Source organism: Mesoplodon densirostris, chromosome 11 (assembly GCF_025265405.1).
Source record: "Mesoplodon densirostris isolate mMesDen1 chromosome 11, mMesDen1 primary haplotype, whole genome shotgun sequence".
Taxonomy (NCBI): Eukaryota; Metazoa; Chordata; class Mammalia; order Artiodactyla; family Ziphiidae; genus Mesoplodon; species Mesoplodon densirostris.
The window spans coordinates 51,357,104-51,487,756 of NC_082671.1; the positions used below are offsets into that span (position 1 = coordinate 51,357,104).

At 54.5% G+C, this 130,653-nt stretch overlaps 4 protein-coding genes and 1 pseudogene across 10 annotated transcripts; 4 read left to right on the plus strand and 1 right to left on the minus strand.

Annotated features, from left to right (window-relative positions):
- The first annotated feature begins 9,447 nt into the window (after positions 1–9,447).
- Positions 9,448–45,730, plus strand: HDAC7 (histone deacetylase 7). Of its 7 annotated transcripts, none has more exons than XM_060113232.1 (26): positions 9,842–10,057; positions 26,083–26,133; positions 29,317–29,504; positions 29,640–29,730; positions 30,025–30,136; positions 30,713–30,828; positions 31,066–31,191; positions 31,574–31,665; positions 31,848–31,943; positions 32,080–32,260; positions 32,457–32,653; positions 32,818–32,991; positions 34,162–34,381; positions 35,651–35,784; positions 35,950–36,070; positions 36,325–36,374; positions 37,574–37,681; positions 38,607–38,662; positions 38,841–38,928; positions 40,039–40,158; positions 40,365–40,462; positions 41,668–41,786; positions 42,430–42,563; positions 42,882–42,966; positions 44,200–44,338; positions 44,511–45,730. In XM_060113232.1, the coding sequence occupies exons 1-26, from the start codon at positions 10,039–10,041 to the stop codon at positions 44,554–44,556; spliced, it is 2,961 nt and encodes a 986-aa protein (XP_059969215.1). In that variant the 5' UTR covers positions 9,842–10,038; the 3' UTR covers positions 44,557–45,730. The 7 variants fall into 7 exon arrangements, with proteins under 7 accessions (XP_059969214.1, XP_059969211.1, XP_059969215.1 ...); XM_060113233.1 differs by having other exon boundaries at positions 29,673–29,730; XM_060113231.1 differs by lacking the exon at positions 9,842–10,057 and adding an exon at positions 9,448–9,465 and having other exon boundaries at positions 29,317–29,730.
- A 912-nt stretch (positions 45,731–46,642) lies between these two features.
- On the minus strand, positions 46,643–54,516 carry SLC48A1 (solute carrier family 48 member 1). Its single transcript, XM_060113236.1, has 3 exons — positions 54,237–54,516; positions 48,523–48,690; positions 46,643–47,891 (listed from the first exon to the last, which is right to left on the minus strand). The coding sequence occupies exons 1-3, from the start codon at positions 54,370–54,372 to the stop codon at positions 47,755–47,757; spliced, it is 441 nt and encodes a 146-aa protein (XP_059969219.1). The 5' UTR covers positions 54,373–54,516; the 3' UTR covers positions 46,643–47,754.
- Positions 54,517–55,907: 1,391 nt separating this feature from the next.
- On the plus strand, positions 55,908–56,373 carry LOC132499290 (RNA guanine-N7 methyltransferase-activating subunit-like protein; annotated as a pseudogene).
- Positions 56,374–68,586: 12,213 nt separating this feature from the next.
- On the plus strand, positions 68,587–89,718 carry RAPGEF3 (Rap guanine nucleotide exchange factor 3). Its single transcript, XM_060111888.1, has 27 exons — positions 68,587–68,694; positions 74,731–74,784; positions 74,872–74,978; positions 75,189–75,310; positions 75,450–75,618; positions 76,208–76,292; positions 76,618–76,678; positions 76,789–76,865; positions 77,063–77,209; positions 77,760–77,872; positions 78,164–78,252; positions 78,557–78,635; positions 78,841–78,991; positions 79,070–79,152; positions 79,965–80,004; positions 82,583–82,664; positions 82,947–83,093; positions 85,039–85,136; positions 85,586–85,711; positions 85,798–85,979; positions 86,253–86,343; positions 86,483–86,533; positions 87,432–87,519; positions 87,884–87,948; positions 88,380–88,434; positions 88,534–88,605; positions 89,493–89,718. Exons 1-27 carry the CDS (start codon positions 68,602–68,604, stop codon positions 89,609–89,611), a joined length of 2,646 nt encoding a protein of 881 aa, XP_059967871.1. The 5' UTR covers positions 68,587–68,601; the 3' UTR covers positions 89,612–89,718.
- Positions 89,719–100,348: 10,630 nt separating this feature from the next.
- ENDOU (endonuclease, poly(U) specific) lies at positions 100,349–115,424 on the plus strand. The gene is made up of 10 exons (XM_060114196.1): positions 100,349–100,403; positions 105,190–105,312; positions 108,069–108,140; positions 108,655–108,780; positions 109,257–109,428; positions 109,812–110,014; positions 112,919–113,032; positions 113,695–113,801; positions 114,537–114,679; positions 115,310–115,424. Exons 1-10 carry the CDS (start codon positions 100,349–100,351, stop codon positions 115,422–115,424), a joined length of 1,230 nt encoding a protein of 409 aa, XP_059970179.1.
- The last annotated feature ends 15,229 nt before the right edge of the window (positions 115,425–130,653 follow it).

Sequence of the window (130,653 nt, forward strand, 5' to 3'; positions counted from 1 at the left end):
TTTGCTTCTCCCCCCATATTCTAACTCTGCTGCCCAAGGACCTTTGGGTGATGTGTCCAGAAGGAGACAGAGGAACACAAAGGCTAGCATCCCTGAAGAGTTAATGAGATTCTGTCAACCTTCGACTTAAGAGGACCAGGGCTGGGAAGAGAAGGAGGCGGCCATTTGTCTAGGGAGATGTCACTTTGTGACTCAGTCTCCTTGCTTTCCTGTATACTGGGACTGGTTCCAGGTCTAGAGACAGATGCTTGAAAGCCAAAGTGGGCGGCCTTCCTCCTAGAGCAAATGAACCCTTGGCATTGACCTCACTGGCCTCGTCCTCCACTTCTCGAGCCTCTTCCCCAGCAAGGGACTAGAAGGGCTGAAGAGGAGGTTAAGCTACTCTTGTCTAAACCTCTGCTGTTCGATACAGTAAGCCACTAGGCACAGGTGCTATCAAGCACCTGAAACATGCCTACAATGTACTACAAGTGTGAAATACACACTGGATTTCCAAGAGGTAGTATGAAAAAAGAATGTAAAATGTCTCATTAACAATTTTTTGTCTCGATTGCAGGCTGGAATGATGTTTTTACATATATTAGGTTAAATAAATATACTATGAAAATGAACTTCACTGATGTATTTTTACTTTTATTTTTTAGGAAAATTTAAAGTTACACACATGATTCCCATTCTGTTTCTATTGGGCGGTGCATGTCTAGCCCCTCCTAGCAGGAAAAATGCGGGGCTCCAGGCTGAGTGGCTCCAGTGAGGGCTCATGACAGATACAGATACAGACCCACTGGAGATGTGGGCCAGCCGAAGGTCGAATCAGATGTAACCAACCAGGCGGTGGCCAGTCTCCTCCAGGCAAGGCAAAGCAAAGCAAAGCACCATTTCCTGGACAATAACTTTCATCCTGGACTTCATGAGGCCCCCTTAGCTGGCTCTCGGCTCTACAGAGCTTGTTCCCGTGGACAAGTTAGTCCAGGAAAAACAGCCCCCCAGAGCTTTGGATCTCCCCACCTCAATAGTTCATGGGGAAGTTCTCCATCATTCCATCTCCATCATTCCCTGGGCCCCTCTCCAGAAGCCTGGAAGCATCCTTCCTTTTGTCTAGAGCCCTCCCTCCCACCCACTCGGGCTTAGGCTCAGCCCCACTGTGGGCTGGGAGGGGATGAGAGAGGATGGTGGGCCTCTAGATACACCGGCTGGGCCACAGACATATTTTATGCTCCATTTCTAATGTCTGTCCTTCCTGTTGTCCCGCTGATAGAAAAACAGAAAGGGAACAGGAGGTGGCTGGGTTGGCAGGCACAACTCACTGGGCTGCCCTGCTCTGTCCCATCCTCCCTTGCCCGGGCCCCAGCGGAGCCATAGGAGGGCACCAGGGGCTGGGGCCACAGTCTGCGTGGGTCTGCCCCTCCTCTCCCCCAAGCCTAGAAGACTCCACCTCTCCCAGGTCCTGGCTGGGATCCGAAGGCCCCGGGCAAGTGGGGGAAGGGGAGCGACTCCTACTTTCCCAGCAGCTGCTGCTGCCTCTTCCTGTTTTGCTAAAACTTTGGCTCTGGACCCGAGGGGTTGGGGGAAGTCGCCAGCCGCTCCCGCCCCCCAAAGGTCAACCTCATCCCCCTGGTCCTCTTAGCTAGTTATTTATAGCCCCCCAGGCCCTGACTGAGGAGCTAGATCTCTCCTCCGTCAAATGTCAGCAGCTGTGGCCATTGCCCCAGGGATGCAGCCAGATGTGCAGATCACTCCAGATGTGCAGTGCCAGGATTTGGGAGAGCAGGCGAGGCCCCTTCGTCAGTTGGCGTGGGCATTCCCTGCAGCCTGGTTCAGGGTCCCCTCCTCAACTCTGAGTCGACAACACCTGAGTATGGGGACAGGGTTGGGGCGGGGGTTGGTCGGGGAAGGTCCCACATATTTTCTCCACTCCCATAGCCCGGCTCCCAGAGGGGACAGCTAGGGCTATAGACCTGTTTGGATTTCTTGGCGTAAATTAGGTCAGTACTCATTTTGAGACTGAATTTGTAGGGGAAAACTGCAGTTTAGAGGGACAGAAGGGACAGGACGCTATCTTCTATTACTAACGTCAGCATCGGGCTCCATCCCTGACAGCCCAGTGGACAGCAGGCTCCACACTGAGCACTTCACGTCCTGATCCGTCCTCACAACAACCCTAATATGGCAGGCACTTCATATCCCAGTTTGCAGATGAGGAAACCGAGAAATTCCAGCCCAAACAGCCTGACTCCAGAGTCTCAATTTTAACCACAGTACAACACAACCTCCCTCAGCCAGTCCTCTATGGGTTTTAAATGGTTCCTTGAAAGCTCTGTGCAGAGAAGACTAGAGCCCAGCTTCAGGGTCTGCCCAAGGGGAGAGCGGCTGTCTCTCTGCCTCCTGTCTCTTCCTACCTCTGCCGCTCAGGCTAAGCTAGAACGAGGGATGCGAGGATGGGGCAGAGACTACTACAATCCCTGCCGTTTCAGGCACAGAGGGGGACAGGTCAGAGCAGGACCACTGCCCTCGCCCACAAGGACCCGATGGCCCGTCAGGTCCCTTCCAATGTGGTGCGTCCATGACTCGGTGAACCCAACAACTCTTGCAGCATCAGTGGTGGAGTCCCTCCTCTGACAGTTTTCTCCATTCCAGGCTCTTTTCTTTGGCTGTATCCTGCTCTCCAGGAGACGATGAATTCCCCAGGGATAGGGACTGCAGTTCCCTTTGCCTCTGTGCCCAAGAACCTGGCTTGAGCGGAGGAGATGCTCAACAAATAAGACATTATACTCAATGAAAATGAGTAATGTGGGTGGGTACTTCAAGGTTGCAGCAAGGATGCTCCCACTCATGTGCCTGCATAGCTACCCTCACCCCATTTTACCCTCCCCTCAGCTCATAGCTCCTTTCCTACACACAGGGGCTACTAGTCCAAATCCACCCTAAAAGACACTCCTGGGGAGGAGAGGTGAGTGTTCTTAGGCCAGGACCTCCTCAAGGTCTTTCCTGGAGATTCCAGGGCCAGAGGTAAGTGTCTCCAAAGAGGAACCATTAAGGTTGGTAACAAGGTAAGATCCTACCCTCCAGCCAATACAGCCACAGGGCCTACAGAGGGCCCTGCTGGGGGCACGTAGCAAGGCTGAACTCCCGAGCCCACCGGTGGGGGGACTGCTGCATCCCTACCGGGGCCACTGGAGCGAGTAATTGTGAGCTGGCTACAGAAAGGCATTTTGCAACTCAGACGAATTTCTTCTCGTTCACGATTAGGGTATGGCCCAGTGGCTGCCTCCCTGACCATAATCTCTGCTGGCACAGGCATCTCGGGGCTGGGCAGTGCAGGCTGGGGAAGGAGCGCTGACCTAGAAGCTGGGATGCCTGAGTTCTCTGCCTTCTCCCCGCCATGGATTAACTATCACATCTCCGGCAGGGAGACTGGGTCCTTAGTTTCCTCATCTATAAAGGGGTGGTTTGATTAGATCGGAACATCCCAAAGCTAACCACATCTTAGAATTACCTGGGGACCTGCAGATTACTAGGTACCCTCCGCCACCCCGAAGAGTCTGATGCAGACTGTGAGAGAGCCCCAGCATCTGTTTTTCACAGGTTCTTCCACGTGACTTTGATATAATGTCAGGTTTGGGGGATCCTACAGACTAGATAATCTTATAAATCACTTGCAGCTCTTAGAAGCAAAGATTCTAGTAAATGGAATGGCCATAACAAGAGGTTTTGGTGCTGCGGGGTTTTATCAGAGGGCAAGTGATGAGTGGTTTATTTCATCATCACAGTCAATTACTATTTTTTCCAGTTTTATTGAGATATAATTGACATACAGCATTGTATAAGGTGTACACCATGATGATTTGATTCACATACATCATAAAATGATTATCACAAGTTTAGTGAACATGCATCATCTCATAGAGACACAAAATTAAAGACATGGAAAAAAAAGTTTTTTTCCTGTGATGAGAACTCAGGATTTACTCTCTTAATAATTTTCATAGATATAAAGCATATATAAAGCAGTATTAATTATATTTATCATGTTGCACATATTCATTATATCCCTGGTACTTATTTATCTTATTACTGGAAGTTTGTAACTTTCGACTACCTTCCTCCAATTCCCCCTCCCTCCAACCCTCCACCCCTCACACCCACCCCCTGCCTCTGGTGACCACAAATCTGATCTCTTTTCCTAGGAGCTTGTTTGTGTGTTTGTTTTGAAGTATAATTTCCCTACAACACTACGTTAGTTCCTGTTACCCAACGTGGTGTTTCGATATTTTAATTTTCAATATTCCGACTATCATCATCACTATTACTGTTATTATTTTGCCGCTGGCATTATTGCTATGGAGGGACATGGCAGTGCCCCCATCTGCCTGTTTCTGTCACTAACAGGGCTCTGGCTTGGAGGGGCCCTTGCTTACCTCCAGGCTGGAGTGGAGCTGGGAGAGAGGGGAAGGGAGGAATGGGCCGTCCCTGTAGGTGGGGCCTCTTGGCCAGGGGATCTTTCTGTCTCTCTCTCCTGGGTGGAGTTTGGCGGGACGGGGCTTTGGCACCCGCCTCTGGAGCTGGGAGAGGATCTTCCCATCCATGTTCCTCCCACACTTTCAGTCTCAGTGGCCTCAGCCCTGGGCACTGCCCCTTTCTCCTCCTCCTGTCCCCATTTCCTCCCCAGCCTCCCTCAGTCCTCACCAACCCCATTCCTAAGCCTCACTAATCTGCTTGCCACCCTCTGCTTCCTTGCCTCGCCCTTGCACATGCCATTCTCTCTACCTGGAATGTCACCCCCTCTCCCCACACCGATTCACATTTCTGGGCTCTTTGAAAACCCAGCCAAAACTCACCAACTTCATTTAGGCTGTGATCTGCTCAGGTCTTTCCTCTTTGTCATGTACTCATTTGCACTCGAAATAACACGATCCGAAAACTGCTTTAGACTCAGAAAAATAAGTAGAGAATGATCTAAACCAGCTCTCTCATTTGATAGATGAGAAACCAGCCTGAGGCCCAGAGAGGTCTTAACTTGGCCAAGATCACACAGTAGTGAGATTTTTTGAAATAGTTGGCTTCACAGAGGCTTTCAAATATTTTATGTGTTTTATTTCCTCAATACAATGTGATCAATATGAGGGCAGAGTCTGTGTTTTTGTTTTCATTTTTGCTTTTGTTTTTTATCTCCACTATGGTGTGTGTGGGGGGGGACAACTGTAATAGTTCTAAAACTCAAAGTAGTACAAATTTTTGCCTATATTATTCATATGATCTCAGACCAGCCCTGTGAGGTAGGTAACCAAGGCCTTGCTATTTTACAGAGCAGGAAACTGAGACTTAGAAACATTTGACCCAGGAAGTTAATGGCAGAACTCAAGTTCCCTGCCTCCTAGTCCCGGCCCAGGGCCCTGACACCCACGATGCTCTCCTGAGGTTCCTGGCTGGGACCTGGAGTAGCCAAGGGGGTGGCCTCTGCCATCTTCCTCATTCATTGTGCATTCTTCACCTTGGGGTTGAGGAGACCTTGCCTTTGGCTTCCTGCCGCTCCCCATCCTGTCCTACTGCTTTCTCCTTGTGTCCCCCCATGGCATGGTTGGCACATAGACACATACACATATATACTCAGAACTGCAGGTGTCTAGGGCAACAGACCACAGGGGAAACCACATCACCTTTGTTGACACTGGAGGGAGGTAGGGGGACAGGGAAGGAACTTGCTTAGCTCTCTCCACCTGCCTCTGTCCCCACAGTCATCTCACCTCCCAGCTCAGGCTATCTGAACTTGTAGCCATGCCCCAGCCTCTTCTTGATTTATCTGTCCAGTTCTGGTCCAGGAGGATGTACGGCCTCTTCTGTCAGATCCTAACATCCTGGATGGGATCTGCCTAGCTGCACCCCAAAGCCATACCCCTCAATCCTAGTCAGAATACTTACATAGCTCCTCTGATCCTTCCTGGGCAATGTAGCAGACAAAGGTGGGAACCAGGGATGAGAGGAAAAGCCTGAGGTCAGTGAGGAAGGAAACTTGGCATCTAGAATGTCACTCCTAGATGAGCAGGACCTCTAGTAACCAGGCTGCACTGGAGCGGGAGACCTGATTGCAGCTTCTGCACTGTTTTGACCTGCTAGAAGAAACTGCACAGGCTCTGAATCAGGCGTATTTGGGATTAAGTCACTTACTGGTTCTAAGGCCTTGGGCAAATCATTTTGTCTTTCTGAGCTTTAGTTTGCTAACTAAAACAAAGGGGATAATAATGAGATATAAGTGAAAGGGCCTTGAACAGCACATGATACAAAAAAGATGCTCAGTAAATCCTAATTACCCTCCCTTCCTTCCTTCCTTCCTTCCTTCCTTCCACTTGTTTTATCTGACCCCATGAAACCTTTTATGGAGTTGGGGATCTACCGCCCCTATTTATATGGAAGTCCAAATCCTGCACATTGGCATCTGATTCTAGGTTCAGAAACTGGAATGCAATGCCCAACCCACCCAAGGAAGTGCTGTCCCTCTGAGATCTCACCCAGGCCAGGGATGAACACCTTCTGATTGGCCTTGTGGAGAGTGTGGGGGAAGTGTGGGTTAGGGGAGGGATTGTGGCTTCAGCTACCACATCTAGAAAGCTGGGTCAGGAGTGGTCTCAGAGGCCTGAGGTTTAGACCAGAAGACTTTGGATGGAGCTTTGAACCCTGGCACAAGGTGGGCACCCAATAACACTCGTTGAATAAATGAATGGCCTCATTACTTACTAGCTGTGTATCTTTGGTCAGGTTTCTCAACTGTTATGAGCCGTACTTTAATCACAAGCATTACAAGGATAACTGTGAAGAATAAATGATCTAATGTTTGCCAGGGGGAGGGCATAGGGCTGCTACATGGAAAATAGTCAGTAAAAAGTAGCTAAGTAAGGGGAGGAGAGAAGAAGGAGAAAGAGAATGTCAAGTAGACCCAGAGCCCTAAAGAAAGCAGAAGGCAGGTGCCCTTAGGCTTTGTACTGGCCAGAGACTCAAGGAAGATGCCAGGGAGCTAAGGCAGGTCCTATGGGACTAATCTCTTCTGCCAGGTGCTTAGCTGAGCAGTCTGTGAGAGGTCTGGACTCAAGAATCTTTAAAAAAAAAAAAAATCCCCATGGTAACCAGGGTAGAGGAGAGAGAGAGGTAGCCTGTACTTTTCTGCCTCATGTCTCTTTCCTGGAGGCTCTCTAACACATCCCAGAAAGGGACGTGTGATTTAGAAACTGGCTTAAGACTTGTCCTCTGGGTGGGGATGGGGGATGGTAAGTAAAGGGGCAAGAGAAGGAGGGGCACAGTCCAGCTTCCTGGTTGTAGGACTCACCTGCTGTCTTTCTCTCTGCCTAGACTTCGGGGGCAGGGAGTTCTGGTGTGTGTAGAAAGCCATGTGCTGGGTAATGTGGGGACAGGCAGAGGCAGGAGGGGATACCCTTTGTGCTCAAATCTCTTGGAACTCAGTGATTAGGTCAAAAAGAAAAAGAAAACTCACAAACAAATACATGAATGATGCACATGATAGAAATGAGCAAACAAGGGCCTGATTTCAGTCCAGGAATAACTACGGGAGTCCTGTGGCGGGGGGGGGGGGGTGTGTCAGGAGGGGGCATTGTGAGGCTAAAGGAGAAAAAAAGCAGGGGAGAGGCTGGGAGTCTGAAGCAACCAAGCCATTTTTCTAGAGGCTGTGGGCAAGGAGAGAGATTCAATTAGGAGGTGGGGGGGTGGCTGGGAAAAACACACCTGAGGTGGAAGAACATCTGTCTTTCAGAGTCAGTATGGGGAGTCATAGGGAAAAAAGGTACATTGGGGGTGTCTAGCTGGGGGATGGTCCTTGAAGGCCATGAACATCTGTTCCAATTCAACAAATAACTCAGAGCGAGCCTGAATTCTGTGCAAGGTACTCAGCAAGACACTGCAAGGAATGCACCCATGACTAAGGCCATAGCTGGGCTCAGGGGATGTCCACTCTTGAACATTCTTGGGAAGGAGGAGAGAGTTGAGACAAGTATACAGTGGATGACGGTCAAAGTACAGGGAAAGATTGACAAGGTGCTGGAGTGGGGTCCTTCGAGGGAAGGAAAGAATCTCTCTGGCTATGGGAATCAGGGAAAGCCTCCTGGAGAAGGTGATATAGACGTTGAGGATTGGACAGATTTCAACAGGAGGAGGAAGGGGCTGGGAGGGAATGCGCTGAGCCAAAGTAGGGGAATGGGAAAGCATGAGGACACAATGGACAGCAGCCAGTAGCCCAGTATGGCTGAAATAATAATAGTAATAATAGCAACTAACATCAGTGAGCACCAAGTACCAGGAGGTACTGAGCAGAACAGCAGAAGGGGCGGGAAGAGAGAGAGAGATGCGTGTAGTGTGGTGCCATGTTGTAGGAGACCTTGGATGCCAGGAAAGGGGTCTGTGAGGATTAGTGAACAAGCGCAGAGGGGTTGGATCTCCCTGCTGAGTGAGCGCTGGGACCAGAAAAAGGCCTGAAGTAGGAAGCAGGAGCAACAGGTGGTGAGGCCGGAGCCGGTCTGGCAGGAGCAAGGAGTCTATGGTCATATTGGACCTTGGCACGGCCAAGCCCTCCTAGGCCACTGGGACTCTTGCTTCTAATCTGACATGGCTCCGCCGCTGGCTCAGCCTCAATTTCTTCTTCTTCTTCTGTAGAATCCTGGGACTCTGGCTTCCCAGGACGGAGGGAGGCAGGATGGGGTCTGAGGGAAGCTGCGCTCTGCCTTCTAGCATTGAGGCCCTCAGCGCTGGAGAGCCCAGCGTTTCCGTTGCAGACCTCTCCCCTTCCCGGGAGCCGCTGTGTCTCTGACCCAGCAGATTGCCAAAGGCGACAGGGCTGATAGACCAGGCCGGGAAGCACAATGGCGAGGTCCTCAGCCCCTGACCCCTGACTCTGACCTTCTGGTCCCGCTAAAAGGGAGGGGGGGCAGGGAGGGCTGCTGCGTAAAGCCAGCCCGGAGCTGAGTTTATTAGCTGAGGGAGGGCTGGAGGCGGCTGCATTCCGACTCACAGACTGGAACATTTCTGTGATCCGCTGTAATGCACTGGGAGACACTGGGCACATTGCTGAAGTTTGACTCATAGGGACCGGGAGGGGGAAAGTAGGGGGGAGGGTGGTGGGGGGAGAGGAATGGGAGGAAGAGAGGAAGAGGAGAGGAGGGAAGGAAATCCCTTGAGAAATTTCTTTAAAAAAAGAAAACTTTCAAAATCCGCACCACCCCCACCCCCTTTTTCTTTTAATAGGAACAGGCTGGACCCTTCGATTCCCCTCAGCTGGCGAGGTCCGGCGGGTGGGGGGAGGTGGCAGAGGGGGAGGGCTGGGCAGTGATTCAAATCAGATCCTGGAACTTTCCTCAGGCAAGTTGTGCTTGGGGCGGGGGGCGGGGGTGTCTGTCTGGGACTCCTCGCCTGGACCGGGGGCTCCACGCGTGTCCCGCTGTCCCCCTGTGTAACTGTTGGCTGTTGGTAGGTGTGCTTGTGAGCGCGGGGGTCCTCCCCTGCACAGTGTCTGTGTGAACGAGTCTGCCCCGGGTAAACATGGATGTGTGCTCGCGTACGTGGTGTCTGCGAGGGTGCGTGCGCTCAGGTATCTGAGTTTCCGGGAATTGTGCGCGGGTCGCTGCGCCGCGCGGCGGCCGGGACTGGGCGGCAGCGCGGCGTCCGCGGGCGGGTCGGGGCCGCGTCCCACGTTCCGGGTTCGGCGCTGCCTCCCCGCGAGCCGGCCGCGCGGGGTGTCCGCCGCCCGCCAGCCCGGGCGCCGCGCCGTGTCTGCGAGGTGGTGTGTCCCCGGGCCGCGAGCGCCGGCCCCCTCCCTCCCCTCCCCCTTGGCCCGCTCTCAGACTCAGATAAAGCATTTCCTTCCATTGTCATCCTACCCGGCCGGCCGGGCTGCCAGGGCCCTCCCCCTCCCGGCCCCCTCCCTTCCTCTCGCCGTCTCACAGTCGCTCCGCAGCCTCCGGCGACCGGGGGGATGTGAGGCCGGCGCCCCAGCCCCCCGCCCCGCCATGAGCCCCCCGCTCTGAGGGCCCCGGCCCCTGGATGCACAGCCCCGGCTCTGGTGAGTACTGGGCTGCCGCCCCCCGCCCGCCCCGCCCTGCGCGCGGCACCCAGCGCCGCCCGCCCGGGCTCGGGCTCCGGCTCGGGCTCCGGCTCGGGCTCCGGCTCGGGCTCCGGGCGGCCCCGCGGGCCCGGCCCGGCGTGCGCCCCCCCCCCCGACCGTGCCCGCCCCGCCCGTCTCCGCGGGGCTCTGGCAGGCTCCCGGCCCGGGCTGGTTCCGGGGCCGGAGGGTTCGGGCCTCCAGCGGGGCGCCCACATCCGCCAGCCGCGGGGCAGCGACAGGCCCGAGGGAGGGAGTTGGAGGCCCCGGGCCGCCGGTGCGCGGGCCCGGCGTCCCATCAACCCCGTTTGCAGGGAGAACGGACCGGGGGACCCGGGAGTGAGGGACGGCTGCCGCGGCCCCGGGAGGGGGCGGTGCTCCGGGGCGGAAGGTTGGGAAGCGCAGGGCAAAGGGCAGGACCCATTGAGTTGGGACAGGGCTCTTAGACCCGGACATCAGCGCCCCCATACCGCGAATCCCAGCCGGACCGTACTCCGACCCCTCCGCTGGGAAGAGTGTGATCCCTGGGAGGGAGGGTCTCTGACAGTGAGGTTTCTCTCAGCACCGCCCCCGCCCCCCACCTTTGCTCACCCATCAGGGTGAAGAGACACCTGTGCCCGAGTGAGCTGCGGAGGTGCTGGAGGGGCGCGGGAAGATGGTGACCGCAGGCTGTGTAGTGAGTGGTGGGGGACAGGATGTGTGCCCCCCAAGCCTGCGGTCTGTTGGTCCTGGGGGGTAAGAGCAGGCGGCAAATCTGGCAGCTGGGCTGGGCCCTGACGCCCAGAGTTTCTAGGCCTGTGGGCTGAGAGAGAGAGAGAGACCTCTGGGGCTTGCAGGCCGCCCAGCTCCCCCTACCCCCATTTCCTTCCCTCCCGCTGCCCAGGCTACCCATTCGGATCTGACCTTGCCAGCCACTGGTGCTCCTCCCACCAAGTCCAGGCCATTCCCCGTCCCTGCTGGCTGTCCTGCATACGCCAGAGGCCTCCCCCTGCATCTGGACACTGGCTGTCTTGCTGCTGCCCATCCCTCCCCACAACCTCATTCAACATCTGCTTGAGGCCCAGCTCTGCCTACCAGTTTCAGTGGCCCTGCTGGGGACTCAACATCTGGATTCATCAGCCTGTTCCCTGGACTTGCACCTGGATCCATGGGAACCTTCCTAAGACCCCTGCCCAGCCACTGGGCTGAAAGAAAAGAGAATGTGACTCAGTTTCCTACCTCCTAATGGGCCACCTTGGTGGCCCATTTCTCCCCCATAGGACCCCACAGGCCAGGTCCTCCAAGTGGTTTAGGCTGCCATACACTCCTGTCCTCATACCAGCCCTCTTGGAAGCTCCTCCAGCCTCTGCTAGATATCTCTTAGCTCCTTCTTGCTCAGCATCTCAACCTCCCTACTCTGCTCTCTGTTCCCTCTACCCACCTGAATTAATAAGTAAGTTTCCTCCTCTGTGGAGTCACTTCTGGGGAAACTAAGGCACAAAGCAGTCTTGCTGTGTTGTTCCCAGTGAACCTGGACTGGAACCAGGTCCTGGACCTGCTGGGACTCCTCCCCTGCCTTTAGTCCCCTGATGTTTCTCGTCTCTGGCTTGGCCCGGCTCAGAGGCAGGCTCAGAGCTGCTTCTTGGTATAACATCTGGAACGGCCCCGGGAAGTGTTCTCCCGAGGTCTCTGTGTTCCTTAGCTTGAGCCCAGGGGTGGGTGTCTCTCTGGCCACCAAGTCTTAAGCTGTGATCCTGAGGCTGAGAAGGTTGCATTCAGGTCTTGCACTGACTATTCCAAGAATCTAAACTGGTCACTCCGCTTGGACGCTGAAGCTCAGTTTCCCCATCAGTAAAATGACCACAGAGGAGGAGATGGATCGGTGGGGGCTATTATGCCCACCACTTCCTTCAGGAATAATGGACCCCAGCTTTCATCCTGGTCTGGGAATGAGAGTTGGAACTTCGTCCATCCTCTCCTCAATTCGGATATGAAGCCCTTGGAAGTGAGAAACGCATGTGTGATGGGCGTACGAGTGGGGACCCTCCTGTAGCTGCAGGCGTCCTTGCCCAAGGCCAAAGCCTGCGTAACCCCTGCCATCTCTTTGTCTTCCTTCTCCTGACCTTTCATTTTAAGAGCTAGTAATTTTGAAGTTGGCAGGGGTCTGAGAGAACAGGAGCTAATGCAAGGCCCAGGGTCATGCAGCCAGGGAATGGCAGGCTGAGCAGGGCTGGGACCAGACCTTCTGACTCTGCCTGTGCCCATTCTCCTGGCCTTCTCCTCCCCTGGCCTGGCTCAGGTCCTGCCCACGCCCCCATCATGCCTCGGCCCTGACCTGTCCTCAGTCGGCGTTGAGACTGGGGCCTGTAGTGGGGTGTGGGGTATTGCTGGAAACAGGGCCGGGGTAAGGCGTGGGAGCTGGCCTCTGTCCTCCCCAAGGCTCCGGGACTGTGCGTTTATGTGTTGGATTTGTTCACTAGATGGGGCACTTCCTCTGGGGCAGGAAGCTTTGATTTCCTGTGGTGGGGATGCTGGTAGGATTAGGAGCGGGGGACTCAGCTCTGGGCCATCCCTGATGTTGTTGTTTGGAACCAAAAGGGACAGAGTTTCTGCATAAGGCTGCTTTCCCTAACCCAGGGGAGGCAGGAAGGAGAGCATTGGTGAGGAGGCCTAGGCTAAGGCCAGAGAAGGAGGCCAAGAAGGCAATGAGATGGGGGGTGGGCAACACAGCAGGAAGCCTGGTCAGCAGGTGACCCTGCCGGGTATTGTGTTTCCCTGTGATATTTCCCCCTGTTTCTGTGGCAACCTTCCCTGGGGGACCCAGGCTTTCGAGCTGCAGGAAAGTGCCCCCAGACAGCCCTTTCCTTAGAGGTCTGAGTATTAGGAGGAGTCCCTCAATCTGGCCACCTCCTTTGCCGTTTTGGCTGCCTAGGCCCAGGGCCTGGGAATCTAGGCAAGTGGGTTGAGTGAGCACTGGGGGTCAGGGTGGGGGGCTGGGCTGGGTGGAGGCCCTTTTGCACCTCCCCGGGGGGGGGACGGGGAAGAGAGGGCCTGCTGGACTTTGGGGGGGGCTCCGTGCCTCCCCTCATCCCATCTCCCCACTGTCCTCCAGCAGCTCTCCCCCTTCGAGGGGGAGCTGGACAGCATGCTGCCTGGGGCAAGGGGTGGGGGGTGGCAGAGGCGGGAGGGATGTTTTCATCAGCAGAGCATAGCTCCTTTGGTCCTGGACCAGTTCCCAGAGGCAAAATAAATTCAGGATAGTGTCTGTTTAGTGTGGGTCAACATGTGATGGGTGTGTGTGTACACTGGGTATGTGGTGGTGGGCCTGCATGTGTGCCCCTGGGCTGTGTATGTAGAGGTGGTGATCCCGTGGCAATTTGTGATCCATGTGGTGGCTCTCTGTTGGGTGTCTGGGGAACACGCACACGTGTAGTACAGATGTGTGTCGTCTGTAGAGTTGTGCACCTTTGCAATTCATGGCTCTGCGTGGGGTATATGGACACATCTCGGGGGGACGTATGCCTGTGCAGGAGTGGCTTTTTTTTTTTTTTTTTTTTTTTTGCGGTACGTGGGCCTCTCACTGTTGTGGCCTCTCCCGTTGTGGAGCACAGGCTCCAGACGCGCAGGCTCAGCGGCCATGGCTCACAGGCCCAGCCACTCCGCGGCATGTGGGATCTTCCCGGACCGGGGCACGAACCCATGTCCCCTGCATCGGCAGGCGGACTCTCAACCACTGCGCCACGAGGGAAGCCCAGGAGTGGCTTTTTTAATAGAAGTCCAGGTATTTGCTGGAAAGCATTTTCATCCCTCCTCAAATGCCGGTTCCCGGAGCATTTGCTTTAGAGTCACCTGGGAATGTATTAAAAATAAAGATCTTCAGGCCCCATTCCAGATAGACTCAGAGTCTGCAGGGGTTGGGCCTGGGAATCTGGAGTTTGACATGCGCTTCAGTGAGCTGGTGCAAAGCCATGTTCGAGGACCACCAATCTCTTCATGTTTTCTTTTGAGGAAACTGAGACCCACAGAAGGTATGTGGTTTGTCCAAGGACACAGGGCTATTAAGAGGAAGAATCAGGACAAAATTCAAGCCTTTCAAGACCAGTCCAGGACCTACCCACGCGTCCTCTGCGTGTGCATTTGTGTACATGTCCATACTCAGCGTGATGCCGTGGACCAGATGGGACTGGTGCGGATGCTTACTGGGCCTTGACCTTTTCCCTGGGGTCCCGGGCTTCCTGACCTTGCTCTTCCTGTTACATCCTGCTTCCTCCTCCCTGGGGAAATCCTGGAACTGTTGCTCGTCAATCCTAAAAGTGAGGTTGGCAACCAGAAGGCCCCCTTTACTGAGCCAGGCATTCAGCTATTTAGTTACTCATTGGATGCTTACTGAGCCTTGCTGTGTGCCAGGTCCCAGGCACAGATACACAGTGAACACAGAGGCAGGGCATCTGACCTCAGGGAACTTCCACTCTAGTGGAGGAGACAGTAAGACAAGTAAGCAAGTAAAGAAATGAGTATATACATCTAGTTACCCCTTGCGATAAACCCTAAGAAGGAAATGAACCAGGTGCAGCAATAGAGAATAACAAGGTGGCACTTCCTTAGATAGGGCGGCCAGGGGAGGCCTGCTTGAGAAGTGACATCGATGCCTGCTCTCACCTCCCCAGACTAGAAGTGAGCCCTCGGAGCTTCTGAGCCATTCTTGGCAACCGCCTGGGTCCAGGTGAGAGACCTGGGCTGAGTGCTGGCAGAGGACTGGAGCCCAATCGCCAGCCTTTTGCCTGGCATGGAACAGCAGGGTCTCGGCTGCTCAGGCAGTCCCCAGAGGCTGGCAGAAGGGGAGAGGAGGAGGGAGAGCTGGACAGGGCTGGACCCAGCGTGCTTCGGCGCTTCGGGGAGCAGCCTCTTTCCCTTCGCGGGGCCGAGTCCAGGGCCCTGTCGACATGTCGGGTGTTGGGAAGCCGGCAGCCTCTCTCAAGTGCCAGCCCATTCCTGACCCTCCTGCCTCACCTTCCCCCCACCTCGTTCCCTTCCTCCCCATCTCCCCACCCTACAACTCCAGTGCCAAGTCCCTCCCCTCTTGGTCTAGCCTGGCTGCCTCGGTGGCCACTGGGATTTATTTACCTGGCTCAGGAATCACTGAGGAGAGAGGGGGGTCAAGGCTTAGAGAGGAGCTGGGCCCTGGAAGAGAGGACACACCAGAAAGAAGGGCTGGGGCAGGGGCCAGCGAGGACAGGGCAAAGGGAGGGCCGAGGCTGGCCGAGCAGGGGGCCGGGGCAGGAGAGAGGGAGCGGAGGAGATCTTTGGCTGGGCGCTCCAGAGCTTCTCCTGGGCCCTTGAAATCTGCTCCTCAAACTGGGTGAGCCTCTGAGCGGGGGGCTTGGGAGGTGTTGGGTGGGGGCAGCAGATGACAGCTAGAAGGCAGTGCCCCCCTGGTCCCCCGGCAGCCCCACCCCTTCACCCCCGTCACATCAGCAAGCAGCCTTCAGACCCTCTCACCTCCAGGTTCTTCTCGTGGTAGCTTTTCCCTGGGGCCCCAGAGCTGCCGGCTGCAGGATGGTAGGGCCCTTTCCTCAGCGAGCTGAGTATCAGAGGAGCCCTCACGTGAGAGAAGAGGCCCCGTCTGGCCTCCCACCCTCCAACCCGCTGCCTGGAGCCTTTCAACCCTGGCCTCCTTTAGGCTGCTGGGTGCAGTCACCCCCTGGACTCCTGTGTTTCCCAGGTCTTCTGCCCAGGATGGGGAGGGGACATCCCATGAGGAGGGCCCTGGGCTAAACTCACCATCCCCACCCCTTCACCAGCCACTTCCTTTTTTCCCCATGTTGCCTGCAGGGATTGGAAACCCTGGTGGGCAGAGACCCTGGGCTTTCAGGGCGAGCCTGGTGCCCTGGAGGGAATGAGGGGGACCCCATCTCTCTTCGGGAGTCCAGCTCAGCTCTCTTGCACCCCGAGGAGGCCAGCTCTGGCTCCTGCAGCTCACCCCCCCCACCAGCCCTGGAAGTCCCATTCCTCCCTCCCCCGCTGCCAGGATGACAGGGAGAAGCGGGGCAGGCGGGGAGCCACAGGTTCGGAAAGCGTTGGGGTGGGGGAATTCGGCGACGGGGCGACGGGGCCATAACCGTCTTGTTTTGCTCGCCCCACAAACCTGCACGGGCATCCGCTGCGCCCTCCTGGGCGTTCAGGTTGTGGAACTGCTCTCAGAATGACGGGCTGGTAGCACCCGGTTGGGGCAGGGGGTGGGGGTGGGGTGAAGGGGGGAGCCCCAGGCCAGGGGGAGCTGGAGAGTTAAAAATAGCAACAGCCGGGTTTCGGTTAACAAATGTGGAGGCGGGGAGCTGGAGGCGGGGCAGGCGGCAGGCCGTGTTTGCCCGCAGCTCAGGGCTGTGTTTCCCCTGGGTCCCAGGAGTGAGTCACGGTGGAGCCGCTGATGAGGTGCTGTAACAGCACCTCACCCCCACCGGGCGAGGGGCTGGGCGCAGGCTTCATCTCCGGGGTGCTACAGGCTGTGCATCTCCCTTCCAGGCCTTCAGAGCCATCTTGAGAGTTGGGCCAAGGAGATTGTGTGATAGAGGGGAAGAAAGCTTGCCATTCTCATACCAAAGACCTGGGTTTGAATCCCAGCTGAATGGCTATGGGATCTCGTGCAAGGCTGCCAAGGGCTCTGAGACTTGATTTCCCAGTCTTTCACGTGGGGATTTGCTCATATGCGCGTGTTAACACTCGGTGGATTCTAATGCACACTACAGATGTGAATGGTCACCCTCGACTCTCCTGTGCCCATTGCAAAGCTTGGCAGAAGGGCCTTCCGAGTGAGGACACAGAGGGAGGGTGTGGCAGCGTCCCTGTTTCTCCTGCAAACCACTAAGTGTAACCTTGGGCCCACGGCTCTCTGTGCCTCAGTTTCTCTATCTCAGTAATATGAAAGTAATAATAGTTTCAAGCTCCTGGAGTTCTCAAGATTAAAGTAAGTAAGGTTAGCACCATGTCTGCTATGAAGTCAGCGCACACAGACTATTATCACTATTATTGATGTTATTGTTCATATTTTTGAAGGTCAGGGATAGGGAATGTTAAAGACATGAAGAACAGAAACTGGGCTCAGCCCCAGTTCACAGGAAAAACCAGGCCAAATTCACTGTTCCAGATTCCTCCACCCATAAGGGCCTGGAACAGCAGGAGCCTATAGCCAGAAGTCACAGGGTGGACCCCTTCTCTCTTTCACTCCCCCACCCCTGGCCTCTCCCAGTGAGGCAGGATGCGGGGGAACCTGAGGGCCTCGCTGCCAGCTGGCACTGGGGAGGGTCTGGGATGGGACCGGCCCTGATGGCCCTGCTGTGGAGTAAGTACCTTGCCAGCATCTGTTGGGGTGACCTTTATTTTAGCCCCCTCCCTGGCAGCTTTTAAGAGGAGCATGAGGCAGAGGAGGGATGAGAAGGTCAGTGATGTCAGCAGTCTGTATTCCCAGCACAGTGGCCCTGGAAGCGGCAGCAGGCATTTCTTTCAGGAAATGATCATTATTCAGCCTACAGGCATCCATTGAGTCAGTCCTGACTTTGTGCCCAGGCCTGTGCTAGGCCCTCTGTATGATTCGGGAGAGGCAGAGGATGCTGAGCTGTAGATAACGCAGAACTCCAGAGGCTATGGGGTCCAAGAATATAATACGTGGAGTCAGTGAAAGCCCTATGTCCTAGTTCTCACGGGAACCAGAGGTCGCATCCTGACTTTGCAGCCCATTGGCAGTGCCATCTTGATATTGTGTGGGTGTACCTGTACATGTCAGTTCTGTTTTTTTATTACAGAGACAGCTCCTGTGCATCGTAGACAATCAGACAACACAGAGGAGCAAAAATGAAAGAATAAGAAACATCCCAATCCCAGCAGTGGGAAATCACTGCCACAGTACCTCAGTGTACACCTTCCCATCTCCTGACATGCCTTTATATATCGTGCTTCTTACCAAAACAAGACCATACCACGTATGCCATTTTTTTCAGTCAGTGATCTCCACCTTGCAGTGCAGTAAATTTTCATCTCATCAAATTCGCAGTTGGCTAGAAATTGTCCTTCACAGCTGGTTTGTCCAAATCTGTACCCAGGCCTATGCATCTGGCTTTTGAATTCCCTGAAAGCTGTGTAAGCACCCTGGCTGGATCTGTGGTCTGGAAAAACCCCAGCTGAGCGAGTCCAAGGGCAGCCCTGGCCACAAAAGGGAATCATGTCACCTGGAGAATCTACCCGACAGAGTTCTGCCATCTTCCAAAAATAACAGGCAAAATGAGTGGGATTCGGGGGCATAACTGGGATGGGGATCTGGTATTTACTGTCATGAATATTAATGTGGCATCCCTGTGAGTGCCAGCATTCATAGCTTGTTGCTATTCACCGACTCATATCCGTGATGCCCCAGGCCATGGAGCAGGCCAGGGTCTCTCTGTGGCCTATGTCTCTCCCTGCCCCAGGTCCAAGGGTGCTGATGGCTGTTTGGTTATGTTCCTGGTCCCCAGGAGCCTGCCCTGAAGATGGGTGCTCCCTTTTGCACTTGTGGGTGCCTCCATCCTCGCCCGTGGCCTGCCGGAGTGTGTGAGGCCTGGGCAAGAGAGGGAGAGAGAAAGAGAGAGAGAGAGAGAGCATGGGAGCGCACCCATCCCCTCCCTGGGGGATTCAATTCACTCCCAAGTAGCCGCTCTGTGGGGGTCTTGCTCTGGTTATGGGGGTCTTGCTCTGGTTATGCAACCTGCATTTTAGACAGGGCTTGACAGTTTCCAGCGTGCTTTCACACAGCATTGATCCTCCACGGCACCTGGGGGTTTGCTTGTTTAGTTATACCCTGCTGGGGGCAGCTTACAGGAAATGATAAAATGGTAATATGTACGTTTAAAAAGCAGGGAAAACGTAAGATTGAAAAAGGAAGTGAGGATGGGGTCGGAGAGTGCCGCCTGGACATGAAAAAGCACGTGAGGGACACGGGCAGAGATGATTCAGTTTTTATTTTTGTTGTTGTTTTCTGGATGGAGTACCGGCACTGTGGGAACATGTGAGTCACGCCCAGGCCTTCAGATGTTGGGACCGCACTATGTCCTGTGTGGCCCCTTGGTGGCCTTACCTCACCTCGGTGGGTGGGACTAGTTGTAAACACCAGTGTAGTGATTATAGCTTAGGTTCTGGAGTCCCAGAAGCCCCACTTACCACCTGTGTGACCTCGGCAAGTTTCTTAACCTCTCTGAGCCTCAGTTTCCTTCCTTTGTAACGTGAGGATGGTAGCAGTATCGACCTCATAGGGTGGTTGTGAGGACCAAAGGAGATAGTACAAGTCAGACACTTAGCACAGTAACCGGCACCCAGTAAGCATTCAGCACATGGTTGTTGATCATACTAATATTACTAGTTACTGCTAATAATAAAATAATAATGATGGACATTAATATCATAGCTTAAACTTTTCCCTGGCAGTCTCGGGAGTGGGCTGAGTGGCCTCGTGGGTGGCACAGGTGAGAGGAGCCAGGAAGGCACATTTGGGGGAGGCAGAACCGGCGGGAGGCAGAGGTGGGGTGCACAGGGAAGCAGGGTCTCCAGAGGCTGAGGGATCAGTGAGGATGAAGGCATGAACAGGAGACCTCAGAGGGGAGAAAGGAGCGGCTCCGAGAGACAGCCCCGGGGCGGTGACTGTGCTTCCTGTTGGGGCAAGCGCTGGCCCTTGAGAAAGACTGGCTGGGGCTGGCGGGCGGCTAAGAGGGAGCAGCTGGTCTAAGTGGGGCACCAGGGGGTGGGGGAGGGGGAGAGACAAAGGCAGAAGCTGATAGAAACTCGACTCTTCTCCCCGTGTTACAGATGGGGGCCCCATCTTGACTGCTCGGGCTGTTTTGCTTATGATAGGAAAGATGGTGGTTAGACATCATGCTGAACTTCCTGTTTCAGGGATTGGTGCTCCTGGAACAGGGGAGTGAGGGTAAGTGGGAACTGGGGTTTTTGAGGCCTTTCGGAACCTGGGAAACCCTAGGGCAGGCTGGACCAGGGGGCTGGGCCTGGGACTGGGGGAACCTGCCTGCTCAGGGATGCTGCACACACACCCTGAGCCCCTGAGCAAGTGGCTCTGCCCTCCCTTTCCCACCTTCGCAGAGGGCAGCCAGGGAAGACTGAGTGGTGGTCTGAGAGGCCCCGGGAGCGGGGGCGGGCCAGGCTTGGAGGGACTTCTGTTTTTCTTTGCCAGAGGGCAGTGAGGCTCTCCAGGGAGCGCCAGTCCCAGGAACTGCCAGCCGCTCACAACTCAGAGCGGCCCAGCTCCCCCTGCCATCTGTGAGGAGAGGCCACAAAATGGAATGGACTTGGGGCAGGGACAAGGAGCCAGGGAGGACGCTTTCCCACCCCCAGGGAGCTCAAGCTGCCGCTGCCATGGTTACGTCTGCTTCCTGTTTGATTCATCTCAAACAGCAGAAAGGGGGGTGCCAGCTCCCAGCTTGGGCCACCGCTGCGTGGGGCTGTTTACAACTGCCCCGTGTAGGATTCCCAGAAAGAGACTCCAAACCGGACATCCTGCGGCTGCAAAATACCCAGGTGTCAAGAGCTAAAAATAGCTGCCCCAGGGCCCCAGGCGCGGGGAAAGGGGCATGCTGGCTGCGGAGGCGAAGGGCCGCCCTTGCGGCCCTCACGTCCAGCCTCCTGCCTGGCGCACAGCTGCTGAGCCTGCAGAGCAGCGGCCCCCTGCCTCGGCCTGACTGGAGGCCTTTGTCTGGGCAGGTCCACATCCCAGGCCGCTCACCTGGGAGCCGAGCCTCTGCCCGCCCCGCCGCCCGCCCAGCGGAGCGTGCTTTGAGAAAGCCTCAGAGGGACTTGGGAGCATCTAAAGAAGGGACAGGGCAGGGCACCCGACCACCTGGAAGATGAAGCCAGTGCTCCTCCAAGGTCGCTGGCTCCTGTCCCCACATGTAGTACGAAATCATTTCTTAGAATCTGCAGAGTCAACCGTTGCTATCTATAAGTGATTTGGGGGATTGTCTTCATGGGAGCCTGAAGGTGGAACGGGCAGCTGCTGCCCTCTAACCTGCAGCAGGGCTGGAGTTGGCCGCTGGTTCGGGTCTCTGGGGGGCTATGGGATTTTTTTTTTTTTTTTTTTTTGCTGTACGCGGGCCTCTCACTGCTGTGGCCTCTCCCGTTGCGGAGCACAGGCTCCGGACACACAGGCTCCGCGGCCATGGCTCGCGGGCCCAGCCGCTCCGCGGCATGTGGGATCCTCCGGGATCGGGGCACGAACCCGTGTCCCCTGCATCGGCAGGCGGACTCTCAACCACTGCGCCACCAGGGAAGCCCCGCTATGGGATTTTTTGATCTTTTCCTGTGCCCTGCCGGGTCCTGCATTTGCTGTCCACCCGCTGGCCTGTGGCAGTGGAAGAGCTGGGGAGCAGCAGCGGAGAGTATTGCTTGAGAGCATGGATTCTGGAGCCCAGTTGCCTGGCTCGAGTCCCAGCTCAGCCACTCCCATGTTATGTGCCTTCAGACAAGTTATTTAATACTGCTGGGCCTCAGTTGACTAGTCTATATAATGGGCATCAAAACAGTCACCACCTCATAGGTTTGTCATGAGGGTTAGGCGAATCAGCAAACGTAGGGCACCTAGAACAACGGGCACATAGTAAAGTGTTAGTTTACAGAAGTTCAGATGGCGGAGAAAGAGAAGAGCCTGTGGTTGGGGGAGTCGGGATAAGAGACGGGACCAGGAATACATCTGGGAGACAGTGGACTGTGGCAGACGAGCGGAGAACACTGGTGGTACCAGACACTGAAATGCTTGTGCCAGAGGGAGGCTGCAGGCGAGTTCAGGGGCAACCAGGATGAATCACGGCCATTGCGGGAGCACCCGCCATGGGCTCCCTGCTTCACACACAGCATCGCTCATCTCACACGACCTCTTCCCAGTCCATATTCTTTATCCTCTTATTTCAGAGGCATAACCAAGGCTTGCCCAGGCTGCACCCTGTCCCTGGCTCTCCTTGCCGGTCACTGAGGGAGTCAGAGTTTGAACCCAAGTCCATCTGACCTCAAAGCCGATGTCCTCTGTGCTGTGGACCCTCGCTTCTGTCACTTCATGGGGCAGGAGTTTCCAGCCAGCGTGCAGCCCACTGGGTTCTGGATAAATCTGAGTAATAAGCAGCTTGGTGCCAAGATAATGAGCAATAGAATTAATAACCAGCAGAGAATTTCTGAAGGGGAACACAAGAAACTGTTAAAAGGGGTTGAGTCTAGGGAAGTTCTAGGGAGTTGGATGAGTGAGAAACTTGTGGTTTCATACTTTCAGGGGCTCTTTGAATTACTTTAGTGTCTGCAAGTAGTATACTTTTCAATTAAAAAAACAACAACTGTGGTCTGTACCTTAAACTCCTTAAAGTGAGAGTCAGGTTTTATTCACTTTTCCATCCCTTCAAGACCTGGACCAGGGCTTCCCTGGTGGCACAGTGGTTGAGAGTCCACCTGCCGATGCAGGGGACACGGGTTCGTGCCCCGGTCCGGGAAGATCCCACATGCCGCGGAGCGGCTGGGCCCGTGAGCCATGGCCGCTGAGTCTGCGCGTCCGGAGCCTGTGCTCCGCAACGGGAGAGGCCACAGCAGTGAGAGGCCCGCGTACCGCAAAAAAAAAAAAAAAAAAAAAAAAGAAGACCTGGACCAGTGACCTCACACAGAGGTACTTAGTACCTGCTTTTGGGATCAACTTCTTGGGTTTCCCCCTGCACTGGTCTGGTCTGGCCTGGCTGTACCACTGACCTGCTGGGTGACCATGACATAGCCCCTTGCCCTCTTTCTTTACCTCTCTGGGAAGTGAGAGTGTTGGCCTGCACAATCTCTAAAGCCCCATCAGCTCCTAATGTACACTGCACAGTCCTCACTCTGTGTCAGAGTCAGGCAACCATGATGTTCTCTCTTCTGTTTATTTATTCTTGGACGTTCCTGAAGCCATTTCACCCCCAGCTTTGTCTTCTTGGCCAGACCCCCCGCGAAGTCAGACTTTGTCTGCCCGTGTCAGGGGAAGCAGACCCGAGCTGAGGAGGGCGGGGGGGTGGAGGGAGTCCGCCCTGGACCCAGGGCTTGGCCTCTTGCTCCTGCCTGTTTTCGTCTGCCTGCAGGGCCTGGGTCTGCCTGCTTCTCCTTTTTCAGCTCCTCAGGAGACCAGGGAGGGGGACACAGCCTCGACAAAGAAATCGGAGGCGTTAGGAGGGGGCTTGTGGGTGGCGTTGCTCCTGGGGAAGCCCTCCCCTGATGCAGGGCTGGCAGCACCGGGAGAGCAGGTGGTCAGGCCAGGCTCGGGTTTCCAGTCGCATCTGCTGGGCAGGTGAGGGCCTGGGGCAACAAGGGAGGAGTGGGAGGCCAGCTTGTGCTTAGGGGACAGAAGAGTGGCGTTTGTGTCTGCCCTGGAGGTTGCTGAGGGCCGGGGTGGACCCATTAGGGTGGGATTTCTGGGTAAGATCAGGTGTCTGGTTGGGGAAGGTGACTTGATAGGAGCCTCAGCACGAGGTAAACTGCCTCTTCAGCCTGACTAGAGTTGCTTCCAAAGAAGGTAGAAATAGGGGGGTGGCCAGGATTCCAGAAATGAGAGCTCTCCACCCAGGTCCGGAGCTGTATGGAGAAGGGTCCAGCCCTATGCAGTGTTTTCTGTCCCTCGGGTCCATTCACTCCTGATCTTATTTCAGTCTGACCCCAAATGAGTGGTAACAGCGCTCTGAGAGGGGCTGATGAGAAGAGGGGTCCCCAGATTCATCCCCAAGCCTGGGATGCCGCTTTCTGGTTTCAGTTCTGCCACTGACTGGGTGCCTTTAGATACTTTCCTCTCTCTGGTACACAGGTGAGCTGTCCTCCAGATCTTATCTCTGTTCCTCTGGGCTCCTCTGAATCCAAAGGCTCTCAGTACAAACCTAGGTTAGAAGCTGCCCCTGTTGGCAACACACACACACACACACACACACACACACACACACACACACACACACACACACACACACACACACACACACACACACACACACACACACACACACACACACACACACACACACACACACACACACACACACACACACACACACACCCCCCTACCTTTTCTGAACAGAGTTTATTTCATCATAGATCATCATCACAGAACATCCCTTTTGGGCCCTGTAACAAACACTACAGAGTTCAGGACCATTAGCTTTTGTCCTATCCAGAGGGTGCATGGTGTCCAGAATCCATGGTTACCAGGGGAGCTGGGCACAGAGAAGCTGGCTGTGCTCCCACGCGTGAGTGCTGCTGGCCAGCCCTCAGGCAGGGACCAAGGGCGCTAGGGGAGAATTCCCAGGAGGTAGGGACTGGAGGCCAAGGACTCCAGGCCAGACACGGTCTCCGGGACTGCACCCGGGAATCCAGTTCAGAAACCTCTCTTGGAGGACCAGGTCCCACAGAAGAAAGGGGAGGTCCTAAGAGAGTCCAGGGTAGGGGGCTACCACATCCCGGGGAGGGGAGGCTGCCTCCCATACTCCTGTTCCTTGAGGCTCACAAACCCTGAGAAATACGCATGCCATGTGCTAGGCAGGGGGCCAGGGGAGCGTCATTGTGTTCAGTTCGCCAATTCCTAACAGAGCATACCAGGTGCCCAGCAAGGTGTTAGGGGCAGATGGGCATGGCTTAGTTGTGACACTGCAGAGACTCTGATTAATTGAGTGTCGAGGTGGTGGGCACAGAGTGGGTGCTGTGGGCGGTAAGGGGGGGTGGTCAGGGTGAGCTTCATGAGGAGGTGGCCTTGTGTTGGACTTCAAAGAACGGGCAGCATTTGAACAGGTGGAGCGGCATTTCCCTACCAAATGTCATCGTCCGAAGCGCAGGCCACTAGTGTCTGAGGGCAGTTGGTGGGAGTCTCTCTGTGCCCAGCGTTGCCGCCTCCCCCAGAGGCTCCTGCCTGCAGGGACTTCTCCTTTTGCAGCTTCTGGAAGAGGCCTGGGGCCGCCCCTTAGGCAGTAGTGCAGCGCCTGCCCGTTGTCCTTCAGAAGATACCCTTCTGCCTGAGGAGGGCTTCTACCACATCCCCCTCCAGGAGGCCTCCTGGCTCCAGGCTCCATCCCCTTGGCCCTGAGCTGGGACAGCAGGAGGGAAAGGTGGCCTCAGGACTCAGCTCTGTCTTTCCCCGCCCCAGCCAGCCCCTGGGATCCCCGGGCCTCTCGGCTGCCGACAGCACCGTCCCTACCATGGGGTTCCATGGGTTCTGAACGGGATGGGGGGGCCCTGGGCTGAGCCTAGGAGCCTGGGAGAGGTGACCATTTCCAGAAGGAAAGACTTCTTTTTCAGGTTATCCACGAAAAAGGCTGAGTGGTTCTCTTCTCGGGGGGCACAGAGGCTGCAGGACCCAGGATGGGGCAGGAGGAGGAAAGGGGCTCCTACTGTGGGGCCCTCGAGCTATGCATTCCAGACCCGCCACTTCTCAGCTCCCACCAGATCTGACTTGACCTCCAGGCCACGACCCAGTCCCTCCCGCACTGTGGAAGCCTCAGAGGGGGCCCCAGCTCCCCTTGCAGGCCTGCTCTCCCTTTCTCCCCATCTCCCTCCCGGAATCCTTAGTGCAGTCTTAGCAGCCGTGCTCTCCCACCTCACCTCCCAGCCCTCTTCTCCCGCTTCGGGCTAGGGGAGCCTGGTTTGGCTGCCCAAGGAAGATTGTATCTCAGCACATCAGGGAGGGCTGAGGGCACCGTTGCGTAAACCAGGGCCTCCTGAGTTTCTTGCTGTGGACTGAGCTCCAGCGGAGCAAGATACCTGAGCCGCTTGAAAGATCAGATGAGGAAGATGGAGCTGGGGATCGCTCTCAGGCGGCACAGGAGTCCGAGGAAAGGAATGGGGTGGGGTCTTGTCTTTTCCCTTAGCTTCTGGTGGAGGTGCCCTCGGGCTGGAGTGGGGCCTCCTGGACCAGCAGGCGGCCTGCCTGGCTCGGCCCTCTCTCCTTCTCCTCCCCTGCCCCTCCCGGCAGCCGCTTCACTCCATCTCTCTTCTCTCTACAGATGGGACCCAGGTGAGCCCGGGTGCCCACTGCCCCAGTCCCCCTGGCACAGGTAAGAGTGGGCCTGAGGGAGAGTGTGGTGGGGAGTGGAAGATGCGCTGGAAAGGATAGAAGCGGGGCGAGGAGCTCAGGGGTGGTTCAGAACGGTGGCTGATTGGCCAGAGAGTTGGGAGGTTGGGGTTCTGGGGGAGGGGGCGAAGTTGGGGTTTGGTGGGGAAGGGGTAAGGGGGGGGTGATAAGAGAGGCAACTCTGGATCCAGGCTGGCCCCAGAGCTGGGAAGCACAACAGGAAAAGGAAAGGCAGGATGCTCTTCTTGTCCATGCTGGTGCAGTGAAACAGGAAGGCAAGTAGGAAGCTAATATTTATGCTCAGACCCCTGCCTCGGGGGCCCTGGGCAAGGCGGCGCGTTCTCACTTATAGGCTCTGCAGTCCTCACACCAGCCCTGTGGGGTGGGAAGGTGCCTCGTGCTGCTCAGGTGGGAGGGAGAGGACCCCTCTCCGTGGGTCTCTCACCATTCCTTGACCCCGCTGCTGTTAGGCTGTGATGGACGAGGAGGGTTTAGGACGTGCCCATGGGGCGGGGGAAGGGGCTGGACCGGACGAGGGCCTGTTGGGTGCAAGGTGCACACCTGACACCCAGACTACGGCAGGGAGAAAGGAAGGCTGCTATCCTCTTTGATTCAGTCCTAGCCATCAAAAGCTTACAGGCAGGTGGGGAGACAAGATATACAAGTAAAAAGAGAAATAATAGTCAAATGCGATATGTGACCAGCTCCAAAGGAGGGGGCAGCTGATTAAGGAGTTTGTCCATAAGTTCACCACCTACTGTTATTTAGTTCTCCTAGTTGTGTAATTTTCTAAAAATTTAAAGACAGAAATTGGAAAAAGAAAAAGAAACGTTAATGAACCCCACCTCTGTTCCGGGGCACCGAGGATATAGAGATTTATTCATCGAATCAAACAGTATTTAGTGGGTGCCTATCGCTTGCTAGGTACTGTTCTAGGTGATGGGATGGTGAGCAATAGGCAAAACCAAGTCCCTGCCCTTGGAGCTTAATTCAGATTTGGTACCTGCCTGGGCGGTGCTTTCAGGGCACAGAACAGCCAGCGTGATGGAAATCCAGAAGAGGGCTTGACCCAGCAGGGCACTGGGCTGGGTCTAGGAAAGAGGGAAGACTCCAGCTGGGCTTGGAAGTCAGGGTAGGATCTGGAAAAGTAGAATCGAGGGAGGAGGATGGCACCAGCAGGGGGACGTTTTGAGCTAAAGCTCAGAGGACAGAAGGTACATGGGCTGTGACGGGACGGGAGCTGATGGCTGAGGCGGAGGGTCCGTGTTCAGATGTGGAAGGCAAAGCTGACAGAAGCCAGCTTAGCATCAGACTGTGGAGACCCCCAAATGCTGAGTCACCCTGAAGGGCGTTGCCAGGGTTGCAGGCAGAGCCCCTCCCATGTTCCCAGCAGCCTTCTGCTCTGGAGGCCGAGGCAGTGCTGGGAGAGGGAGGGGGCCGCTCCCAGTCTGTATGGCTGAAGTCTGGGTGGCCTGCCCTGGGTGCCCTGAGGGCCCTCTTGAATCACCAGGGGAGTCACCCCAGAAAGCCAGGACACCTGACATGGGAAGACTGAGACCTTTCCTGGGGCGGGAGTGCAATGGCATCAGAGGCCCAGACGGAACCAGAACGAGAATTTGGGGTCCCTGGGTGGACACGTGAACAAGAAGTGGGAACATCAAAGCAGTGCATTGCCTGCTCTTGGCCATATCGGGTGCCCAGACACCCGCTCCGGTCTCTTGACATCCAGAGAGTCGTGAGGGCATCTCCCTCCTTTGCTCCTCTCTTGTCTCCATCTCACGGTCACAGACTGTGAGAACAGACACCGCTTAGTGACCACCTACTGCAAGCCCCTCTGCCTTTGCCCAGTGAGAGACCCCTCTGGGGGTGGGGCGGGGGAGGTGACTTCCTGGAAGTCAATGGGAAGATGGAGACGGAGCGTTGGCCTCAGCAGGATGGAACCCGAGCTCACTGTGCCCCGAGCTGGGTGGTCTTGGCCAGGTCCCTTCACCTGCGCCTCAGTTTCCTCATGTGGGAATAGTAATAACTACCTCCCAGGGCCTACAGGGGTGATGAGGTAAAAGGGTTTGCAGCGAGTGTGCACATGTGCTATGGATGTTAAGATAATGGTTGAGTTGGGCCCAGATGCCGTGTTTCCTGACTCCCCGGCTGGTCTTTGCCACAGTCCTCCTCAGTCCTTCCAGCCCTTCCAGTCCTCCTCGGCTCAGGCCCAGAGGACAGCCTGTGGCTGCCCCCATCAGGGAGGCCCAGCGTTGGAGGAACTGAAGGAGGCCTCTCCGGAAAGGCTTCCCCGCTTGTGTGCCCTGTCTGAGGGCACCTGCTCCCAAGCCCCACCTGCTTCCCCTTCTCCAGGATAACTGTCCACCTCTGAGCACCTCAGAGTGTCTCTGGCTGCTGAGCCCAGCCTGGCCCAGCAGGCGGTGCTGGCATAGGACCTGGTCTGGCAGCTAGTTATAAATAGCCCCTGCATCCACAGCCTTGGCAGGGTGCTCCTGGCGTGGGTGCAGGGGACACTCGAGAAGAGGCAGCTGAGGCCCAGAGCTGGCGTGAGGGTACCTGGGCACAGGCTCCGCGGGCATGTGGGCTGTGCAGGCCCAGGGTGCAGGCCAGGGCTGGCTGTGGGTTTGAGGCACCTCTCCTTTATCCTATGGCCTGGGATAGAGTAGGGAGGATGGCAACTGAGAGGGCCTGGGACGCCCTTTGGGGTTGGAGGCTGAACAAAGGGGACTGCCTGTCCAATCGCTGTGTCTGAGCGCAGCTCATCAGAGGGCAGCTGGGCCCAATCCTCCTTCCAGGGTGGGAAGAAGGGAAGCAGAGGTCAGGGCCCAGAATGTATCACTAAAGGGCCCTCAGCCCATCTCTAAATCCCTACAGCCCTCCTGGCCTGGAGAGGCAACGTATTTTGTGGAAAACTCTATGCTTGGAGTCAGAAAGCTCAATCCAAACAGCACCAGCGATGGACTAACTGTGTAGTTTATATGACCTCCTTTCTCATGGGTGAAACAGGCTTGAAAATAACTACCATGCAGGACTGTGGGGAGGGTGCAGTGAGGAAGAGGTCCCTGGAGGGTGTTTTACCATCGTCAAGTGAATCTGAAGGAGGCTGATTAGGTAACCGTGCACCTGCAGAGCTTTCCGGCCGACCCTGCCCTCTCTGTGTGCTCAGGCTGCCCCAGGCCCTGCGCAGACACGCCAGGCCCTCAGCCCCAGCCCATGGACCTGCGGGTGGGCCAGCGGCCCCCGGTGGAGCCCCCGCCGGAGCCCACGCTGCTGGCCCTGCAGCACCCCCAGCGCCTGCACCACCACCTCTTCCTGGCTGGCCTGCAGACCCAGCGCTCGGCGGAGACCATGAGGGTAAAGATAGAGCTCCCCACGCACGCAGCAGCCTCGAGCTCAGACCCGGCACCCCTCCCTCCCTTCAGCCTCCCCAGACCCTCGCCTCCGTCTCCAACTCCTCGCCCCTCCCTGGGCGGCCGGCCCTCCCCACAGCTCTCAATGGACACGCCGTTGCCCGAGTTGCAGGTGGGGCAGCAGGAGCAAGAGCTGCGGCAGCTTCTCAATAAGGACAAGAGCAAGCGCAGTAAGCATGGAGGCCTCCCCAGCCGGTGTCCACGGCCTCCTTTGTGGGCATGGGAGGGGGCAGTGCCAGCCTGGGTCCCCCTCTGCTTGCTGGGCACTGCCGGTGAATGTAGGTGGGGGTGAAGGGGGACCCGTAGGCTTCACAGAAGAGATGGGGCCTCAGGCTTGGCTCTTGCCTGAGGGGTCCCTTGGATGCCTCGTCCTGGGGGCATGGTCAGGGCAACGGGCAGAGAATGTTCCAGGGAGGCCACCAGTCCACTCACCCCCAACCCACTGATGATTTCTGCCCCTGCAGGTGCCGTAGCCAGCAGTGTGGTCAAGCAGAAGCTGGCAGAGGTGATTCTGAAGAAACAGCAGGCAGCCTTAGAGAGGACGGTCCATCCCAATAGCCCCAGCGTTCCCTACAGGTAACTCCCTCTCCCACCTGCCCCCTCGTGTCCCTGCCGTGCCCCTCCTCCCTGGATGTCAACCTGTGAGCACACATACACTCGCCCCCTCTTCCTCCCAGCTGCCCATCACCTGATCCTCACCCCTCACTTCTAATCATAAGGCCTCCCCCGAACCCCTCTCCCAACTGATACCTGCCCTCTTGTCCTTTAATTATCTCTCCTCCCCCCACCCCCTGTCACACACACTCTCACACACGCACCACGCTAGCTTTCTTTTCTCTTTACATCTTCCTCTAAGCACAAAAACATCCTGATTCCTAGAACAGGATCCTCCCATTGTGTCTGGCCCTTACCCAAGCCCTGGGACCCTGGCTCCTATGCCTAGGTCCGAGGGCGGCATCACCAGTGGGCTGCTGGTAGGATGGGTGGCCCAATGCTGCCACCTGGAGATGGCCGCTATTCCTGCCGGCGAGGCACTTCCTGGCCCTGCGGGCTGCTGCCTTCCTTAGCAGGTCCCAAAGGGTGGAATGAGATGGCTGCCAGGCCTCTGGGCATGCCTGCCCCTCTGAAGCAGCCTTGGCACTCACTCCACAGAACTCTCGAGCCCTTGGAGACGGAAGGAGCTGCCCGTTCCATGCTCAGCAGCTTCCTGCCTCCTGTTCCCAGCCTGCCCAGCGACCCCCCGGAACACTTCCCTCTGCGTAAGACAGGTGCGTGGGACAGGCCAGCAGGGACCCTCCAGGGGAAAGGGGGAAGGACCTTGGATGAGGGTCAGGGAGGGGGGCCTGGCTGGGCGGGGGACAGCCTGCACCCGGTGGCTTTCTCTCTGGCACTGCCTTCTCTGGCCTCTCTCAGAGAGGACTGGGAGGGAGGGCGTAGGCCAGAGACCGGGGGTGGGGGCTGGGGGGGTGGGGATGGTGGGCCTAGTAACGCCGGTGTTCCCACAGTCTCTGAGCCCAACCTGAAGCTGCGCTACAAGCCCAAAAAGTCCCTGGAGCGGAGGAAGAACCCGCTGCTGCGGAAGGAGAGCGCCCCGCCCAGCCTCCGGCGGCGGCCGGCTGAGACCCTCGGTGGTGAGGCCCGGCGCGGCGGCCGGGTGGCAGGCCGGGTCCCTTTGGGTCAGACCCCACCCAGACAAGGGATGCCCGCCTCAGGGCTGCCATGGGTATCTGTCGGGGGGTGTCCTACACACTCACCAGGGGGCGAGTTGAGGCTGAACCCCCCGCCCCCTTGCTCTGTTGGCTAAGCTGCCGCCTGACCAGAAGAAGGGGCACGCTAAACAAATAAGTGTCCAAAGGCACTGGAGACTGGTGGTGGCCTCCCCTCTGCCCGCCCTGCTGGGAAGAAAGCAGGAAGCAGAGCCCGCCCACTGGGGAAGGGATTTGTCCCTGGCCCCGCCTCCTGGCCCCCGCCGCCTGGCCCCTGACTGCTCGTCCCCCTCTCCCCAACCCTCAGACTCCTCCCCCAGTAGTAGCAGCACGCCGGCGTCAGGGTGCAGCTCCCCCAATGACAGCGAGCACGGCCCCAACCCGGTCCTGGGCTCCGAGGTAAGGCCTTGCCAGGCTGGGCTCTCGGGGGCAGTTCTGAGGCTCCTCTCAGCAGGCGGCCCGACCAGGCTGGGGCCGCAGGGTCTGGGCAGCCCCCACCGGAGCCTCCTGGGGGTTCTGGGGAAGGCGTGCTCAGGGGTGGAGGTCTGGGACCGGTGACCCCTGCCCTGCTCCCATGGCAGGCGCTCTTGGGCCAGCGGCTGCGGCTGCAGGAGACCTCTCTGGCCCCGTTCGCCTTGCTGCCCACAATCACGCTGGGGCTGCCCGCCCCTGCCAGGGTGAGTGGCTGAGGCGCCCTCCCCCACCCCAAGCGCCCGAGATCTCTCTCTCCCTTCTCCTACACCCCACCTGATGGCCTTCACCGTCTCCCTGCTGGGATCTTCTCCCCTGTGATGCTCCCCACCTCTCCTCCAGGCTGATGGTGACCGCAGGACCCATGCGACTCTGGGCCCTCGGGGACCAGTCCTGGCGAGTCCCCATGCTCCCCTCTTCCTGCCCCATGGCCTGGAGCCCGAGGCTGGAGGCCCCCTGCCCTCTCGCCTGCAGCCCATTCTCCTTCTGGATCCTTCGGTCTCTCATGCCCCCCTGCTGACTGGTGAGTCCCCGCTTCTACAGGAGAGGGGCTGGATCCCTGCACCCTGCTGAGGGCCAAGCGTGGGCAGGGTCCCGTCCTCCTGTGCGTCTCCCTGCTGAGTCCCTGGCTCGCCCCCTCCCCCCTCCCCGCCCGCCCTTGCTTCCTTCTGCTCTTCCCTGTGGTTCCCTCCTTATGCCCCCCACCCCGTTCTTTCTAGTGCCCGGGCTTGGGCCCCTGCCCTTCCACTTTGCCCAGTCCTTACTGACCACCGAGCGGCCCTCCGGGTCAGGCCTCCACCGGCCGCTGAGCCGGACCCGCTCAGAGCCCCTGCCCCCAAGCGCCACTGCCCCCCCACTGCTGGGCCCCCTGCAGCCCCGCCTGGAGCGGCTCAAACCTCATGTCCAGCTGATCAAGGTGAGTGGAATTGGGTAGGGGAGGTGGTGAGGGGTTGCTAAACTCGGACCCTGGGGGCTGAAAGAAGGGAGACTTAGGGGGGGCAGAGATCTGGAGGGTCAGAGGGAGGACATGTGGCTCCTGGGGGCCCAGCATGTCTCTCAGCTAGCATCTCCCTTCCCCAGAGGCCAGCCAAGCCGAGTGAGAAGCCCCGACTGCAGCAGATACCCTCGGCTGAGGACCTCGAGACAGACGGCGGGGGAGTGGGGCCGCTGGGGGATGACGGCCTGGAACACAGGGAGTCCAGCCATGGGCAGCATGAGGCCCGAGGCCCTATTCCTCTCCAGCAGCACCAGCAGGTATGGTAGTGCCCAGGTGCGCCTCCGCCTCCGAAGGCATAGTCAGGAGACTCTGGGGCCTGGTTAAGATGGAAGGGAGGGAGGTGGGATATCAGCGCAGGGAACAGCTCTGGGACCCACAGTTCCTCTGCCAAATCCACAGCAGGTTACAGACAGACAGACAGACACATGCACACATACACGTGCTGCACCCTCCAGCAGCCTTCCCATCTCAGGGTGAAGCCGTGTCCCTCGTCCAGCAGCAAGACTGGCCTTTCACAGAACCCCACACATTCCTGCCCTAGGACTTCTCCCCTGTGACCCCTTGTACTGTTTCCAGGAAGGTGCTAGGGCAGGAGGTGGCGCAGAGATGGGCTCAGCCCTTCAACTGTGCAAGTCAAGCCATGGGGTATTGGTTTGCTGGAGCTGTTGTAACAAGTGCTGCAAACTGGGTGGCTTAAACAACAGAGCTTATTTTCCCACAGTTCTGGAGGCTAGAGGTCTGAAATCAAGGTGGCGGCAGGGTTGTTCCCTCTGAGGACTGTGAGGGAAGGAGCCGAGCCGTCCCAGGCCTCTCTCCTTGGCTTGTAGACGGCCACCTTCTCCCTGGGTCTGCACATCGTCTTTCTTCTTGTCCACGTCTGTGTCCCAATTTCCCCTTTTCATAAGGACCAGAGTCATGTGGAGCTGACCCTAATGATCTCATTTTTGACTTGAGTACCTCTGTAAAGACCCTATCTCCAAATCAGTCACATTTTGAGGGACTGGGGGTTAGGACTTCCATCATAAATATGAGGTGGGAGGGGACACAACTCAGCCCGTAACACATGGTAGCAGGCCACACGTGTGCAGACTCACGTGGGTCCCTGTGTCCTTGGGTGGTTGGCAGTCCTTGGAGACAAGGAGATCCTGGTCAGAGCCAGCCTGAGGCCTCTCACCCAGGTTCTCGCCTTGGAGTCTCGAGGGCCCAGGGAGCTCTGGTGGAATAGGGTGGTCAGTCTGGGGTGCAGACCTTTCGGGGGGTTGGTGGGGGCAGGGAGCTCAGCGACTCAAAGGCCAGAGCCCAGCTGGGAGGCAGGGCCAGAGGCTTCTGCAGAAAAGGGGCCTGCCTGGAGGTTTCCAAGGCCATGGGCAGAGGCGGATGGAGCAGGGTCCTGAGAACCTGGAGACTGAGACCCCTGTGTCCCTCAGGTGTACCTCTGGGAGCAGCAGCGACTGGCTGGGCGGCTCCCCCGGGGAGCCACTGGGGACTCCGTGCTGCCTCCCCTGGCCCAGGGCGGTCACCGGCCTCTGTCCAGGGCTCAGTCGTCCCCAGCCGCGCCTGCCTCACTGCCAACCCCAGAGTCCACCAGCCAGGCCCGTGTCCTGCCCAGCTCAGAGACCCCTGCCCGGACCCTGCCCTTCACCACAGGTAAGGCCTGGATTGGAGGGCAGGAGGAAGTGGCTGGGGGCACACAGGGGCTCGGGGCAGAGGACCATGTCTGTGTCATGGTTCACTCAGGACGTTTTTCGAGGCCACAGAGCACTTTCTTAGTCTTATGAGATCCCCACAGTGTCCCGTGGAGCAACTGGTTGTTCTCATTTTACAGTTGAGGAGACCCAGGCTCCGGAAATCGAAGGGGACAGTCAGCTGGCAGTCAGGCCAAGCTAACAATTCAGGTGTCCTGACAACTAGTCTGGGCCTTCAAAAATGATATTTATTACTGTTGCTCTGCTTGTGTAAATAACTCAAGAGCATTTTAGAAATTTTGAAAAATACAGAAAAGCCTAAGAATGGAACAAAAATCACCAGCCAGTATCCCGCCACCCAGAGGCAACCCCTTGTAAATGCTGCCATATTTCAAGCCAGTCTTTGTTTTAGCCACATCTATAAATCCCACATACAGTACATTTTGTGGCTACATTTTGTACCCTGCTTTATTCAGTTTGCACATTATGAACACCTTGTGATATAATTAAACTTTAAAAATGTGATCTTGTGGTATGTCATCACAGTATTTTTGTTTAAAGATTTCCTATTGGTTGAGCAGTTAGATGGTTACTCATTTTTGCTCATTTGAATTTCCTTGTAAATTTCTATAAGTCTCTCCTTATCCCTGGGATTGTTTCCCGAGGGTCACTTTCAAGGAGTGGCATCCCCGGGTCAAATGCTGTGAGCATTCTGAAGATCCTAATGTCCTGAGATGTTCTGAAAGTGACCCTCCCACTGGCAATGTGCAGGGCCTTCCTCTGGGCGTCCTGCTGGTCAGGCTGAAACAGTCACTTCCCCAAAACTGCATCTGTCCTGTCACGTGGCCCACTGTGGACTTCCCAGCTCCCAGTTTGGGGGCGCCTATTTGGGTCATGACATCCAGTGCGAGCCCCTGACATCAGGCCTCCCTTTGTTAGGCTCTGAGCTCTTGAGGTCATGGTCATTGTCCCTGGGCCACATGAGGGGGGTCATTGAGTCGGGAAGGCAGCGGCTGGGTGGCAGTTGTGCTGGCTGGGGCTGCCTGCTGTGTGGATGAGGTGCCCAAGGCTGCCTGGGTAAGCAGCTGGGGGTGTGCATACGGGCTCCGAGGGGCAGGATGGGGCATGTGGGGCTGTGCGGGGGTGTGGAGGGCATGCCCGGCCTGGCTCCATGGTGGGGCTGGGGGTGGGGACTCCCCGGGGCCCTGGCCCTGACCCCTGCTCCCCGCAGGGCTGGTCTATGACTCAGTAATGCTGAAGCACCAGTGCTCCTGCGGAGACAACAGCAGGCACCCGGAGCACGCAGGCCGCATCCAGAGCATCTGGTCCCGGCTGCTGGAGCGGGGGCTCCGGAGCCAGTGTGAGGTGAGGAGGCAGCGTAGGGGCTGTGGGATCGGAGGAGGTGAGGGTCACGGAAGGGAAGGGGCTGGGAGGCCCTGGAGCCAGAGTGAGTTGAGGGGCGGCGGGATGGTGGGAGTGGCAGGGAAGGGGCCGAGCAGGGACTCAGGAGCTCTGTGGGTACTTCCTCAGTCTCTACGGGGCCGGAAGGCCTCCCTGGAGGAGCTGCAGTCAGTGCACTCGGAGCGGCACGTGCTCCTCTATGGCACCAACCCGCTCAGCCGCCTCAAACTGGACAATGGGAAGCTGGCAGGTAGGGGACCGATGGCGCCTGGGGCCCCCAGACCTGCCCTGGCTCACCCAACCTGAGCATCCCCTGTGCTCTAGTCCTGGCTCCGCCCAGCCTGTCCCTCCAGCGTCCGGGACACCCCCATGCCGCCCTTAGTCCCTCTGCTGCCCACCTCCACCCCTCCCTGCCCACCCCGCCTGGCCCTCTGCTCAGAGCTTCTCCGCTCCCGGCCGGAGGCTGAGCGGATTCAGCTCACACGCCTGGACCTCTCCCCACAGGGCTCCTGGCACAGCGGATGTTCGTGATGCTGCCCTGCGGTGGCGTTGGGGTAAGTGTGCCGAGGTCTCGAGCGCGCGTGGCCACGGGCTCTCAGACCTCCTCCCTTCCGTTCTCCCAGGCCCATCCCCTGCCTGCTTGTTCTTGTGGTTCTGCCGGGCCCCGTGGGCCAGGGGCTCTCCCGTAGTGCCCCTGTGCCGGCTGAGGGTGGAGTCCCATCCCTCACACTTGCAAGGCATTTGGTGGATGTTGAGGAGGCCCAAAGAGCAGGGCCGAGCCCGGGGCTGGGGCTCATCTCCCATCGTGAGCACGCTGGCCTCCAGACTGCTTTGCGTCCCTGGAGTGGGCTGCCCGGCCTGGGGCTGCGGGGATGCCTCTGGTGTCCTTGGCGACCCAGGCCTGTCCCTCGCATGCCCTAGCTTTCCCTGCGCCCTCTCACCCTGCCTGGGGACTTCTGCCTGCTGGCAGTCCTCTCCTCCCCTCAAAAGGTCCCTGTGCAAACCAAACCGGGCGTGTGGAGGCAGGGGACGGAGGCCCGGTCCTGGAGGGAAATGGGAGCTGTCGCTGGGGGGCTGCGTGGGAGCCGGTCAGCGCCCTGTTCACAACTTCCCATTTCTTGCCACTTTCTGATTTTTCCAACTGTTGTTGCTTCTGTTTTCTCCTCCCTCCGCTCCCTCTCTGTCTCTGTCTTTCTCTCTTTCTCCAGCCTCTTGCGACTCTCTCTGCCTTCCTCGCCTCTCTCGGTCCGCCTCGCCCTCCCCATCTCCCCATCACGCCCCCCGGCCCCTCCCTAGCCTTGAGGCCCAGGGACTGGGTTTGGGGGGCCTCCCAGCCTGGGCTAGGGGCCCCGAGTGGAAGACAGTGGTGCAGACGGCCCCTCGAGCTCCGACGGTCCCGAGGGCCTGAGCAGAGTCAGCTGGGGCTTAAAACCCCCTCCAGGCCCAAACCCCAAGTCCCGCCCAGGTAACGCCATGCCCCCTCCTCTGACCGGGGGGCAGGCGCGATGCTGCCGGCAGAGTGCTGGCCAGTTGCGGGCTGGTGATATGGACTGAAGCTGGGAAGGAGAAGTCGTGCTGGGACTGGGGGACACGGGAGGCCTTGCCTTTCTGGGCGGCGGGGCAGTGGGGCGGCAGCGCCGTCTGCCCAGCTCCCTGCCCCTGGGGTCCTGGCCGTGGGGTGGGCACCGCCCCCCGGGCCCTGGCTGCCGTGGGAGGCCTTGGATGATGCGGGCCCTGACTCTGGCCCCCGCAGGTGGATACCGACACCATCTGGAATGAGCTGCACTCCTCCAATGCGGCCCGCTGGGCTGCCGGCAGCGTCACTGACCTCGCCTTCAAAGTGGCTTCCCGAGAGCTAAAGGTAGGCGGTTCGAGTGGAGGGTGGGCAAGCCACGGAGGAAGGAGGCAGAGGATGGGGTAGCGGGGAAGGCCAGACCCGACACCCAGCATCACATTCCTCTTGGATATCACCACAGGGTTTCAAGAGGGAAATTGAGAGCTCTGGGGACCAAGATGAGATCTGAACCGTAGGCTCCTGTTACCTGGTGGGGAAGCAAGCCACTGTGCCCCTGGCCCTGTGGTCTCTAAGAGAGACAGGGTCATGATCATCCAGGATCAGTTAACACAGACCGGCTGTGTGACCGTGGGCAAGTTGCAGGGCCTCTCGGGAGCCCCGTGCATGGGCAGAGCGCCTGTTTGTGATGCTGAGGTTTTACAGACCGGGTTGGCGCTCATTTTCTCATTTGCTCTGGGCTGGGCACCTTACGGGGGCTTGTGTCGAGCCCCACCTCCCCGCCCCTGCTGTTTAGGAGCTCATAGTCCAAGTCCTAGCTCCACCATCTGCAACCAGGCAACTTTGCACATGTTGTTAAACCCGCCTGAGCTCCAGGTTTCTACTGTCTGTAAACCAGATATAATAACAATGTTTATCTTATGAAGATTAGATAATATTTACCTCAGAGAGTTGTGAGGATGAAATCCAGCATTTACCCAGCGCTTAGCACAGTGCCAGGCACATAGATTTTTCTCAACAAATAATAGCTGTTGTGATTCCAAAGTGCTAACAGCCAGGAGCCACCGGGGTGGGAGGTTCTGTGTTCACGGCCTGGGGGTCAGCACAGGGCCCTTGATAGCCAGCCTGGTCATGGTCAGTCACGCTGGCAGCTGTTGCCCTGTGGTCCCTTCTCGGGGGAGGAGCCTGGGGATGGGGTGGGTGGGGGCAAGTTCATGGAGGTGTGGGTCAGAGGTCCGGCTGTTTGGTTGACAAGCATTCTTTCTGTTTCCAGAACGGTTTTGCTGTGGTTCGGCCCCCAGGACACCATGCAGACCATTCCACAGCCATGTAAGGCCTGGGGGAGGCCTGGGTGGGCTGAGGTAGGGGGCAGGCCCTCAAGGCCCTCCTGTTGGGATGTTCCCCCTCCTTTCTTTGAGCCTTCTGGGGCTGGGCCGGGCCAGAGGCAGGTGGAGGGGGTGCGGCACGGGGAGGGAATGGGCTGGCACGACCTCTCTTTTCCTTCCAGGGGCTTCTGCTTCTTCAACTCAGTGGCCATCGCCTGCCGGCAGCTGCAACAACAGGGCAAGGCCAGCAAGATCCTCATCGTGGACTGGGTAGGTCCTGGGTCCTGGCCCCTTCAGGTCCGAGAGCCCTGTGGAAAGAGCCCTGAGCCTGGCGTTAGGAGACATGGCTTCACGTCCTGCCTAGTTCCGCATTAGCCTCCCCGAGCCTCGGTTCCCCCACTGTGTAAAACGGGGAAAGTGCGGTGAGGATGATGCCCCCATCACGGGGCTGTTGGGAGGCCCAGAGGAGCTGGCATATGGAAAGGCCTCAGCTCCCACAGGGGAGGAGCCATTTGAATGCTGTCTTCTGGCCTCTGTTGGCTTCTTTCTGCAGATCTGATCATTTCTGCCTTTCTCCTGCAGGTAGTGACAGAACCAGTAATAACACATAACATCAACATACCACTAATCGCATCCAGACACTGATGGCTTCACGCTTCATATATTTAATCCTGACTCTGACCTGGTTTACAGATGAGGAAAGTGAGCATAGCGGGGTTAGGTAACTTGCACACAGCTCTACACCTCGTCAGTCCTGAGACTGTGATTTGCACCGAGGCCTGTTAGCTCTGGAGCATGGCCTCGTGCTCTGCTTTGCATTGACATCTAACTAACTACTTTGCACTGACATCTGCTTATGGGACATTCCTACACAGAATGGAGGAGAGTGGAGGAACTTTCCACACTTGCGCCCACGCGTGGTCCTGTGAGTTACCATGGCTGTCCCTGGAGGGGTGGCGCTGGGCCTCATGGTCCGGCCCCTCTGCAGCGGAGCATGGTCTCCATCACTTGCATCACTCCATGACCTTGGGCAAGACACAATAGCAAGAGTGCCTGACACGTGTGACCCTGGACTCTTCCCTCTCCTGGCACTAATCCTCCCCTGACACGTACTCTTTCCTCCCCTTCAGGGTTTCGTGTTACTGCTACCCCCACCTAGCATGCTATGTACACATCTATACATACAAGGGGAGACTGAGGCTCAGAGAGTGCCCATGGGTCACGCAACAGTTTAGCTCTAGGACCCCCCGTGTTCTCACCCCCCGTCTAGGCTCCTGACCCTCAGAATGGTCACCGACCTTGAAACCTTTCCAACCTGCCCCAGTCTCCGTGTCTCTGCTTTCAGACCTGCCCTAATCCACTGCCCATCTCCCTGCACAGGACGTTCACCATGGCAACGGCACACAGCAGACCTTCTACCAGGACCCCAGCGTGCTCTACATCTCCCTTCATCGCCATGACGATGGCAACTTCTTCCCAGGCAGTGGGGCTGTGGATGAGGTAACCGCACCTTCCAGCCCCACTGACCCTCCCTTGTGGCCCCACAGCTAGCTGTGTGATCTGGGCAGACTGTTTAGCCGCTCTGAGCCTCAGTTTCTCCATCTGGAAGGGGAGGCTGGATGCGCTGGTCTTGCAGCACTGACATCCTGGGATCCCTCTCTTGGGACTCTGCCCTCCTCACGTCTCTCTTGCCTCCTGTTTTCCAGGTGGGAGCTGGCAGCGGTGAGGGCTTCAATGTCAATGTGGCCTGGGCTGGAGGTCTGGACCCCCCAGTGGGGGATCCTGAGTACCTGGCCGCCTTCAGGTAAGTGCTCTGGGGACCCAGAGGAGGCCTGGCCCAGCAAGGCCACCCTCTCCTCCCCTTTTCCAACAGCACCAGGTTGGAGGTGATCAGGTGGCTGGTCAGCCTGTCCTCATCCAATTACTAGACATTATAAGCCAGCCCCGGAGTGGGCCTATGGACTGAGACAAACAAAGGGAAAGGCACTGTTACACTGGCCTCTAGGGGCCTCCAGTCCCTGTGGGAAGACAGGAAACACAGACTGAAAGGTCAGAGGGTGCTTTATATTATAAAGTTTATAATGTCACACGTTACCAAGAGCCAGTGTTGACCTGAGTGCGGGGAGATGGGCAGGGTGCAGTGAGCAGCTCTGCACAGGAACTGAGAAACTTAGATTGTGGAGAAAGAGGGAGAGCAAGCAGGTGATGTCCGTATTGGGGGAGTTGCTTCAGAAGGGCCATTCTAGAAGAGGGACTTTGCTCAGGATCCCTTGTATCTTTCACTCTGAGAGTTCCTATACTCCATTTGGAAAAAGAGAACCCTGGAAGTAGGTCTCCATATACTTTCCTAGAGTGTTCTCGATGAGAGCTAATTCTGTAGGAGCCCTGGGCTGGGGTTCCTGGCCTCGGTGTGCCCAGAGCCCGGGGCCTTGAAGGACACCAAAATAGACCCCAGAGTTGGGTGAGGGATGGAGGGAGGCAGCTGTGAGGGGCCAGCAGGGGCAGAGGGTGAGGATGGATCTGGTGGCCCAGGGCCTCAGAGGGAGACTGTCGCCCTGGTCAGCTCTTAGGTGGCGAGTGGTGAGGTGTGGCCACCTCAGCCCTAAGTGGCTGGCAGCTAAGTGCTGAGTGTTTCCAGTGTTTCCCTGAGGCTTAGTGACCTGCCCCTTCCTGAGGCCCTGCCCACCGCACCCCCCCAAACATGCACAAAGACACGCACACACCCACTCCTCTTTCATTCCCTCAGGTGCCCCATCCTTGGCTCCTTCCTGCCTCTCGCCAGTTAAGCGCCCCGGGTGGCTGAGTCCTTAGGCTGTACCAGGGACGTGGGTGGCCAGCCAAGGTCAAGGAAGTCAGAGGCATCTGCTCATCCTGCTGGGAGAGTGGGTGTCTAGGAGTCCTAAGAGCAGGGTGCCCCCAGTAAAGTTGGTGGGAGAGGGCTGGCGGGGCCCTTGGCCTCTGCCCCTGGCAGCCCTGCACAGCGTGGTGAGCCCCCTTCTGCTCACACAGGATAGTCGTGATGCCCATCGCCCGGGAGTTCTCTCCGGACCTGGTCCTGGTGTCAGCTGGGTTTGATGCTGCCGAGGGTCACCCACCCCCGCTGGGTGGCTACCATGTTTCCGCCAAATGTAAGGAGGGCCCAACCCAGGGGGCAGGTATAGGGAGTGAAGGCTAGGCCGGGAGGGGCGGCACTGCCCAAGGCTAGGGGGAGGTGGCAGCAGCTGGCCCAGGGCCGTGCGCGTGACGAGTGGGGTTTGCCCCACAGCCCAGGGCCCCAGCACAGACCAGGTCAGTTCGCTGTGGGAGGCCTAAGTCACACCCAGGGGGCTTAAGTCCCATAGGCTGGAAGCCCAGTCACAGGACTCCTCCCACCCCAACTGTGTCCTTCCCAGGCTGGGCTGGCAGCTTCTCCTGGGGGGTGGAGCGGGAAGGAGCAGTGTTCTCAGAACACAGGGAGCCCACTCAGCCCACTGGGCCATGGGGCCTGGAGGACAGAGAGGAATATGGTGTGTCTTAGTGAAAAAGACATGGGCTGGAGTCCAGGCCCTGGGTTCCGGTCCTAGCCCTGCCCTTCACCTCTCTGAGCCTTCAGTGAGGCACACTAATAGGATTTACAGGGGATTCCATGTGAAAGCACTTGGGAAAGTAGAGATCTATGCATCTGAGTCACTCTTTCTAAGGGAGGAACCAAGCAGGGAAATACCAGAGGTAGAGAGGGCCCACCTCTCCTCCACCGCTGCCCCTCCTAACCCTCCTCACGCAACCATCTAGGTTTTGGGTACATGACGCAGCAGTTGATGAGCTTGGCGGGAGGTGCAGTGGTGCTGGCCTTGGAGGGTGGCCATGATCTCACAGCCATCTGTGATGCCTCTGAGGCCTGTGTGGCTGCTCTTCTAGGCAACAAGGTGAGGTGCCTGCCCCTGATCCGTCCATCGGTGGGGCAGGGCGTCCAGCTCTCCCAGGAGTGCCCCAGGGAGCAGGTAGACAGGGCGCCTCCCTGAGGGCATGCAGATGGGCGGGGTGGGGGTGGCCCGGCCTGGAATGAGGGGAGCGGCGTGGATGCCTCTTGCCCAGGTCAGGCGTAGGGCCAGCGTCCCCTGCCCTAGGTAGAGCTGGGAGCACATGCCTATTTGCGCTTGGAAAGCGGGGGCCCGGGGGTGGGAGAGAGCTGGGCCTGGGGGTCCCTGAGAGATGGGTGACTGATGTACTCTTCTCTTCTGGAGGTGGACCCCCTCTCAGAAGAAGGCTGGAAACAGAAACCCAACCTCAATGCCATCCGCTCTCTGGAAGCTGTGATCCGGGTGCACAGTGAGTGTGGAGGGAGGACCCCACTGACCCCAGGCTTGGGAGGAACTTGGGGCTCTGCTGTCCCCAGTGACCAGGGCCCCAGGTCTTCCAACACCAGCCAGGCCAGGGGTGCTGCTGCTCTGGAGTAGGCTTCCTATAAAGTACCCCACGATAATGGGAGGCAGCGCCCCACCCCCCGACCATGAGTGGATACCCTCGGAGCCCTCCAGATGGACCCAGGCGGGACCAGCAGGCAGTGGGGACCAGGCAGGACTGGCCTCCCATCCCCAGCTGCTGCCCTAGGCCAGGGCCCTGCCCACAGCAACACTCAGGCCTTGTTTGTGGAAGTGCTGGTTCCCACCCTGATCCTCAAACCTGGCCGCAGGGTCTTAGGAGCTCTGCCTGCTTTGGGGGCTGAGTCTTAGATTAACTCCACATTTGGAAAGCACTTCAAATTTTCAGCTTCAGCTCAGCATCTGTGGAGCTCTTTATGTAAAGACCCGTGATCTATGCCAGGGATACAAAAATGAACAAAATAGATTTCCCACATCCGGGCTCAGTAGGGGTGTTGTACATGACAGTGAAGCTGCTGCTGGTACTTGGTATGGAGCCCTCCTACTGGGCCAGGCTCTGGGCCGGGCGTGTTCCGTGGACATTCTTTCTTGCCACAGCAGGCAGGACAGTCGTGTCGATGGTCTAGATGGGGCGGTGGGAGCCCAGGGCAGTAAGTGGCTTGCCAACAGCCAGACAGAGTGGCCGCGGTGTTGGTCACCTCTCCCGGCACTGTGTCCTTCTGGCCTCCCATGCCTGTGCTGGGCTGAGTGTTGCCAGGGGGCTACGTGTGAGGGGGACCAGCAGGCCGGGGCTCAGGGCTCCGTGAAGTCACCATGACACAGACCCCATCTAGGGGAAGGGAGGCCCTAATGGGGCACTTAGGAACCCCACACCCACGGGAATGGGTTAGCGGTGGCCTTTCAGTCAAAGGGGTGTGGGACTGGCTTGGACCTCTGCGAGGGCCCCTCACTGCCATGCTGAATCCGCACTGCTCACCCTGTCAGGGCTTCGGGGGCCGAGTCAGGGAGGGTGTTGCGTTGAGGGTGGAGGCAGGTGAGAGCTGACCCTACACCGAGGACGCGTCCGCTACTCCTGGGCCCTGGGCCTGAGACATGCAGCTTCAGGATCAGTCTAGGATGCGTGGTGGGCAGGTGGAAGGCCTTGTGCCCCCAGCCCTTTCTGACTCGGCTTCTTACCCAGGTGAATACTGGGGCTGCATGCAGCGCCTGGCCTCCTGTCCAGACTCCTGGGTGCCCAGGGTGCCCGGGGCCGATGCAGAAGAAGTGGAGGCAGTAACTGCTCTGGCATCCCTCTCCGTGGGCATCCTTACGGAAGAGCGGTAATGCCAGACCCCGGGCTCACAGCCCCTCCACCCCCTCGGACCCTCCCAACCTGCGGAGCCCAGGCCCCAGCCCAGCCACCGCGGCTTTCTCGGGCTTCCTGGTAAGCTGGGCTCAGGCCTTTCCTGCAGCCCCTGGCTCTTCAGCAGCAACCCCCTTTCCCTCCCCCAGGACCTCAGAGCAGCTGGTGGAGGAGGAAGAACCCATGAATCTTTAGGCTACAGGACGGATCTGCCCCCCGCCGCGCCCCACCCCGCCCTGCCCTTCGGACCTGGTTCTCTTCCAACCTCTGGCAACAGTACCCGTTCCCGGGGTCTTCAGAGATCCTTCGGGCAGGTAGTCGGGGCCAGAGAACAGCCTCTTGACAGTCACCCCAAGGAGCCTGGGAAGGCCCCTGGGTCTAGCATAGGGACCAAAGAAGACCCTGACAGGAGGCCGGCTGCGTAGCCAGCCGGGCCCCAGCAGGGCTCTCCCCGAAGCACAGTCTACCCCTCTGGGGTCTGGGCCCCTCGCTGGGCCCCCGATCCTCAGGCCTGCACAGAGGAGGACTGGCACAGCCGGGCCCGCTCACAACCACTATTCCCGGTTCTGTAGACCCCCGACTTTGCACACAGCCCCAGGCTCCACACAGAAATGTGAACTTGGCCTCCGCCAGGGTGGCCCTTCCTAGGCTCTGGGTGGGGGAGGGTGGGTAGCAGGAGCAAAGGGGTCCCATGTCCCTGCGTGCAGGGGGAGTCCCTCCTCTCCTGCTTCCTCAGATGACTCTGGAAGCTTCCTCCCCACCACTGGGCAGTGAAACACAGCTCCCTCTGAGACCAGTCATCGGCAGGCCTCCCATCTGGTCCCCGCCCCTGCCAGAGGCCACCTGCGTCAACCATCTCAGGGCTCTGGTGGGGCAGACAGGTGCTCCTGGAGTTCTTTGCTTCCTGATCCAATGGTGCCAAGCCCTTCATCTCCCCTCGGAAGCACAGCATGACCCCCAGGGACCCCTCAGTAGTCACCACCCCCCTCCGTGAGCCTTCTCTTTCTGGGGTCTCCCCCACCCCAGCTGACTCCTGCCCTACATAGGACTAGCTTGGCTGAGGGGAAAGGGGGTGGGAGAGTGAATGGAAGACATGGGGGAGGGGAGGCTGCCCTGGCAAAGACTTCGAGGCTTCTGGGGTCCAGGCCTGGGGCCAAGAAGGAAAGTATTTGTGTGTGTGTGTGTGTATGTGTGTGTGTGTGTGTGTGAGAGAGAGAGAGACAGTAAGAGGAGGGTTTGTATGTGTGTGCTCATGAGTGTGTCTTCCTGAGTACCACCATACCCTGTGTATGTATGCATGTTTTTGTAAAAAAGAAAAAAAAATGGAAAAAAATCTGAACAATAAATGTTTTATTTGCTTTAAATAAAAGGGCCTCTGGGGTTTGAGGGGTGGGCAGCGGGCCTACAGCTACACAGCACAGCCTGTGCCTGATTCATTGTGGAAGAGAAGGGACAGGTTGGGCCGTGGGGCAGCCGCCCTCCAGCTCCTTGGCCTTCTGTGGCCGCTGCCTTGCAGGAAGAACCCATTCTGAACACACCCTGGCTGCCCCCGCCTGCCCCACCTCTGGGTAGTGAAGAGGCGGCAGCTCTGGGCTGAGTCCATAGACAGAGGGCCCGTTAGGGCGTGGGGGACATGGATGCCTGCAGACCCGGCTCGCTAAGGCTCCCCTAAAGAGTCCTGAATCAGACCTACCTGGGTTCAAGTCCCAGCTGGGAGCTCAGGTAAGTCCCGTCACCTCCTGGGGCCTCTGTTTATCAGTTAAAGGCTCCCGAAATAGACACTGTTTGGTTCCTTCCTGCTCTAATGTACCATGACTTCTTAAGCATCTACTGAGCCTAGAAGAGACCGGGTGAGACGACAGGCCTGGGCGAGCTCATCCAGTGGCGCCTGTCTTTATGGTTCCAAGGCAGCCAGGCTTCTTCAGCCAGCAGAAGGAGCGGCCTCATCACCTCCGACCTGGCCCCAAGCCCTCACAGCCTGGAGAATACCAAGGGAAGCACGTCCATCCCCTTCCCATCTGTCCTGGCCTCTTGGGGCGATAGACCCTCAATCCCACAGATGTTGCTGAGACTGTGCCCGGGGGCATCCTCGCCCTGGCTGGGGTGTTTGCTGAGGGGGCTGGAGAAAGAGACCTGAACTGTGGGTTCCCCCATGCCAAGTGGGACCAGAGGGAGAGGGTCCCCTCTGAGCTAAGGAAATGGCTTAATGAGATGACTGGAGACCCCCATTCCCACCCACCGCTCCCATAGTCCACCCCATAAGAAAGCACCAGAGGCTAGCTGATACAAACGGCTGCTGTATTTCTGCTAAAGTGACAGTGACACAGATAAGGCAAAGAGCTGAGGGGCAGGACACATCAGGTGGGAAAGGGGTAGACCGTGCAAAATGACAACCTAAAAGAAAAAGATGGATGGAGCCCCTTCCCTTCCGAGTTGGGTGAGCCCTTGGGCCAGTGTATAGGCAGTAAAGCAGACTTTGTCCTTGAGAAGGGAGATTTTAAAAGAGAAAAGCTCTAGGTGAAGGGCAGGGGCAGGAGCGGGGGAGGCATCTCGGGGCCAGGGGCAGTCTGGGTGCCATGAGGGGCGGGCATGAGACGGCCGAGTGGAAATGTTGGGCTGGAGGTGCCTGGCACAGGTTTGAGGGTTCCTTCTAGCCCACCCCGTGCTGCCCCCTTCCCCAAAGCCCTTCGGGGGGCAGGAGCACCTTCCCCAAGACCCTTTGTCTGGCCTTACTTGGGGCGTCCTGCTCTGGGGGGTGTGGTGAGGGGGAGGATGGCTCCAGCATACTCATGGGAGCCACCTCTCCGGGGAACAGGGTGGGTGGGAAGAGGGACACTGAACTCCCCTCAGGTCCCCAGGCCTTGGGAAAAGAGAAGCAAATGTCACCATCCCTGGGACCAGTGAGTTCAGCTACCTGACTCTTGGGGGACAACAAGATGGGGGTGCCGGGGTAAGGGGTTGAGAAGTCTCTACTAGAGATCCCTCACCTGACCTGACCTGCCCAGGGTCTCACCCTGCCTGAGGGAGCGTGTCTAGGGCTGCGGGACCCCTGCCCCCAGGCGCAGGTCAAGGCCCCACTGCCCTACCCCTTGCCTGTTGCCCTGGCCCTACTTAGAAAGATTGCCCACTGAGTGCTAAGAAAACAGATCCACTTGAAAAGGTCTAAAGCTGCCCCCCAGTCAGGCTGATGAGCAAGATGGCAGGACCGCTTTCCACGGCACCCAGGGTTCCCCCAAAGGGGACAGGACAGCTCCGGGGAGACCACCGTCCTCCTGCTGTATATTTTCTGCCTCGGTTCTGGGGTTCCCAGGGGGTGTACAGGCCCGCCCGATGTCTCAGAGGCTGAGTCCAGGTCCTGAGGACCACCAGGGTGCGGAGACCTCATCGCTCAGCTCAGAAATCGCTGAGGATGCTGATGTCGGCAAAGTCAGCCCGGTAGCGGTGGGCATAGAGGCTGAGCAGGAAGGCCCACTTGAAGGAAATGAAGCTCCACACACAGGAGAGGTAGTAGCTGTTGGGGTCTGTGAGGCCTGCAGGGAAGAGGAACCCAACCGTGACTTGAGAGGACCTTGCCCTTGACCCTAGCCACCATGCCACAAGCCCCGGGCCATCCTTCCCCACAACCTCCAACAGAGGCTGAACTGAGCCAATGGAGAGATCAGGTGTGATAGAGGTTTTAGAGCACTCAGAGTTTGCAGGCAGGAAGCAGTGGGGATGAGAGAAGGTCAGGGTTGGCTAATCACAGGGCTGTATCATCCGCTCTGCTGCTGTGACACTGACCCTAGGCCACTGCCTTCCAATCTGCTTCAGCATCAGAGGGGGCAGGAAGAGCCTTTGGCTTCTTGCAGACTGCAGCCACCAGGCGGCGCTCCCATCCCAGAGCTCCGCTGGAGGCTAAAAAGGGCGGCTAACCACACACTCCTCGGTGCTGAATGCAGCACACACTTCCCACGCGTTTCATTGATCCCTTCCAACCCAGGGGCGGGGGTGGGGGCCGTCCATTCTCCCCACTTTTACAACGAGGAAACTCGCGCACAGGGAGGTTAAGTGGTTTGTGCAGTCCCTTGGACGTAAGTGTTGAACCCAGGACTGGAATCCCGGGCCTCCTGAGTGCTCCACCCACCTGGCCCTCCCACGCCCTCCCTTTGCGGAGGCCCTTACTCTGGTGTCCAGTGATGGCCAGCACAAGGAAGGTGCAGAAAGTGGCGACAGAGACGGCCGAGAAGAGGACGCCCACGAAGAAGAAGCCGCGCAGCCCCTTGAGCCACGTCCTCCAGTAATCCTGCATGTACATCACGTGCGTCACCAGGACCCACAGCGCTAGCACACCTGCCGGGAGAGACGGCTCAGGCAGCGCCCCTCTTCTCACCTGCCGACCCCCCAGAGCCCTGCAGGTCCCCCAGGCCAGGCTCTTCGCATAATAACAGTACTGTTGGCCTTTTCACTCTCCCAGTAAAGTGGAGTTTGCTGGAGGCCACCCGGCCTGTGATATGAAGAGGACATGAATGCAAAAGCAGCTAGGAGAATCTGGCTGCCTTTTACTAAGCCACACATTAAAGAGATCTGCAAAAAATATAAAACTATGTCATTCTTCTCCCTAATTTTTTTTGTTTTGGAAAACCCGAATATTTCTTACAAAAAAATGTTACTTATGTTAACACAATGTTATTTTTAATATTACTTTAAAATGCTTAGAACTGTTCTCAGTTTTAATTTCTAATACAGTACACATCGATAGATATAACCCACATAATCAAAATTTCCTTGGGGTCTCACCACTTTTTAAAGAGTGTAAAGGGGTCCTAAGGTCAGAAAGTTTGAGGACTGCTGCAGCCCAGCCTGCTTTCCGGGGACTCCCCACTACCCACCCTGCGGGCCACAGATGTGGGAAGCATTCCTCCCACCCTGATACTCTTGCTCCCCCAGTCTTCAGAGGCCACCACCGTAACGCTGCAAGGCCTGTGGCTGAGCTCCTGGCAGTGGGGCTCTTCCCAAATTCCATGTATTGGTTTTATGGGATGGGGAGGCCCAGTGGTTAAAACTCCCAGGGCCACCCAGTGCCCAAGTGGCCTTCTTCTTGCTCTTGGCCAAACTCCATTTTATTAATTTCCTTTTTAGGCCGCACCGTGTGGCATGCGGAGTCTAAGTTCCCTGACCAGGGATCAACCCGTGCTCCCTGAAGTGGAAGCACAGAGTCTTAACCACTGGACCGCCAGGGAAGTCCCCTGCCAGACTCCAATTTTACTAACTCGTTTGCTGAAAGGGCAGGCCAGATGCCCCCAGCCGGTCCTGGGCCTGCCCTCTGGGCCTGGCCGGGCAGTTCCCCTACGATGCCAGCTGCCGCTCAGCCAATACAATGAATGCCCTCTGTGCCGGGCCGTGCCTGCCGCCGCAGCCCAGAGTGGAGCAAATATCAGTTCCATTGGCAAGGGTCCAGGGCAGGGCCGCAGGGTCCCGACAAGGGAGGAATAAGGGACGAGGTAGAGCCAGCTGCAAGCTGTCCACCTGTGTGTAGACTGCTGGATCCTAGGAGTCGGGAGGCCCTTCAAAAAGTGAGCCGCACACGCTGCACGCAGAGGAGCACGGGAAGGCTGGGGAGAGTGGTCAGCTCTGGCAAGGGAGAGAAGGAAGAGAAGGTGACAGGGAGATCGGGGTGGGAGAGTGCTCTGACTGAATCTGTGATATTTTATTTTTTAGGCTGAATGGTAAGAATGAGGGAGTTCACTAAGTTGCCTATCCTCTTTTACTTGCCTGCAATATTTCATAATTTTTTTTAAGTTGAGGGAAAATAAAAAGGCAGGGGGGAATGTCATCACAGATCTCTGCTCTGAATACCAGCTCAGAAGCTGTCACAATTCAGGCAGCCTGGCAAGGGCCAGAAAACCACGAGACTGCCAGCCAGGAAACCTGGGCCTGGCACTGCTGTGGGGCTCGTGACTCTCAGAGCCTCGGTGCTTCCACATCTGAAAGTGGGGGAGCCCAAAGGTCCCGCCAGCCTGGAAACGGTGACCCAGGGTTCCCTGCTAGTGAGGACTCAGCTCTGCCAACACCTGCCGCTTCCCTTCCCACGCTGTTTGACCCACAGTCTCCCAGCTCTGCCCTATGCCCACCCTCAGCCTTCCTCGGGGGTTGGGGGCCTGGAACATGGGTCCCTCCAGCCCTGGGGTCAGGGTGAGGCAAGACAAGCTTGTCTCCATCCCTGCCTAGGCAGGAAGCGGGAGCAGGCCAGAGGTGGACAGAATCACAACCCCCCGGCTTCAGCTTAACGTCTTCCGTGATCTGGATGGATGGTATGCTAGCCACCTTTTCCAGAAGTCTTTCCCAATCCTCTCACGCGGGTCCTAAGTGTTCACTGGGGGAGCTGTTTGGTTTCTTAAAGGGCCCGTGGAAGGAAGCGTATTGTCACTGAGCACATCCAAGGAGCCGTCAGAGGGGTACCTTTGCGACCGCTCCACTTGCCCTCTATCTGCTCACTATGCCACGGAGGGGCTGAGGTAGATGGCTCTCAGATGCTTTACCACTCAAAGATTCTAGAAGCCAGCTTAAGGGAAAAATAAGGTCAGAGCAATTTCCCCGTGACTCAGCAATTTCTGGGTTAGGAAATGTTGAAATAGGGGCCCGTGTGATACCCTCTCTTAGTCCACTGGCCACGCTCCAGTGGTGCCCCCAGAACACCCACACACACACATACATCCACGTACCAAAAAGGGCTGAGCAGGAGGAAGAGGAAGATGACCATTTTGGGTGCGCCGGGCCCCAGCTCTCTGTTAATAAGCAGACGCATCCTGCCCCACCTCTCACTTGCCCTGCACACAGGCCTGGCCTCCAGATAAACACAAGCCACATCTGGAAGCAGGCCCGTCCCCACCGGCCCTGGCTCCCGCCTCTGTCCTTAGAAGAGGGATCTCCCCCAGGGATCTCCCATCCAGGGTGTCAGTGAAGGAGCACAAGCCCCCCACCCCCAACCCCAGTCCCTCCCACACCTCAGCCCTGCTCACTTCCCTGGGACACTCTGGACTCCAGGAAGCCTGGTCTGCATAACTCAGGGCAGAATGGACAGTTTCCCAGGCCCACCTGGATGCATGTCCACACCAGACCTCACCCCTCGCTCCACCCCACCTGCTTCAAGGAGCAGGGCTCTGCTTGGTGGCTTGGGGCTCAGAGCTGACAGGCCCAGGACAAGGAAGGTACATAGGTGGTCAGTGAAAGTACCCCCAGCAGCTGGGTTGGAGGTGAGGGGCCAGGAGCCCAGGGGAGCTCATAGGGAAACACAGACAAGTGAGCCACTGGACCCGGGCCCTACTCTCTTCCTACACCCCTGCCCTCCACCCCTGCTCCTCTCTCGCTCACAGCTCATGGGGAAGAACACAGAGCTGGTCAGACTCCTCGGCAACTTTTCTATTCTTATTCTTTCCTCGGTCTACTAGACCTAGAGCAAGTCTTTTTCCCAAGCGTTCCCATAGCAAAACTATTTCTTCCGCCTCTCCTCCAAGCCAGTTCTTCCCAGACGCACACCAGGATGGGAGAGACTGAGTCTCTACCCATGAACGTTTTTCCCAGGGCTCCAGGAAATCAACAGCCCCCAGCAGCCCTGCCTGGCACACAGGGGAAGGAGCATGCTGGGGCTGCCCTCTGGTGACTCAGCAGTTTCTGGAAAATGCCAAGTCAGAAGCGAGGTACTCACAAATCTGCTGATGCTTCATCCCCAAAAGAGGAAGAGGCTGACTGGCTGCAGACCCTCTGAGCACCCATGCAGGGCGGAGAGGGTGTGTGGCCCTGGCAACCCTCCCCCACCTGCCACACTGCCACCACCACCGTCACCAGGCAGCTTTGGTTCTGCGATGGCTGTCAGGGAGGTGCCAGGGCCCTGCTGTAGCTGGTCGCTGCCCTATAGCACCTCTTGCTGTAGGAAGTTCCACAGCTGGCCTGCCTCAGAGGCCAAGGGAGATCTGCAGGGAGGGAGAGAGGGCAAGGCTCAGGTCAGAGGGAAACCCTGGGACTCCCTGGAGCTGCCCCACCCCGCGACAGGCAGCTGAAAGATGCATGATTCGGGGAGAGGACATACAGCTGTAGCATTCCAGACCTGAACGGGGTCTCACACAACACCCCTGTCAGCGGAATCTCCTTCCATTCCTTACAGATGAGGAAACTGAGGCCCAGGAGGCATCGATGTGCCCACGGTCACACAGCTCGGTGGGGCTCACTCCACCAGGCCAGACTCCGACACACCCAGCTCTGATCCCAGGGGCAGCCCTCCCTCCTCACCCCCAACCAGACCCCTCATCTCAAGTCTCATCAGGGCAACCCCTGGGCCTCGCCTGAAGAGGCACACCACCTTCCTGAGGGGAAAGCAGCAGGCCGACAGGAAATAGGAAAACGCTGCAAGAACAAGAGACCCATGAGGAACATGGAGGGCGGCGGGGTGCAGCGGGGAAAGGAGCCAGGCGTCTGCAGATAACTGAGCAGAGGTGGGCAGGCTGGCCCGCCGGGTGGAACCACAGGTGGGGCATCTAGGCAGGCATGAGAGCAGCCCAGCCGGGCAACCACGTGCCCTTCCTCGGAGAACCAAAGTGCTCCACTTGGCATTGCTTAGGCTGTGGTTATCCACACCCCTCTTATAGGGCAGAAGCCCCACCTCCCATCCCTTCTTGACCCAGGTGTGGCACTCAGTGAGCTTTGGGGCAATGAGCAAATCTAGTTATTTTTAGCTAGTCCATTTAGGGCTCTTTTGGCAGTGGAGTTTAATTATGGAGTAAGATCATCCTGTGCAAAACTATGAACCTTACATGTACTTTTTTCCCAAAGTGCTTTCCCCACACATATAATTTCATGTAGCTGTGTAACCCTAGGTAAGCTATTTATTTACACGAAGCCTCAGTTTAAGCCTGACCTGTAAAATGGACCCAATAATAATGCCTACTTCCTAGGACTAATGTAAGGATTAAATGAGATGATGGAAGCAGTTTGCTTAACACAGTGCCTGACACATAGAAAGCATTAAAAAAAAAAAAAAAGTTAGCAAGTAGAAATAATATGCTTCGTCTTCACATCAATTCTACAACACAGAGAGGTTAACAACATGCCCAAAGGTGCACAGCGAGCACAGAGCACTGGTAAGCACCGGACCTCCACCAGCGCACTGACGTTCTCAACTCCGGTACAAGCCTTCTCTGGCCTCCTTGAGGCACAGAAAGGGCGGTCGGCGGGGCTTAGCCGACCTTGGCCCAGGAGCCACAGCAGAAGAGTGGCAAAGAGACACCAACGTGGTGGGAAAAAAAAGTCCAGTTTCCATCAGATCCCTAGCGCGGTCCTCCGGGGCTCCGCTGAGGACTCCGCTGGCGACTCCGTTGGCGGTGGACTCCACCCTGTTAGGAGGCACATGGGCTTCCCCGGGAACCCCCAGCCCTCCTTTCCACTTACTTCTTCTCTGCCCTCACCCAGTCCCCAGGGAAGGGGCGCGGATCCCCCAGCACAAGTGTGTGTGTGTGTGAAGACCGCCGGGTCTTCACACCTGGCCCGCGAAGGAGGTGGCGAGAGCAGCGGGCGTGCAGGGAGGACGCTGTTACTGGGCCCAGGGTGGAGGGCGGACGGGCTAATCCGGGGGCGGCGGGGCTGGTGCAAATGGCACATGTGGGACGTCGGCACCTCGGGCGAGCATTGAGTCCCCGAGGCCCCCCGAGGATGCCCAGGAGCCCGGGCCCGCGCGGGGCCTGCTCTGCCCACGGCCAGTTTTGGGTAAACACCCCACCCGCTCCCCCGGGAAGCGCCGCCCGCGAGGAGCCTGCGGAGCAGCCGCCAGCTCCTCCACGCAGCCGCGCGCCCGCGTCCGCGCGGCCGGAGCCGGGACCCAGCGACCCCCGCGCGCCCCGGGGTACCTGCGAGCCCCCCCATGGCCGCGGTCCCTGGCTGTCTGTAGACCACCGTCCAGACAAGGAAGATGGAGAAGCCGGCCACGGAGCTGAGGCCGGAATAGGCGGCGCGGAGGCCGAGCTGCAGGCGGGACGGGGCCATGGGGCTGCGGGCGCCGGGCGCGGAAGGCGAGCGTAGCCGACGGTCACAGGTGCAGGGCCCGGAGCGGGAGCCGGGAGCCGGGAGCCGGGAGCCGGGAGCCGGGAGCCGGGGGCCGGGGGCCGAGCCGTAGCCGCCGGCCGCCCGCGCTCCGCCCCCGGCCCGCCCCCTGCGCAGCCGGCACAGCGCCCTCCCCGGCCGGAGGCCGCCCGCGCCCGGAACCACAGTGGAGGGCGCGTCCTGGGCTTGGCCTTGAGTCCTCGGGCCCCTGATCATTTGGGGATGCCGCCTAAAAAGGCAGGTTCCGGGGTTCGTCCTCTGAACTACAGGATATTTGGTCCCTAGCGGGGCCCGGAAATGTACGGGTGTACAAGCCAGCTGCCGTGATTACTTTTAAAATTTATCACGTTCTCCTTTAAAATTTAAGATGTAAATTTCTCGTTAAAAATCAAGATATAAAAATTAAGATATATGAAAGTACACAGTGAGTATGATTCCTTCCGCCCCTATCTATCCATCAGGTTCCCTCCTCAGGGATTAAGCGATTCTCAGAAGATTCTTCTCACGGAACCTCCGCCCCATCATCTTCTAACGTCAAACACCTCACCCTCAAGGACAGTTCCCTTCTCCTTTAATATCCGCAAGCCTCATCCTCCCACCCCAAATCTACCAAACATCACTCCCATCAGAATCAGACAATTCTAGGGTAGAGACTGGAATCTATAGCAGGTGTACACTGAGCTCCCCCTGTGGGCCCAGTGCCACGCTGGGAGCCGGCAGGGAAAATCAAAAACACAACACACGGAGCCTTCAAACACTTATAATCTAGTTGGGGAGGCCCCTCACATACTGGCACAAAATAAGTAGCCAACATACCTTGTATTTATTTCTTTTCACTGCTGTAACAAAGTACCACAGATCTAGTGGCTTCAAACAACACACATTTATTATCCTACAGTTCTGTAGGTAGGTGTCCAGAAAAGGAACTCAGAGGGCTGAAATCTAGGGGATGGCAGGGCTGCCTTCCTTTTGGAGGCTCGAGGGGAAAATCTGTTTGCTTGCCTTTTCCAGCTTCTAGAGCTGCCCACATCCCCTGACTCCTGAATGTCTTCCTTCATCTTCAAAGCAAACGATCACACCCCTCGGACCTCTGCTTCTGTCATTACATCATCTCCTTTTCTCTTGCTAATTCTGCTGCCTCCTTCTTTTCCCTTATAAGGACCCTTATGATTAAGAACCTGGATAATCCAAAATAATTTCCCCATCTCAAGATGCTTAACTTAATCACATCAGCAAAATCCTTTTTGCCATGTAAAGTGACGTATTCACAAATTCTGGGGATCAGGACATTGACATCTTGGGGGGCCGTTATTCTGCTATCACATCTCTCTGGAATGTAATCTCCATGAGTAGCGATGGTGCCTCTTTCCTTCACACCAACACGTAGAACAGTTCACAGCACATAGTAGCCCTTTAGTAAACATTTGTCGAATAGATGAATGTGAGTGAATGAAGGTAAGAATTAAATATCAGTCTTCTGGGTCGGAGATCTAAACAATCTAAACATTAAACGGTACAGATGCCTCAAATCCCTGGGAATTTCAGAATGACTGACACTTCTGAAGCTGTTCCAAATTTTGAAGAGATGTTTGCCAGTAGATTCACAGAAGATGACAAATAGTACCAGGAATACCTGAAACGCCCTCCTGAGTCCCCTCCAATTGTTGAGGAATGGAATAGCAGAGCTGGTGGGAACCAAAGAAATAGAGGCAATCGGTTGCAAGATAACAGACAGTTTAGAAGTAGGGATAGCAGACGGGGGTGGCCAAGTGACAATCCATCCAATCAGTGGCATGGGCGATCCTGGGGTAACAATTACCCGCAGCACAGACAAGAACCTTACTACCCCCATCAATATGGACGCTATGGTTACAACCAACGGCCTCCCTATGGCTACTACTGATAGAAATGTCAGCGGCTTTTAATAAAACCATTTACTCTGTTAACATGAAAAAAAAAAGAATTAAGTAACAGTAAAGGGGATCATACACAAGAAATCTAGGCAGGACATGATTAATTGCCAAGCGAGCAATGTAAACCACATTTGCCTCACTTCAGAATAGTCTGGGGGGCTTCTTTTTTTTAAAAAAAAAAAGACCCCCAGACTCCATCCCTGACTTATTAAATTTGAATCTTGGGAGTACATATATTTTTTTAATGAGAAGTGATTTTAATGAGGTGAGCTCGGCATCCAGCCCTCCTTTGGGAGCCACTGATGGAGAGAGTTAGTGCTGGCTGTTCAGAGGAGGGGGTGAGCCCTGTGGTCCAGAGTGCACCGCCACGGATGGTTCCAGAGCTGGCTGGCAGGGATAACAGTCCTCCACGCAGTGGGAGCAGCCTGTGTGACAGCCCAGAAGAAAGAAATAACATGGCAGGTTCGGGAAACTGTAAGTAGTTTGTGGTCTGTGGGTGGAGTGATGGATTTTGAGGTTGGAAATGTTCTGAACATAAAGGGCCTTGCTTGCTCTGCTGAGAAGGCTTTCCCCTGTCTCTGTGCAGCCAGGGGAGGGAAGTAACAGTTTTGTGTTTTAGAAATGTGGCCAGGGTAATAATGTGAGGGTGAACTTCCTTGGAAAGGACTAGAAAGCAGAGAGGTCATTCGGACAAATTCTTCACCTCCCTGTGCTTTGGGTACTCCGTCTGTAAAATGGGGACAGGGGACAGCTGTGATGTCTACTTCAACGTGTTAGGATGAAGAGGCAGTGCTTAGAAGAGTGGCAAGGATGTAGCAGGTGCTTAATAAATGTCGGCAAGTATGGTTAGTAGCAGCAGAAAGGTTGCCACATGAGGAGAGCCTGAAAGGTGGTTCAGGCTGAGGCAGTGAGCATGGGGAAGAGGGGACTGATTCAAGAAATATTTAAGCTATTTGAACCTTAAGGTCAGGTAGCAATTAACTAGCTGGGCAGACAGAAAGGAGGAGAGCAAAAATATTTATTATGAGTGCACATGTCGGGAGTATTGGAGAGGAGTTAACAAACTCGTTACACTGGAGAGTGAGGCTGTGCAAGAAAATAACGAGAGAGAATTATGTAACAGTAGCTTGGGCCCAGGATGTAGGTTAAGAGCAGGCTGACACTTTTTCTTAAATGTGGAAGCAGTATGGAGCTGTTGAAGGATTTCATTTCATCTCAGATGGGATCACCACTTACTGTGTGACCTGGGCAGGTTTCCCCAAACTCAGGAGAGCTTTCTGCCAAGAAGAAAATATTCTATATCTGCCCTCTCCAGAATGGCAGCTACTAGTCCCATGTGGCTGTTGAGTATTTGATATGTGCCTAGTATGACTGAAGAACTGAATTTTTAATTGATTTTAATTTAAATAGCCACACGTGGCTAGTGGCTACCATATTTGACAGCACAGGAACTTCTCGGAACCCCTGTCACTCCATCTGTGTAGTGGGAATGATGATACATCATTGGCTTGTTAGAGCAATTGAGAGATATTGAGATACTGCAGTTAAAGCACTCAACACGGTAATTTGACAAATTATTATCACTGTTGTTGAAATTGTTGTTATTATTGAACAGGGCTAGCCTGACATAAGCCATGCCTTAAGAAGATTATTTGGTATCCAAGTTGGATTTGATGGGAAAAGAAAATTGTAGAAGAGGAAGCGTTCACAAGGCTATTTCTGTGGTGAGATGTGGGATAATTAAGATCTTATCTGGAGAAAGGCCATGAGAAGGGAAAGCATGGGAGGGTTATGAAGCTGCAAAGCACACTGGTGTGCACCACGCATGCTCTTCTCCCCACAGCAGCTTCCTTTCCAAGGTGCTTTCAAAGAGTGCACTCCCATCCCAACCCAAGACAGACACCACTGCCCAGCCCCCCCATCCCCAAGAGAGATAGCCATTCTCCCTGACTGTGACAGAGACCACCAGTGTTCACCATTAGCATCCTTCTTCTGGCACATGACCTACTAAATAGGAACTTTGAACACTTCCCAGCTTCCTTGCAGTTAAACTGATGCCATGAGAGCGAGTTCTGAGCAATGGAATCAAAGCAGAAACAATGTGTGCCATTTCCAGGCTGGACCCATACAATCTCCCATGCAGCCCTCATTCCTTCTTCCCATTCTGTGATGATTTTAGAGGCCACATGTTGAAGACAGCTGCGCCACATGATGGAAAGAGCCTGGGACCCTTGAATGAATGAATGAACAGAACTACCCACTCCATTCCCCAAACCTGCATCGGACTGTAATATGAATGAAAAATACACCCTTTTCTTCGTGCTAAGCCACTGAGATTTCGGGGTCATTACAGCTAACCTCATTACCCTAATACACCATCCCTCATTCCATTTCAGGTCATGTAAACGTCTCTTATATGGATAACCTGTCTGAACTACCAATCCCTCCGAAGTCACTTTTAAATTGGGCCCCACCAGTATTAAGACAGACTCCTAACTCCCACCCACAGACATCTTGTCTCCTAAGACATTTCTTTCTCATTCCCCCAAAGCAGGCACATTCCAGACATAGATCTCCTCCCACAATACTACATCAAGGATACCCCTACCGAGCTATATGGCAGTTCATTGAGTTTCTTGCATGTGTGAGGGCTTCCTCCTCTCTGCTTCTTAATCCCCACACAGAGGGACCTCTGATGTCCTTTGGGGTATATCCTTGTTTACTGTAGCTCCAGCCCCAAACCTAGGCACCACTTGGTCCTCTCCTTCTTTTACCCCCATGTGCAATTCATTAGCAGGTACGGTTGGGTCTGCCCTGTCCTTTCTCCCCAAGACACTGCTTAGTCCAGGCACCATCATCACCACCTCCCCACTTGCAGCAGCTCCCTACGTGGTCATCCTCTGCTCGTTCTTTCCCCTCCAACCCACTCTCCAGCCAGCAGCTGGAATAGTCTTTTAAAAATAACAACCAGGGCTCCCCTGGTGGCGCAGTGGTTGAGAGTCCGCCTGCCGATGCAGGGGACACAGGTTCGTGCCCCGGTCCGGGAAGATCCCACATGCCGCGGAGCGGCTGGGCCCGTGAGCCGTGGCCGCTGAGCCTGCACGTCCGGAGCCTGTGCTCCGCAGCGGGAGAGGCCACAACAGTGAGAGGCCTGCGTACCGCAAAAACAAAAACAAAAACAAAAACAAAAACAAAAAACCAACCAGAACATGGCACTCCCCTGCTTAAATCCCTCTAATAGCTTCCATAGCAATTGGGGTAAATAAATCAGTTGCCAACTCCAACTAGTCTCACCTCTGCTCATTTCACTTCAGGCACACTGGCTTTCTTTCTGTTTCTTGAATGTGCCAAGCTTGTTCCTGCCACGGGGTCTTGGTAACTTTGTGCCTGGAAAGTTCTCCTCTGAGTGCTCATAAGATTCATAAGGCTTGCTCATCATTCAAGCCTCAGGTCACATGTTACTTCCTCAGAAAGGCAATCCTGTCCTTCCTCTCTAAAGTACAGTCCCCTACTCTGTCTTACATCTTGTGATAAGTGATATCACTATGTGAAATTGTCTTGTGTATTTGTTTATCCTTTCCAGCTCCACCCTTGCCATCCCATTGGAATATAACCTCCATGAGGGCAGGGGGGCTTTACCTGTTAGGGACCAACTCCTCTCAGTTTGCCTAGGACTGTCCTGGTTTTACCAACACACGTCCAACATTCCAGGAAACCCCTGAGTCTAGGGAAAACTCTGATGGTTAGTCACCCTATTGCCTGCCTTGATCACTTCTGTATCCCCAGTACCTAGTCTAATGCCAGGGGCTTAGGTAGGAACTCAATAAATATCTGTGCAATAAATAAAGGCAAGAATGGCTGGCTGTCCATAAAGAATTCTTTGATCCTGGCTCTAGGGGGCAGCCTTCTCCAACCTTGTGTCTTGAGACCGAGCTCTGCAAGGTTGGGCTAAAAATCTTATTGGCAAGATTTTCCCCAGAACTTACGTGGTCCCTTTGCTCACCTCCAGCCCTTGTGGAGTTCAAAGCTAAGGACCCTGGTTAAGGCAGCCCCAGGCCGTGCCTGACACGGAGGTGGATCCCCTGGGGCCCAGCCCACCTCAGCTGGTCCTCCTGCAGCTTCGTCTTCCTCTTGAGGTCAGGCTTATAGACCACAGAGCCGAAAGGACTATTCTAGAGAGGAAGAGCAGGTGACTCATTGCAGGGAACAGCTGGCCCCATCATGAGCACCCCAGCTGCCCAGGCTGCAGGAAGCAATCCCGAGTTGAGGACTCAGATCCAGGGGGTCACCTTGGCCATCCCTCCCCCAGCGCTGCTCCCTAGGGCCGTGGCTGCCTTCTGCCCCTAGAAGGGGACATCTTCACCTTTTATGGCTGGAGTGAAACCATTCACCGTCTGGCTTCTCACGGAGACCCCACTTCCTCTGCCTGCCCACTGACAACCTGGAGGTCCACACAGAGGACAGGATGCTGAGTGAGAAGATGCTGAGCGGAAGCAACAGGTCTTTGAGCTCCAGAACCAGATGAGCATCAGAGACAGCCAAGTGTGGAGAGGGAGGGTGTGTGTGTGTGTACGCGTGTTAGCAATCACAGCCGCCGCAGCATTCGGAAGGGCAGCAAGGAGGGGCCCGGGGCCCAGGCCTGCTCACCTCTCCTTGTCCCCTGGTGACTTCCATCTGCTGACCTGAACCCCCAATCACAGGTGCGTCCTCCAATGCGCTCGCTCTTTTCCTTTCCCTTTCGCTGTGGGGTTGTTGTTGGGTGAGGGGAGAGAGAGGGAGAGAGAGAGAAAGAGACAGAGAGAGATAAAGCCAGGAGTTAACCTCTGCATGGACCGGAGCCTGGGGCTGTGGGGAGTGAGCGAATACAAAGGCTGAGGGCAGGAGAGGAGGGCATCAACTCTCCCTAAAGGACAAAGCCCGGCACAGGGATTAGTACATATTTGTCCTTCAGATTTGAGTTTAGGGACTGGATTGATTGAATGAGAAAGTCACCACGGAGGCTTGATCAGTACACACAGATCCCCCATCTAGTCCAGCTGTAAAGGCACCAGGTAAAGTTAAGGGACTGGAAAAGAGATTGACACCTGTGCTTAGTCCAGCGCTTGGGACCCATGAATAGCACCCTAGGGAGGTTTGAGGTGTGAATCTGAGGGCACTTCCTGGAGGAGGGAGAGGATGGGTTAGAGACAGACTGAGGCAGTGCAAGGAACAGAGCGGGGCCAAGAACCAGGTGGAAAGGTAACAGAAGGAAAGGTAGACCTGGGGGAGCCATGAGGAAGGCAGAAGGACCCATGGCAGGAGGGGGGGAGATGAGTTTACCTATTCCACTCAAGAAGCCTATCCTGGGTCTTCCCTGGTGGCGCAGTGGTTAAGAATTCTCCTGCCAATGCAGGGGACACGGGTTCAAGCCCTGGTCCGGGATGATCCCACATGCCATGGAGCAACTAAGCCCGTGTGCCACAACTACTGAGCCTGCGCTCTAGAGCCGTGAGCTACAACTACTGAGCCTGCATGTTGCAGCTACTGAAGCCCGTGTGCCTAGGGCCTGTGCTCCACAACAAGAGAAGCCACCACAATGAGAAGCCCACGCACCAACAAGGAAGAGTAGCCCCCGCAACTAGAGAAAAGCCTGTGCTCAGCAACAAAGACCCGATGCAGCCAAAAATAAAATAAATTAATTAAAAAAGAAAAAAGAAGAAGCATCTCCTGAGGGTCTCTGTACCCACAGCCCTGGCTGTGCTAAGCATGCAGCCTGGATTTCTAATTGCAGTTGTGGTGAGTGCCGGGCGTGTGGTAGAGAAATGGGGCCCTGCAGGAGGAATTGACACAAGCCGGGCTCTGTGAGAGGAGAAGAAGCTGGCAGGGGCACAGCAGTGGCTGCTTTGCCTGGCACCCAGGACCCCAGCCGGCACCGTCAGCTGAGGCCTGGGGGAGACTGGAGATTAAATCAGGATCCAGTCCTCCGTGGAATGAGAGAGGGAATGCTGAGGTGGGCTCCATGCCCGCCCTGCAGCAGGTTTAAGGGGAGTCTGCTGCCCCTCCATTTCTCTGGAGGTAAAGCTCCTAGTTGAGGGGGCTCTGAGGCAGGAGCAGGAAGGACTTCCTGAGGCCTGGGTGGGAAGTCTGAGCCACCGGTGGCTGCCTCTCCATCCTGGAGCCGAGGACTCATCCCAGGAGGGGAAGGAGTGGCCTGCGGCCTTCTCTCTCAGTCAGACCTGCAGACATCACCTCCCTTTTCTGTTTCCCTCTACAGAGCTCATCTTTGCAGCCTCCCCGGCCTTTCGCTGTATCCTCTCTGGAGGGAGGAAACGGGCAGTGGGTCTGGTGCTGAGTCTTTGGAGTGTTCAGCTTCCTCTGGTCCCAGCACTTCCTTAGTGGGATTTGGGGGCAGGATTGGCATCTGCTCTGATGCTAGGAAGGGCCTTCTTTGCATGGCCTGCTTGCCTGGTTACTCAGAGCCTTGCCCTCTCCTCGGCCAGGGCTCTGGATCCACACGGAACCCTCCCTCGGGCTCCTGCAGCTGCCCCTGCCTAAGTCTCTAAAACGTGAGGGCAAAGTGGGTGCAGAGTTCAAGTCCTGAGCAAGGGCTCAGGGAAGATGGGAGCCCCTGAGATGAGGGTCTGGGGAAGGCTGGGGATGTTGGGAGGAGGTAGTGTGGGTAGTGAGCCCCAGGGAGAGGCGGGGGAGTGGTGTGGGTTGACAAGTGTAGACTGGAAGCTCCAACAGGGGCGCAGGTGAGGGAGCCAAGGAGAGGGCTCTGGGCCTGAGGGAAAGTGGTCACGACTGGGCTGGAGCCACCGTTTCAGAGCACTGATTACTCAAGGGCAGATGCAGTGTCTCCTGGGTATGTGGAATACACACACACACACACACACACACACACACACACACACACACACACACTCGAGAAGCAGAAGCTGGAGGGAGAAAGCACCTCCTGAATATTCAAATACCACCAAACTTGCCTGCTAGGCAGGCCTGTTCCCCTCCCTTTAGCACAGCTCCAGACCTGGCCCTGCCTTCTATCCTGCTCTCCCAGCCTCTCCTCACCCTCTGGCTACCGCCATCAGCAACACAGGCCTGTTTGGTGACCGTTTCCTTGTTCCTGTCATGCACGGGTAGCTTGACCACCAGCCAGAAGAATGTGCCTCCAGGAAAGTGTGGGGACCCTGTTCTCGCCTCAGTCAGCTCCCCACTGCTCCCCAGCCCCGTCCCGCCCTCACAGACCTCCCTCCAGCTTGCCCCCCACTTCCCGGAGAAGTAGGAGCCCATCTCTCCTCTGCGTCCCTGCTCTACCACTGTCATAGTGGCTCAAGAGTGACTGGCTGTGACCTGCTGGTCCCAGGAAGGTTTGGCTTGGTGCCCATCAGTGTTCCAGCTCCCTGCCTCAGCCCCCCAGGAATGGGCAGGGGAGGAGATGGGGGAACTGGATTGGAACCATCCTTGGGGCCAGAAGCCTGGACAAGTGCCAGATGACCTTCAACCTTCCAGAGCCGGGAGGTAGAGCCCAGGTGAGGGTACCTGGGCTCTCTTCTCAGTCCCTCTCCATTCGTTGATAAGCCATGGCCAGGGGATCACATCAGGGAAGCTGCAGCAGGCCATGGTACCCAGGCACAGCCCTTATATCCTCTGGCCTCCAAGCTGGCCCTTTTTCGCAGTCCCGCTGGCAGCCTAAGACGTCCTCCAACCTCCCACCCTCCAACCCACCAGCAACCTCAAAGGACAGAGCTGAGGCTCGTAAGCAAGGTTTGCAGCACAGAAGGAGAAAAGATAGGAGACAAGGAAGCAGCCAGGAGGAAGGTGAAACAAACTGTCCGAAAAATGAACTGGGAAAGCAGCCCCTCTCCCTTCTGCCCTGCCCTTGGTACAGGCCCACAGCAGGCCCCAGCTGACTGTCCCACCGACTTCAGCTCATTTCCACCCGGAATCATTAAGCACCTGCTTTATGCCAGACACTGTGCTGGGTATGGAGGCCTGACCAGATTAGTGTGTTAGTGAGCTACCAGAAAATTCCACTAGGCACCGTGGCCCTGGAGCCCAGTATCTGCCCAGTTTTAGATCTCCAGTTTACAGCAGAGTTGCTGGCACTTACACAGTAAATGCCGTTGAAGGAATGAAAGATTCTTGTGGCACTGCCCAGGAAGGACTGAGGAAGGCAAGGTTGAGGGTAGTGATCACCAAGGAGTGATTAAGAGGGTAGGCTCTGCCGTCAGACTGAGTCTGGCATTGCTACTTACTAGCTGTGTGACCTTGGCCAAGTTACTTCACCTCTCTGTTCTTCAGTTCTGTTCCTCACTTGTAGATAGTGATTGTTCTGAGGATTAAAAGATGATGTCTATAAAGTAGTAAACAGAGTACGCTGCACACAGTAAGTGATGGAAGAGACCATCGTTCTGCTAGAGCAGTTTTAGTGGGGATGGGGCATGATGGGTGGATGCAAGAGGTTATCCATTGGTTGAATCAACCAGAATTGGAGGCTGATGGGATGTGGGAGAGGGAGGGAGTGAGGTATCAGGTGCCTTGCTTAGGCAGTGGTGGGGGTCCTGGAGCAGGAAGCTGAGAGAGGCCAGGCGGGAGGAGAGGCAGCTGGGGTGGGAAGGGAGTTTTAGACTCGTGTAGTGTGAAGATTCAGGAAGCTGTGGGCTCCACAAATGTAGAGTTCAGCAAAGAGGCTTCAGTGGGAGGAATACAGCCCAGAGTCACAGCCGGCCAAGAAGCCCTCCTTTCCCATTAACCCTCCTGGACTATTCCCTGGGAGCCTCTGCCGTCCCCTGCCGCCTGCCTGAGGGAGTGAGGCAGGGTTCCATAAGGCTCACGCCCTGGCAGAGAGCTCGTCATGTGGGTGGACGGTGTGAAGAGGCGCTGCTAGTCAGCCTCCATCAGCTGTCTGTCCCTCCCCCTACTTCTGGAGCCTGTGCACCCAAGTGTGAGGGAAATGACTCTGGATGTGGGCTTCTCTCCCTTTGTAGGAGCTGTCAGTATATTTGAGAGGCAGGATTACAGAGTGGTAAAGCACACAGACTCTTAAGTGCTTGGGGAGAATCACTCACTGCTCCACATCTTAGTTGTGGAACCTTGGGTGTGTCAGTTAACCTTTCCATGTCTCCACTTCCTCGTCTGCAAAATTGGGATAACAATAATACCTATCTCATAGGATTGTTGTGATGAATAAATCAGTGAGTGTATCAAGAACATTAACAAGTATAACAAGTTCCAAGAACAGGGCCTGGTGCATGTTAACTATTGTTATCATTTATCTGTCCTAACACAACTTTCAGGCATCTAAAGATAGTCAGAGGAGGGTGGAGGCTGCACCAGGGTATGGCACGATTGTCCCTGTGATGACTCACCATCTGGCTTAAAGTGTCTTCCTCAGACACACTCCCCAAGTCCCCTGCCCCCTCCAGGCCTTAGGCTCCATCAAATGCCCACCGAGCATTCATTTCACAGGCCAGTCCCAACCAGGGATCCTGAGAAGGAAACACCTGCTCCATCATCTGCCTTGGAGGGAGGTGGGGGGCTTTGCCCTCCAGTGACAAGAACGAGACAAGTGGAAGGTCCAATTTGAACGACTTTCTTTGGATCCTTGTACCCTTGACCTTGGCAAGCTACTTGATACCTCTGAGCCTCAGCTTCACCATCTGAAGTGGGAATGACAGTAGTACTACTTCACAGGGTGGTGGCAGAGAGAGAATACCTGTGAGGCACTTGGAACAGTGCCAGGCGCTTACAGGCTACTGTGGCCTGCTGAGAGGGACGCAGATGTCCTGCCTTACCCACTGGCTCCATTTCCACTTGCCCAAAGTAGGGGCAGGATGAATAGGAAAGGGGGGGACCCCTTTCTGACCCGACTGCCAGTCTCTGGAAACTCCCCTGCAAGGACTCCTAGACCAGGTCACTGGCACCAGAGACCTGAAATTTCAACTCACTCCCCCAGCCCCACTCCCTCTCTACTCTCTTCCCCATGGACACCTGTGACCCCAGCCTGTTATCCCTTCAAGCTCTTCTTCCTTCTTCCAAATTCCCCGAACCTGAGTGGATGGGTTTGGTCTGGGGGCCAGATTCATTTTCGGGCTCCCCTCCTTCCCCGAGGGGGTCATTTAAAACCCCACTATCATTTCTCAAAGTGGGAAGCCAGCAGATTGGGGTATTTGTTCAAAGTATAGATTTTCCATTTCATGCCAATAGGACTGAATCTGAATTTGAGGGGATGGAACTTACAATCTGATAAGCTCCTGGAAGGATTTTCAAAGACACATTAAAATTGATTTTAATCACAGTTACCACCCCCCCCCCCAAAGAAAATAATCATCGGTGGAAGAGCAGGGGGCATGGATTGTTAGAGATATGTCTTCCTCTGTCCAGGCAGGCTCAGCAGCAAAGGGAAAGGGACACAGGTGGGGCAAAAAGGGGGTGAGTCCTAGAAAGCCGGGGGCGAGGCGTGCGACTCCTTCCAAAACCCTCGGTGACGCCCTGAGCAGTTAAGGCGCCGGCGCCGGGGGAGCTGCTGTCCCGGAGCCACTGTCTCTCCGCGGACTCAGAAGCAGGAGTGGGGCGAAGAGGGGGCGCTGGGCCAGCAGCGCAGCGGTGGGAACTGAGGCCCAGGGAGGCGATGGCTCTCCACACAGAGCCCGCCTAGGACTCTGGAATCCCGAGCTCGGCCTTCACACGCCGGGGGCGTGGCCTTCTGGCCCCGATCCTCTGGGATCTCAGCCCCACCTCCAGCGCCCACAGTCCCCGAGCGCCGTCCTTCCTCTCCAGCCTCAGTGTCCCCACCCGCGGCGGGTGTCTGTGTGTGCAGGGCGGGGAGAAGGGGGCGGACGGGGTGTGTACATAGAAGCGCGGCGGTGGGAGGCTCGGCAGCGGGATTCCCTGCGGGAAAACGGCCCCATCCCTCCCCCGGCCTGTTCGAGACCCTGAACCGAAACAGGAGGCAGGAGGCCCCCGGCCGGCCGGGAAGCGGCCCCAGCCCGGATTTCCCTCCCGGGTGGGGCCGCAATGACTCACCCCCTTCCCCCTTCCCCCGGTTTCCTTGTTTGCATTTCTCCTCCCGACCACGTGGCGGCCGGTGTAGCGGCCCGCAGCCCCTAGCCCGACACCCCCGCCGCCGCGGCCCCGGCTCGCAACCCAAGGCCGCTCCCGCCCGCCGGGGTTTCTCGAAGCCCGGGCTCCCGCCGGCTCGGCTCACCCTGGGCTCGGGACTCCGCCCTCCGCCCGTGCCCGCCCGCCCCCGCCCCCTTCCCTACTGTAAGGCCTGGCGCGTCCTCCCCGCCCTCCCGGTCCTTCCCGGGAAGGGAAGAGGGCGGGCCGCGCAGGGGGTGTGACAGCTCCCTCCCGAACCAGTGCCAGCTGCAGCCTCGCTTCAGCGCCCGGTGCCAGCTGGCTCTTTCGTCTGGGACGGAGGAGAGGCTCGGGGCTCCTTGTCGCTGGGGGTGGGGGAACACCCCCCCTCAAGTCCCCAGCTTTCCCCCCACCCAAGAGGAGCCTCTCAACCCAGCCTGGCTCGGGCTGCCCTGGCAGCGGGTCCAGCCAGGAATTGGCCTGCTCACTTCGCCTGGGACTTACAGCAGGGGCTCGCTGTTGGCGGGGCGGGGGGCGGGGGGGGGCGCTCCCGTCAGCCCCCGCCTTTTGCTAGAGGCTGCACGGCTGTGCGAGCTTGAGGAGGAATATGAAGGTGGGTAAGGTGGGGTTAGGGGGAGGAGGAGCCGGAGAGGAAGCTGACACGGTCGGGGAGTTGGGGTGGGAGAGAGAGGCTTGGTCAGGGGTGAGGGAGGTGGAGAAACGAATGGTTTGAGCTGAAGCTGCATTTCTGGGGGATCCAGAGTCCACAGTCTCATACCGGGAGTTGGTGGAGATCCCTGCAGGACCATGGGCGGTGGAGTGGGACAGAATTCCCCAGAAGACCGGGAAGAAGGACCTGATCTCTGGTGCGCCAGCTGGAGACCCCTAAGTGCGCCAGACCGGCAGGCCCCAGTGAAGGTCTTCCTGTCCCTCCCCCGGCTACTGGCAGGGCTGCAGCACCTCCGCCTGACCAGTCCAGAGGACTCTAAGGAAGTGGTTCTGCCTGGGGCAGTTGTGCCTTGGTCCAGCTGCCCCAGGCCCGGCCTCATGGCTGTCTGCCTTCCTCTTCCCGTCACAGGTGGGCTGGCCAGGTGAAAGCCGCTGGCAGGTGGGCCTGGCTGTGGAGGACAGCTCAGTTCTGGGAGCACCGCCGGTGGGAGGGCTCCCGGACGTGGTGCCGGAGGGGACGCTGCTCAACATGGTGCTGAGGAGGATGCATCGGTCCCGAAGCTGCTCCTACCAGCTGCTGCTTGAGCACCAGCGCCCCAGCTGCATCCAGGGGCTTCGCTGGGTGAGTGCCCATCCCCTGCCCGGGCCGGGCACCAGGGCTGGAGGGGGCCCTGACTGAAAGAATGGGCATGCTGCTGGTGGCCCAGCTTGCCCTGGGGGCATGAGGGGGACAGCTGGGGTGGACAGTGGGTGAGGCAGCTTGGCTGCAGTGTGTGTGTGGCTCACACAGCTGCACTGCATGTGCATGTGGCGCCCAAGTCCCCCCATTCAGGCATGAGGGGAGGGGTAAAGGGATTTGTCATTTAGTTGTCACCTCTGTGTGCCTTGAGTTAGGTGCTTGCGTGCTCTCCAGGTGGTGGTGGGAGGCATGTATGAAATGCTGGAGGCCAGGTCAAGTGGGTGGGGGGTGAGGTAAGCTTGGTTACTGTTTTTTAAACATCACCGTGACAGCATTCTCCTTTAGTGAGGGCTGAACTGCATCGAGTCTGCTTTTGGATCTTGGGGTGAGGTGGTCATGTGAACATTGCTTGGCATCTGGCTTTGAGGGGCTCAGGGGAGAATTCTGAGAAGTTTGGAGGTGAGATGAGCGGAGCTCCCTTTGCCGGTGAAGAATCTCTCTGGAGCTGCAAGAATGAAGGAGAGAGAAAGGGTGTGGGGGAAGGATGTGGGGGGGGGCTGGGGGGGCAGGATAGAGGTTGCAGGATCCAAATCAGCAGAGAAGCTCTCCCCAGCCACCCAGACTTAATAGGTTCTTCACCTGAGATTCGGTGTGTCTATTACTTGTGCCCAGCCCGGGTGGAGGTGAGTGCGGGGAGAGTGCTTGGGCAAAGGGGCAGAGAGAGAGCAGGACTTGGGAGAGCTCCTCTCTTATCAGCAAATCCCTTTGAGTAGAAAGACCACCACTTTCTGCCTCCTTCCTCCTACCTCACCCAACCACCATTTATATTTACCAAAATATGAAGCTGGGTTGAGAAAACTGAAGCCCACCAAGGTGATGGGGTCCTCCTTGCAGTGGGAATCGGGAGGAGAATCTAGGTGTCAGTCCCCAGCTCTCCCCCAACCCCTCCCTCCCTGGGTCTTCCTGACAAGGGGCCTCATGGGCCTGGGTCCTGTTCCAGATGACGCTCTGGAGGGGGCAGGGGAGCTGGGTTCCCTCTGGGCTTCGCTGTCTGCCACCCTCACCCCCCAGGTCACTGGCAGTAGCTACTGCTTGGAGCCAGTGGGCTGGAACCCTCCCTCCCTCCTTCCCTCTCCGGCTATAATTACTTGTGCATTTCCTGTCCCCTTCCCAGCTTGTAGAGGCAAGGTGGGGAGTGGGGGGAAGGTCAGGTGCCAGGACAATGAGGTCACTGGAGGATCCCCCTGGGACCCAAAGTCTGGGAGGGGGTGGAGGAGGCCGCCAGGCTGTCTCCTGGCTCCCCCAGTCCCCAGGAGTGAAGGGCTGGTATGCATGGGGAGGCCGGAAGAGTGAGGGTGAGGGTTAGTGGAGTAAAAAATGGGGTCAGAGGCACAGAAACAAAGCCCCTCCCCTGCCAGGTATGTGTGGGTGTTGGTGATTAGAGGGAACTTAGATTTTCAGGGCTAGAGGCAGGGCACATCCTCTCCTGAGGACCATCTCTGGGGAGTTGGGAGGTGGAGAGGTGGTTTCAGCCCGTTGCATCTGTGGTTTTTGTGTGTGGTTTTTTTTTAAACATCTTTATTGGAGTATCATTGCTTTACAATGGCGTGTTAGTTTCTGCTTTATAACAAAGTGAATCAGTTATACATATACATATGTTCCCATATCTCTTCCCTCTTGCATCTCCCTCCCTCCCACCCTCCCTATCCCACCCCTCTAGGTGGTCACAAAGCACGGAACTGATCTCCCTGTGCTATGCGGCTGCTTCCCACTAGCTATCTATTTTACGTTTGGTAGTGTATATATGTCCATGCCACTCTCTCACTTCGTCCCAGCTTACCCTTCCCCCTCCCCATATCCTCAAGTCCATGCTCTAGTAGGTCTGTTTCTTTATTCCCATCTTACCCCTAGGTTCTTCATGACCTTTTCTTTTTTTTTTTTCTTAGATTCCATATATATGTGTTAGCATACGGCGTCTGTGTTTAAGAGACTCTGGGTATCTGTGAGCTATACCTCTCTTCTCTGGATGATGCCTTTGGCTGAGGAGGGGCTCACTTGAGGGAACAAGTACCCGGCAGGGAGCATGCACACACAGGGTGAAGGGTGGATGTTGAAAGGAGGTAGGGTCCAGAGTCCCAGGAGGGCAGTGCTGGGAGTTATTCAGGCCATACCCCCCTCTTAGAAAATCAAGGGGGAAACCCATCAACCTCCTGAGGTCTGAAGAGAGCACTTTCTGTTCCTACTAGACCAGGACAAGAGAAAATGAAAGCAGGTTACAGCAGGAGGGCCTGAGGTTAGATACAGAAAGGACTTACCAACCACGGCAAAGCTGATGCTGGAATAGGATGGAAGAACATCTCCTTTGGAAAGCATGACGGGGAGATGAGATCTTGGCTGATGTCCGGGAGCCTACAGAGGGACCAATCTGTCTAGAGGCAGGGGCAAGATCAGGATGACCTCTGGTGGGTCCTGCCAGCTCAGAGAAGCCTGGGATGCTTCTCTTTGAGTGACTTATTTGGGGGACGTGGCTCTATTCTCTAACTCAGAAAACATGCTTTCATCCAACCTGTCCAAATCATGGTAGTGGCTAATCATTGTGTAGTATTTATATCCCAGGCGCTATTATGAGCTTTACTTTGTCATATCAGATCATCTCACAACAGCCCTGTGAGATAGCTACTAATGCCATCATCTCATTTTATAGATGCGAAAGCAGAAGCACAGAGAGGCTAGGTGACAGGTCTAGGGTTACACAGCTGCTAAGGGACAAAGCTGGGTTTTGGCCATAGGCGATCTGGCTGCAGAGTTCAAGCTCGTAGTGTACTTTCTATTGCTGCAGATGGTAACGCTGACACCCCAAAACATCACCCCCACTCATGCATCCTTCCCCAGTCCCATCATACACAGCCCTGGCCTGAGACCCTAGCTGTGGCCTAAGGGAACTGGTCTGACGGGTCCCAACACGGCTGTCTGGCTCTGTGCCTGCCCCTCCAGTGTGACTCTGACCCTCAGTGACGGGGGTGGGGCAGGCCATGGTGCTGGTGCCAGGGAAGCTAGCTGGGACCTCCTCTTCCACCCTGAGTCCTTCCTGTCCAGACATGAGAGGAGGCGGTGGGTGAGGGCCTTCACCCCTGCCATACCAGCCACTGCTTCCCAGCTGAGAACCCTCTAAGCTGACCCTCAGGGTTATCAGATCAGGGACAGGGTCAGCGGAAGTACAACATTTCTTGCACTGTGTCCAGATGACAGGTGCCCAGCATGAAATAATAATGTTACATCAAGTTGCTTAACACTGACTAAGTAGTTACTACAGAGCAGGCACGGCTTTGAATGCTTCATGTTATTAACTCGTCTGATCCTCAGAATTACCCTGTGGGATAGGTACTATTATCATCAACCCCATGTTACAGATGAGGAAGCTGAAGCACAGAGAGGTTTATAAGCAGCCCAAGGTCACACAGCCAGCTGGTAATGGGGAACCAAGATTTGAACCCAGGTGCCTGGCTCCGGAGCCCACACACCTGCCTGCTGCTCCGGAATGGCACCTGCCCCCGCCCCGATCCTAGGAGGTCCTGGTGCCTGGGAACATGGCAGGGGTCCAGAGGGACTGTGATGACAAACCTATGGAACTTTGTCTAACCCAGTATTTTCCAAACTTCCTTGCCCATGGAACATTCCTGAGGGCAGCATTCACCTCTTTCATCTCTGCTTTCATGGCACACGGTGGGGGAAGCACAGGGCCGCGGAGGCACCATGGGATATGGTAGGGCTTGGTGGCTAAGAACATGGGCTTTGGAATCATAGAGGCACAGTGTGACTCCTGGTATTCCTGTTTACCAGCTCACAGGGCAGGTTATGTAACCTCTGAGCCTCCTTTTCTTTAGCTGTGAGATAGGAGACAAACACCTACTTCAGGGTCAGCGTTGGTAGAGTTATTCAGTACGATCTTAAATTTCTAAGCAGTTGTGTGACTCTGGGCAAGTTGCTTCCTCTCTCTGGGCTCCTGCTTTCCTCCGAAAATAAGAAGGATGCCTTCAGGTCCCTTCCTCAGCTCTGATGGGCCGGAGCCCCCAGCTTCGGAGCCTCGTGCACATACCCTGGGGCAGGACAGGAAGTGCTTTAAGCAAGGCCTGAGGATCTGAGATCTGAGTCTTGACCAGCCTGGCCACATGACCAGGCACCTCCCCTCCTGATGTGCCCTCCGGGGTCACAATAATACCAGGAAGGGAGTGTGTGCGGGAGCCTGGGTCGTGGGCACCGAAGGGACTTGGGGCAGGGACTGGGGCCACCTGGGCACTCTGACAGTCACAACAACAAGTCATTAGCACTCGGTACTGTTTGTTCCAACTCAGGGGGCTGGCTGGGTAGAACTCCTGCCCTTCCTCCTCCTCATTTCCTGTCACTAAGTCTCCAGGGCTATGTCTGGCACCAGGATGGGCCCCATGACCGGGTCAGGGATACCTATGGGACACCTAGCGACTTCCGCCCGGCATTGGGCCAGGCACCTACACGCTCCAGACCTCAGGCCTCTGCCTGGCACACAGTGGGAGGACGCTGGGACCAGGGGAGGGGACTGTGGCCCCAGGCCTGGTCGTACCCTAGCTCCCCAGCCAGGTCCTCTTCAGGCCCTGTTTGCGGATGGGAAAGCAGCAGAGAGAAGTGGGACGGGAGAGGAAACAGGCAGGTGTGGTGAGTGGAGTGGGACCAAGAATGTGAGCACTTCTGGTAGGAACTTGAGTTTGTCCGTGGCTGTATGGCTGTGTGTCTGAGTTACAAGGGCACTTCACCTCTAGACTTTTGTTTCTTCCTAAGTCAGGGAGGACAGACAATACCTGCTCTGCCTACTTCCCATCTGATCCTATTCTATATGAGATCAGATGAAATCACGGAGGTAGACATACTTTGTAAACTTCAAGTGCCTGCCTTTGGGACGGCTCATAGAGGGTAGGGCATCCTGTCCAGAGATGTCCACAAATTCCAGTTCTCGGGTGGCAGGAAAAGAGGGGCATGAGAGGCTTTCATGGCTGACATCCCAGGGCACACAGGCCCAGGAGTCCTGGATGCCCAGTTGATGCCAAGGGCAGGGAAACCTCGTTCACCAATGATTTGTACGTAAACCCCGTCTTCCAGAGCTGTCCTGTGTGCTACCAAGACCGACTCACTCTTACAGGGTTATTTATGGACTAGCATGACAGCATCTTGGAGAGGAAAGGGGCTTTCCAGCAGGCAGCCCGCCCTCTGCTTCACAGATCAGTAATAATAACTAACATGTATATACAACTACATGTATATGCCAGGCAGCGCTTTAAACATGTGATCTCTATTAACTCACATAATCCTTCCTAAAGCCTGAATTGTTGTTATGAATGTTTTATAGATTTATAGGCAGAGAGAGGTTAAATCATGTATTCAGGGTCACACTGCTGGTAGACAGAGGAGCAGGGATTTGAGTCCAGGAGTCGGTTCCAGGGTTTGTATTTTTAACTACCAGTCTGCACCGAGGCCCACAGAGGGCAGGAGTTTTGCCCACGGCCCCGTGACTAGGGACTGACCCTGGCTTGGGAGCCGGCCCTGGGACTCCAGGCGTCCAGAGCTGCTCACTTCCTGGCCTCTCCCTGGCCTTCTTATCTCATGTCCTCATGCTCCCCCCAGCTCCACTGTGCCCCGTCCCTACACGGTGCAGTTTACCTGGGAGCCTGGGCACACCTGGGCCCTGAGTAAGCAGAACTGGAATCTCATCTATGGGGATGCACCGCTGGAGTCAGGAAGCAAGACAAGGGTCTGGTGATAGGACAGCAGGGCGGGCACGAGGCGGACGCCTGGCATATGGGGGGTGCTCAGTGAGTGTTTGTTGAAAGAGTAGCTAAGTGGACGCCTGGAGTCGGGGACTGGGCAGGGGCTGGGAGTGACGGGGGTGGGCATCTGAGAGCTGGGTTTAAAGGCCCGGCACTAACACTCCAACCCTCCCACTGCCCTCAGACGCCACTCGCCAACAGCGAGGAGTCCCTGGATTTCAGCGTGAGCCTCGAGCAGGTACAAGCCACGAGGGGTGGAGCTGGGAGGCGGCGGCACAGCCAGGGCTCCAGGGCCTGAGCCAGCTGTGCCTCTCCCCGCCCCTAGGCCTCCACGGAGCGGGTGCTGAGGGCTGGGAGGCAGCTGCATCGGCATCTCCTGGCCACCTGCCCCAACCTCATCCGAGACCGAAAGCACCACCTCCGACTCCACCGGTGAATAGTGGCCTTGGCTACCTCCTCGCCCACCCCCTCCAAACCCTCCCCACCCTCTGTTTTCTTTCCCTTTCACTCTGTCCAGGCACCTGGGCCCAGCCCTGCTTCTGGACTAGGAGGGTGCCTTTCAGACGGAGTGTTCCTCCCTCTCGCCTCTCCCGTCCTGCCATTTGAGTCTCCTTCCTCTTCCCTGGCCCCTTCACCTCCCAGGCAATGCTGCTCTGGCCGGGAACTGGTGGATGGGATCTTGGCCCTGGGGCTGGGGGTCCATTCCCGGAGCCAAGTCGTGGGAATCTGCCAGGTGCTGCTGGATGAAGGTGCCCTCTGTCATGGTAAGCCCTAGCCCTGGGTGGGTGCCCGGGGCTGGGAAGTCCTGGGGAGCAGGTGTCCGGTGGGCCTTGCAGCAGGGGCCTCATGCCCACGTGGCCTCAATTTCCTGTCCTTCCCCACGCCTGGGCCTCTGCCCCCCAGTGAAACACGACTGGGCCTTCCAGGATCGAGATACCCAGTTCTACCGTTTCCCCGGGCCGGAGCCAGAGCCTCCAGGCATCCACGAGCTGGAGGAGGAGTTCGTTGAGGCTCTGGCCCTGCTCTCCCAGCGGGGACCTGACGCCCTGCTCACGGTGGCACTTCGAAAGCCGTAAGTCGGGCGCCTTGCGTCTCGCGGCCCTGCTCTCGGGCTCAGTAGTTTCTATTTCCCCTCTGAGGGGGTGGTCCCTTACTTTTTGCGGAGGGAAGGGACCCTGGCTGGACCAGAGGCCTGAGTTCTGGTCTGCATTCTGCCATGGACTTGCTGTGTGATCTCGAGCCCTCCTTCCCCCTTTGAACATGGTCCTTCCTCTGTAACTGAGGCTGTGGGACACGTGCCCACTCTGCGATGCAGAGAGACGGAGGGCTTTGGACTCCGCCGGCAGGTCTGCGTTCAAATTCCAGTTCCACTGGCTACTAGCTCGGTGACCTTGGGCCTCTCCATGCCGGCTTCCTCTTCTGTCAAAGGATAACAACACCCACGTCATGGGGTTGTCGTGAAGGTGGAATGGAGTAATGCGTGTAAAGCGCGTGGCCCAGTGTCCGGCACACAGTGTGCTCCTGGTAAAGGCTGGCCCGTTATTGATAAACTGCTGGGGCACCGGCTGGCCCAGGCCCAAGCTTCGTGGACGTGGTGGCTTCCTGCTCTCGGCCTTGGGCCCACAGCTCATCACTTCTTCCCCGCCTTCCTGTGCCCGCAGCCCCAGTCAGCGCACAGACGAGGAGTTGGACCTCATCTTCGAGGAGCTGCTGCACGTCAAGGCCGTGGCCCACCTCTCCAACTCAGTCAGTCCCCCGACCCAGGCCTGCCCTCCCCACCCCCAAACCTCCCTTCCCTGTGACCGCTGCTGGGCCAGAAGACATTCCCCTCCCCTTCTGCCTGTGGCTGGGAAACTTCCGTCTAATTGCTTGCCCCCGGCATCCTTACCTGAAAGTCCTTCTGCCTCTCTTTGCCCATTTCTTCCCCTTGCTTTGTCTCCTGCTGAATCCCAGGTCACCCGGCCTAACTACATCTCTGTCCCCTGAGCACTTGTGGCTTTGGACCTAACCTCCTCACATGGTCCCTCTTCCCCTGAACTCACCTCATTGACCCTCCTCTCCCTGCCCACAGGTGAAGCGGGAATTAGCGGCAGTTCTGCTCTTTGAACCACACAGCAAGGCAGGGACTGTGTGTAAGTCAGATGGGATGGGAAGCTGGGCACCAGGGACCTGGACATGGGCGGAGGCCACAGGGGAGAAGTGGAGGGTCCCTGGGGGCATGTCTGATCTGTGCTTCTCTCAGTGTTCAGCCAGGGGGACAAGGGCACCTCATGGTACATCATCTGGAAGGGATCTGTCAATGTGGTGACCCACGGCAAGGTGAGTCTTCCTTCCCTGCCCAGCCCCCTGGGGTGTAACTGCTCTCTGGTCCTTGACCTCATGGGCAGTGCCTTTAATAGACCCAAGGCTGCCGACCTCCCAGGTCTCCTCCTGCTTTGGTGGCTCTGTCCGCCATGGGTCTGTCCCGGCGAGGGCTGGGTGGCTGGGCTGGGCTTGTGACTCAGGCCTGACTGCAGGGCCTGGTGACCACACTGCATGAGGGAGACGACTTTGGACAGCTGGCTCTGGTGAACGACGCACCCCGGGCAGCCACCATCATCCTGCGAGAAGACAACTGTCATTTTCTTCGCGTGGACAAGCAGGACTTCAACCATATCATCAAGGTGCCATTGCTGGGGGTGGGGAGGGCAGGGGACGTGGCAGGGACACGTCTCTGGAGAAGTGGTGTGGGGCAAAGGGTAAGGACCGGAGAGAGCCTTTAAGGATCAAGGAGAGGTCGAGGGTGGAGAAGCTCGGGGCAATGGCTGCAGGTGGCAGCCCAGCCCTGCGTGTGTGAGGAGGTGCAGAGCATGCTGAGGAGGGTCAGCAAGCCCTGGGGACCCTGGCTCGGGTGGGAGACCAGGGGGGTTGGGTTACAGAGGGGTGGGGGTCTAGGGTGCAAGGGGATGCAGCATAATGGAGCGTGGGATCTATGGAGGGAGCCCTGGGAGGGATGGGGTGGAGGAGGGGCTCAGGGTGGGTGATGGGCAGGGGTGGGAGTGGGGGTAAAAACCAAGGTCATGGGCACTGAATGGAGTGGGAGAAGGGCTGAGGGTCCCTGTGGGAGCCTTGTGGGGTTCAGCGTTTGGAATGGGGGAGGGAGAGGGAGAAGCTCTAGGGTGGGGAAAGGAGTCATTGTGTATGTTGAGCACTGGGTGTTGGCTTGTTCTCCAGGATGTGGAAGCAAAGACCATGAGGCTGGAAGAACATGGCAAAGTGGTGTTGGTGCTGGAGAGAACCTCTCAGGGCACTGGCCCTTCTCGTCCCCCAACCCCAGGCAGGAACCGGTAACATACCCACCATGCTCCCTTTCCATACCATCTCTCTTGCCCACCTTCTCTCCTTCCATTTCCCAGGCTTTACTCCCTTCCCTGTGTCATGCCCCTGCCCTCTGGCCACCTGGGGGTGGAAAGGCTTCCAGGGACTAAGAGGCATCCCCTGAGTTGGTCCCCCCTCCACCCCAAGGTGAGAGAGGGCTGGCAAATAGGGAGGAGTGATATGATGGATTATTGATGTCTGCCCTGGCTGTGGGAAGGGGAGTCGTGGCTTAAGTGCTCTGGACTGGCTGCTTCTGCTAGGTATATAGTGATGTCTGGCACCCCGGAGAAGATCCTAGAACTTCTGTTGGAGGCCATGCGGCCTGATTCCAGTGCTCATGACCCAACAGGTAGGGGCAGGAGACACCCTGACTGCTCTCTGACTCATTGGGTGGTCAGCACAGCATGGGAGAGGGCCAGGCACCCTGCCGTCTGACCTCATTGGGTGCTAGTTTGGTCCGTTTGGTCAGTTGACGGGAAGTTTGCGTTCCTGTGTTCTTGGTTTGGGTGGGAAGTGCCGTGACAGGGATTGGGCATCGCTGGTCCCTTGCCCGTGGTGGGATTGGGGAAAGGGATGCTCCAGCTGTGCATATACTTGTGCTCAGTAGACTTGACCACTGAAGCCCCCACCTGTCCCCTGTCCCTGCCCTACAGAGACATTCCTCAGCGACTTCCTCCTGACCCACAGTGTCTTCATGCCCACTGCCCAGCTTTGCACTGCCCTCCTGCACCAATATCCTTCCAGCCCCAGGGGATTAGGATGGTGTGTGGAGTGGGGAGAAGGAACCCCTCGTATCACGGCTGTGCCGAGCCCTCCAAAGTGCCAGCATCATGCCAGGCCCAGCTTGTGCGTGGGCTCTGGGCATCCTGCCCCTCCCTTGCCCAAGGTGTGGTGGGTGGTCTGGTTGGATGTTGTGGTTCCCTTGACTGGTGCCCACTTTCCACGCGGAGCCCGCGGGAGGCAGCGAGCAGGAGTGCAGCACCTACATCTGCAACAAGAGACAACAGATCCTGCGGCTGGTCAGCCAGTGGGTGGCCCTGTACGGCCCCATGCTCCACACCGACTCCGTGGCCACCAGCTTCATCCAGGTACCTGGGAGTGCGGCAGGGCTGGACCGGGCTGCCCGGGGTGGACATGGAGTCTCAGTGCACCTTGGCTCCTCCCAGAAACTGTCCGACCTGGTGAGCAGGGATGCCCGGCTTAGCAACCTGCTGCGGGAACAGTGGCCAGAGAGGCGGCGACACCACAGGTGATGCTTTGGCTCAAGCTCACTCGTCACCTGCGGGACGGGCGGCGCGGCGGGGATGGAGAGCACCGCCTCTGGGGTCAAACACGTGGCTTAAAGCCGGGCTGCACCACTGTAGCTATGCCGCCCTGAGCCCATTGCCCTCACCACCCCGCCCTCCCAGGGCTTCAGCTCTTGTCTGTAACACTGGGAGAATACCTCCCCCCCCCCCCCGCACCTGAAGAGTGCAGCGCGGGGCGTGCTGTGCTCACTTGTCTAGTCTTGCCCATTTCAATTAGTGCTCTTACCGGTCCCCTTGCCGCTCGCCCTCCCATCACGTGCTCCTCCACGCTCACGCAGCCACAGTCATTCGCGTGCCATCCTTCCAGCCCCAGCACACCTGCTGTGCTCACTGCCTCCTAATTATTGCCAAGCACGCTTGGTGCCAGCCCCTGCCGGCCGGCCCGGGCAACTTCCTAGCGTTTACCTCGCCCTCCGAGACCTTCCCGCCCTCCCAGGCATCCTGTGGGGGCAGCTGAGGTCCAGGGAGAGCTCCTGTGCAGGCTGCCTGCCCTGACACCGCGTCCCTTTCTCCCTTGAGCTCTCTTTCCCTCCCTTGCTGGCCTGGGAACATCACAGGATCCAGGGGCTGGATTTCAAGTCTTGCCTGTCTCACCAAATCTTTGATCCTCACCAAATCTGCAAACCTCTGAGCCTCTGGTGAGGGCGGGTAGAATCCAGAGCCCGTGTCATCCTCTCTGCTCTTGACCCCATGTCATCCCACCTGCAGTGGGCCCTGCCCGCCAGTCTGACCTCCCTTCTCTCTTGCTCCACAGGTTGGAAAATGGCTGTGGGAACGCATCTCCGCAGATGAAGGTGTCTGCCCCGAATGAGGTCCTCTCGCTTCTGCGGGGCCCCAGCTGTCCCCACTCCTCCAGGGACCACCAGGCCCCTCCTTCGGCCCCTACCCAAGGGGCTCTGCGTGGGCAGCCCCCCGTCCCCTGGCAGCCCCAGGCACATCCTTGGGTCTGGGATAGGTGTTCACGGAGCTCGGGCTGCATGTGGCGCTGGGGCCAGGCCCTGCAGGGAGACACAGAGGTCTAAGGTCACTGCTCCCCCCGCCCCCCCAAGCCAGGGGGCTTTTATTCCATCTGGGAGGTGATTCATGCTCACAGTTAGAGCCAATTAGCAGTTCCCACCTGGGAGGTGAGGGGTGGTGCCTAGGGGTAGCCTCGGAAGCCCAGGGGTTCCTGGGGGCCAGTGCAGGGAGCCCAGAGGAAGGCAGGCCGAGATCCCAGGGCCATTCCCAGCAGTGGGCGGGGGCGGGGAAGCAGGAGGAAGAGCTGTGACGGGCGCGAGATTTGAGGGGTGGGGCGGAAGGGGCTGGGCAGGTAAGTTGGGGCTGGCTGGGGGCTCATGCATTGGGAATAACACCCAGATGCTTCACCTGGGCCTGCAGCGCCCAGCTGCTTCTCCCACCTCATCCTGCTCCCCCCTCCTCCTCGCAGGCTCCTTTTCGGCTAAAGGTGAAGCTCAGCCCCTCCTCAGTCTCCTGCCCTTACCTGCTGGCCCCTCTCCCACCGGCTCCCCTCCAAGGTGTCCTCTATGGTTTTCCTCAAAGCATTATCCCAGTGGAATTGTTTTCTTTGTTTGTCTACTTGCTTATTGTCTGTTGGTGTCTGTCATGTCCCACTAGAATGCCCGCGTGAAGGGCCTTGACCTCTGTCTCCCAGCCTGTGGTTGCCACTCGGAACGGCCGGCGGGCACTGCGTTAGGTGCCGAGGATGCCGTGGGGGGCTGGGGGAGCCACCCTGGCCTCAAGGGGCTTGCAGTGAAGGGAGGGACGGGGCTACAGGGCAATCTCATGCTGCATAAGGGCAAAGACAGGGGTCTCTGGAGACAGGAAGGGGAGGGCTGTCTCCGGGTCAGGGTCAGGGAGAAGCAACCTCTGGGGCTGAGAGCAGCAGGGAGTGAGGGTGGAGGGAGAAGAGGCTGCAGGTGGGTGTGAGGGGGAAGGGAGCCCACCTCCTAATGGAGCCTGGAGGAGAGGGGGGAGGCAGGCAGGGGCCAGAGCAGGTGGGGGCCACCCCACCAGCCCCGTGGGCCACGGTAAGGGGCCTGGCCTTTGTCCCCAGAGGAGTGTGAGCCATTGAAGGTGTCTGAGCCAAGGATTGACAAGATCAGATTTGTGTATTGAATAGGTCAGCTGAGGAGCCTGCGCTTTATCCAGTAGACGGTGATGGCCTGGAAGCCGTGATAGGAAGCTTGATCTGGCTCTGGTCAGGCAGATGGGAGTGGGAGAGAGGGAGGCACCCGAGAGGTGAGGCTGGCAGAGAATAGTTGGGCCGTTTTAGTAGATAAAGAGTGAGGCAACACACCGGCTGGTGGACCCTGGGGTTGGCCTGGGCTGGGGAGGGGGGCACACGGAGACCCCAGGACTAGATGACATGCCGTGGGGAAGCGGGGGCTGGGCAGCAGGAGCCGTGAGCCCAGAGGAATGTCCGAAGAGTAGCCTGGCAGGTGGGATGAGGGATCCGAGGGGTGTGTTGAGTTTGGGGTGATGGAGCACAGATACGGGAGGATCCAGGAGGCATTTGAGACCAGGGCTTGGAAGAAAAGTCAGTGGTATGGTTTTAAGAGTCTTCCATCTGCGGGGGTGGGGTGGGGTGGGAGGGTGCGTGAGGCTGGGAGGAGCTCGGAGGGGAGCGCAGAGATCCGGAAATCCAGGGAAGAGCCACGAACCAAGGTCCGAACCTGATCTGCCACCTTCAGAGCAGGTAGAGAGTCAGTACAAGAGTTGGAAAGAGTGGTCGGTGTGCAGAGGAGCTGTGTGAGGGAGGCCTCTGGCCAGCGGGGGCTCCCCAGCAGCCCACTGTGGCGGGGCCATGGAGGAAGGGTTGTGGGGTGACGGGACAGCTGACACAGTTGAGTGCTGGTGGACAAGAGCAGGGTGCGTGGGGGGGGGGGGGCGCAGGCGACAGGTTAGGATTCCAGCTGGGCCACTTAGCAGCTGTGTTGCTTTGGGTATGTTACTTAACCTCTCTGAGCCTCACTGATCTCATCCATAAAATGGGGATAATAATATTTTGTCAAAGGGCTTTTGTGACTATTTAGATACTTAAAATATGCCTGTACTTAGCCTGGCGTGTAGCTAATAGCAAATGGTAGCTGAAGGAGGAAAAAACCGAGATCAGCAGCTGAGGTGTGTTCGTATTAGAGCAATTCTCGACCCATCTGGTAGAGGGGGTAACACACACGTAGAGGGGCACAGACTGCTCTGTCTCCTCCAGGAGCCTCAGTCCCCAGCGCCTTACCTGGCCCAGATTCATGGGCCAAGCAGAGCCCGAGGGTGGTGTGCGTGCCCCGTGGGTGCCGTGCTGCTGGTGACAGAGGCCCCTCCCCGTCCCTGCATGCTCTCCTGTGTCCTCCCGGCCTTACTTTCTCTCCCTCTCAGGCCCAGAACATGCCTGTTTGGCTCCCCAGCCAGGATGAACCTCTCCCCAGCAGCAACTGTGCCATCCGAGTCGGGGACAAAGGTTGGTGGTCTGTCCGAACCAGCCAGTGCATAGCTCGAACCCTACTGTCTTCACCCTTGACCTTGGGGCGCCTGGCCGAGGATGGCATGCCGTGCTCCTTGGGGTCTCTGTTCCAGGCTCCCCCCTCTCCTTGGCTCAGGACCTCCCACCCACCCAGGCTGCTCCGTAGCGCCCTTGCCCGCCTCCTCGGGACCCTCCCTCCACTGCAGTCGCTGCCCTCTCCCTCCTGGGGTGGGGAGACCAAGCAGCCCCCGCCACAGCTCAGCCAGCCTTCCTCTCCAGTCCCCTATGACATCTGCCGGCCAGACCACTCAGTGCTGACCCTGCAGCTGCCTGTGACGGCCTCAGTGAGAGAGGTGATGGCGGCGTTGGCCCAGGAGGACGGCTGGACTAAAGGGCAGGTGCTGGTGAAGGTGAACTCTGCGGGCGGTGAGTTGTGTCTCTGGGTAGGGTGGCCCCAAGGGAGGGGACCCCCTCAGAGCCGTGCCCATCCCCCGAATTAAGATTATCATCATCTTTTTTATCTTTATCATGTCAATGACGGTTAGCATTTATTGGGAGGTTTAGTACATCTCTTCAAAGTGCTTTGCATGTGGTGCTGAAGAGCATGAACTCTGGAGCCTGCTGCCTGCGTTTGACTTCTGCCCTTTGGCTCCTTTCTCTCTGTCCCTGGGCAGGATGCTTAATCTCTCTGTGCTCTGTTTCATCATCTGTAAAATGGAGATGAAAAGAGTGCCTGCTTCATAGAGGAATTGTGAGGATAAATGAGATAATCTATAAAAGTGTTTAGAATGCTGTCTGACCCATAGTCAGCACTACATTATTATCTGTTATTACATAGCTACTGCTACATCATTGTCATGCTTACATATTTATTTAACTCTAATAGCAATCTTATGAGATAGGTATTTTGATCCTATTTTCAGACAAGGAAACTTAAGCTCAAAGGGGTTTAGTGATTTTCCCAAGTTCACACAGTGAGAGCGTCGACAGCCTTTGAATTCGGGTAGTTGCCCATTCAGTCTGTAGGCATCTTTGAGGGTCAGCTGTGGGCCAGCAGTGTGCTAGGAGGCAGAGGTACCATGGCAGGTAAGGTAGAGCAGCTTGATGGTTAAGAGCCTAGACTGTGGACTCCCAGATCTGAGCTGGAATCCCAGACCCACTGCTTACTTGCTGTGTGATCCTGTGCAAGTCATTTAACCTCTGTGAACTTCGGTTTCCTCGTCTGTCGAATGAGCACTGTAACTGTACCTATCACATAGGACTGCTGTGGCTATTAAATAAGCTACTGTGTTTAAAGCTGTTATCATGGGACCCAGCATAAAGTTGGTGCTCGGAATACGGCAACATTAGGATTATTAAGACCTGCCTTTGGAGAACTTGCGACATTAGAAACCACTGTTGTCCATGAAGGACACAGCCCAGGTCTGACAGCTGGAGCGCAGGGTAGGCAGCTGGGTATCCAGAGAATAATGATGGCAGGGAGACTGGCAAAGCATCCTTCCTTCAGAAAGTAGGGAGAGAGGATGAGGTCACCTGTGCCTATGTGCAGCTCTGGGAAGCACTGCCCTCTGGTGGCTACCTGGCAAGTTGCAGTTGTCCTAAGCCAGTGTTTATTGAGACCCTACGTGCCTGTGCTCTGTTCAGAGCACTGATCCTTTTGATTGACACCCGTGTCAGTAATCAATATTTTATTACAAACTCCATAATGTGTGTATATTTCCTTGTAAGTCACATACATATATTCCTACCCTAATGTTACATGATCATAACACAACACACAAAATAGAAGTGCAAAACTGGTGAGAAAAATCAATAAAGTGAAAGAGCTAATGTTTTTTCCTGGACACGTGGATGGTCTTGTGTACCTTACTTTGGAGGCTGATGGTCTAGGGACTGGGGACTCAAACATGACTAAAAACACAGTCTCAGTCCACAAGAGCTGATGAAAATCCGCACAAAGATTTCTGCAGGGCCTTTCCCAATTTTCAAAGGGCCTATGTATGTATCATATATTTATAGCCGCTATTTATATTTATATCAATGATTTCATTTGACTTGTGAGTAGTCAGGGCAAATCTTAGTGTCTCCATTTGACAAAGGAGGAAGCTGAGGCTCCTTGAGACTCAGCGTTGCCCAGTGTCAGCCTGTCTCACTAAGACTCCCCTTTCATCGTCCTTGGGCCGTGCTGCCCTGTGTGTGCGGATGCGTGGGCATGCGCACCTGTGTATTTAGAACAACTGCCCAGGACTCCAACCCTGCTACTGGGAGAAGAGACCTTCCAGCCTTCTAAATGGGGCCTCCACCCTGCCTCCGGTTGCTCGCTGGCCTCCCTCTCTGTCCCCACCCAGCACAGCCTCTGCTCTCTTTGCAGACACTGTTGGCCTGCAGCCAGATGCCCGAGGTGTGGCCACATCCCTGGGGCTCAACGAGCGGCTCTTTGTTGTCAACCCTCTGGAAGTGCACAAGCTGGTAGGGACAGGCAGGGCGCCAGGGCCTGGGGAGGAGCTGAGTTTTGGGGGTGGTAGGAGTGGGTGCTAGGAGAGGGTCACACGGAGAAGACGGGGAGGGCTGGCTCTGGCTGCTGCTGGGCCTTAAGGAGGAAGAGGAAGGAGTTGGCCTCAGCCAATGGGGAAAGTCCCCAGGTTGGGGGAGGGGAGAACTGGTTGGGAGCTCTCAAGGGGGAAGAGGGAGACCTGCTTCATCAGGGGTTCCCCAGAGAGCAGGCACCCTACAAGGAGGGGTCCCAGCACTGGGGAGCTGTCTGGGACATACCTCCTTGGGAAGCCCCTCCATCAGATGCCCCTCCAGGCCCTGCTCTCCCCGACATTCCTCCCACCCTGGGCACAGAGGCTCCTCCCACCCTGCACCTTTCCCCCAGATTCCCCAGGCAGCCCCCCTGAGCACTCTCCCACCTGCAGACCCCACACCCCGAGCAGCTGGGGCCCACCGTGGGCTCTGCAGAGGGGCTGGACCTGGTGAGCGCCAAGGACCTGGCAGGCCAGCTGACGGACCACGACTGGAGCCTCTTCAACAGCATCCACCAGGTGCAGCGGCAGCGCGGAGGGGAGGGGGCCGGCGATGTGGGCTCCCCACCTGCCATGCACTGACCTCTCCTGCTGTCCCCGCCCAGGTGGAGCTGATCCACTACGTGCTGGGCCCCCAGCCCCTGCGGGACGTCACCACCGCCAACCTGGAGCGCTTCATGCGCCGCTTCAATGAGCTGCAGTACTGGGTGGCCACAGAGCTCTGTCTCTGCCCTGTGCCCAGCCTGCGGGCCCAGCTGCTCAGGAAGTTCATCAAGCTGGCTGCCCAGTGAGCGCCTGTGGGCTGGATGGGCTGGGTGGGCTGGGTGGCGGAGCCCTGAGGCTGCCTTTACTTAAATGCCCGATCCATGGTCAGGGTGTTGCCAAATCTGCCAGCCCCGTGCTTCCCTGGGTCCCCTGGAGCCTCTGCCTCCCCGCCCCGTCCAGCCCCAGTGCCCGCAGGGGCGACGCTGGCCTGGCCCGGCGCTGGACCCCAGGCCGGCTGTTGTATGGGTGCAGGGCTTTGCACGTGGCTGAGGGTCTCTGGGTCTTCTGTTCACAGCCTCAAGGAGCAAAAGAATCTCAATTCCTTCTTTGCCATCATGTTTGGCCTCAGCAATTCGGCCATCAGCCGCCTGGCCCAGACCTGGGAGGTGAGTGCCATCTGCCGGGGCAGGCCAGGGCCTTCCCACCCCGGTCCTGAGTCAGGCCCCTGCCCGTTCTAGGGGTCCTTTTTGGGGATGGTGCTCCCACCCCAGAGCAGTGACAGCCCCGCCTGTCTCTCCTTCACAGAGGCTGCCCCACAAAGTCCGGAAGCTCTACTCGGCCCTGGAGAGGCTGCTGGTGAGTGCTGGGCCCCGCTCCCTTGCAGACTCTCTGCCTGTCCTTGTCTACTTCTCTGGTTTCCAACCCTGGGTCAGGGCCTGGTTCCCTTTGGCCTGTGAGTTTGGGGTGCTGGCTGAGGAACAGGTGTTTAGCATGACTGGGGGCTCTGCAGAGTGTGCTGTATCCCTCAGTATGTGTGGTGGGGGAATGGCATTTGCTATGGCTATTAGGTCCTGCATGAAGGCAGCGTCTGGCCCTGGGGTCTGAGGTGCCAGGGGATGCCGGTTTCCAGCTGACCTGCCTCAGGACTCAGGAAGCAGGTCCTGACTGCAGCTCCCACGGTGTTCTGGGGCCTGTCAGTGGGCCCTCAGGAGACTCAAGGAGCCCATGTGCCAGCCCAGGCCAAAAGATGAGGAAAGAATTCAGGAGCTGAGCCCTCCACTGCCAGGAGCTGTTAGGGGGGCCGGTTTGAAAGGTTTGACAGTATTCAGGGGAGAGCTAGTGCAGGGTGCTTTCATCAGCAAGGCTCTAAGACGCTTGAGGAAAACCTTCTCCTGGGGCTCAAGAGGTTCAAAGGAATTTACGCACTAGAGAGAGAGAGGGAGAAACAGGGACAGAAAAGAGAGAGTTTTCCATGAGACCTCAGGGCCCCTGTGATAATGGCCATGACGTGTCCTTGGGGTTTAATCAGAGGCCAGGAAGCCACGTCATGCAGACTGGCAGTCACAGCTCCAGGCCCCCTCCCGCCTCTGTAGAGCCTGCCTTGGTGAGATCTGGGGCCGAGAGGAAGCTGAGCTCCAAGGGGATGGGTGCACAGCCTCTCCCTGGCACGCTGGGCATTTGGTTGCGCTGTGGCACGTGGTGGGTTATGGTGTATGGGACCTTCCCTCTCTCACTGTGGCTTCTTCCCTCTCAGGACCCCTCATGGAACCACCGTGTGTACCGTCTGGCCCTCACCAAGCTCTCCCCTCCCCTCATCCCCTTCATGCCCCTTCTTCTCAAAGGTAAGAGGACCAGTATCCACCTCCCTGTCTCCATCCCACCCATTCCTGCCCCTGTGTCCATCAGAGGGTCGGTGTCCATCGGACCCTCTGAGTGATTCCAGTGCGCTGATGCCCTGGGGGACCCAAAGATGAACTAGGAGTTCACAGGGTAGAAGCAGAGTTAAGACATGCAGACATTAGATGGCCTACGATACAAGGCCTAAGAGATACAAGGAAATCGCTCCAGGAGGTTAGTTGGGGAGGAAGAGGGCCATGTGCAGGACCGATAGGCCCGAGCCTCCCTGTTATTGACCCCTCACCTTTCCTTGGCTGCTGGAAGGGGAAGGAGTTTGGGGACCTATGAACAAAACCCATCTCTTTGCAGACATGACCTTCATCCACGAGGGAAATCACACGCTGGTAGAGAACCTCATCAACTTTGAGAAGATGGTGAGTCCGAGGAGAGTGGGTGCCTGACACTGGAATGGGTTGCCGGCTATGACGATGGCCTTGCAAGGGGTCGGGGATGGGGTGGGAGATGGTCTAAAGTTCCTCTCAACAATATAAATATGAATTCTTCCTTTAAAATAGCCATTACTCCATTGCATGCCCTCATGAGGGTCTGGTCTCCACTGGGGAGTGCTGGGGTGACAGCCTCAACTATCTTGCTCTTCAACCAGAGCCCCCTCCCGTCTAAGCCCTCCCTGACCTCTGTTCTTCCCAACGCCTGGTCCCCGCTGGGTCTCTGGGTGAGCTGGGGTACAGCAGACAGGACCCCGTCTCCTACAGCCCCTAGTTCCTACGAGCACTTCAGCCGACCCCCAGGCCACACCAGGGTCCCGTTCCTCACACCGGGTCTCATGTCCTTGCTTGGCCCGCAGAGAATGATGGCCAGAGCTGCGAGGATGCTGCACCACTGCAGAAGCCATAGCAACGGTGAGAGGGCGGGTTCCCCGGGTAGGTGCCCCTGACCGATGTCCCCTTCAAGGCACTGGCTTGGTCCTGACTCGCTGACTCCCCCCTCTCACCCGCCAGTGCCTCTGTCACCACTTAGAAGCCGAGTCTCCCACCTGCACGAGGACAGCCAGGGGGCCAGGATTTCCACATGTAAGTGCGGGCAGGGGTGGGTGTTGACAAGTTGGCCATGGCTGGCATTTACAGGCATTTACAGTGCATACATGATGCTGATAATGCTTCACAACACCTCTGTGAGGTAGGTAGAATGTTATCCTAACTTGAAGATGTGCGAACAGGCTGGAGCCTTGAAGAAACCTGTGGAAGCCACAGAGTTAGATAGAGCTGGGACCCAGGTACTCTTACTCCAGATCTGCGTTCTTTTAATTGGCCTTCAGTTGCATGAAATGGGATTAATTATAATCCACAGTTCATACCACACTGTCCTCATTATTTTAATTTATGTATGTATATTCTGATAATACGGTGGGCACCTCTGGACCCAAGCCAAATATGAGCGCGTTGACAATAACTTCCATCTCTCTAGTGGTGTCCCTCTCTCCTGTCCTCCTGCCCCTCCTGCCCAGGGAAGCCACTCTCCTGAATTTTGAGTTACTCATTTTCTTGTTTTTTAAAATAGGTTTATTATATATATGTATGATAATATATATATACACACGCACATACATATACATCTTTCAAATACCTCATATATATATGACAACAAAATATTCTTTAGTTTTAGTTGTCTTTTTTTTTTTTTTTTTTTTTTTTTAGTTTTAGTTGTTTTTGAGCTCAGTAAAAGGGGTATTAAACTGTATGCAATTTGGGGGGCCTGTTTTCTCCAGTCTGTGCTCTTGACCGCCATGCTATTCTGCCCCAGCAACGGGGCGGGGTGTCTTCTAGATTGGCCGTGGGAAGTGGCAGGCTCGGTGGTGGAAGGCAGGGAGGCTGATTTGCTCCTTGGAGGAGGAGGGGTGGGCTCTACAAAGTGCGTGGTTCTCCCCCCCGACCACCCCTCCCCACCTCCCCCCACTTAGGCTCGGAGCAGTCCCTGAGCACCCGGAGTCCAGCCAGCACCTGGGCTTACGTCCAGCAGCTGAAGGTCATCGACAACCAGCGGGAACTGTCCCGCCTCTCCCGGGAGCTGGAGCCGTGAGAAGGGGCTGGGCTGGAGCAGGCACTGGCCGCCAGGAGAGCCAGGGCGAGCCGGGCCAGGAGGCCCACGGGCTGGCCGCGCCGGGCAGGGGCTCTCCGCGGACTGAACTTGAGGCCCTGGAGTGGGCGGCATGGAGGCAGCCGTCCCCTTGATGACTGGTGGCCAAGGAGGACCTCGGAATGGAATGAGCCGGGGCCCAAGGCCAAGGAATGGGGGACAGAGAAGCCCTGGAGTGGGTGGGAGAGCAGAACGCTCCCTCTGTGTGTTCAATAGAGAGCGCTCCACACCAGGTCTTTTCCAGATTCCATGCCTCTCGACTTTGTTGTCCGGCCATCGCCAGGCCCCTGGGGTGTGTTTCCGCAGTGGACTGAGCGTCTGCATGTGTGTGGCATGTGGGTGGCAGGGGCAGGCCCGCTGCCCAGGGAGGTGGGGAGGCAGGGAAGGGTGGGGGCCGTGCTGCTTTTCTTTCCATGGCCTGTGCGATAAACAGCTGGGTGTGGTCGGGGCTGTTTGTCAGGGAGTGGTGGTCCCTGAGGAGCCTTATTGTTACCCTAAGCGGACAGAGAGGCTGTGTTCTCTGGCCAGCCCCGCGGGGGTGTGGCAGGGAAGGCTGAGCCCTGCCCCCTGCCTGGGATGGTCTCTGGGACCCTGCAGGGCTCCAAGGCTGACTGCGGCCGGACCTCAGCCCCTTGGTCACTGGAGCGGCAGGAGCCTGGAGCCCTGCACGGGGCTGGCCCGAGTAGCCCTCAGCTGTCCACGGTGGTCTGAGAGGTCACTCCTCCCTCCCGTCCCCTCCCCTCCCCACTCCACTTCCTGTCCCTCTGCCTGCAGCCCGCTGGGCGGTGCTCGGAGAGGCTGAGGCCGAGGCTTCTGAGGGGAGCCCATCCCTTGCTGAGGCCTAAGGGCATCCAGGAGTCAGATTTCCTGCCAGCGAGGAGAGTGGTCCCAGCAAGCCCTGTCAGCTTGGAGTCCCCTCTCCCCTGCCTCTGCGGCACGGCCCCTGGGGACCAGCTTCCATGAGGACCCTCCTGCCCCGACAACTCACGAGGAAGCCCCAGGTGGGGCTGCCCTCCTCTCTGCTCCCTGTGGCTCTGAGCCTGGCCAGGGGAGGTGCGCTGTCTGACCCTGAGAGGGGCCTCTAGGCCTTGGGGATGACCCGGAGTACGTTCTGAGCAGCAGGGTCCTGGGGCATGTGGAGGGAGTGGGCCCATACCTGGGAGGAGGAGGCAGCTGGCACAGCCGCCGGGGCTCAGGCTGGACACACCCTCACCTACCCTCGCTCCTGCACTGCCAAACCTCTCATCCCTGTGGTCATGGACACACACTGCTTCCAGAAAGGGCCAGAGCCCTTGGCAGGAGGCAACCCAACTGGGATTATGCCTCGGGTTTCTAAGTGCGTCTGAGCAGGTCAATGAACAGTTCTCCGCCTCCATTTCTCCATCTGTAAGATGGGTGTGATACGATGATCTCAGCTCTTAGTGGCAAACAAGTAAACTGCAGCTGTGCCTCTGCAGCTGAGGTGACAGCTGACGGCTGTCCTGTGTCCTCTGCCTGCTGGGGCAACATCGCCTCAGAGGAAGTGGGGAGCCCACTCCCTCAGGAACAGCCTGGGGTGGAGCAGACGGCAAGGTAACCAAGCCAGTGCCCTTGCCCATGGGTAGAGATGGAGGACCCTGAGGCACGGAAGCTTCCAGAGCTGAGCAGACATGACATGAAGTGCAGGCCCGGTGAGTCAGGACTCCCAGGGCCTTTCTTCTCTCTTAAACCCATTGTCTGTCAACGTTTCAGCAAAGGCCAGACCAGCCAGCCAGGCGCCCTTCTCCATCCTTTCAGACCCAGGGTGAGACCAGCCCTGTGATGAAGAGTGGGACCCAAGCGTGGTGGGGCTAGTGTCCTCCATCAGCATTTCTCTTTTTCTTCCCTGTGGTCACACCCGTGTCCCCAAGGAGCTTTGGCAGTGCAGGAATCTCCCTTCCACCTTGACCGCCTGGCCACCTCTAGCTGCCTTAGTCTCTGGGGCTGGACACCTTTTGAGCCTGTAGGGAGAGGCCTTGCCAGGAAAACAGTGCCCAGAGCAGGCAGTGGACATAGACCGGGAGCCGAAGGCCCCAGTGATGGGCTGGACCACTGTGGAAGGAAAGGCTCCAGGTCACGGTGGCCTCTTGCTCTGAGGGCTGTGTCACCTTCTGTATCCCTGACTGCCCAGGCATGGGGTGGAGGCATCCCTTGTGTGCCCTAGCAGCCCGGACTGTGTGTAGGGGGCCCCCAGTGTGTGTCCCAGCTTCGGGAGAGCTGCGATGGGAGGAGGAATTCATGGGACTGCTGAAAGAAGGAAGTCTGAGGTCAGACCTTTAAAAAAATCTCTTACCTAAAAGGGGGTAAATCACAGAGGGAGTGTGTGTGTGTGTCCTATGGGGAGAAAGAACAGAGGTGGTAATTCCTAACATCCCTCTTTTACCCTCTTATCCTTAGTTTCCCTGCAGAGACCTGGGGCAGCCTGGGGACCAGGCCAGGACTGTAACTGTGGGGTGCACACCAGGGAGGGTTCCCCTCCAGCAGGCTGAGCAGGACATGGTGAAAAGGTAGGGCAGCCTGGGGAGCCCCGACCCTCTGGCTGCTCCCGCTTCTCTCCTGGGAGCCAGCCATCCCCTTTCTCCCCAAGCCCCCTCCAAGCAGGACAGACCTGGAGCTGGTGATCTAGCGCCCTTCCCCTACCAAGGCATCCAGCAGAGTTAGAGCTCACGGTTGGGGGCGGGGGCAGGGGGCAGACCTGCTTTCACATTCCCCAGGGCTTCTGTGTTCCCGGCAGCCCCGGGCCTCTGCCTGCTCTGCCTTCCAAGCAGCAAAGATTAATCTTCTTAATGTTGCTATTATTCACAGTATTTATCACGCAAATAGATTTAGATTTGAATAGTGTTTTCATCTTTTCCGGCACACTTTCACATCTATTATCTTAATTTTTACCCTGATGATAGGGTAGGTATTTTTACCCCTGTTTTGTAGTCAAACTGGAGCACATAAAGATTTGCCTAAGGTCACATAACTGGTTAATAACAGGGTGGGCTGGCGAAGGAACTGGTTGTGTATCAGCCATGCCCATGCAATGGGCCTCCCCATCCATGCCCTTCCTCGTGCCCCTGGCACTCCAGATGCAACCTTTCTGAACCCCAACATTTTCTTCTTTCCTAGGGATAGACACAGCTTATAAATGTCTCCCTCCCTCCCTTCATTTTGGAATACTTACCATGGGCTTTGTAGGGAAGTCCTACCTACAAGACGGGCAGTCCTGGCCGTCCTGGAGCAGACCACGCAGCTAGGCAGATGGGCACGGTACAAGGCCATCAGAGGGGACGAGATGCCACAGAGGGCAAGGCCAGAGAGAGGTGCGTGCCTAGGGCCACGGGGTCTCACTGCTCACCCCTAAGCCTTCAGGCCCACAGCTGCTCCGTTGGGCTGCAGGCTCATGGTCCCAGCCATCCGGCCCCCAGAACCCTGCATGCCTGCCTCACAGCTCTGCCTTCCAGAGTTGGGGTGCTCTCAGCTCACCACTGGTACAAACCACCTGAGTATCAGTATGGTGGCTGGTGGCTGGGAAGCTCTCTGACCTGGCCCTTGTTCTTGATCCCTCCTCCCTTCCATGGAGGCCAGAGCATAAATGCATTTCCAGAATGTGTACTCAGACCCTGCCCCGTGCACAAAGCTCTGGGCTTCTCACGTGTGCCAAGGCCATGGGCTGGAAGTACATAAGTGTCCTCTCAGGCCTGTCCGGCTGCCCTAGCCAGTCTGGGTGACCCTCTCTGAGACTCTGGGCTCTTCAAGACCGGAGCCTAGCCCAGCCTGACAGGGCCCTGGAAGGGGCTTGTGGTACAAGTGATGGGTGGCTACCATCCCGCCCAGCGATAATGAAACTGATCTCTCTGAGAAGCCAAGTCTGACTCCCCTGTGTTTTGAGATCTCTTCTCTCCCATGCCTGGGGCCTTCGTGCGTGGGCCAGGTGGTCTTGATGGGGCCAGAGGGGCTGCTTCTGCAGGAGTATGGGCCTAGGGACCCCCAGAAGAAGGAGGAAGGCTGGGCTCAGAGCCCAGACCCACTTTGTGTGGGAAAGTGTGAGGCTCTGGCTGCTTGTGTGTGTTACGGACCCCGAGCCAGGGAGCCAGACGTTCACGCTGCCTGCCATCCTGTTGGCCCTTGAGGAGGGCTCGGGGCCTCAGTTTTCTCGCTGGAGCGTGAGTTGTGGGCAGCCAGAGCTGCTTCCCGGTTGCTGAGTGGAGGAGAGCTCGGGCTTTCCTGGCACTCAGGGGGCTCTAGCCAGCAGAGGGGCGGAGAGAGGGTGCCTTTGCGCTGCAGCCAGGGCAGCAGGACGTCTTAAACTTGTTCTGCCTCCCAGAAAAGTGCTCTGGGAGAGCTTGAGGCAGCGCGGGCCAGTGTCAGGGCCGTCCTCCCGCAGATGGGCCGTGCGTGCGGGAGCCTCGGCCTCAGCGGCACCTGGCCTTGAACAAGTCCCTTCCTCTCCCTGGACCTCAGTTTCCTGATTTATAAACAGGGATTTGGACCCGAAGGGTTTGGGATGTCTTCCTGCAATTAGTGTCTTTGACTTAGACAGCTCAAGGCGTCACACGGGGTGAGACGGTGCAGACCCCTCTTGGTCACGAGGTTGTGGGGCCTCCCCACCTTCCTGAGCACCTTCCCAGTGGTGGCCCCCAGCCAGACTGCCCGCAGGAGGGAGAGTCAGCTGGGAGCACAATTGTGTTAGAAGCATTCTCAGAGAGTTCCCTGCCCCTAAATATCTCCTACTGCAGCCTACCCGAATTCCAGTTGTCTGTAGGAGGCCCCTCTTATGTAGGTACGTAACTTGGGAGGATTCTAATGGTCACTTTAAGGGGGAGAACAGGAAAGGAAGGGTCCCTGGGCAGTGGCATAAGGGGCATTTTCATGACATCAAGTGAGGGGCAAGGTCCAGAGTATGACTTAGGGAACACGGCAGAGCCTTCCAGGGTGAGAGTTGGAGGGAGAAGTGGATGGCCAGCTCCACTGGGGCAGGGCCCTGCGGGGCAGCCTGGGTGCTGGAGGGGGAGCCCGCAGACCCAGGCTGCACTCTGGTGGCCCACGGAGGAGGCCAGCCTTCTCTGTCCCTCCTCTCGTTTCTTGTCTTCTGGGCCGTGCAACTGTTGGCAATCTCATCAAACAGAGCCAAGGCCTAGGAGGCCAGAGCTGTGAGTTGTTCCCACTGAAGCTCTTGGCCTCCCTCAGAGCAAAGCTCAGTTCCCCAGGCTACAGCTGCAACCCCAGAGAATAGGTGTTACCTTCAGCAACCGAACCAGGTCAGCTGGATGTTGTGTGACTCGTTAAAGAATCATCCCCAAGACTTGAAAGTACTCCAAGTGTACACTTTGAAATGTAAATTTATTTTTGGAATTATTTTTTTAAAAAATCACCTTATGGGGAATTCCCTGGCGGTCCAGTGGTTAGGACTCTGCGCTTCCAATGCAGGGAGCACAGGTTCGATCCCTGGCCATGGAACTAAGATCCCACAAGCATTGCAGCGTGGCGAAAAAGGAAAGAAAGAAAAAGAAAGATTGCCACTTTCTCACGTCTCTGTTTTAAAGGTCATTTTTTCAGGGAGGCCTTCCCTAACCATCCCATGTAAATTAGATCTTATGTGGCCTTATTTATTTATTTATTTTTAACACACACTTATCCGGTCTTGTTACGTGCCCGATACTGTTTTAAGGCTTTGCAAGTCTTGACTCATTCAAGTCACCACAACTGCCCTGTAAGGTATTCTTATTCGCTCTATAGTTACAGGGGACACCAAGGCACAGAGAGGTCAGGGAACTTGCCTAGGGTTGAACAGCAGGTGAGCAGCAGAGCTGGGATTCAATCCCAGACAGTCTGGCTTAGAACCAGTGGTCTCAGCATGGTGTTCTGCTGGCCCCAATCCGAGCTTTCGGTGCACTCCGTTCCGTCGTCCCGTAAGACGCTGAGCAACTCACCCTTGCATCCACTTCGCTTTGCATAACAGAGCGCATACTCAGATGCATGAGGAAGGGGGAAGTTGTCCATCATCCAACTACCTCAACACAGTAATTATGGTAATTTTGACAGATTGTAGATCTCCAGACCGTGGGTCAGGAACTGCCCCTGCCAGTCCTGTCCTGGCCTTTGTGAGGACAGAGCAGCCGGCTGTGCCCAAACACCTGGGGTGAGAGGTGTGCGAGGTGCCTCACGCCTGCCTTGTTCCTGAGTGGCCTCCTCCCGGTGCCCTTCCCTGATCTGGCCCTTGCTCACTCCCCCGCTGTCTCTCCGAGCCTCCTTCTCACTGTCTGCCTGTCTCAGCCACCTCTCTTTTTCCCATCTGTGCCTCCAGACCCTCTCCAAAGCCACTGGGGTTTGAGGACATGAAACAGAAGTTTTATTTTACAATCACTAGCAGGCGGTATAAAACAAACATTAACACAGCTGGCAAGAAGTGCAGGCAGCTGGTTATCTGGGATCCTAAAAAGCAGGGTAAAGTTGAGTGATCTTTGCATTGTGGATTCAGAAGCTGCTGGAATTCTGAGTTCTAGCCTATCCCTGCACTGGCTGCCCCTTGGCGGTGGTGTTGCCAACAGGTGGTTTGGGGCTTTGGGTCCCCCCTGCCAAATTTCCATTACTCCTGAATGAAAATAGTGTTTGCTATGAAAATATAACTACAAAATGACTCCCTGCACCCACTTCCAGCCACTGCCCATAAGCCCTCTCCCTCCGCCCCACCCCCACCCCCAGTACCAACCCTGGAGCCTCCAGAGCTCCTGGAGGGAGCCATCTGTTCTCTCCGTTTTGCTAGTCATCTTCCCTTGGGCCTTTATCACAAGTGAGGCTCAAAGGCTCAGTTTGTTCATTCAGTCACTCACTCATTCACTGATTTATTGCTGGTCCCAGGCACAAGTTGACAGTTATCTAACACACATCACATGGGCAATACAAAGCAGTAGAGGAGACCCAGGAGGCAGGGTTCCTATCTCAAGGAATTTCAGAGGCCAGCTGAAGAAACAACCTGTATGGATGAAAAGTTAACTGGCGGTGCAGGGGTTAACCGACACTTCGTTGGCATCACTGTCTATCAGAGGGGCTGTGATGTGTTTCAAAGGACACATGACAAAATATCAAGTATTGAGTCCATAGGCAGAAGTGGAGGAGGAAGTCAGGCTTTGTGGAAGGGTGGATTTGCTCTGGGCCTGGAGGATGAGTAAGAGATGGACAGCTGATGAGTACGGGGAGGGCATTTCAGGCAGAGGACCAGCATGGGGCATGGCCGGCACAACCAGAAGTACCACCTGGGTACATCATAGTGCACTGTGATGAACGGGGCAGGCGGCATGTCTGACTAACATGCCTAGGGTTGGCGGTGAGTGTGATGCTGAATGTCAAGGATGCCCACAAACTTAAAAAAAAAAAAAATGCTTGGGAACCAAATCGTGGTACACAGCACACAAACCAGCGTGGGAGAAAACCACACAGGGAGCCATTCTAAGACACACTCAGTAAGAGGAGACTACAGACTGATGTGGCTCACAAGTGATCAGATGTGAGCTGCCAACCTGGGGCACTCCCAGGTCATGGTGGGATGGAGGCTGGAGATCCAGCATCTCCAGGTGCCAGGGTCCCCTTGGTAAGTGACTCCAGGCCTCACCTGTGCTGGACCAGCTGCAGGGCCCTTCCAGTCTCTGGTCGTGTGCAGAAGTGACTTGGCCTTGGTTTCAGAGAGGACAAGGGTGGAGGTCTAGGCTGGTCTGGGCATATGTCTCCTTTAGTAGTCCCCTGGGTCAGTCTCTCCCGTAGCCTGTTGGTCCTCACAGACCCCTGACCCCCTTAGAAGCCCAGAGATGAGTGTGATCTACTTCAAACAGTGGCCTAATGCTGGGGCTTCTCTGTCCTCTAATCCCACCAAAAGCCAGTGGGTTCCAAGAACAGTTTTCTAGCCCAGCTTGAACCCTGCCAGTCCAGTATCAGCATAGCACCAGCCATAAAGTGAGCACCAGTAAATATTTGCTGCTGGAATCCCCACTCCTCACACTGACAGCTGACAGCCTCCTGGATTCTTGCCCAGGCAGCTGCACCCTCTTCTCCACCCTCCAAACCTTGGCAGAGGCCATAGCTGCAGCCTCTCCTCGCTTCCTCACGTGGAGCAGCCACCTCCGTTGGTGTTCTCATTGTGGGTATACTATCCACAAGCACCTGTTGCCAATTTCTCCCCACCCGGGTCTCAGGGACCCAGCCTCCTGGGATTCCCACCTTGCTGGCTGGCCCCCACGGTGGCTCCTTGGGAAGAAGAGCTTCCCATCAAGGGTGGAAAGCTGACAGGGGGACCTAACTGGGGGAGAACTTGGAAAAAGGAGCAACAGCATTGTCTGTCCAGGAAACGAAAGCTGTCTGAAATACAATTCAATGCGTCTGTCTCTGTATACATACGTATGTGCATCGAAGTTTATGAGGCATCTTTGCATGAATGTGTGGATGTGTGCTCCTATATTGGCCAAATGGATTTTTCCTACTGTCTTGTCGACTTTTTTCCATGTCAGCATGTCTCGGGGTTTGGGGTTTGGGAATCTGATCTGGGAAGGGGGGATGAGCAGCCCCATGATCCCTCAACACCAGAGGCCCTCCCGTGGAGGCAGAGTGACGATGTAGTGTTGTTTGAGGCATTGCAACATCATATGAGAAGTGGAACCAGGTGACCACGGAGGCCCCTTTAATTCCGATGCATCTGATTCCAGACCACTTTGCATAGCAACCCAGACATAATTAAGTGGTTGTTGATGTGTTTTGAAGGTTGTTGTTTGAGGCACATTTCCCAACCTTTCTGTGTCTCAGTTTCCTCACCTGTAAAATGAGGGTAACGATAGTACCTATAAAGGGTTGCAGTGGGCGTGGACGGGATAGCACATAGGAAGCTCTTCGTGGGTGACACGTGGTATGTGTTCAGTCAGTGCTGGCGGTCGTGGTGAAGGTCAACCTTCTGGTTCTTGTTGGAGGACCCCATCCAGGACACTTCAGTCCTCAGATGGCCCATCTGGCTCTGTGGGGTCAGTTTCAACTGTCTCCCCAGCTCCCAGCCTTGCTCCTGACCTAAAACTCCCCTGATGGAGGGAAGCGCTCCCACCCTTGAAACTCCATCCCACAGTCGGTTCAGCTGGACATCAGGGCAACCCTGGCCAGACCCCACTCCCACCCTGATAGGTCTGGCCTCACCCAGGGTCCTACCCTGGAAGGGACAGACCTTCCAATCCCAAACTCTGAGGCAACATTGCTTTCTGCCCGGCCAGGGACACTCTCCTTTATTCCCTAAACTACCTGGGGTCCAGGATATGTCCCCATGCTCCCAGTCCAGGGAGGGTGAGGATTCTGGCTGGCAGTGGCTCAGCCTCTGCTTTCCGGTTGTGCAAATGACATCTATGCGAACAAAGGGCTCCTACTCCCTTTAAGCGGGCTTCCTTCCTGGAGAAAATGGCGAGGCTTACCCCCCGCCCCCCCCGCATTGTGCTGGTGGTGTGAGTCCCTTGCAAGGTGGGGATTGCCCCACCTTGCAGCTGCGCACCCTGGGGGGCCTGAAAATTAAAATCTGAGAACTTGGAAGGGATCATTAGCTCCAACCCCATCGTTTCAAAGATGGGAAAACTGAAGACGGGAGAGAGGAAGAAAGTTCCACTGTTAAAAAGGATGGAGGATGTGCTCACCCCGACTCCACCCCAGGAAATATTACTGCAGCGCGGTCTCAATTGTTCATCAGTTTTGCCTTTTTCTATGAGACTTCCTTTTTGAGAGGCCTGAGAATCTCCAGGCAGTGCTCTTTCTGGAAAGGGCATTTTACTTAGAAGATTTTACCTTTATTAGGAGGGAAAACTTGGCAGCCCTACGTGGCTGCATCTCTGCTCCCAGACCTGGGAAGATGGGAGCCCTGAGAGCCTTGTCTCTCTCTGGGGAGGGGTCCCTGGGGGAGAGAAGTGTAAGAGGGATGAAGGGAGAGAGAAATGATGGTCCTTTGGCTGCCTTTAAGAGGCCTCATACACCTGGAGCCTGGGAGAACCTGAAAGAGGTAAAACCTGAGATGCTGACTCAGTAAGAGTTAAAGGCCCATTTGCGTGACATTTCAAGGGTGATGTGGCTATGTGTGGCTTGGTGTAGTAAGAACAGCACTTGTTTCTGACCTATGCCTCCTAGATCCCTCCTTCTGGTACCCCAAGGCTTGCTTAAGCACTTCCTGTTTGTCTAACACATTATGACCATCTTACTATGTTCCTCACGCTGAGCACCTGGAGTTCAAATATGGAGCCAGTTGAGGCCCTTGGAAGGTCAAGACCCTGGCTTGTGGGTAGGTGGATGTTTCAAAGGCATCACCCAGAGATGAGCTCATGAGTGCTCCCCACCTGGACAGAGAACCCCCCCACACTAGACCCAAGTTGCTGTGCCTGCTTGCATGACCTATTTTCTAGCTACAAACAGCTAGTATTCCTTGTTCTAAACATCTGGCATTACCTGCCTGCTTAGTTCCCTTGCCTCTGGCTTCAAACAGCTGTTGGGCTTACCCGCTCTCCACCTCCTTCCACCTGGAAGGATCTGGAGGCATCAGATCCACAAGTTCTGATGTCTTTAAAAGGATCAGCCTGGGCAACAAGGCTGATTTGGGAGCTGTGATATTCACGTTGACTCTAGTGAAAGTCCAACAGCCAATCCCCTCTTGGCCTCCAACTGGACACCATGAAGGCCTGTGTTCCCCTGATAGTGGCCGTGCTCTGCGGCCTGGCCTGGGCTGGTAAGTCACTACTGGCGGGGATGACAGGAGTCCTGCCGAGAGTTGGGGGACTTGGGAGAGTGTGAGGGTAGTGAGAAGAGAGAGAGCCAGCTGTGTCCTAAAGCCATGGACACCTTAGACCAGGCCTGGTCTGAGGCAGGAGTTGCCTCTGGAGTGGATTGGGCTGTGTGAAGGGAGCTGCAGAGCTGATGGACCGATGTCATGGAAGCCCCTTCTTGATGACTTGGAAGATGAGCCCCAAGCATCCCTTAGTCCAACCTGACTTTTGATCTCACCAAGGTTTTGTTTTCTGGGGCCACTGTAGAACGTAAAGCTGGGCTGTGGCTGACTGGCTTTGAGTGGCCTGGTCGCCCTTGGTCACTTCCTCTGCTACCTGGGGGTAGGTGAGTTGTCTGGGTGGGACCTTTCCCTGGATATAGGCTTAGGAGGAGGGCAGGCTCCGGGGAAACTGGAAGAGCCCCTGACCAGGAGGCAGGTCATGTGGTCAGAGGAATCAGTCTTGTCCCGTGTTAGAGGACCTAAAGCAGAGAAGGGTCCTGGCCCCCAGGTACTAGCGATGCAGGGACAGGACCTGTGGCTAAGGATGGGAACATTTTCCTGTTCAGCAGCTGGCAGGTGCGGATGCTGATGTGTTAATTAGTGGTTACTGGGTGAGTAGGGAAAGTGTCAAGGGAGGGGGTTGGGCTGAGGGATGTGGGGGGAATCCTCTGCCCAAGGAGAAAGAATCCCACTCAGGTTTTTCCTACACAGGACTGTCGTAAGGGTGAAATAAGATAATGTACAAGAAGCACCCTACACGGAGTGAGATCTCAATAAATTGGGTCTTTGATTATGCTTATAAAGATAAATACATATAAAATAATTTATAATATTTATAAGTATATTTAGACCATATTAATTCTATTAATATAACAAGTATTTATTTATATAAAATAATTTATAGAAACATAAAATTTACTCTTGGAATCATTTCCAGTCAGGTTGTGGATAAGGAGACCCCTAACAGGATTCCTAAATGGAAAACGTTGGGAGGGGAAAGCCATTCCCAGGCCTCCCACGCTGGGTGGGATCGTGTACCCCCTCTCCAGCACACATGGCAGAGAGCTGGGCCCCGGGGCGGTGCAGAGCTCTGGGTAGGGAGTGAGGGAGGGTGTGAGAGCCTCTAGCTTACTGTGAAGGAGTGGTGTGGGGTTGAGGCGTTCCAGTCTCAGGAGAGGAGAGCAACTGGAGACATTTGATCCTTGGGGGACATCCCTGGGGGCAGAGGCCAAGGTGGCTTCAGAAGGGCAGATGGAGCCCTTGCCCCTGGGGCTGATGGTCTGATCCTGCTGTGGGATTGATGGGGAAGAGAGGGTCCAGGGGGTAATGCCTCCTTCTTTCCTAAAGTGGGAGGAAGAGGCTCGGTTCTTGTCTGTCCTATCCCAACATCTCAGAACTTAGATGCAGGAGTATGAATAGCATGGGAGCCAGTCTTGGGTCCCTGGTTGTTTCAAGTGAATTGAAGCAGGAATCTGGTCCCGGAAGTGAATCTTCTTGGTTGGCTAGGTGTCCATGGAAACAGCATCTGAGGCCCCCAGAGAAGCACAGATGTAGGAGCCCCCAACCATCAGAGGGGCTGAGGGCTGGCATATAGGGACACCCAGGTTTGGGACCAAGTTTCTTGGTGGGCAGTGTGGTTAGGGACTGGGTGTTGAGTCATACTGAAGTGTTGGAGTGTACGGAGAAATTTACCCTTTCGTGTAGGGATGGGGGCTGGTGATAAGCTCTTCCCGGGGAATGGAGAGGGTACCTCTGTCCAGGAGAAGAAAGGCCAAAATGGAGTAAGGCAGAAAGAGAGAGTCAGAGAGATGCGGCAGAGGATTGACGGAGCAGTGATTCAGGCGCCTGGCTAGTGAGCGAGGCGCACACAGAGTGTGTGTATGAACGGGAGGTACCGGGTGGGCTCGCTGGAGTGAGTCGTCAGGGTGACACTCTGACACTCACCTGAGTGTCCCCAGAACAGCACGGGGAGGTACCTACGAGGAGAAGTCCCTCCCACTCCTCCCCTCCCCCCTCAAATCCCAAGGTCCTCTTGAAGCACATGGTGAGGTGTACAGGGAAGTGTGAAGGATCCCTGGCCTGGGGTTCCTACTGGGGACAAAGTTCTTGAACAGAGATGAAAAAGTCCACTCAGCCAGGGCCAGTGGGGCGGTGTCCTCTTGAGCTCTACAGAGCTGACTATTCACTTGCAGCCCTTCTCGACTGGTGCCAGCTGCTGGAATGGGGTGAATTCCTTCCTTGGACTCTGCTGATCTGGCCCATTAAGAACGTTGCCCTGATTTGTCTGAATTCTCTCCCTTTGGATTCTGGGTGTACTGCCAGGCTGACTGAGCAGGCAGCTGACACAGCCTTCCTCCTGGGCTGAGAACTTCTCCTTAAGGTCTTTGCATTTGGGTTCCAAGGGAGCATCATTTAAGATTCAGGGGGAGTTCCCCTAGGCTTGGAGGGACAAGTGGCCTTGGGCCTGTTCTCTTTTAGGGACAATCCACTGGATCTGCCTTTCTGGCCACATTGGAAGCCTTTACACAGTGTGAAGTTGCCTCAGGACCTGGGTTAATCTTGACGCCTCTTTGATGTAAAGAACACAGACTCATAGCGAAGATGTCAGCTAGAAACCGTCAGCAACATACACGCGCTGTCACCCCAGCCCAAGCGATGGCCCAGCTGAAACCCAGGGAGGGAGTCAGCTAGATTGAGTATGTAGACAGGGAAGACTGCTCCAGCCAGTCTGGACACCTGCCACTTTGAAGATGGGCATGAAATACTGTTTATTTATCTAACATCTAAGTGGTGCTACTATGTGTCATGCAGTGTCCTAAGTGGTGCTTTACAAAAATGAACTCATTTAATTCTTAAGAATAGACTATGAGATGGGCTCCATTATTATCACACTTTTACAGAGAAGGAAACTGAGGCAAAGAAGGTCAAATAACTTGCCCAAGATCACGTAGCTAGAAAGCAGAAGAACCAGAATTCTGGCCTCGAGCAGTTTGGTGCCAGAGTTCGGGTTCTTGGTCTCTCTGCTGTGCCACCCTCATTAGCACAGTATAAACCTTAATCCCAGAATCCAAACCAGTGACTAAACCCATATCTCTCTTCTCCACCTCCACTCCAATCCAGGCTAAGTTTCGATGCTATACCTGTGTGGAATCACAACCAGGACCAAACCCCAAATCTAAGCTAAGGCAAAATTGGGATTATTTCTCCTCTCCTAGTCTTGACACATTCCTCAACCATGCAGTTTTAAACCTATTCCCATTCCTTACCCAAACAGCAACACGAAATTGTTATTTTACCAATAATTAACTCAAGCCCAAATCCTAACTTTAGCTCTTAATCTAAACCTAACCCATCCCAACCGGAGCCCCAATTAGGTTTCAGTTTCTTCATTCATACAAATTCCAGTGTTAACTGTGACTCTGACTCTGATCTTGACATTCTCCATAACCCACAGCCTGACCCTAAACCCAGTACCCACTAAATCCAAACCTCAGGAACCTCAAATGGAAACAAAGGCTCTGTTATCACCCTTAAAGCCCAGAGTGAAAGGGAAGAGCGCCCAGCCAGCTACCCCCTCCACTGTCTTTGCTGTGGCGGGCTTGTTTTTTTAGGAGTGCTGGTGGGTTTGTACCATTTCTTTCAAAATTTCTTGTCTTATGCCCCTTGTGACCAAAAGCTGGCTTCTGCAAGCCATTTGGCTGGAGTAAGGGATGTGGTCTGTGGTTACATAACAGATCTTATTCCAAAGTCCAATTCTCACCCACACCCACCTCATTCCCCACCCTGAGCTAAACTAATCCAAACTAGAAGAGGCAGAAAGACGTGACACGGGGGTCAGGGGCAAGAGGGTGCAGAGGAGACCAAACGAAGGGGAGGGAAGAACAAAGAAGCAGGAGACATAAAAGGGACAGGATGAGAGGCAGAAGTCAGAGGGGAGAAGGCAGGTGGGATCACTGGCGCGAAGGTGACTCACCATCCTCTATGTGACAGGTGAATGGTGGCCTCTGGGCTATGCCCAGCCCACAGACCTCTTTCTTCGGTCTGTCCGAATTTTTTAAAATGGGAAAATTTCACATAAAAATGAAGGCTTCTTTTTTTTTACTTTTTTTTTTTTTTTTTTTGCAGTACGCAGGCCTCTCACTGTTGTGGCCTCTCCCGTTGCGGAGCACAGGCTCCGGACGCGCAGGCCCAGCGGCCATGGCTCACGGGCCCAGCCGCTCCGCAGCATGTGGGATCTTCCCGGACCGGGGCACGAACCCGTGTCCCCTGCATCGGCAGGCGGACTCTCAACCACTGCGCCACCAGGGAAGCCCTGAAGGCTTCTTTTGAAAAACTAGAGGCTCTGGTAACACTGAGCCTGCATCGCAACCTGGCAACAATTGGCTGGAGCTGCTAGTGGCTGCCAGTTTCAGGCAGGGCATCGTTCCCAAGTTTGTCACCGTCCCCACCTCCTTCTACTGCCTGCCTGCTCTTGACTCATTTGTGTTACAGATCTAGCCCCGATTGGCACCTGACTTTGTGATCCTGGTCTATATTATTAGTCAGTGGGTGGCAGGTGGTGGGTGGTGGGGACGAGGCTTATGTTGTGTATGGGAGGCTGTGCACGTACCTCTCCCTGGCAGCTAGCAATGACCTTCCCTGCCAGGTGGGGCTCCTGCCCCTGTCTGTGAACCCTCCTGCAGAGGGTGCCTTGGTGAGGAGAGTAGGATTCCCATAGAGCCAAGTTTGTGACCTTTACTGCTCATAGGCCAAATGGAGTCGTGTGCATCTCGCTGTAATGAGAAATCTGACCAGGATGCTGCTTGCCAGTGTGACCGCCGGTGTCCCCGGCACGGGGACTACTGTGAAGACTATGAGCGCCTGTGTACAGGTGAGGTTCCTTGTGGGATGAAGGGTCTAGGAGGCACGGCAGGCCAGGCCATGACCATATCTAACCTGCCTGAAGGGCTGCTAGCCAGGGCATCCAGCAGTCCAGAGCAGGGTTCCAGACTGATGACTGGGCTCAAAGGGCCCAAACCAGGACCCTGACGAGCAGAGCAGGGGCCAGGGCTTTGGCCACCACTTGTCCTGGGTATTCTAGGATGTCTCCAACATAAGACCCCAACTTAAAATAAAGTAGATGTCATTTACCTGGAATATCTGTCTGAACTACCAGGATTAATAATATCTGGAAAATTTAAGTAATTCCAAAAAAAAGCAAAAGGATGAAAATATCATTTTAGCATGTATTACACGACCAATTATCATTTGCAAAGGTAAAAAAGTGATAGTGAACTTTCCCAACTTGCATGCCACCAGGAAGACCGCATGGCATCAGTAACTGACAATTCATACCACTCTTCCTATTGCGAGTGGACTGAGTGGTTGCACATCTCTGACCTGTCATTCCCAGGCCAGAGGTTAAATGGGACATGCATCACCCTCAAAAGCCAGTTGTTCTTCTGCTACTCCAACTACACAGTTCAAAATTTGAAAAACTCACTTTGAATAATTCCCTTGTTTGGATGCTTCCAATATTTTAGACTCCCAGATAAATGGTCTTCTGCTTTGTGACATGAAGCCTTGCTAAGTTCACTGTCAAACCATGTGCCCCATGGTAGGTAATGGCCAGCAAGACCACTGCATATGGCTGTGCAGGTTGTGCACTGCACAAGGGCCCCTGGTTGAGAAGGTGAGTTGGACCAAAGTTGAATTTGTATCCTTCTCGCTAAGCCATGTGTCTTGGTGAAGAGCTGTGTCTGCTGAGAAAGGAGTACCTTTTCCTAATTTGCCCAAGAGTGGTTTCCGCTGGCCCAGCAATGTGCCCTCAGAGCTGCTTCCACCCAAAAGAATGCTGATTCAATTACACAAAAAACACCACACATACTAGCAGTTCTGCTCATCAGACCCAGGCAGGGAAACCCAGGCCCAGAGCTCAGTGCCAGAATCAGAACCAACCCCCTTCTTTTTTTTTTAAATTAATTTTTATTGGAGTATAGTTGATTTACAATGTTGTGTTAGTTTCTGCTGTACAGTAAAGTGAATCAGTTATACATATACATACATCCACTCTTTTTTAGATCCTGTTCCCCTACAGGTCATTACAGAGTATTGAGTAGAGTTCCCTGTGCTATACAGGAGGTTCTCATTATTGATAGTTATCTATTTTATATATAGTAGTTGTATATGTCAACCCCAATCTCCCAATTTATCCCTTCTCCCCTTCCCCCTTGGTAACCATAAGTTTGTTTTCTACGAGCCGACCCCTCTTCTGCTGCCCTGTGCCCCATGTAGCAGACACAGGGAGGCCTGTGCACCTTGGACAATCAGGCTGGCATTTCAAGATAGAGACGATTATCAGCCTAGCAGCCATTTCATCGCTGTCTCTGATGTGCAACTCAGAATCCTTTTCCCACAGAAAAAATATTATAAATGATGGTTGAGACTCTAGATCAGCTCACAAAGGTCTATTTAGCATAAATGGTGGCTGAGTTTAGAACCCTGTGGATTGTCAGCACTTAAAACACAGCCTGGCAGAAAGCAAGTGATCAGGAGATGTTTGTTGACTGAATGAATAACCTGCCCCACGGTTCTGATGGTAAGAACAAGATACTATCTGGTGACCGCGCTGACAGATTCTGAAGCACTTTGTAATAGTGTTGGGTTTTGGGGGGTGGTGTAGGGGTAGAATTTATTCTCCTCTGTGATGAGAGAGGAGCTCAGAGTCCCCAGCAACATTCATTCTCTCCTCTTCCTCCCCAGCCCCGCTCCACCTGTCTCTGCCCAGAGCCAAGGTTGCAGTCACTCAGCTTGCAGGCAAGGGAATGGGCCAGCAATAGGAATGTGCTTTTCTGAATGCGCCTAATTCCCAAATGCAGCCTTTGTGGCCATTGCCAAGTGTAATTGTGAAGAAAGAAGGGAATCTGGTACCTCAGGAAACAGTTCTTATTCCATGAGGCCTGGGAGGAGTTCACCCTTGACTCTGGGAGTTATTACAGGTAAGGGATGTTCCTAAGTGAGGGTCTTGTCATTTGGAGAGTTCAAGCCTATTCATCTATCAATTTACATTAAATAAAAGTCATCCCGGGCTTCCCTGGTGGTGCAGTGGTTGACAGCCCGCCTGCCGATGCAGGGGACACGGGTTTGTGCCCCGGTCCGGGAGGATCCCACATGCTGCAGAGCGGCTGGGCCCGTGAGCCATGGCCGCTGAGCCTGCGCGTCCGGAGCCTGTGCTCCGCAAGGGGAGAGGCCACAACAGTGAGAGGCCCGTGTACCGCAAAAAAAAAAAAAAAAAAAAAGGAAAGAAAAGTCATCCCAACCTCAGAGTTTTCAGCCCAGAAGACACCACCTCCTGCCCACCACCTCGCCTTTCTACAGATGAGCACACTGGGTACCAGAAGGGTAAATGGTGAGGAGGGATGTCACCTGGGGATGTTCTTTCACTTCTGTGAACAGTTTTCAATCCCCCTGTCTTACATTTTCAGATTTTCTCCTCCTTCACCTGGTACTTGTTCAATGTACCCTTGCCCGTTTTGTATTTTCTTCCACTGCACATGCTTGTCCCCGAAGCTGGGAGGACTGAGAATCAGTGATAAAGAGGAGGGGCCCCTCGGGGATGTTTGGTGACTTTACTTCTCTGACCTACAGCTGACGAGGACCCCAAAGAGTCAGAGCCATTCCTGGAGCTGGAAGAAGAGATGGAGGGGGCCCCGGCTAGTGGTGAGTCTGCCTCCCCAGAGCGGGGCCTTCGGGATAAAGATGAGGGACGTGAGAGGAGGACGAGGAGGGGGCAGCCATGTGAGCGGCCACAGGCCCAGGCCGAAGCCAGATGGGACCCCAAATCCAGCACCTGGAGGTGGTGACAGCAGCTCGCTGGACTCTTGGGGTCTGGGAGGGAGGAAGCCCTAGGGCCTCAGTGACCTGGGGGGAAGGCAGGAAAGAGTCCGAGGCCTGCTGAGAGGGAGAGGGAAGGGGAAGAGATTTTATTTTTAGAGAGGGAAGATTATAAAAACAACAGGCCAGAAAGTAGAGTTCAGCACCAGAAAGGACTTCCTGACCGTGAAGGGTGTGCACCAATTAGGCTTGTTTGTTTTCCTTCCCTGGAGTTCTTCAATAGGAAGCATCAGGAAAGCAAGGCTGGGGCGGGGGGTTCATGGAGTGGGCACGGCCTGGCCGCTGCGAAGAGCGACCCCTAGAGGTCAGACCAGGACACACCTCCCCTCTGTCCTCTCAGACTTGTACTTGGCACCCAACTCCTGCCACGGCCGCTGCCTAGAGAGGCACCGCCTATGCCACTGCAACGCCCGCTGCCCAGAGTTTGGAAACTGCTGCGAGGATTTCGAGAGCCTGTGTGGCCATGGTCAGTCCCCTGCTCCCTTTAGCATAGCCCGAGGCAGAGGAACTCTCTAGAGCAATAGCTCTCCCAGTGTGGTCCCTGGACCAGCACCGCGAGCATCATCTGGGAATTTATTAGGAATGGAAACTCTAGGGCTCACCCCGGACCCATTGAATCAGAAACTCTGGGGGTGGGGCCCACCAATCTGTTCTCACAAGCCCTCCAGACAATTCTGATGCGTGCCAAAGTGTGAGAAATTTCCTAGGGGCAGGGGGCAGTGTGGATATTTCATGGACGTTCTGTGGGCAAGGCCATGTGCTGAACTTAAGGATCCTTTAGGCCCCTAGGCCCCTGCCCTACAATCACTAGGGCGCCTGATTGCAGCCCCTCTCCCCCGCTGCTGGCTTCTGGAAGGTGCCCAGGAGGGGATGCACACAGACAGCTGCTTGCCCCCTGGCCTCCCTCGGGCTCTGAAATACCCCTCCCCCAATTCCTCCCAGAGGGCTTCTCCCACATCAGCGATGCCATAACCAAGGAGGAACCGCAGAGCATCTCTGAGAAGATCTATAGGGAAGACACCAACAAAGCCCAGAAGGAAGATATTGCTCTCAATAGCCAAAACTGCATCTCGCCCTCGGAGACCAGAGACCAAGTCGACCGCTGCCCAGAGCCGTGAGTTCCCTTCAAGACTCTTCCTGCAGTCTGTCCCCCAGCTTTGCTCGCTTTGGTGCCTCAGCTCTTTTCTCCTCAAGGCAGGCAGGACCAAAGGGAGAGGGAAAAACTAGGTCTCCAGAGACAGATAAAGCCATCTTGAGGACCTGTGGGGATCCATCTGGGAGGGTTTCTGGGATTGGCTGGGCTGAGAATAGAACTGACCTTCCAAGAGATGAAGTGGAAGAAAAGAGGGACCTCATGCGTTGTCCCCAAGGGTATGTGAAGTCCCCACTCTGCCTCTGAACCCAACCCTCTCATGCCTGCCCCTGCATCTGGAAGTTCTGGAGGGGTTTCTGCTCCACGTGCAGGCCTCTCACTGGGCCTCCCTCTACCTGCCCCAGTCTCTTTACGTATGTCAATGAGAAGCTCTTCTCCAAGCCGACCTACGCCGCCTTCATCAACCTCCTCGACAACTACCAGCGGGCCACGGGCCACGGGGAGCGGCACTTCACAGCCCAGCAGCTGGCTGAGCAGGACGTCTTCCTCAGAGAGGTTATGAAGACAGCCGTCATGAAGGAACTCTATGGCTTCCTCCACCAGCAGAGTGAGTGAGGCCCTGAGGCCTCCCCCAGGCCCCGAGAGAGAGGGAGGCCCTGCTGAGGATGCGTTGTGCCCGCAGCGGGCCAGGCACCCCTGGGGGCTCCACGGTGGGCAGGTTAAGAGAGCAGGTGGGGACTAGGTGGAGGCCAGTGTACCTCTGGGAGGGGACAGAGAGGGGCCTAGAAGAGACCACAGACCCAAGCAGGAGCTGAAAAATCCTCTGTCCGGCTTCGGAGTCAACCCATCTTTTGACCTAATCTTAGCCGCCTGGTTTACCTCCCCACTTGCTGCTTCAGTCTCAGGGTTCTCTGCAGGCCGAGTCATCCCGCTCCCCCTCACCCCCCCGGGCACTCCTCTGCCACCTGAGTTGATCCCGGACTCAGCACCACTTTGCCGGCACGTAGGGTCCCTGCCCCCGCTCCCTCATCGGGCACTAAGTCCAGGAAGGAGGCCGGCCCATTCCACATTTTTGCTGGGGAAACAGCAACAGAAAATCAACAAAGGTTCAGAGGGGGACGTTATACTGGGAAGGGTTCTGGTTGGAGAGACTCCAGATACAGATACATGTGAATCAGACCAAAAAAGGTTTGGGCCGCAGGACTTCTTGGCATGCGGTGTGTTTGTTAGTGTCCTCCAGATTCCTTTCCTGAACTCCGGGCAGCTGGGCCTTGCCTGGGGGTGGCTCCATCCTGGTCATCCCTTGCTGGCCGTGGGATCGCCTCTGCTCGGAGCCGTTGCATTCCATCCTCCAGTGGCCCCGTTAAGAGTTGGTAACACTGTTTTTAGGTAAAGCCGGTGACACACAAGCAAGCCCTGTGAAGAGGGCGCGATCCTGCACCGCCCCCTGGTGTTCTCTTTGTAGTAAACACAGGAGAGGATCTTGGAGGTCGACACTGAGCCCTAGTCCAGGCTGTCCCACTACCCACCCGGTCTTCACCTCTCTCCCTGTCCAAATCCCACTTATCCTTAAAGTTCTAGCTCACATTCCACCTCATTTATGAAGCTGCACTTGCTGCAGCTCACAGCTGGCTTTCAGAGTCTCTTCAGAGGTCAAGGGTTTGGAGTGTGTCCTAAAATAGCCTTGGGCCAGAGAGACTTGGTTTCACTTGCTAATGACGCATGTGATCCTGGGCCGTTTGACCCTCAGACCCCAACTGAGCCTTGTCTGTGCAATGGGGTCTTGGGGGATTCATGCATATAAAGCACTCAGTGGAAAGCCTGGCACTCGGTAAGCTGTAGCCATTCAGATTGTGAAGGCGTTCTCTGTTATATTGTGTGTTCTTAGTCTTGTTTTCCAACTGTGTGGTTTAAAAAAAATGTTTATTGGGCTTCCCTGGTGGCGCAGTGGTTGGGAGTCCGCCTGCCGATGTAGGGGACACGGGATCGTGCCCCGGTCCGGGAGGAGCCCACGTGCTGTGGAGCGGCTGGGCCTGTGGGCCATGGCTGCTGGGCCTGCGTGTCCAGAACCTGCGCGTCCAGAGCCTGTGCTCCACGATGGGAGAGGCCACAACAGCGAGAGGCCCGCGTACCGCAAAAAAAAAAAAAAAAAAAAAAAAAAAAGTTTATTTATTGTATTTTATTTTTAGTTTTGGCTGCGTGGGGTCTTAGTTGTGGCACGCGGGCTCTTCGTTGAGGTGCGTGAGCTTCTCTCTAGTTGTGGCGTGTGGGCTCAGTAGTTGCGGTGTGTGGGCTCTCTAGTTGTGGCACGCAGGCTCAGTAGTTGCCCCTCGGCATGTAGGATCTTAGTTCCCTGACCGGGGATCGAACCCCCATCCCCTGCATTGGAAGGCGGATTCTTAACCACTGGACCACCAGGGAAATCCCCCAACTGTGTTTTAACTCCTTGAAAAGAGGGAATATGCCTGGTATGTCTTTAGTGTCCTCTACACACAATTCTGGGCAGTGAACTGTTGATAGTTGATAGCCCCCTAATTCAGATCCCCAGCCCTGACATTTCCCTGCCTGCCTAACTGGCATCTGCTCAGAACTTAGTGTAAAGAGAACTCACAGTTCCCGCCTCTTCCTCCAGACTTGCTCCTTCCTCATCTTCCCCATCTCATAAATGACCCCATAATTCATCCAGTTGCTCAGGCCCAAAGCCCAGGGGTTATATTTGATTCTTCTTTTTACCTCACCACTCCCCACCTCCATCTCCTCCACCAGGAGTGCCTGGTAACAACCTGACGTGAAGAATCGTGAGGATTGAAAGCACTCAAACAGTGCCAGGCACACAGAACATACTCAGTAAATCTAAACTATTTTTCTTATTATTAAAGTTTGACTGAGCTCCAACGTTATTTGCATGGGCTGGCAGCTGCCTGCCTCTCAGACCTCCTCTCCTACCACTCTCCCCTCCTGCTGGCTGTGCTCCAGCTACATGGGCCCTCAGCTCTTTAAACACCAAGCTCAAGGCGTCCTGGAGCCTTTGCACTTGCTGTTCCTTCTACGTGGAAGGCTCTTTCCCCCAGGTCTTTGCATGACTGACTCCTTACCCTTCAGGTCTCTGATCAGTGCTACCTTCTCAGAGAGGCCTTTCTAGAAAAGCTCCCACCCGAACCCCACCTCCAGGCATCATGGGATAATCTGCTTCATTTTCTTCATAGCACTTATCTGAAATCTGTTTATTGTTTATTTGTTTATTATCTGTCTCCTCCACTGGAATATAAACTATAAGGACAGGAATCTCGTCCTTGTGATTCCCTGATGAATCCTCAGCCTTTAGAACTGGGCCTGGCACAAAACAGGGGCCCCATAGAATCTATGGCATAGATAATTGCTGAGCGAACAACTAACTATGTTGGCTGAACCAACCTGTCTCTTGTCACGCTGGAGCAGGTGGCCCTTCCTTGCTTTCCAGGATCTGGCCCTGCCTTCCCCTCTCCTCAGTCCTCTGTGTTCCTCTCCCCAGACCGCTACAGCACAGAACAGGAGTTCGTCAATGACTTGAAAAACACGTGGTTTGGGCTGTATTCAAGAGGCAAAGAAGAGGGGCACTCAGGTGGCTTTGAACATGTCTTCTCAGGTGGGATTGCTCTGCTTGGGAAGAAAGAGTTGGAGGGATGAAGAGAGATGCTTCCCTCAGGCGCAGGGCAGTATCAGCACCGATGAATCAGCAGTCAAGCCAGCTCGCAGGGCAGGGCACGTCTACTCCCTGGCCAAGAGGGAGGGGACTGAGGGGCCATTTTTGAGGACCAGTTTCTTCTGGAGTATCAAAGGGAGAAAGAAGTCCAGATACCGGGGCTCCCAAGGTGCACACATAAGAAGAGAGATGTGTTTGAGGCGCTGGCTGTCTACCTCTCAATGGTCCTCTGCTTCCAGGGCTTGGTCAGCTGCTTCCTAAGGAGGCCATGATCTTTTCCTGCATTGCCCCACCCTGTAAAGCTCCCACCAAGTCTGGCTTGCTCCTAGGGAAATGGCTAGAGGAGTATCTCAGATTGGCCCAGGGTTAGTGGGGAGAAGGAACTCTCCTAAGGGCTTCAGCTGAAATGGGAGTTGTGTGTGTGGGGGGGTGGGGGTGGGGGGGGAGCTTTCTGAGGTGAGAGTTAGGGACGTGAGGGACTCCGGGAAGTTGGGGTGGACATTCTAGGAATAAGAGACTGGAGAAGGGGTACAGCCTTGGCACGGGAGTGGGGAAAGAGGTCGGAGGGGAGGCCCAGATCATCCACCTTGATCTGTTTATTACAGGGAAAGTCAAAAAAGGCAAGGTCACTGGCTTCCATAACTGGATTCACTTCTACATGCAGGAGAAGGAGGGCCTGGTGGACTATTACAGTCACATCTGTGACTGGCCTGTGAGTACTGAGTGCTGACCCCGTGGGCTGGAAAAGCCTCGTCAGTACCCAGATGTCCTGTCCTCATTCTGAATTCCAAACAGGCAGACTTGTCTCCCACCCTGACCCTCTTGGCAGCCTAACGGGGATCGTGAATAGGACTTCCCTATTTGCTGGAAAGAGGGTTTAGCCAGCCAGGATATGCTTCCAAACAGTGAAGGCTCCTGAGCTGCAGGGGGCAGGGGGCAGAGGGCATCCTCTCTGGATGGGAGAGTGTGGGCAGGGGAGAATCCTTAGAGGGGAAAACCAAAGACCTGAATTTCCTTAGAATGTGGTGTCAGCTGAAGTTTCAGTCTGGCTAGTCTGAGTTAAACTTCTTATATTTTTATATATATAAAAAAAGAAACTTTTGCTGCCCTGAGCCTGGAAACAATTTGGGGGCAATAAGGTGTCCTTCTCTTCCGCATGTGAGGGCCACAGGGAACAGTTATGTCCCTGCTCCCCTGGCACCGGGCACATGGATGCTGACTGTGGCCTTCCTGGGAGATGCAAGCTGGCGGCTCCAGAGAGAGGGTGTGAGCAGGACTCAGACACCCTAGCAGGGCAGACTGCATCCTCTGTCGATTTAAAGAACCCAGTCTCCCCAGAAAGCTCACATAGACCCCCACGGGCCCTCGACAAATCCTAGCCAACCCTCTGTGCGACTCTGCACTGTGGCACTCACCAGACCCCCTTTACTGCCCCTTCTCTCCGCAGGGGGATTCTTACCCCGATGTGTTGGCCTTGCAGTTCACCTGGAACGGCTACTACAAGGAAATGAGTTCAACTTTCATCGGCAGCTGCCCCGAGTTTGAGTTTGCACTTTACTCCCTGTGCTTCATCGCCAGGCCAGGCAAAGTGTAAGTCCTGGTGGCTCAGGAGGGCTTGGACACATCACTGTTCTGGGCCTTGGTTTTCTGTCTTGGGACGTGAAGCTGTTGATTAGATCAGTCGTGTGGCTGCCAACCTTCATCCCGGCAGCAGGACCACATCCCCTCCCTCCTCCAAGTGCAATCGTACGCAGGAGCTTAATATACAAAACAGTTAGAAATGGAGTTGCCCTGGGACTGCAAGCCTCTCTGTTTGGCCCCTGAGGCTGTCTGGGGGAACCCTGGAGCCCCAGAGAGTATAGTTAGAAATCACTGGCCCTCATCTTCTCTAACATTTGAGGACTCTGGGCCCAACCACTTCTGAAACCCTAAGCAGACATTTCGTTTCTGGGGGTTTCAGCTCTAGAGTTGGATTTGAGAATATTCCTGTAGGACAGATGAGGAGCAGTACTCTCTAAGAAGATAGAAAATGAGACAGATTTTGAAAGGGCCCTCTGCACGTGGGGAGCCAGAGGCAGAGGCTGAAGCAAGCTGTGGCAGCTCCCTTAGAGGCTAAGACAGGGTGGAGCCCTTCTGCGTGGGCTGAATTTGATCCTTCCAGCTTTGGGGACGGAGGTGGAGTGAAGCAGGTCCCTATGATTTGCTGATCTTTCCCCACAGGTGCCAGTTAAGCCTGGGTGGACATCCCTTGGCCATCCAGACCCATACCTGGGACAAGTCAACCTACGGAAAGAAGTACATCAACACAGCCTGCGTGGTGTCTTCTACCCAATAGAGCTTCGAGCTAGAAAGGGGCGTGAGGGCAGTAAGAGCTCTTGTCGGACTGAGATGCTATTTCCTCTGCGCTGGAGGGGGAGGGAATGGAGGAGACCGGGAGGCACTCGCCAATCCAGAAATGCCCACGTGAGAAAGAGAGAAAAGATACAAATTAGAGAAACAGTCAAATCTTTGTCCTCCAGCATTCTGGAAACAGAAGGTGGGGACCCTCAATAGCTCTTTGCCCTGCTGGGAGGTGGAACCGTGTATAAGTCCTTGAGGTCTCCAGGCCTCATGTTTCCTTTTAATGCAAAGGGAACGGGTTTGCCCCATTTCCTCTTTTGGGGGTTGGTGAGAAGGCAAACCTGATGACATTCTTACTGTGAAGATGTTTTCAATTGTTCTTAGGAAGAATGGCTGATAGAAATTCAAGGTTACCCTAATGGCTGTTATTGTACACAGCTCTGCAAACTGTAATCGCCCCCATACTGGGGCCTCAAATAAATCAGGCTATGGAGATCAAGGGTGGGTATTTGGTCTTTTCTAGGGTTAGATCCTCTCAGAACAGGGTCTGCGAGAGGATAACGGCTCATGCAGTGAGTAGGCTGGAGCAGCAGTGGACTCCTCCAGGCCTGATTTTTTTGTAGTCAGCTAGGTAACTGCAACAAGAAGCTTCCTAACTGTGGATATTTAGTGCAGTTACAGAGCTGTATTTTGATTCCAAATAGTTTGTAAAAGAGTTCCCCTCATAGGCGGAAGATTTTGCATCAGAAGAAGAAAGGAACCTATAGCTTGGTGTCACTAACATAATTATTTTCAGTCTAATTCAGCAGCCATAATTTGCATAAGCTCTTAGAATGGAAGACAGGGAGACTGGGGCTCCCTGTTTCACTCAGTTATGCATTTCTCCCCTAATCACACTGGGAACCAGATGCTGTCCCACAGGGCAAGGCTTGAACTATGCTTTAGAGTCTCAAGTCATTTAAGAAAACTTGAAATGTGTCTCTTCTTTGCATATGGCTCCCCCATCAACGGTCTGTCTCCCAGCCTTTTCTGTGGAGCAGGGATGGGAGTGATGCTTCTGGCTTTAGTGGCTCTTTGGGATGACCTGGAGGATGTGGTATCTTGGTAAAGTTCCTGACTCACCTAAGTCCCTCTAGCTAAGATGGGTGGAGAATTCCCCTGGTGGACTTGTAATGTGAAGGGTGGAAGGAGAGCCCTTCCCGCTTCTGGTTCCACATATAAGGAGCCCGGAAGTCACCATTCCATCCTAACAACAAGTAAAAACTGAACAGAGTGAAAAACCAACAATTCTTCTTGGATCTGTAAGACAGTGGAGAACACAGGCAAACTGCTGCCCTCAAGACTGGAAAGACAGGTGAATGTAGGAAGACACAGAAACCAGTGCTGTGGTACAAAAACCTGAACTGTAATTGATAATTGCTGGAGGTTCAGTGCTCTGAGAGTTAAAAACTCCAGGGGACCCAGTCATAGGGCACCTGCACAATGCTGTGAAACTTACCTCCAGGAGCTCCTGTAATAAACGTGTGAGAAAAATCCCCTCAGCCTTCCCGCACAGGTGTGAGAAAAGTAACCATTTTGAAATACTCCAGAGCATTCTGTCCTTCTTAACAAAGTCTGCCCTGAGGGGAAGCTAGTTAGCCAGAGCCTAAGCTGCTGGGGTATTGTCAGAGCCTAACTGACAGGAAGGGAGAGACCCAACTCTAGCCTTCCAAGTGGGAGAAGAGAATTACCCAACTCCAGCCCCCTCTAGCCATCCTCTCCACACAAGCGGGGAGAAACACTTGTGAAATTCACAGTACAGAGGCATAGGCTGACTGAAGGACAGACCTACAGAGGACTACAGGATGCCTTCCCTCCCCTCACACCTCACCACCACATTACTAAAGGCCTATTTACAGCACTTTCTTTTACTGGTACATTGTGTCTGGCTATCAAGAAAAAACTGCTACCCAAAAACGGGGTTCCCCTTTCGGTGGGTGTCGAGCCAAAAGACAACCAAGCCAAAGATCGGGAAGAAGAAGGATTTATCACTTGCAGCCAGTAAGGAGAACACTGGGGATCTTTCCCAAAGCAGTGTCACCCCAAACAGCAAAACTGCGGGAAGTGTTAAGCTAAGGGTCCACGCATATTCATGGAGGGGCTTGGGCTGTCTGACCGAGTCCAAGCTTTAGCTGACTGAAGTCACCAGGGTCAGAAAAGTTCAACAACATCATCCCTCCGTTTCCAGCTGATGTGGTGGTTGAGCTCTTCAGGCTAATCTTTACCACTGAAACAGAACGGGGAGTTTTTACCACTGATCTTTGCTATCTTTTTTTTTTTTTTTCTGATCTTTGTTATTGTTACTTCTCTTGCCTGATACAGTCCTTTGTTTCTGCATTCGTCTGTTCCCTTATGGTCATTAAATACTCAGACCTGTTCAAGGGCAAGCACTGTGGCCAGGTTTAGATCACAGAATGGCTTGGGCCCCAAATGGCTTCTCTTCTGTGAAGAAAGCCATGCCTGGTTCTCTTTCTCTGGGGACTCCCTACCCTATCTGCTTGCATAACGAAAGGCAAAAACCACAATTTGAAGAGACAGAGCAAATAATCAGAACCAGACATGACAGGAATGTTGTCATGATCATACTAGGGATTTAAAACAACTCTGATTCATATGCTAAGGGCTTTAAGGGATAAAGTAGAGAGCATGCAAGAACAGATGGGCAATGTAAGCAAAGAGGTGGATGTTCTAAGAAACAATTACTGGGCTGCACCCCGCAGGCCTGCAAGCCCCGTACTTGCCCAGCCTGAAGGCTGAGGAAGAGCCCAGAATCAAGGACAGAGAGACATCAATGGCTTAGTGGATAGGGGGATCTTACATGTCTGAAGCAAGGTCCTGGAGCAACACCCCGCTCTGTGCAGCAGGTGGCAGGCAGCAGTACTCACTACCATGGGGGTGGGTGGGTAGAGGAGAGGGAGGTTGCCGGTGACAGAGGGAATTGACCTCAGCACGCCCCTCACCGCCCCACTATGGTGGCAACCCTAGTATGATGGAGACATTGTGATCTAAAGGTCAGAACAATCACTTGCTGGAGCCTGGGGCAAGTAGCAGACATTTACTGATTAGGCTCTATGATTAAGAGGGAAGGTCAGTCATGTGAGTAGGGTGTAGGTAAGGCAGGGACTGGTTGAACAGGGATGTACAGAGAGCAAGAGAACAGCCATCTTGGGTGGCCTGATCATACAACAATCAAAAAAGAAATGCTAGAGATAAAAAACACTGTAATAGAAATGAAGAATACCTTTGATGGGCTTATTAGTAGACTGGACTGCTGAGGAAAGAATCTCTGTACCTGAGGATAGTTCGATAGAATCCTGAAAAACCAAAAGGCAAAGAGAACAAAGACTAAGAAAAACAGAACATTCCAAGTACTGTGGGACAACAACAAAAGGTGTAACATATACATAATGGGAATACCAGGAGAAGAAGGAGCAAAAGGAACAGAAGAGGTATATTTAAAAAAAATTTTTTTATTTTAGAAGGACGTTTATTTACTTATTTATTTATGGCTGCATTGGGTCTTCGTTGCTGCGCGCAGGCTTTCTCTAGTTGCGTTGAGCGGGGGCTACTCTTTGTCACGGTGCGCGGGCTTCTTGTTGCGGTGGCCTCTCGTGTTGCGGAGCATGGGCTCTAGGCACGCGGGCTTCAGTAGTTGTGGCGCACCGGCTTAGTTGCTCCGTGGCATATGGGATCTTCCCAGACCAGGGCTTGAACCCGTGTCCCCTACATTGGCAGGTGGATTCTTCTTTTAATTAATTAATTAATTAATTAATTTTGGCTGCGTTGGGTTTTCATTGCTGGGCGCGGGCTTTCTCTAGTTGTGGCCAGCGGGGGCCACTCTTCCTTGCGGCGTGCAGGCTTCTCATTGCGGTTGCTTCTCTTGTTGCGGAGCACAGGCTCTAGGTGTGCGGGCTTCAGTAGTTGTGGCACATGGGTTCAGTAGTTGTGGCATGCGGGCCCTAGAGTGCAGGCCCAGTAGTTGTGATGCACTGGCTTAGTTGCTCCGTGGCATGTGGGATCTTCCTGGACCGGGGCCCGAACCCGTGTCCCTACATTGGGAGTCGGATTCTTAACCACTGTGCCACCAGGGAAGTCCCTGGCAGGCAGATTCTTAACCACTGCACCACCAGGGAAGTCCCCAGAGGAGATATTTGAAGCAATAATGACTGAGAATTTCCCCAGATTAATGTCAGATGTCAAACCACATATCCAGGAAGCTCGGAGAACACCAAGCAGAATAAATCCAACCAAAAAACTATACGTTGGCTTATCACTTTCACATCACAGAATATCAAAGATGAAAATGCTGAAAGAAGTCAGAGGAAAAAAACACTGTTATCTATACAGCAACAAAGATAAGAATTACATCTGACTTCTCAGAAACCATGCAAGCAAGAAGAGAGTGCTATGAAACATTTAATGTGTTGAGAGAAAAATGCCACCAGCCTAGAATTCCATACCCTGCAAAATATTCTTCAAAAGAAGTGAAGGAGAAATAAAGACTTTCTCAAATAAATAAAAACTGAGGTAATTTTGTTGTCAGTATACTTGCCTTGCAAGAAATGTTAATAGAAGTTCTTTACAGAGAAGGAAAATAATATAGGTCAGAAACTCGGATCTACGTAAAGAAAGAGAGTGTCAAAGAAGGAATAAGTGAAGATAAACTAAAACTTTTATTTTTCTGATTCTAAATCTAACTGATAACAGTTTGTTCAAGATAATAATAGTAACAGTGTATTTGATTAGATATACTTATGTGTGTGTGTGTGTGTGTGTGTGTGTATATACACACAGACACAGACACACAAACATATATATATATGAAATGAATGACAGGTACAAGGGAAAAGAGGAAGGAATTAGGACTCTTTTGTTACTATAAAGTACTCACACTATCCATGAAGTGGCACAGTGTTATCTGAAAGTGGACATGGATTAGTTGCAAATGTATATTGCAAACTCCATGGTAACCACTAAAAAAAAAAGTTAAAAAGATGTATAACTGATTGGGCTTCCCTGGTGGCGCAGCGGTTAAGAATCTGCCTGCCAATGCAAGGGACATGTGTTTGAGCCCTGGCCTGGGAAGATCCCACATGCTGCAGAGCAACTAAGCCTGTGCGCCACAACTACTGAGCCTGTGCTCTAGAGCCCGCAAGCCACAACTACTGAGCCCACGTGCCACAACTACTGAAGCCTGTGCACCTAGAGCCCGTGCTCTGCAGCAAGAGAAGCCATCGCAGTGAGAAGCCTGCGCACCACAACAAAGAGTAGCCCCCGCTCACCGCAACTAGAGAAAGCCTGCGCACAGCAACAGACTCAACACAGCCAAAAACAAACAAACAAACAAACAAACAAATAAAATTATTAACAAAACAAACAAAAAAGATATGTAACTGATATGCTAAGAAAGGAGAGAAATGAAATCATATAAAATACTCAATTAAAAGCACAAAAGGCAGAAAAAGAGTAGAAGACAAAATAAGGAAGAAAGAAGGACAAAGGCAACAAATAGAAAACAGTAACGAATATGGTAGATGTTAACCCAACTATATCAGTAATCCCTTTGAATGTCAGTGTTCTACATGTACTAATTAAAAGACAGAGGGACTTCCCTGGTGGCGCAGTGGTTAAGAATCTGCCTGCCAATGCAGGAGACATTGGTTCGAGCCTTGGTCTGGGAAGATCCCACATGCTGCAGAGCAACAAAGCCTGTGCGCCACAACTACTGAGCCTGTGCTCTAGAGCCCGCAAGCCACAACTACTGAGCCCACGTGCCTAGAGCCTGTGCTCTGCAACAGGAGAAGGCACCGCAATGAGAAGCCCACGCACGGCAACAAAGAGTAGCCCCTGTTCACTGCAACTAGAGAAAGCCCATGTGCAGCAACGAAGACCCAATGCAGCCAAAAAAAAAAAAAAAAAAGACAGAGATTGCCAGGGTGAATCAAAAAACAAGACCCAACTATACATTGTCTACAAGAAACCCACTTTAAATATAAAGACATGTACAGATTAAAAGGAAATGGATAGAGAAAAATATACCATGCTAATACTAATCAAAAGAAAGCAGGAGTAGCTATGTGAATTTCTGACACAGCCGGCTTCAGAGCAAGCAAAGTTACCACAGATAAAGAAGGGCATTGCATAACGATAAAGGAGTCAATTCTCCAAGAAGACATAACAATTCTAAACTGTATACACCTAACAACAGAGCATCAACTACATGAGGCAAAAACTGATAGAAGTGAAAGGAGAAATAGATGAATCTATTATCATAGTTAGATATCTCAATATCCTTCTCTCAAAAATGGACAGATCTGGCAGTAAAAAATCAGTAAGGACATAGTTGAACTCGACAACACCACTGATCAACTGAATATAATTGACATCTATAGATTACTTCATCCAGCAACACAGCATACACATTTTTCTCAAGTTCACATAGATCATCCACCAACATAGACCACATTCTGGGCCATAAAACACACCTTAACAACTTTAAAAAAATAGAAACCATACAATGTCTGCTTTCAAACCACAATTAGCAAACTGAATCCAAAACAATATAAAAAGAATTATACACCACCGACCAAGTGGGACTGATTCCAGGTCTGCAAGGCTGGTTAAACATTCAAAAATCAATTAATGTAATCCAGTACATCAACAGTCTAAAAAAGAAAAATCACATGATCACATCAGCAGATGTAGAAAAAGCCTATGACAAAATTCAACAGCCATTCATGATAAAAACTCTCAGTAAATTAGGAATAGATGGGAAATTTCTCAACTTGATAAAGACTATCTACAAAATAACCTAGAGCTAACATCACACTTAATAGTGAGAAACTCAAAGGTTCCTGCTAAGATCAGGTACAACGCAAAGATGATCCCTTTCACAATTCTTTTTCAACATTGTACCCCAAGTCCTTGCTAATACCGTAACGCAAGAAAAGGAAATAAAAGATATACAGATTGGGAAGGAAGACATAAAACTGTCTTTATTCACAAATAACATGATTAGCTATGTAGAAAATCTGAAAGAATCAATGAAAAAACTCTTGGAACTAACAAGCAATTATAGTAAGATTGCAAGGTACAAGGTTAATATACTGAAGTCAATTGCTTTTCTAGATACCACAATGAACAAGTGGAATTTGACATTAAAAACATAATACCAGGGCCTCCCTGGTGGCGCAGTGGTTAAGAGTCCACCTGCCGATGCAGGGGATACGGGTTCGTGCCCCGGTCTGGGAGGATCCCATATGCCGCGGAGCGGCTGGGCCCGTGAGCCATGGCCGCTGGGCCTGCGCATCCGGAGCCTGTGCTCCGCAACGGGAGAGGCCACAACAGTGAGAGGCCTGCATACCGCAAAAAAAAAAAAGAAAAAAAAAAAAAAATACCATTTACATTAGCCCCTCAAAAATGAAATACTTATGTATAAATCTAAAAAAATATACATAAGACCTATATGAGGAAAATTACAAAACCCTGATGAACAAAGTCTAAGAATAATGAAATAAATAGAAAGATATTTCATGTTCATGGATTGGAAGACTCAGTACTGAAGGTGTCAGTTCTTCCCAACTTGATCTGCATATTCAGGAAATCCCAATCAAAATTCCAGCAAGTTATTTTGTGGCTATCGACACGTTAATTCTAAAGTGTATACAGCATGGCAAAAGACCTAGAAGAGCCAATAAAATATTGAAGAAGAATAAAGGAGGACTATATTACCCAACTTTAAGACTTACTATAAAGCTATGTAATCAAGACAGTGTGGTGTTGGTGAAAGAACAGACAAGTAGATCAATGGAATAGAATAGAGAGCCCAGAAATAGACACCCCTAAATATAGTCAACAATCTTTGACAAAGGAGCCAAGGCAGTACAACGGAGTTAAGGTAATCTTTTCAATTTTTCAATCTTTTCAACCTGTCAATGATGTTAGACCAACTGGACATTCACATGCAAAAAAATCTAAACACAGACCTTATATCCTTCACTAAAATTAACTTAAAATGGATCATAGACCTAAATGGAAAACACAAAACTATAAAAATCCTAGAAGATAACATAAGAAAAAAACCTACATGACTTGGGGTCTGGTAATGCCTTTTTATATATTTTTTATTTATTTTATTTTATTTTATTTATTTATTTTTTGTGTGGCACGCGGGCCTCTCACTGTTGTGGCCTCTCCCGTTGCGGAGCACAGGCTCCGGACGCGCAGGCTCAGCGGCCATGGCTCACAGGCCCAGTCGCTCCACGGCATGTGGGATCTTCCTGGACCGGGGCACGAACCCGTGTCCCCTGCATCGGCAGGCAGACTCTCAACCACTGCGTCACCAGGAAAGGCCTATTTTTTATTTTTAAAAATATTTATTTATTTTTTGGCTGCGTTGGGTTTTCATTGCTGCGCGTGGGCTTTTTCTAGCTGCGGCGAGCGGGGGCTACTCTTTGTTGTGGTGCATGGGCTTCTCACTGTGGTGGCTTCTCTTAGCATGGGCTTTAGGCACGCGGGCTTCAGCACTTGCAGCACACGGGGTCAGTAGTTGCGGCATGTGGGCCCTAGAGCACAGGGGCTTCTGCAGTTGTGGTGCATGGGCTCAGTAGTTGTGGCTCACAGGCTCTAGAGTGCAGGCTCAGCAGTTGTGGCACACAGGCTTAGTTGCTCCGCGACCTGTGGGATCTTCCCAGACCAGGGATCAAACCTGTGTCCCCTGCATTGGCAGGTGAATTCTTAACCACTGTGCCACCAGGGAAGTCCCTGGTAATGCTTTTTTAGGTACAACATCAAAGGCAAAATCCGTGAAAGAAAAAATTGATAACCTATACTTCATTAACACTAAAAACTTCTGCTAGAATAAAAACCATATGATCATCTCAGTAGATGCAGAGAAAGCTTTTGATAAAATTCAATATCCATTTATGATCAAAACTCTCCAGAAAGTGGGCATAGAGGGAACGTATCTCAACATAATAAAGGCCATCTATGACAAACCCACAGCTAACATCATACACAGTGGTGAAAAACTAAAAGCATTCCCTCTAAGATCAGGAACAAGTCAAGGATGCCCACTCTTGCCACTTTTACTTAACATAGTTTTGGAAGTCCTAGCCACAGCAATTAGAGAAGAAAAAGAAATAAAAGGAATCCAAATTGGAAAGGAAGAAGTAAAACTGTCACTGTTTGCAGATGACATGATACTATATTTAGAAAATCCTAAAGATGTCACCAGAAAACTAGAGCTAGAGCTAGAGCTAGAGCTCTAAAAACTAGAGCTCATCAATGAATTCAGTAAAGTTGCAGGTTATAAAATTATAACACAGAAATCTCTTGCATTTTTATACACTAACACAACTATCAGAAAGAGAAATTAAGGAAACAATCCCATTTACAATCACATCAAAAAGAAGAAAATACCTAGGAATAAACCAACCTAAGGAGGCAAAAGACTTGTACGCTGAAAACTATAGGACGCTGATGAAAGAAACTGAAGATGACACAAACAGATGGAAAGATATGCCATGTTCTTGGATTGGAAGAATTACTACTGTTAAAATGGCCAGACTACCCAAGGCAATCTACAGATACAATGAAATCCCTATCAAATTACCAATGGCAACTTTCACAGAACTGGAACAAAAAATTTTTAAATTTGTATGGAAACACAGAAGATCCCAAATGGCCAAAACAATCTGGAGAAAGAAGAATTGAGCTAGAGGAAACATGCTTCCTGACTTCATACTATACTACAAGGTACAGTAATCAAAACAGTATGGTACTCAGGACTTCCCTGGCAGTTCAGAGGTTAAGACTCCATGCTTCCATTGCAGGGGGCATGGGTTTGATCCCTGGTCAGGAAACTAAGATCCTGCATGCTGTGTGGTGCAGCCAAAAAAAAAAAAAAAACACACACACACAAAATAACCCAGTATGGTACTGGTACACAAACAGACACATAGGTCAATGGCAAAGGATAGAAAGCCCAGAAATAAACGCATGCACTTATGGTCAATTAATCTATGACAAAGGAGGCAAGAATATACAATGGAGAAAGGACAGTCTCTTCAATAAGTGGTGCTGGGAAAACTGGACAGCTACATGTAAAAGAATGAAATTAGAACACTCCCTAATACCACACACAAAAATAAACTCAAAATGGATTAGAGACCTAAATGTAAGACCAGATACTACAAAACCCCTAGAGGGGGCTTCCCTGGTGGCGCAGTGGTTGGGAGTCTGCCTGCCAATGCAGGGGACACGGGTTCGTGCCCTGGTCTGGGAGGATCCCACATGCCGCGGAGCGGCTAGGCCCATGAGCCATGGCCTGCATGTCTGGAGCCTATGCTCCGCAACGGGAGAGGCCACAGCAGTGAGAGGCCCGCATACCGCAAAAAAAAAAACCAAAAACAAAAAACAAAAAACTCCTAGAGGAAAACATAGGCAGAACACTCTTTGACATAAACTGCAGGAATAGTTTTTTGAATCCATCTCCTAGAGTAATGGAAACAAAAGCAAAAATAAACAAATGGGACCTAATTAAACTTAAAAGCTTTTGCACAGCAAAGGAAACCATAAACAAAACAAAAAGACAACACACAGAATGGGAGAAAATATTTGCAAATGATGCAACCAACGAGGATTAATTTCCAAAATATACAAACAGCTTATACAGCTCAATATAAAACAAACAAACAAACAACAGAATCAGAAAATGTGTAGAAGACCTAAACAGATGGTAGGGAACCCTCCTACACTGTTGTTGGGAATGCAAATTGGTGTAGCCACTATGGAAAACAGTACAGAGGTTCCTTAAATGACTAAAAACAGAGTTACCATAAGATCCAGCAATCCTACTCCTGGGCATATATCCGGAAAAGACAAAAACTCTAATTTGAAAAGATGCACCCCAATGTTCACAGCAGCACTATTTACAATAGCCAAGCCATGGAAGCAACCTAAATGTCCATCAACAGATGAATGGGTAAAGAAGATGTGATACACACACACACACACACACACACACACACAATGGAATATCACTTAGCCATAAAAAGGAACGAAATAATGTCATTTGCAACATGGATGGACCTAGAGATTATCATACTAAGTGAAGTAAGTCAGACAGAGAAAGACAAACATCATATGATATCACTTAAATGTGAAATCTAAAACAATGATACAAATGAACGTACTTACAAAACAGAAATAGACTCACAGACATAGAAAACAACTTATGGTTACCAAAGGGCGAAGAGTGGGGAGGGATAAATTAGGAGTTTGGGTTTAACAGATACACACTGTTATACACATTTATATATAAAACAGATAAACAAGAACCGATTGTATAGCACAGGGAACTACGCGGTCGGCCAAAGGGTCTGTTTGGGTTTTTTCTGTACGATGGCTCTAGTAGTGCTTGTCTTTAACTTCATTCGAAACAATTTTGTTATATTGTATTGTGACAGCATATCAGCATGCATTAAAAAAAAACTTATCAAAATTGGTGAATTTTTGTGTAGCCATTTTAATACTGAAGTTGGAAGAAAAATAGCAACATTTTCCGCATATTATGCTTTATTATTTCAAGAAAGGTAAAAACGCAACTGAAATGCAAAAAAGATTTGTGCAGTGTATGGAGAAGGTGCTGTGACTGCTTGAACGTGTTGAAAGTGGTTTGCAAAGTTTCATGCTGGAGATTTCTCGCTGTATGGTGCTCCACCGTCGGGTAGACCAGTTGACGTTGATAGTGATCAAATTGAGACATTAATTGAGAAAAATCAACGTGGCTATACCACATGGTAGATAGTTGACATACTCAAAATACCCAAATCAAGCGTTGAAAATCATTTGCACCAGCTTGGTTATATTCATAGCTTTGATGTTTGGGTTCCATGTAAGTTAAGCGAAAAAAACCTTCTTGACCATATTTCCGGATGCGATTCTCTACTTAAACATAATGAAAACGTTCCATTTTTAAAACAAATTGTGATGGGTGATGAAAAGTGGATACTGTACAATAATGTGTAATGGAAGAGATCATGGGGCAAGTGAAATGAACCATCACCAACCACACCAAAGGCCAATCTTCATCCAAAGAAGGTGATGCTGTGTATATGGTGGAATTGGAAGGGAGTCCTCTATTATGAGCTCCTTCCAGAAAAACCAAACGATTAATTCCAACAAGTACTGCTCCCAATTATATATATAACTGAATCACTTTCCTGTACACCTGAAACATTGTAAATCAACTATACTTCAATTAAAAAAAATTCTGCTCTGGGAAAGACAATATCAAGGGAATTAGTAGACAAGCCACAAATGGGGAGAAAATATTTGCAAAAATATTTGATAAAGACTGTTATCCAAACTATAAAAAGAATGCTTGAAACTACAAAAAGTAAACAACCAATTAAAGAATGGGACCTTAACAGACATCAACCATCAATAGACCAAAGAAGATGTACAGATGGCAAATAAGCATATGAAAAGATGCTCCACCTCATATGTCATCAGGGAAGTGCAAATTAAAACAAGACACCATTACACACCTGTTAGAATGGCCAAAATCTGGAACACTGACAACACCAAATGCTGGTGAGGATATGGAGCAACAGAATCTCTCAGACATCGATGGTGGAAATGCAAACCGGTAGAGCCACTCTGGAAGACAGCTTGATTTTGTAACAAAACTAAGCATATTCTTACCATATGATTCAGCAACTGCACTCCTTCATAATTACACTCTTTCATAATTACACTCCCAAAGGAACTGAAAACTTCTGTCCACACAAAACTCTGCAAATGGATGTTTTTAGCCGTTTCATTCATAATGGCTCCAACTTGGAAGCAACCAAGGTGTCCTTCGGCAGGTGCATGGATAAACTGTGGTACATCCAACAATGGAATATAATTCAGAGCTAAAAAGAAACGGGCTATCAAGCCATGTAAAGACATGGAGGAATCTGAAGCTCATATTACTAAGTGAAAAAAGCCAAACTGAGAAGGCTCCATACCATATAATTTCAACTATTTGACATTGTGGAAAGGGCAAATCTATGGCGACAGTAAAAATAATCAGTGGCTGCTGGGGGTGAGCGTGGAGGGGGAGAGATGAATATGCAGAACACAGAGGATTTTTAGGGCAGTGGAAATACTCTGTATGGTATTATAATGATAGATATATAGCCATGAGTCATTTGTCCAAACCCACTGTACAACACCAAGAGTGAACCCTTAGTTAAAGTATGGATTCTGGGTGACTATGATGTGTCAATGTAGGTTCATACTTGGTAAAAAATGTACCATTCTGACAAGTGATGTTGATAAAGGGGGAAGGCTATGTATATCTTGGGGTAGGGGGTGTATGGGAAATCTCTGTACCCTTATCTTAATTTTATTGTAAACCCAAACTGCTCTCAGAAAATAAAGTCTTTAAAAAAGATAAAGAATGGAAGGAGCATCGCACATAGACTCTGAGGGGATACCTGGAGACTGGTGGTCCCTAGCCTTGATAACCAGCCCCCTTGACCACGTACACAGGGAACATAAGGACGCCTCTGGATGCAAACTGAGGGAGGAGGAGTGCCAGAGAGATACAAGGAGACTTCTCACCTGTAAACAGATTATTTAGGCCACAGATGCTAGGAAAATGCCAGGTATGGAGGAGTGCCTCAGGTAAGTTACAGAGTGTAGATTTAAGAAATAGGGCCTACTCTTACCCTTCCTCAAGGGAGGTCACAGTCAAATGAGCAAGACAGGGGTTAGTAGAACAGGCAGTCACAGGTGCCAGTTCTGAAGTCAGACTGCCCAGGTACCTCACCAGGCTCTGTCATTTGCTGGCTGTATGGGCAAATCTCTTAATTATTCAGGTCAGTGTCCTCATCAGTAAAATGGGGATAATATTACCATTGTTGTGAGATAAGGAATGTAAAATAACATGCTTATTTCTTATAATAATTCTTACTTGTCTTCCTTATTATACAGATTTCATTTTGCATTAGGAGAGGCAGTTTACCTTCCCTGCTATCAACCTTAACCTTTATCTCCTGGTGCCCAGTACTTGTGCTTCTTAGAGACGTCTTCAGAGGTCTTCCAGACAGTCAAGTGGGAGACAGGGAGAGATGTAGGAGAGAGTTATTAAATCCCCGGGTCTGGACCTTAGCTTTACAGGAGGGAGAGACAGGAAATAACATTTGTTGAGCTCCTACCATGTCCCAAGCTGTGCTAAGTAGGCCGTCTACATACATTTTCTTACTCCAGTAGGTATTTTTATCTTCTCTATTTTAATTTTAATTTACATTAAGCCTCAGTGTACAGATTACATTCAGATTACATTTTCAGTAAGTGGAAGAATCAGCACTTCAGAATTCAACCTTTTTCCTCAGGTTATAGTGAGCCTGGATTTCTAGCAGTATCGACTCATTCATTCACTATTCTTTTGACAAATACTTATTAAGGCCTTTGATAGAGGTTACTGGTTGCCCCTAAGTATCTGCTCCCTTCCTCTCCTTCCTTATTTATTGAATTCTTGTTTTTAGATGAGCACATGACTGCCAATAGTAAAAAACCCTCAACCTCCCTTGCACAGGGAAGGCTGCCATTACAGGCATAGTTTTTTGTAGGACAGTGGGAGCCTCAGGATTAGGTGATGATGGCCATCAGGACCATCTGACTAACTCCTCTCACTTTGATTTTGTATCACCAAGCAACAACTGATTATTATGTGAAGCGAGAGAGAGAGAGAGAGAGAGAGAGAGAGATGTGAGAGGGTCTATGAGGTTTTACTAGAACAGCCAGCTGGCCCCCTTCTCTCATCTCAGTTGGCTCTGCCAGAATTAATTTTTAAAGACAGAGTTGCTTTGGGACTTCCCTGGTGGTCCAGTGGTTAAGACTCTGCACTTCCACTGCAGGGGGCACAGGTTCCACCCCCAGTCGGGGAACTAAGATCCAGCAGGCCCTGCGGTGTGGCCAAAAAAATAAAACAAAACAAAACCCATAAAAACCCCAACAGAGTTGCTTTTGTTAAGAACATCTATAAATCAATATCTGTTTTAAAATTATTTATTGTTAGATTAATTTTAAAACACACACAAAAAACCCCTTAAAAGTCAGTTTTCTGGGCTTCCCTGGTGGTGCAGTGGTTGAGAGTCAGCCTGCCGATTCAGGGGACGCGGGTTCGTGCC

Coding starts and splice junctions, on each gene's coding strand:
- HDAC7 (XM_060113235.1), top strand. CDS start 19,970: ATGCTGAACTTCCTGTTTCAGGGATTGGTGCTCCTGGAACAGGGGAGT. Junction 36,071..36,324: donor GGACAATGGGAAGCTGGCAG/GTAGGGGACCGA, acceptor CTCTCCCCACAG/GGCTCCTGGCACAGCGGATG. Junction 38,663..38,840: donor GCAGACCATTCCACAGCCAT/GTAAGGCCTGGG, acceptor TTTTCCTTCCAG/GGGCTTCTGCTTCTTCAACT.
- SLC48A1 (XM_060113236.1), bottom strand. CDS start 54,372: ATGGCCCCGTCCCGCCTGCAGCTCGGCCTCCGCGCCGCCTATTCCGGC. Junction 48,691..54,236: donor GGCCATGGGGGGGCTCGCAG/GTACCCCGGGGC, acceptor CTCTCCCGGCAG/GTGTGCTAGCGCTGTGGGTC. Junction 47,892..48,522: donor GGCCATCACTGGACACCAGA/GTAAGGGCCTCC, acceptor TCTTCCCTGCAG/GCCTCACAGACCCCAACAGC.
- RAPGEF3 (XM_060111888.1), top strand. CDS start 68,602: ATGGTGCTGAGGAGGATGCATCGGTCCCGAAGCTGCTCCTACCAGCTG. Junction 77,210..77,759: donor ACTTCAACCATATCATCAAG/GTGCCATTGCTG, acceptor CTTGTTCTCCAG/GATGTGGAAGCAAAGACCAT. Junction 82,665..82,946: donor CATCCGAGTCGGGGACAAAG/GTTGGTGGTCTG, acceptor CTTCCTCTCCAG/TCCCCTATGACATCTGCCGG.
- ENDOU (XM_060114196.1), top strand. CDS start 100,349: ATGAAGGCCTGTGTTCCCCTGATAGTGGCCGTGCTCTGCGGCCTGGCC. Junction 109,429..109,811: donor GTCGACCGCTGCCCAGAGCC/GTGAGTTCCCTT, acceptor TACCTGCCCCAG/TCTCTTTACGTATGTCAATG. Junction 113,033..113,694: donor CTTTGAACATGTCTTCTCAG/GTGGGATTGCTC, acceptor TGTTTATTACAG/GGAAAGTCAAAAAAGGCAAG.